At 39.0% G+C, this 144,179-nt stretch overlaps 4 protein-coding genes across 6 annotated transcripts; 1 reads left to right on the forward strand and 3 right to left on the reverse strand.

The window, feature by feature from the left end:
* Positions 1-1,933: 1,933 nt before the first annotated feature.
* tab1 (TGF-beta activated kinase 1/MAP3K7 binding protein 1) lies at positions 1,934-22,970 on the reverse strand. Of its 2 annotated transcripts, none has more exons than XM_017482335.3 (11): positions 22,896-22,970; positions 19,664-19,794; positions 19,321-19,471; positions 17,918-18,004; positions 17,120-17,258; positions 14,300-14,416; positions 14,006-14,117; positions 10,968-11,112; positions 9,166-9,373; positions 5,646-5,799; positions 1,934-4,273 (listed from the first exon to the last, which is right to left on the reverse strand). In XM_017482335.3, the coding sequence occupies exons 1-11, from the start codon at positions 22,926-22,928 to the stop codon at positions 4,063-4,065; spliced, it is 1,488 nt and encodes a 495-aa protein (XP_017337824.1). In that variant the 5' UTR covers positions 22,929-22,970; the 3' UTR covers positions 1,934-4,062. The 2 variants fall into 2 exon arrangements, with proteins under 2 accessions (XP_017337824.1, XP_017337825.1); XM_017482336.3 differs by lacking the exon at positions 22,896-22,970 and adding an exon at positions 20,003-20,194.
* Positions 22,971-24,307: 1,337 nt separating this feature from the next.
* Positions 24,308-49,745, reverse strand: LOC108273352 (synaptogyrin-1). 2 transcript variants are annotated; one of them, XM_017482522.3, is made up of 4 exons: positions 49,553-49,745; positions 33,854-34,091; positions 31,304-31,449; positions 24,308-29,426 (listed from the first exon to the last, which is right to left on the reverse strand). In XM_017482522.3, exons 1-4 carry the CDS (start codon positions 49,649-49,651, stop codon positions 29,202-29,204), a joined length of 708 nt encoding a protein of 235 aa, XP_017338011.1. In that variant the 5' UTR covers positions 49,652-49,745; the 3' UTR covers positions 24,308-29,201. The 2 variants fall into 2 exon arrangements, with proteins under 2 accessions (XP_017338011.1, XP_017338012.1); XM_017482523.3 differs by lacking the exon at positions 24,308-29,426 and adding an exon at positions 30,935-31,118 and having other exon boundaries at positions 49,553-49,733.
* A 1,251-nt stretch (positions 49,746-50,996) lies between these two features.
* Positions 50,997-61,600, forward strand: ift27 (intraflagellar transport 27 homolog (Chlamydomonas)). The gene is made up of 7 exons (XM_017480716.3): positions 50,997-51,183; positions 53,428-53,507; positions 56,076-56,135; positions 57,505-57,564; positions 58,299-58,416; positions 59,636-59,745; positions 59,952-61,600. Exons 1-7 carry the CDS (start codon positions 51,150-51,152, stop codon positions 60,048-60,050), a joined length of 561 nt encoding a protein of 186 aa, XP_017336205.1. The 5' UTR covers positions 50,997-51,149; the 3' UTR covers positions 60,051-61,600.
* Positions 61,601-74,029: 12,429 nt separating this feature from the next.
* On the reverse strand, positions 74,030-141,606 carry LOC108272395 (voltage-dependent calcium channel gamma-2 subunit). The gene is made up of 4 exons (XM_017480787.3): positions 139,924-141,606; positions 92,398-92,481; positions 80,319-80,459; positions 74,030-75,344 (listed from the first exon to the last, which is right to left on the reverse strand). Exons 1-4 carry the CDS (start codon positions 140,132-140,134, stop codon positions 74,782-74,784), a joined length of 999 nt encoding a protein of 332 aa, XP_017336276.1. The 5' UTR covers positions 140,135-141,606; the 3' UTR covers positions 74,030-74,781.
* Between the last annotated feature and the right edge of the window lie 2,573 nt (positions 141,607-144,179).

The following is a 144,179-nucleotide window of genomic DNA, read 5'->3' on the forward strand; positions in this document are numbered from 1 at the left end:
ATTTACTGAAAAAAATGTTGACACGTCCAATACTTATTTCCCCCACTGTACCTGCACACACTAGAATAAAAAAAATAATAAATAAAAGAGCTGAGAGACAGGGCATTTCTGTGCTCCATCAACTGAAGTGTATCACATGTCAGTGTGCAGCTGATGAAGGACTTCTGCGCGAAACGTTCTGTTTCTAATCAACCTTTGTGTACACCAGACGTTTTCCAGCCTCTAAGATTATTAGTGTGGTAGCCTGAAGGTTCGGTCTGTCAGTTCGCAGATTCCCATATGGCTAGCTACCATTAGTGTTCTTGTAAGGCCATTAGTGTGTAGTTTATCAGCTGTTTCTCTGTAACTTCCAGGGAAGGTGCTGAGAGTGAGTGTGTCTGCTCAAATGAAACTGTAATTAGAGCCATTTGTATCTAAAATATTGGTGTAATGTAATAAAGTGAGAGTCACAATCTAATATTGTGAGTTATGATAATCCTCAAGACCACTAGTATAGGATAATACCATAGTATAGGAAGCATTTCAATTCCTTATACACACTTACATTTGCATGTTAAATCATTGTATTTGCAAATAGGAATCATGATTAAACTGGATGGTTCTATTCAGTTTTATGCCTGGAAAGACCTGATAGTCTGTTGCTATTTCACATAAATAAATAAAAAATGTAGCTACATGTACAGTAACAACACATAATGTGTTACATTGTTAAACCATACAATGACCATACTTCAACTCGATAGATATTTATTTGTTTATTTGATCTGAAATTGAAACACTTTATTACTGTTCTTAAGATTTCCACCTAAGTGTAATTTTTTTCCCCAAAGTTACTCATACTCTGAAAGTTCCCGCCCCCGCCACCCCCCGAATATAACTGTTATTTATTATGGGGCCAAGCAGTGAATGTGAGTAGACACCCTATTGTTATTCTATGTTTTCTTCTTCTTGTTCTTGTTGTTCTTCTGGCAACAGTCTCTATGGCAGCCCATACAACCGTCTGATGAAAGTTGTGATATTTGGCACATTGATTGGGGACACAACACATAACTCTCTTTCCACTGACACACATAAGACTCTGTTGTTTATAGGCCTATTTAAAAAATTATAATAATTTGCATTATTGAGATTTGGTTTAAACCCATTTACATCAATCTACAGGTCAAACAAAGCTGATAAATAAATAAACCCTAACGAAATGTAATAACTTGAGTGGGATTGTGGTGAGTTGTGATGTCATCACAGGAACAAACTTTTTTTTTAAATGACTATGCCAACACGCAGCTTGAAAACCCCAGCTATATTGCAATGACAAAATAACATTTAGTTAGAAATCTATTATTTCTGGTGGAATTTCCTCTTATTTTTTTAATTTTCCTCTTTAGAGAATCATTCAGCTAAATTAAGCATCAGCTAGCTGCTAGCACCATACCCATTTAGATAAGCCAGTCAAGTTTCCATGGTTATGGCATTGTCACACAAAAAATACTTTAAAGCAACCTGATTGCTTGCTCAATGTGTCAAGTCTTAATTTAGCCTAAACGCTGTGTATTTACGACTCAAGTGTTACAAGCAGAACTTAAATGAGTCAAGCAATCGATTTCCCTAAATCAAAAATGCATTCGTTAGAAAATATTTTTTTTAAAAACTAATTACAACATCTCAGCCACTAATATGTGTAAGGAATGCTCACTCTGGGAAACATTTATAAATAAAAAATTTGTAGTTATTATTACCAAGTACACGTCCTCTCTCAGAATATAACAGAATAGAACTCGATACAGAAGCATATGGAAGTCAGTAAATGTAACAAAAAGACACAGCTCAATAAATGTTGAGCTTTACATTACATCAAAAATGCTCTAATTGTAATTAAAACAAGTATTCAGTGACGATTCTTTCTATCAATGTTAAAAGAAAATTCACTGCATCACCACTTTTAACGTTTATTTCAGCAAGGCATTAGAAACTCAATTATACAGGCATGACACACAAATACATAAAACCAACGGTAGCACTTTATTTTACACTATGCTACATCCCTTGTATTTAATAGGTGAGTTTGTGGTAATTAAATATAATTAATGGTATATATGCATCCTTTTAAAGTGAACTTTGAAAGTAAGTTTTTTTTTTTTTTTTTTAAATACACTCACGTTTGTACAGCAGTACTTTAAGCCACAATACAATATCAGAGCTGAACAGATTTTACTGGACTTACATGCAATGCCTAATGCATACATTTTAAGATGAATATACTGTATAAAATACAGACTACAATCATCAGCCACTTGTATAAATCAAGAGCTACAGTTAATGCTCACATCAAACATCAGAACGGGGGAAAATTTGATCTCAGCGACATCAAATTTTTCTCAGTGGCAGGCTCCCTGCAATGGGACAGCTGAAGAATGGAAAAAGACCTTTCGTATACTGTAGCGTTCAATACGGTTTAGTATTTTTCCCCACATTGGACACATTGCACTCAAATTATTACTTGTAAGAATGATAAGTACTGCTGAACAAACCAAGTATTTATTATTTATTTTTTTAATATAAGTTACTATGCAGTTCAATCTTGAATCACCATGTACAAACCTATTAAATACAAAGTATTTGCAACACTGTGCAATAAAGTACAACCAAAACATGATATAAACACAAAAAGCTTGCAAAACCAACATATCCCATTCCCCTATGGAAAAAGTGTACAGTAAAAACCTCTCCGACGTCCACACTTTCATGCTTTCCTGCATACCTGACTTTAACGAAGGAAGGGGTGAAAAGAGGGATGGAGAGATTAACATGGTGTATCAGACATAACGTTTGTTATTTAAAAAAAAAAAAAAAAAAAAAATATTGTAATAAACATGTTCAGTAATGACACATTTGGAAATGCCCTTGAGTACCTCACTGACGTTTAGCCTTTCACAAAACGACAATATCATCCTAATTACTCGATGACAAATTGATTTTGCGTAATATCAGTCTCTTGAGACTGGTAATAGCATGTCGGCTGATCCAAATGCTGGAAAATGGGTCCCTTGATATCTGCAGAGATAGAGGAGTGTTGAGATCTAACCGCATGCTTTATTTTATATTTATATATATATATATATATATATATATATATATATATATATATAAATATAAAAAAACCTTTTTGGATCGTCAGCTACTGGGAGTCGGTGAAAGAACGCAACCCTGTGTGCGATATTAGCATGCAGATTTCCAGCATCTGGACTACGGCTTTAACCCACACACCGTAAAACAAAGCAGCTCAGAGAGCAGTGTCCATGTGTCACAGTTTTGACCTGGGTGATGCAACAATATAGTATTGCTATCACAATGAAACAGGTTAAGCTACACTTTCTCAATGTTTTGTGTATATAGTATGACGTGGACTAATTCCACTGTCACTCCCAGTACCAGAATTTTATGTTCCATATGTTTGGATGCTGAATCCAATTTTTTATGCTACCAATAGCTTACTTTTACTTTTAATAAAATCAGATTTTTATTGTAAAACAGCCATATTTCTTTCACTTACACTGTGAGAGTAAGAACTAAGAATCGTGGTGTGATATTGTTGACAACTAGTTTGTACGGTTTATGATTCACCCTGTCACTGGATTGTATAATGCTGTGTTGTTTCCCTGGTAGTCATGATACGTTGATCTATAATACCCTCTATAACTTCAACAGTATCATGATGATATTTTATGAAATTTGAACTGATTAGCTCTGATCAGCAGGGGTAAGCTATAATATAAAAAGAGACACATCAGAGCATTAATAACAATAATAATAATATTAAATTTCCCATTTCGTCGCCCAATGGAAACTGACCTGTAACTGAACAATGCTCCTGCACCAAACGGAAAAGGCAGACACTGCGAATTCAGGCTATTATCTGGAGAATGAGGCTATTAAACACTTTGGCCTTAATAAAGTCCATACAGAAGGCAGCAAATTGGCAAGTGGTGTAACTGCATGCCATTACAATCCATTGTCAGTACTGCTGGAAGCTACCTCTTTCTCGATCTGTCCTCTGTCGAGCCCTCACTGAGGTCCTGGACCTCTTGCTCCCTCGCTGTGCTCCGTGCCCCACATCTGATAGAACTGGGTGAAGTCGACGTAGGGCGGAACGCGGCCCGTCTCGTCTGGCTGTGCCGCCTGGCTCGCGCGCTGTCTGAAGAGGCTCCCGTCGCCCGAGCTAGAGCTGGAACTCTGCGTGTGTGTGTTGGACTGAAGCGTAGCCGTGGGACTTTGCCTGCACGCACAGGCGCAGAGACACATTAAGTTCTTATGATGGGTTATACAATGTGTACGTCTACTAAAGGAGTTAATGGGCTCAAAGGACCTATTAAGCTACAGGCTGTCTATGTGCAAACGTTTAATAGTCCTTGAACTGTATTAATCAAATTGAGGAGAAAGTTTTATTATTTGTAATAGTTTATACCTCAGAAATCAAATCTGATTTAATAAAACAGGAATTTATGTTAAGCAGTCCATTTACGTGGAAATTTTTTTTTAAAGTCTAACAGTGACGGCAAATGCCCATTTTTGAAGTGGGTTGATTAACTGTAACTTAAGCTCTGCCCTCCCACTGCCGACATACATGCACCAACGCTGCAAGAACAGGCTGATTCAATCTAAAAACCTTTTATGTTTCATTTTAATATTACACGTCTAAACAAGGGGAGTGATTATTATGCAGAACATATGAGCCATGTGTTTCTCTTACACTTAAGCCACTCTTTCACCACACGGTACAGCTCGACTCGCTTTACTTTTCTGAGCTTGCTTTTCCACTGCAGTTTAGTGCTGCCTCAACGTGGGAGCCGTTTTCATCTCGCCTTCATGCAGGAATAATGCTGTATTATTGAAGCCCTGTACAGATACACGGTCAGGCCGTATTCCAAATCCCTTTCCTGCTCACTGAACACGGACCCTATTAAGGATGTAAAATAACGGCGTTCTAGACTCTAATAGCGCTCGATATGACGAAGTTAGATTCAGTCGTGACAGGAGTGACTTCGATAAACGTCTGTTTGGAAATCAGTAACAAGTGAAATGTAAAAATCTAAGACAGAAACCTTTGTTGTAATTTTATCTGTAATGAGATAAACGATACATCATTTTCAATTGATAGTATATTACCGTACGCAAAGTATGTATTAAATGACATATTTATTCAGCCACAATATAGAACCACTCGTTAAGGAGAATTCCCTACTCCCTCAGTGCGTGGCTCACTTTTAGTATCGACTCGAGCCGTACTGTGCGCTGGAAAAGCGCCATTTAATGGGTGTAAACAGGGTCATCTGTTTGGGGTATCTCTCTACCAATGCAATGACAACTGTGCGACCACGACCTTCCTCAAAGGGGCATTGCACATGTCATAGCTATAATAAAATAAAAAAATGATGTGAATTGCTATTCAATGCTCCGTGCTGCAATCGGCCTCTGGAGAATGGTACAGGTGCGCTCTTCAAACAAATCTACACACAGAAAACCGGGGGAAAACAAACAGCAAACGCGCATTGCTACAAGGACCTCTGCATAAAATATTAATAGACACTTTAATGGAAAAGTGGACTGAACACGGAGCTCCGAGGGGAATGAAATGGACTGAACCATACCCAGGCGTGGGGGTGCCTCCTTCCAGTGTGGAAGCCGTGTTGGTCCCGTTGGTGAGTGTTCCCTGGGCTGGCATGACCAAAGACAGGGTCACGCTCGTCTTACTGGTGCTCTGGTTGTTCGAATAGGGCACAGACACCGGGTAGATACGCCCACCTGAAGGGAGAGAGAGAAAATGCCAAAGAGCAGGTTGTTAAAGAAAGATAGTAGACAGTAGAAGTAGATTGTATTATAAAAGAAGGGGGGGGGGGGGGGGCAAGTGCTTGATGCAATAAGGGAGAAATAAAAACAAAAAAAGACAGGTCAGAGAGGAAGGAAGAGAGAATGAGGTGAAGAGAGGAGAGAAAAGCCATTAAAGAAGACAGCCGGAAAGAGGGCAAGGAGAAAGAGGTTGGGGTAATATAGGAGAAATGAAATAGATGGCAGATAAGTGAGAGAGAGATCAGGGGAAGGAGAAGGAGAAGGCAGAGGGTGTTAAATAAAGATGGCTATGATATATGAAGGTGCTGCAACAATTCACTCTCAAAGATCCCACTGTCATTCTCTCGGTATTGATTTTTTACACTCTATAGTCTCATATAACTAGACTTAGAAACTGAACACACAAAACTCCAACGCATGAGTGAAAACACAACAAACATTCACCGGCCAGTTTATTAGGGACGCATTCGTGCTCATGCATGCAATTATTCAATCAGCCAGTGACTGAATGTCAGTGACTTTGACCGTGGTATTCTAGAGTACATAACAGTGCAGAAAGGGGAAAAAAAAATTAAATATCAGGGAGTGTTCAGTTCTCTGGGTGGAAATTCCTTACAGAGGAGAATAGTCAGAATGGTTTCAGCTGACACGAAGGCTATGGTAACTCAAATAACTGCTCTTTGCAAATGTGGCGAGCAAAAGCGTCTCCGAATGCTTTGAGGCAAATTGGCTACAGCAGCAGAAGACCACGTCGGGTTCCAGAATGCATCGGGCAGCTGAAGATATCATCTAAATATCACCTCACCTTCCAATCTTTAACAGTCTTCTGCGTTCTGATGTTTGACGTGAACATTAACTGGCCTGTATCTGCGTGACTTGGACGTGTGCTGTGACGCTGCCACGTGACTGGTTAACTGCATGGATGAACAGGTATACAGGTTCCTATTAAAGTGTACTTATAATAATGGTCTTTTCTTGTCCGGAAGATCTGTCTCGAACATAGCCAAGGTTAAAATCCTTTCTGTTATACAAATTGAATTGCCTTTTTATTTATTCATTTGACAAAGGGTCCCCCCCCCAAAGCCACTAATAAGTCAGGAAGAAGCAACCTCTTTTGCAAGTATAGCTTAAACCTGTTACATCTGAAAAGCAAATTATTTCAGGATGACAAAGTAAGTACCTTGGGGTTACTATAAAACCTTGTATATACATACACTCAGGTTTCTACCAATGGCAGGACTGACCCCACCTATTCAACTGTCAATCATTCCAGATTCTTATGCTGATTGGCTCATCTTCTGTAATTACTGACGGGGGTGTACTCTGGCGTCAAAATGTGGATTTCCTATGCAAAATACGTAAGGGTTGATAGGTCTGTATTACCGTAGCTAACACTTTTTTCAGGTGACAGGGCAGCACACTGGAGGGTTCATTTGGGTTCACAAATAATGTATTATTGTTTCATTCCTGTAATGGTAGAGAGGATTACAACAATGGTATGATGAAACCATCACGATGAGTATGATCTCTGAGACAGAGATACTAAAATCATACTCGTGTCTACAAAATGGGAACAATGTCAGATAGTTTACTAGAAGTTACTAAATTTATTTTTTTATTTTTTTCATTAGTTCCTTGGGCTTTACAAAATATGCAGAAATGACTGAATAAATATTCTACATGGATTATTTTTTATAAAATTATTATTATTAATTAAAAATTATTATTAAAAATTATTATTTTTTTTTAATAAAAGGATATGCCAACACGTCAGGGATTTGACCTAAACCTTCCGGTCACTGGTGCAGAACCTTAATTGCTGAGCTAACGCTGCCCTTATTAATCCACTGCTCTAAATGATGGGCCTACTCTTTTATTATGAAGACTAAAAAATAAAAACGCAAAAAGACAGACAGAGGGATGCAGGAAGCAGTGCAAGTGGCGACACACGAAGCGGTGCAAACAATGAATTGTGAAACAGACAAGACACAGAGGGGAGCAAACAGATCCAACTGTCTTTGTGCAAAATGAAATGCAATGCAATTTGTGCAAAATGAAACAGATTTTTCCAGTAAATGATAAAGCGAGTGTGTGTGCCAGTAACACAGCCCCAGAAGACATGTACCAAATAGTTAAAACGATATCTGTGGTATTACCAGTATCAGTACATATAATGGTGTAGTATTTTATAAAATGTTCTCAATAATTATTGGCACCCTTCATAAAAATGAGCATAAGTTCTCATTACTATCCATCCATCCATCCATCCATTCTGTGTACTGCTTATCCTTCGTAGGGTCACGGTGAGCTTGGAGCCTATCCCGGGGACTCGGGGCACGAGGCGGGGGACACCCTGGATGGGGTGCCAACCCATCGCAGGGGCACAATCGCATACACATTCACACACCACAGACAATTTACAGATGCCAATCAGCCTACAATGCATGTCTTTGGACTGGGGGAGGAAACCGAGTACACAGAGGAAAACCCCTGAAGCACGGGGAGAACATGCAAACGCCGTGCACGTGGAGCGGAGGTGGGAATCGAACCCCCAACCCCAGAGGTACGAGGTAAACATGCTAACCACTTCAGTCTTTGGTCTAACAAAGTTCTTCTCATTAGAACTACATTTCAAAATAAATTTTGAAATATATACAGTAAAATTATTAACATATTTTAAATAAATACAAATACAAAAACTGGTATTCTTGAAAGGAACTGCATCCATGGCCGGCTTTGCCAGGAGGTTCAGGCTTCAGGCGTCCTGGACTTTTAACCAGGCGTTCCGCCAAACAATATGTTTATATTACTGTTCGCTCATGTTCACGAAGGGTGCAGGACATTCTAGCGGACGCAGCATGTGGTTTGAGACGTAGCCGATTTACCTGCCATTTTTACACAACTGAAATCTGAGAAGTGTTGATCTGAAGATACTTTGTGCTTGCTTTGTTTGCTCATCTGAACAGCCAACCACAGGAATTTATCTCCCACTGGCCTGATGACTGAATGTGCTCTCAGGCTGCTGCCAGTGACATACCACACAAAACACGGAACACGACAGCTGGCTTGTTGTGTCAGGGCCTTTGGCTAGTGCTCTTTTGATGACGCCATCTTGTTAACCAGGACATAACAACGACTGACTAAAACATAGCTTGTAAATCCTTTTACATACCAAAAAACACAACATTTGGATAGAAACGGACCTCAGAATACACAGTTATATAAGACACAGAGAGACCAGATACGCACGCACGTACACACACACACACACACACACACACACAACCAGGGAGAGAGGGGCAAAGAGCGAGTTATGTTTACCTTGTGTTGGAGTAAGTGAGCCGTCTGATAGAGGGTAATTAATGGTGCGAATGAGCAGGGTCATGTCCTCGTGGCGTGAACACTGCACCGCTCTCTGTCTGGCATAGGCGTCATGATGCAGCCGCTTCACGCGCTCCACCACCGACTGGGCCACCACCTCCACGTTGCCCTGTTGGGCCAACTCCGCCGACACCATGGCAACCATCTCCTGAAAGAAGGAATTATGGGACATGGAGTCCATGGGAATAATCAGCGGCTACTTCCCAGCTCATCTGAGGGGCTTTCATAAATCACAATTAGTTCTACTGAAACTTTAAGCCAATAGCTTTTATATTACACACAAGTCCAGTCCATGTGACTCGTTCTTACTAATCATGGTTATTTTAGTTTTTCCATTGAATGCGCTTTTATCCGATTTTAACGAGGAATGCATGGACACGGTTAACGGTCTACAACTCTACCCTGTTTCCTCCACTGAGAATTTTAAAGGTAATTCTGACTTTATATCTCAGAATTGCGACACTATATCTCACAATTCTGACTTTTTTTCCCCTCACAATTACTAGTTAACTTCTCACAATTCTAACTTTATTGCTCACAATTGAGTTAATGTCTCACAATTCTGACATTTTTTCTCATAATTACGAGTTCATATCACACGATTTTGACGTTATTTCTCGCAATTACGAGTTTACAGCTCACAATTCGGACTTTTTTCTCGCAATTTAGACGAATGAATTACATGGATTACACAGGATGCACCTGTAAATAGGCTATATAAGAACAACACTCATCAGCTAGCCAAGACTAGAAAAAACATATGCACGTTACCTGATGTTAAAAAAGTGAGAATTGTGAAATATCAACTAATAATTGAGAGAAATAAATACAGAAATTGTGAGATTTAAACTTGAAATTTTGATAAATAAAAGTCAGAATTGTAAGATGCGAACTCAAAATTGCGAGGAAAAAGTCAGAATTGCGAGCTATAAAGTCGTAATTATCTTTTTAATTTTTTTTCTCAGTGGCAGAAACAGGCTTCAGTAGGAAAGACCACATAGAGATTGTTATTATCAGTTGAAAGACCAATCCATGTTGTGCTACAAACACATGCGGAAACGGGCTTCCATACTTTCCACCAAGTCCGTTTGCTGCGTCCGAATAAGAGTGAAATTGATACTTTTGTTCTGTTTGTTGTTTGGTCTGGAATTGTGAAAACCTCATTAAATGCTTTCAATTATTGGTTACAAATATGGTAATAGAAAAAGAACCAAACAAACCAATTTTTCGCTTCCTGCTGTCAAGTCCCATGCAACATTTCAGACAAATACCAGCTCAAATATAGACTAGACTCTCTGTACAGAATATATATATATATGCATTGGCATATCCCACTGGCATACAATGGTGATTAAACTATAAAAAAGCAGAAGCTTTATTATAAACTGCATTTGATTGGCAGTATATCAAACTCTACCATTACATTATTGTTGACATGTTATGAAAGGTGTTATCTTGCTGTTCTTATTGCTTTAATTAGAACTTTTCCATGTCCTGTAGCTTAATGGCCCAGTGTAAGTATAGAACATTATTCAATGTTTGTTGTCATGGTTACATTTCAGTATAGTTATGTAGTGTGAAGCACTAATTTAGAGCAGTGATCAAAAAACAGTGGATGGATACATCTGATCAGAAACAAATAACCTCTGCCTTTTAAAAAAAATATTTTCGTCTTTATATTACTAAGGTCTAAGAATATTACTTGCAGAGGAATGTAATTACTTATGCAAATAAAAACACACCTGATTGGCCTGCTCAGGTCCATGGGCTGCCTCGAGGGCCTTAATGAGCCCCTCTGACATCAGCAACAGGAAGCCTGTGACTCCGTCCAATGACTGGCCGCCGTGAATCTCGGGCTCTGCGATGATTGGCTTACTCTTGGCCGCACTAAGAACGGATAAGTTAAATACACAATCCATGATTTAACCATCAGGTTATGTAATCTCTCACATTACACAAAGCAACACTTCAGCAGACATTCATTGGTTCGTGTGAACTTTTGGGAAACCTGCTGAAATGTGCACTCTGTACAAAGCGTGTGTGTGTGTGTGTGTGTGTGTGTGTGAGAGAGAGAGAGAGAGAGAGACACACAGAGAGAGAGCGAGAGAGAAAGATCTGAATTAAAAGCAGCAACATCCTCTGCATGGCTGTGGCTTCCAGAAGGCAGGAAGTGGAGGTTTGTCTGAGCAGGTTAATGCCAGAGCAGACCATGAGGGAAGGAGGGGGGCGAGAGAGAGAGAGAGACAGACAGACAGACAAGCATAATCAGAGAGATGAACAGGTGCACGCTGCATCAAAACTCACTGAGACTCATTTTTCAACCTGGATATGAACAAGTGTATTCATAAATCATTCGCAGGAGCAGTTATGCAAGGAATGTGGCATTCATGAAAATACATTTAGCGCTGAAAAACTTTTTTTTATTATATATGGATTATATTGTCAAGTTTAAATGGCTTACTTATTCCAACTGATACGAATGGAATTAATGAGAACTCATTAATTAATGATTTGAAAAGTAAGCAGATTGAGAAAAATAGCTATTCAGTTAGAAAAGAGGTGGAATAAAATAAGAGAAAGAGTTAAGGCTGCACCCGAATATCCCTACTACCCTACTATAGAGTAGGTGAAAAGCAGTACGCCAAAGGAGTAGTACGTCCGAATTCTCAATACTCATAAAACAGTTGGTGAGAAAAACCCTGACCTACTGCTTCCACCGAGATTCTGCGGTATGGAAGCAGTGGACACTGCGCTATCCCATAATGCAACAGGCCTGGTGCGGAAGAGCTGTCTGAATCAAAAATGGCAGAAGGCAGTGCGTCGGATCTTTTTAAGTTCTAGGTCACATTACAGTGCCAACATGGCTGATGTGGTACGTCCAGATTGTGCTCATGCTACACGATTATGCTGTTCAGTACATATCGATGGCCGAGCAGGAGGTACTGAATCGAACGCAGTAGGTACTCTCACAGTACGCCATTTCAAACGCAGCCTCAGTCTAAGGCTGCCGATGCTCTGCAGTGGCTTAGCTGCATTACTGGGAGATTTAGCTCTGTGGGGTTTGACGTTTATGGCGTTTTGTGGGCATCGCTATTGATACTTCTGCTGTGTCCTGAATGAGCTGATTGGCATTTATCAACATATACAGATGAAAATCAGTGTTGGTGAAACTTTTGGAAACCTGGTGTGAATTTGGCCTGTGAGAACATTTACACACTAAGATTGACAGTGTGAAAAAGGAAAAAACAAACAGATTCTGAGGTTCAAGTACTAGGGATAGTTCTTAAAACACTGAAACATCAAAACGTCTAGCCTAATATGGTTAGCTGCTTATTTTTATGATACAAAAAACTAGGCTGCAACAACTAATCGGAAAAAATCAATAATAATCGATAAATAAAATAATCGACAATGAATGTCATTATTGTCATTAGTTGGGTCTGTGACATCACTGTGGATATCCCCCCTTCAGTGACGTCCCACACAATGGTGAAAAACACATTTCTATGAATGAAACACATCTGAGAAACAGCGGAGGTCAGAGTGAGCTGCTGCTGAGGGAAAAGTACACGATCCACGTCGTCCAAAACATGAGAGTGTTTTATATTAAGCGCTTCAAACTTACTTCTAAGTTTATTAACGCGGCTTGTCGTGTCAGACGCTGCAACAGAAGCGTGTGCTGTTTAATGTGTTCCAGACATGTTTTCTTCAGCACAGAAATGACATGTTTACCTTTATATCCTTATCTGTAAATGTTCGAAATTCACGCCAGTATTTCCATTTTACATAAAGTCTCGTCCTGACAGCGAGCGAGTCTCCGTTAAACTTCACTGAATGAGCGCGAGTCCACGCATACGCGTCAATCAAACAGAGAAAGGAAACGCAATAACTCTGACTAAAATATTCATTTTGATCAATATATGTTGTATGATTCTATATTTAGAAACAAATGCAATAGTGTTTTTATGAGAGCAGAAACTGTAATGGGGTTAGAACATGTAATTGTATATAAATATAAGAAGTGGCATACATTTACAAAATACAGTAACATGTTACTGTGCTGAAATGAGTGAATGTGTGTGTTACTGCAGAACATTCAGTTAAGTGTTAACATTCAGTTAACACTTAGTTTCTGCTTTTGTTTTTCTTTGTTTTACATTTTTAATAAAGTGATTTAAGTTCTGCTTTAAAGTTTGTGGATAATCAGTTGTTGTTTTTTTGTTTTCAAATTATAATGTTAATATTTTTTAAAAAGTCCTTTGCACAATGTATAGCATAAACCATATAGATACATTTAATACCTTTTCATAGCCTTCAATTTACACAAAGTTTGAAGGACAACATAGAATGTGACAGAACATGGGGTTTTTCTAAAAAATACAGAAAATAAAAATGGGACTTTTAATCCAACTAATCAATTAATTGAAGAAATAATAGTCAGATTAATCGATTATCAAAAATAATTGTTAGATGCAGTCCTAACATAAACCAAAACATAACAATCCGATTTCATCATTTTCACATTTGTAAACAAAAACAGTTGTCATGACCAGCAGAAATCCCCAATCTGCAGTAGATCAAACATACAGGAAATACAATCACTCAGAAACATAAATTATTCATTCTCTACATTCTAGCTATAATAAACATTATGTAAAATAAAATGCCTGGGATCGTAATGAAATGAATATGATGTATATTTTAGCTTTAAGCAAGCATAATTTAGGAGGGTGTGTCAAAGTATAAATAATTATGGTATATTTATTTCCTTTGAACCCACCTCAGGACATCGATGTCTGTGTAGTTGAATTTCACCTTGTAGTCTCCTATCCGCCTCAGACTGCTCTGGCCTGCGATTATCCCTGTCTGTCTGAGCCGATTTGGGTCCAGACCTGAAAGAAAGAGAGAGAGAGAGAGAGAGAGAGAGAGAGAGAGAGAGAGAGAGAGAGAGAGAGAGAGAGATTCATCTAAGAGAAAATGACACATTCAGAGTAACAGAAGACAGCCCACACACCAGTGTGTGTGTGTGTGTGTGTGTGTGTGTGTGTGTGTGTGTGTGTGTGTGTGTACTCACCTAGCTGAGCCAGTCTGCCCAGCTCATCTTCATTATCGGTTGTGTGGGCTCGTCCAATCTGAATCACCTGATTCTGACGGTCACTGGTGTACTTGCACAGCAGAGCTCGATTGGTGCCTGAGCAGTACCACAAACACACACACACACACACACACACACACACACACACACACACACACACACACACACCCCAATATGTTACTCAGACTGATTTCGCTGCAAAATAAGCAAAAGAATGTAAAAATCCAAACATGAAGTGGAGAGCTGTTTTAGGAAAATAATCATGGCTATAACAAGCATGGGGTGGTGTGATGCCCTTTCCAATAACTGCACACCCTGAAATGTTTTTGTTTCTCTTATACCACATCAATTATCAATTCCGTTATAGCAGCTTGTCATGTTACTTAAAATATCGGAACGTGTGACTGTAAAATGGTAAATGGTCTGCACTTATATAGCGCTTTTATGCAAAGCGCTTTACACCGTGTCTCATTCACCCATTCACACACACGGTAGCAGAGCTGCCATGCAAGGCGCTAACTTGCCATCGGGAGCAACTTGGGGTTCAGTGTCTTGCCCAAGGACACTTCGGCATGTAGAGTTACGTGGGCCGGGAATCGAACCGCCAACCCTACGATTAGTGAATAACCCGCTCTACCACCTGAACCACAGCCGCCCTGTGAATGTTTCTTGTTGTGCAGATGTGCCGTGTTAGATTGGTCATTTAAACCATTAACAAGCTCTGAATGTCTACTCTTGGTTTGAGCGCTGGGTTTTGCCTGTGAAGACTGCATTTGTTGTTAAAAAAGATCAACTAACCTGAACACCAGAGTGTTGTCTATGGGAAAAAAGGTAAGCCATTTTGAAGCTGAGATTTGTTGTATGGGCATAACCAATACAACAATTTGGAATGTTCTGAAAAAATTTAAATAAATAAAAACACTGGTGTTCTAATATCAAGACAACGAACAGGTCGGCCAAAACAACAACAGCTGATGACAGAAACAATGAAAGAGCTGTGAAGAAAAACCCCAAAACAACAGTCAGTGACATCACTAATAACCTCCACAGGTCAGGGGTGAAGGTATCACAATCCACCGTTCAAAGAAGCCTTTGAGAGCAAAAATATAGAGGCCATACCATAAGATGAAACCACTCATCAGCAGTAAGAATCGGAAAGCCAGATTGGAATTCACAAAGAAATATACAGATGAGCCACAAAAGTTCTGGAACCAAGACTGACCTCTAGCAAAGTGAGAGAAAGGCCAAAGTGTGGAGAAATTAAGGATCCGCTCTGATGCTGCTATGATCTAAAATATGCGAGCTCATTGGTCACGCACGGTGGATTTAGTGTCATGGCTTGGGCTTTCATGGCTGCTTCTGGAACAGACTCACTGATCTTTATTGATGAGCTAACTCATGATGGTAGCAGCAGAATGAATTCAGAAGTTTTCACAAACATTCTTTCTGCCATTTTACAAAGAAATGCCTGCAAATTTATCAGGAGGAACTTCATCATGCAGCAAGACAATGATCCAAAACACGCTGCCAACTCAACTCAGGACTTTATCAGGCAAGAAAAGTGGAAGGTTTTAGACTGGCCAAGTCAATCACCAGACCTTAACCCAACTGAGCATGCACTTCACCTCCTGAAGAGGAGACTGACCCAGTAAAACAAACAACAACTGAAAGACACTGCAGTAAAAGCCTGGGAAAGCATCATAAGAGAAGAAAACAACAGATTGGTGATGTCAGTAGGTCGCCGGCACGATGCAGTTACTGCAAGCGAGGCACATGCAACCAAATATTAAGTGTTATTTACTTTACGTAAAACTATCTGTTCCGATACTTTCCTACCTAAATATCAGGTGGTCTGCCAACAAAGGTGCCGTGTTCACTCATATGATCCTCTACAACGTGTTTTCTTTCACCCCGAGTATAAAAAAAGAAAGAAAGTAAGTTTTCATTCGTTCTCTTCTATATCGAGGTGATATCAACTTCAACTGCATTAACATATCTGTCTCAGCAATTACCAAGACAACCTAACCTACGGCAATGCACTACTTTGACCACAGCTTGACCTTTACATAAAGTCAAACCCACATGCAGAACAGAGAAATGAGGGATTTTAATGTCAAGCTCACAGGGGGAAAAAAAGGCAAAAGGTCTGTGTGTGTGCTCTGTTTATAGCTTGAGGGAAAACAAAGCAATGTCTGAATAGACAGCAGCACTCTTGGAGGGGAATCGGATCGAGAGCTAAATGGTATTTACGAAGTTTCCCGCAGGATAATATTACATAACATGACCTTGAGGTGTGGGCAATATGACCTACTGCTATCCTAAGACGTGACAAACAATCTGATGTAGAAAAGTGAATTTTAGCTGTCAGACTATTATCATTAAATGATAGGTATTTATATCCGTACTGTACTTAAGTATATATATCCCATATTCCATTGCTTTTTAATCAACTGTAGTTTGTCAGGTGCAGTGTCCTCGAATGTCCAAATCAATCACCTCTCAATTTCTAAACATGGCTATATTCTAAATATTTTCATTTTCCCCATACTGGTCACTTAGAATCCTTATTCCTAAAAGGCTATATTCAACCATAGCTTTTATAATTCCTATTTTTATGCATGATTATTATTATTGCATTCCAATGTTGCACAAATATGCCATATTTTATATTTATTTATTTTAGTTATTTTATTTTAGTGGTTCTTATTATTTGGATATTCTAAAAATTCAAAGATATCTACAAAGTGGATTTTCTGTGTGTCAAACACACAGAATCGATGTATGTGTGTGTGTACGTACCCACATTAGCGATGTACAGCTTGTTGTTCAGAATGAGAGCGACTACAGCTGTGGCTCCTCCAGACACCTCCTGCTCCAGATTCTTCAGCCTCTCTGCAATTTTTTGACTCTGAGGAGACAGCTGATGAAACATTGCCCCCTGGAGGACACAGAGAGGATCAGCATTACTTAATTTATGCTCATGAGACCCTGGGTTTGAGTATGTTTTCACATGGTGTTGTCTAATTATACAGTGCTCACATTCCTTAACGTTATCTACTGCTAATAGATTTAAAAAAAAAAAAAAAAATCCTCAAGAATGTACCAAAGCATTTACAAGCGCTCAGACTGGGTCTTAGGAAGGTTCATAATGTCTTGTATTTTGGTAATCATTTGTGTATTTCTTCTAGTATTCTCGTACATGTTGGATAACCCACCCTTAAACTATGCATTGTGTAAAATGTGGCATGAAAACTGTGCACTCTGTTTGTGAGGAAAAATGAGCAACTACGTAACAATTATACACACTCAGAAATATAAAGCTACACAAATATTCAGCTTGGAACCTTCATTAGATTAAAACAGAGGGTTTCTCTTTCATTTATTCAGTGCTGAATGAAACAGCGTGTCGAATTTTATTTGTATTTCAATACCTGGCTTGGCGTGACCTCTGCTGTACTACAGCGTGTAGCGCTTTACACGCCGGTCTCATGTTCAGAAACAACAAAAGGAATTTTCTATTCATGAATTCATTTTGTGTGTGGGACCTTGAAAGACGCTGCTGTAACTATTCCCTTTGCCATGTGAGTGTGTTCTCACCTCTGGGAGTTGCGCTTGAAGGTTGGCCTTTTCTGCCAGTGCGTCATCGATGGTCTCAAAGTAACTCTTCTCCACTACATCAAAAGCCTTGAAGACACCGACACAGAGAAATGGAAGGACCAAAAAAAAAGAAAAAGACATTCCTTACACATTCATCTACACAGAATAACGATAAGTCATGTCTGATTTAACAACATCTCATTCGAACACGACAGACGCAAGCAGTCATTTTTAAAGCTTCCAAAGAGAGTCCTTTTCAGGACATAGAAACTGGTCATAAAGTGCCATTTTGTGTTATTTTGGTCTTCATAATTTTCTAAGGGTATGCAACGTTTGCACTATACTGTAGGTTAGATATAAATATACAAACGAGTTTAGGTGTGAAAGCACCAGAAGGTTCCTTATTAGCATCAAAACATCACCACTATGTCACAGTAAAGCAAATTATGAACATGAAAAAGCATCACGTCAAGTCAATTCGACAACAATCAACACATCGTGTTTACTGACATCTTAATTAAGTATACATTGTAAAGGTTTTAAGAGGCATCCTGCCAGTACAGAAGCCTTATCTATACCAATCGATACTAATTATCTATATCTACCAAAGACTAATTTAAGCAAAAACTACTCAAATGTTATTAATTGTACTCTACTGCAGCATACATAGTCAAAACTGTTACGATCTATGTTATTAAACATATAAAAGATATTAAACATACAAAAAGATCGACTGAGTTACTGACTGAATTACTGACCGAGTTACTGACTGACTTAATGAATGAACAACTGACTTACTGACCAACTATCTGACTTACTGTCCGTCATACTGAATGACTGACTGACTTATTGACCGATTGATTTACTTACTGAGACTTACGGATCAATTTACCGCCCAACTATATTGCTGTTTGGCTTACTGACTGACTGACTGACTGACTTACTGTCCAACTAACTGACTGAATGACTTACTATCCATTACTATACTGACTGACTGTCATGCTGAACGACTGATCTACTGAATGACTGACTGCCTGACTGAATTGCTAATTGACTAAATTACTGACAGATTGATTTATTGAAAGACTGACTTGCTGACGAATTGACTGACCAAATGAGCAACTTACTGACATACTGGCTGAATGAGCAACTTATTGATCAACCGACTGACTTTCAGAAAGACTGACTGCTTTACTGTCTGAAAAACTGACTTACTGCCTGGCCAACTGACAGACTTACTGACATACCATCCAACCAACTTAGTAAAAGACTGACTGACAGATTGACTGACTTACTATCCAACCCAATGCCCAACTTACCGAAAGCCTGCTTACTGACAGACTTTCTGGAGCAACCCTTGTGCGACTGTGGCTGATTCTGCAGTGATTAAAAATGCCGGTTACCTGTGTGAGGATGCGACGGACGTCTGCGTCAGAGTGGTTAGAGTTGAGCTGGCCAAGTAGAAGCTCTGCAGTCAGACACTGAGACACGAAATTGGCCACTCGGCAGCCGTCGTAACCATTAAACACCCCATACAGGAAACAGCCATCGGTACTGTTGGGCAAAATTAATAGGATTGAGTTAATCTTTCATAGACCTGCTGTTCAGGTATTAATAAAACAGGGGTCAATTTTCGAGGACATGGATCAATCCAATAGAATAACTGCTGGATCTGAAAACAGATAAGTTGGTTGACAACTCCGGTCCTGATCGCAGGAGCTGCTGGTTTTGTGTTTCATATCTCACATGAAGCGGAAGTGGCCGTCCTCGTTAGGGTGCATTTGGTTGCTTTTGCCATCGGGGCTGTACACACAGTTTGGGGCCGTGCCCACACCGCACAGCTGGCACAGGGGCAGGTCATCTGTCCAGCTCTGGTGCTAAAACACACAGCATGAAGTCCAGAACACAGTGTTAATACATTTCAAAATGAGCTGCTCATCCTCCAAGACATATAGTAGACGTTTCAATTTCATAAACGAGTGCTTATCTGCAGCATTTAGAGTTTCAGAGAGCTGCACTGGGTCCATGAAGCAAAACTAATACCAGTATAAAGCACATTCTAAGATGACTATAAGGCTTAAATACCTAATAGGAGCTTTTCTTTCTGTTTATGTTTCTTGTTATAAGTGCACGCTGACAGTAGACAGAAGACAGTAGCCTCGACAGTAGAGGTCAACCAATGATCGGCACCGATAACAGATGGCTGGAACTCGGTTATCGGAAAAAATCCACACCGATAGTTTTTTTCCCTGGTTGTGTCCATTGTGGAGTGGCTGAGAAGGGTCCTCTGAAATTATACAGTACGAGAGCGGACTCTAGAGGCGAAATAACAAACATCGCTGACCAATTTTGTTGTGTTATTTGAAGTCATTTTGGATGTCTCTATTTTTTTTGTTATTTGGAGTGTTACTTTTTGGTTCAGTTTGGATGTATATCTTTTATTTACTTTAACATTTATTAATACACTGCCTGCCCCCCCCCAAAAAAGGTTGCCGTTTGGATTTAAATAAGCAAATACGTAAGAGCCTATGATTGGATCATTATTGCAGTGATTAATATGTTTCAGCTTCTCATTTCTTAAACAACCAAGTCGGAAGACATATCTCGTGCTCGTGGAAAAGATGTTACTGTGTTTCAGAAAGGGGTAAATTATTGGCCTGCATACACCAAAGAAAATAACTAAGTGTCACGTCCCGAGACGTAAGGGAGTTGAGTACGGAAGCAGGTGCCGGAAAAGACGTATTTATTAAAAGAGACAAAGGCAGATAAATCCAAATCGTAATCCAAAACGTAGCCAATACAGGCAAAGAGTCAGGCGATCGGCAAACAGGCATAAACGGGGCAAAGCAGGAATCAAAGTCACGGTCACGGAAAACAGGGTCAAGAAACAAAACAAGATACATGAGCTATGACTATGGACTGGGAGCGGAAAACCAGCGTGGACTATAAGAACTAATCTAATGTGAAACTAACTATAATCTAACACGGAACATAACATGGACAATGCATCTAACTATCTCTATCATATCTAACGTAATACTCCGCACCGGTTACTGGGAGGTGCGCGGTATATAAGCAAACATAATCAACTTTAATTGCTGACGGCCGACACCAATCTAGTCACTTGCTCGAACAACAGCCAATGACAGAACAGGAAGGAGACAGAACAGAAACATAACAGATGCACGTGTCCACAGTAAACAATGTCACAGTTGTCAAAATCCGAAGAGCATGCGCTCGCTGAGCACTCGTGCCCGTAGCTCGTGAATGCGCGCGCCCTCTCATCTCTCCGAACGTACTGCCAGACAGGGCGATCGTGCCACTAAGCTTGCTGAAATCCCTGGAATTGGGTTAATGACTGTCCAACGCATTATTATAACCTGGAAGGAGAGTGGTGAACTGTCAACTTTGAGGAAGAAACGTATCTGAAAAATGAATGTTCAAAATCTTAAATGATCGTGATCGGAGCTCTTTAAAACACTTGGTGAATTCACATTGTAAAAAAAAACAAACAAACAATGTTTAATAGTGAAAGTAAGAGCATTTCCACGTGCACAAATGCGACGAGAACGTACAGGATTGGGACTAAACCACAGTGTGTCCTAATCAGCGTGAGGCTAATCAGATAAAAACGACTTCAATGTGCAAGGGAGCATAAAGATTTGACTGTGGAGCGATGGAAAACAGTCATGTGGTCTGACGAGTCCAGATTTACCCTATTCCAAAGCGATGGGCGCATCAGGTTAAGAAGGGAAGCGCATGAAGCGAATCACCCATCATGCACAGTGCCTATTGTACATGACTGTGGAGGAAGTGTTATGATCAGGGGTGGCTTCAGCAACATTATGCAGCAATAAATAAACCAAAATCATTTTTACACCTGAATTGGCCACCACAGAGTCCTGACCTTAACCCCATCGAAAGTGTTTGGGACGTGCTGGAGAAGATTTCATGGAGCGGTTTGACTCTCCCGGCCTCAAAACAAGATCACAGGCAAAAAACAATGCCACGATGAACACGCGCTGTAATCAAAGCTAAAGATGGTGCGACGAAATTTGAGAGTTAGCGACTTTTCTTTGGCCGGGAGGTGTACTTAATATATATTAATATTCATATATCTATTTCATTTTTTAAAAGTACAGTACGTTTTCATGGTAAACTCAGTACAGTGTAGTTTTGTAATGCAGTTGCTTTCCTTTGAGTGTTATGTTTTCATTCAGAATCGATTTGGGAATCGGTTGATTAATCGATTATCGGCAGGTAAGTCCTGCCCAACTTAAAACCACTAATCGCTCGACTTCTACTTGACAGGTTTACCAGATTTGTGCTATACAGTACATGTGTAATAACATCCAGAACCTTCTCAAACACATCTATATTGCTCATGTTCACTGATTTATGAGTTCTGAGAACATTCTGTACCTTTAACATCCTACTAACTCACCGCTGAAGGCCACTAGTTTATCGGTTTATATAATTTTAGGACTTCTATGTCGGTCAGTTTAGCCAAGTAAACGTATAGTGTCTAAATCCCAAATCGTCACATACGGGACAAGTAGTGCACTAGAAAGGGCGCAGAAACTAATTTTTCATGCGCTGTGTAGTAGGGAGTATTAGTGCCGTTTGGGATTGAACCCACGAAAGTTAGCAATGCTAACCTGTTTCCAGTAACATCACTGCATATTTAATTTCGTAAAGACACTGCAAAGTGCAAACAGTCTCCAAAAGTTACATACTTAATTCTTTAGCACAGTATAATTATTCATTTATTTTTTCTTCCTCTTTAGATATGACTAACTAGGCATAGCAAAGTAGACAAGTGTTATATGGATATTTAAATGCTAGCAGGCTAACTAAACAAGTGTTATACTTCATTTTTTGACAGCGTCAAAACAAGACCAAGTAGCTAGATTTGTAAATAAACAGCATGGTACAAAGAGAGGGGAAAAAAGGCGACAATGTGTAATTGTTGGCTTACACTATGCATCAGTGGCTTGCGCGACGCCGCCATCTTGAAGCGGAAACGGGACTTTTAGGATTTCGTAACCATTCGGACACGTTCGGTAATCTTCGGCTACAGGGCTCAGTTTCAAACATCTACACCACTGTAGGTGGTACACTAGCATGAGGGGCGTTTAAGGGCCACCGTTTAAAAAGAAATCTACAAGATGTTAAGAATAAAGTTGTAGTTCAATGAGAGATATTTTTTGTAAACCCTGCTGGGGGGGAAAAAACGCCAGTGGAAACAATCACAGAAATCGTCATTTCCCCCCACTATACATACCATTACATATCATCAGCTAACCATTAAAACCATCACCATTATTGGTCCTTAATGGTATCCACTAGACATAACATGCCGCCGATAGAAGTCAACAAATTACCAGAAGAGACCCACAGGGACCATTACAGTTTCCATTCAAACCAATGCAATTCCCATTAGAACCATTAAAACCATTACAAGTTGTATGAGGGTTTCTATTGTTTTGTTTGATTTTTCAGCACAGAAGACACTACTAACACTAATAATGCTACTTCTATAAATAACAATGACTCCCACTCATGACACACACACACACGCATTCACACCTAACCCAGATAGCAAGATGACATTGATTTAATGTTGAAATTTCATCAAATCATCATTTTGGTTGACGTTGAATATTCAGTGCTAAATAACATTGAATCAATGTTGATAATTCATTGCATTTCATTGTTGAAAAAACAATTGGTTAGCTTTATTTCCCCACTGATGGGGCTTCGATTTAATGTCAATAAATCGAATTGTTGTAAGTCACTTTGTTATGCAGTTTATCATAATCTGCTACAGTTGTATTTTTATTCGATGTTAAATAAGTGATTTAAGCTGAACAAATATTGATTTTGTACCCATCTTCATCATTTTATTATTTTTTCTTCATTGAAATAACATTATTTCAGGGTGTAAACCTGATGAAAATTTCAACATTTCAACGCTGATTGATAGTTAGGTTGATGCATTAACATTGATTCAATGTTGATTCAGTGTTGGTCTGCTATCTGGGAAGGGCAGTTTAGCATAGCCAATCCACCTACTGGAATATTTTTGGGAGGTAGGAGGAAACTGGAGAACCCAGGTGAAGCCCACATAAACATGAGACATGAGAACACAAGAGAAAGTGATCCACGAATAAAATCACAGATATGATTTAAACAGAAATCAACATTACAGGATATGCACAGGAAATATTAAGCATTTAAGACCATAATAGTGTAAAAGTAATACTGTAAAGCTGATATTAATTCATTTTTCATTATGAATAATTCACAACTGTAGATGTTTGTGTTTCATCATAAATATGTCTATAGTTCTGTTTAAAAAAAACAAAAACTAAACAAGTTATTTTGGTTATATATTTCTTTATTGTGTTTTAAATATACATAAAATCCATTACACCAAAAAACAGTAGCACTCAATAGACTCGTTTTCTTTTTGTTTTTATGTAGCTATCTAGAATAACACAGAGGTCACACAGTCCTACATAGCTATTTAGGTTCATCTGCCAACTGTTTTATATAGATTCATATAATGTGTAATATTCCAAAATAAAATCATATTTTCAGAATGTGAATTCAGGGAAAACAAAACAACCTTCAATACAGAGAGAGAGGGGGCGAGAGATGTTCACGTAAATACAGGAGGGACAGAGAAGGACAATAGAGTTGTGTATACTTTTCACATCTTAAATGTTTTTAAAATAAAGTTTTATATTCAATTACAGATTTACATATATACTGTTATATGAAATGACATTGGAGCAAAGAATCAGTTCCTCCAGACACATTAAGCAAAAAAATATTTTCTGTCTGGAAAAAAAAAAATCAAACAGTGATTTCATTGTTATCTTGTAAATAAGCTCTACAAGCACAGACAACATGGATGATTTCGATAAATAGCTTCATTTTTACAGCCATGACTATTCACATATGCCTGTGTCATTTATTTTTAAAAAACGATAGCCAAGATGACCGATGCTGGAGAAGAATCTGAGTATGAATGCAGAATTGCAATCAAGATGCCAAGCTGCAGATGCTGATGTTAGTTAACATTGTAAAACTGAAATAATCGAGGTGTGGGTTTTTATCTGGCTACATGTTGAACCTAGTGAACTGTTTGTTTGTGGTTTTAACATGACCACAACCAACATGCCCTTGTTGACATCTCCTTATTAATATATATATCCATCCATCATCCATTTTCTCTACTACTTATCCTACAGGGTTGCAGGGAGTCTGGAGTCTATCCCAGGGAGCATGGGGCACAAGGCAGGGTACACCCTGGACAGGGTGTCAATCCATTGCAGGGCACAATTACATACACATTCATACACTACGGACACTTTGGACATGCCAATCAGCCTACTATGCAGGTCTTTGGACTGGGAGAGGAAACTGGAGTACCCGGAAAAAAACCCTGCAGCACAGGGAAAACATGCAAACACCATACACAAAGGGCTACAGCAGGAATCGAACCCCCGATACTGGAGGTGTGAGATGAAAGTGCTAACCACTGAACCATCGTGCACCCATATATGCCCCCTACTGTATGCAAGATGGACTGAATGACCCCACCCATCCTTGTGAGCTGCCTATTAAAGAAAAAGGGCAGAGCTGAATATCTCTGTTCTGCTAGAGCTAATTTCCAGGCTGAAAAATGTGAACATAGGAGAGTGAAACACAGAAACAAGCCATTTTCAACCAATCTATACCATAGAAGATTGGTCATCCATCCATTTTCTGTACCGCTTATCCTTCACAGGCGGGAATCAAACTGCCAACCTCGAGGTGTTCCAGTAACATGCTAACCAAGTTAGCAATGCAAATCACAAGTTTCTATTAGTGCACTCATTCTATTACATTATAGTTTGTATAGAAACAACTGACACAGGGAAGTCTTCTGTGAACTCTCCACATAAAAGTATTAAAAAACGTGTGTAATTGTTGATTTGAAGTGCTGATGTGCATTTTTTATTTTGAAGGAGTCTCAAGTGTCAAAGCTTTGTAACAGACCACTGTAATTTTGTATAGCTGTAAATGTAGGAATGTTGGAAGGTCGGCCACTTCTGGGAAGGGTCACTACCGTGCTGAATTTTTCCATTTGGACATAATGGCTCTCATTGTGGTTCTTTGGCGTCCCAGAGCCTCTGAAATAGCTTTGTACCCCATTCCCAGACTGATGTATTTCAATCACCTTCTTCCTGGAATTTCTTATAATTTTGGCATAGTGTGTTACTGGGTAAGACCTTTTAACCAACTTCATGCTGTTGAAAAAGTTCTATTTAAGTGTTGTTCTGATTGAACAGGGTTTGCAGTAATCAGACCTGGTTGCGTCTAGTCCAGCTAAACCACATAATGAATGCAGTTTCATAGATTTGGGGAATTAGTAACTACGGGGGCAAATACATTTTCACACAGGCCCAGTTGGTATTGGAAAACTTTTTTTCTTCATTAAATAACATTATCATTTAAAAACTGTATTTTTGTTTACTCAGGTTGCCTTTGTTTTATTTTCTGAAACAATTTAGTATGTAAAAAAGTACATACTTTTTCACAGCACTGTAGATGAGTTTTAAGTACTATTTAAGGTGCTGTGTTTTTTTTGTTTTTTTTTTCATTTTTAGAGATGTTTTGCTGCATCCAGATATAGCCATTTACTCCACCTATACAACATACAACAGTGGACCTAACTTTATTCTGCAAGCTAGTTAATAAGCTAGCTAGTTAGCATGCACGCTAGTTAGCAAACGTTCTTGCATACTAGCTAGGAAAACAGCTAATTAGCAATGACGGAAAAACAAGGGCTGTCGGATCAAGTGATGAAGTCGTGAAGCGAAGTCAACAAGGGCATGTTTTATAATAAATGAAACATGGAACACAGAGCTATTCTCCTTACAACCACCATTTTCATCCCATCATCACATAGAGACAAAGACTCACAGAGACATAGGGTAATCCTGACACCATAACGCACACACCTCATCTGCATGGTGCAAATGGAGGCACTGGGATCTGACGTGTGTTAGCGGCAGTGTTTTTTTTTTTTTTTTTCCATATGGTTTCCAATATTATTTGATCATTTCCATGACAATGTAGTGACATGACCGTTGTCTTGAGTGTCACAATGAGCTCGTAAAATGTGTAATATCCAGATTCTAAGACATATTTCCAATCATACATACACACACAGGTGAAGACACTCATAAGCACTGTCTTAAAATGCTATGAAATTATAAACGTTGCAGACTTTTTGGGGCACAAACTTATGTTCCAATTAGAAGGCAGATTTGTAGGTTGACAGCATTTTTGGACAATATTGGCATTTGGAGGACAGCTTCCCTTGAAGGTTCTTTACTTTCGCCAAAAAGGAGCATCATATTTATAGAATACTGTTCACATATGGACAAGATTCCATTTGAGGAACAATTATACTGGTTAAAGAACATGAATATTAGAAATATAATGCACTTCTGATTGTTATTCATAAAAGAGATCAAGTGACATAAGGGCAATGCAGTGAAGTGAATCCCTGCTGAAAAACCACTACAAACGAATTGTATTGGCTTTAAAACTGTAATGGTCTCTGTGGGTCTCTACTGGTAATCTGTTGCCTTCTATTGGTGGAAAATTATGTCTAGTGGATACCATTAAGGACCAATAATGGTAAATGTTTTAATGGTTAGCTGATGGTTTATAATGGCATTTGTAGTGGAAACCATTAGAGTTTCTGTTATGGCTTCTACAGTATTTTTCAGCCGGGTTGCTTTTCAGTGTGGCACATTTTGTACATATTACTAATGAAAAGCAGTACAGACTTTTTTTTAGTGCATTTCAAGTTTTTTTTTTTTTTTTTTTAAAGTGGGATTTCTAGTTCATACATATATTTACTTCTGACATAAATTCGGTTTTTCATGATTAAAAAACATCCGCTGATCTGCTGTTTTTCATTAGAGACCAAACAACATAAGAGAATGATGAACCATGAACAATTTGCTTTTCAGTGTGGCATGTTTTCTGCATGACACTAATTAAAAAAAGCAATGCAGACTGTGCATTGTATTTCCGTTTTTTTTTTTTTTTTTTTTTTTTTTAACCAGTGTGGTTCCTTTTCTGTCTTAAATGGAATCACACAGTGAAACTGCAATGCATCGGCATGAACTGCTATTAAAAGTGAATGATTTTCATTAATAAGCTCAAGCAATAAAGCTTTTGCTTTTCAGTGTGCCATGTTTTCTACATGTCACTAATGAAAATGTTGTTTGTGTATTGGATTTCTCATTTGTTTTAACCGGTGTGATTCCTTTTTTTGGCTTGGGTAAGGACTCTTCTCCATATTCACCTGACCACATGAAAATTTGGATTAGTTTAGAATTATTAGTTTAGAATTTGTGGATATTTCAAATGGTAAGCAAACTGCTTTTCTTGTAACTAACAGCTATGTTTCTGTTCAAATTTGTGCTTTTAAAATGGCAGAAGTAAATACAATTTAAAAAATCTCGCTAACATTCAGCTAGGTTACTGCATGAAGTTTGGCTTGCTAGTTAGCTACGTTATTTAGTGAACTGTTGTGCTGTGTTTAGCACCAGATAAATAGCTTCTGGTAGTTTAGGGTTTATCCTCACATACACCAAAAATAAACTAGTGAATCCACCGCAAATTCACTGGCTACCCTAAAAGTTATGACTTAAAAATGAATTCAAAGATTTATGACTAAAGGGTGACCCAAATGTGATGCTTCCTTTTTGGTTGAAATGCTATTTAAATACAATGGAACAGGTACCTGCCTCCAGAATGAAACAGCTATTCATGTCATATTTTATCTATATTCTTCAATATAAGATCCCAATCAATAGTGTAATTTGTTCAGCATAGGCTCCGTGGCTGTGCTTGCTTATTGGCAGAACATAATATGTCTATTTTAAGTAACCCCAAGGAGATGGTTTTGATTACTCAGCCAAGACACCAGACAAAATAATGGTTCAAGGCAAACCGGTATGATCACACTGTATAGCTCTTTAAAAAGCTAACCTCACTCCCTGCTTTTTTCATCACTCTTTCTTTCAAACCCTACAACTAAAGCCGTACACTCAAAATGACGACACTCAAAAAATCAAATAAAACTGTCTAGATGGCTGAAAACATTCTTAACTGGTCAAATGTGTGGTGCTGGCTGGAAACATTTCCTACATAACTCCACGCCACCTTGCAGAACTAACACAGCTCCACCTCCTGCCTTTCCTCCATATAGTTAGTACTCCTGACGCTGGTATCCTGCGGACCCGTCAAACATCCCTTCTCCATTGGGTTGCTGGTAGGAGCCTGTGCCTCCAGGGCTCTCGGGTTCGTCGCCGCTGGTGAAGGCGCTGTATGGAGCGGCGGCCGCATCCTGGCTCGGGTCGGTGTAGTCCTGCGAGAAAAGCGCCGAATCCGCCCCCAACTTAAAGCGCTGGAATGCCAGGAAGGACTGTCCTGCCTGGCCGCAGGGGATTTAGTTTGGAAGGGGTGGTGTTAAATGGAATGCCAGGTGTAGCAGAATAGGTTGTAAGCAAAAAATAAAAATAAAAAATCAAGTTTGTTGATAAAAAAAATGAAGATGGAATTGGGTTTAAATCATTGCATGACATGCATAATGACAAAGGATTTAAACCCATGATCCATTAAAGAAATTGAAGCAATAGTAGTGTAAATAAGTGCAAATCAAAGAAGGGTTTGGTGTAAGGATGTGAGAGGGAGAGAGAAAGAAAAGCGAGAGCATGATTAGTACAGTGCAGCAATTAATGCAGTACAACGTGAAGACGTAATTAAGTAAGAGTTACGTGTGTATTTTGGCAGATACGTATAAAACAAGACTTAACCTTGTTTATTTTAAGCAGAATTCAATTTAACCTCTAATGATTAAAAACGCAGCAGGATTTAATTTACAAAACCTGGCTGAATTGCTTTCATTTATTAAGCTGGAATACAAACAAATTTATTTATAAATCATTTGCAGGGGCAAAAAAAGGACAAAAAATACGGTATTCATGAAAATCCAGTTAGTTAAAAAAAGAGCTTCGGAGTTTAACTTTAAATTTACGTTTAAGGAGAATACATAAAGTGAACCTCAACTGATCAGCTTTAAATCATACTATATAACTGGTGTGTGTTACTGCAACTTTATATATGATTACACTGTCAGGTTTCAATCCCTTATTTATTTCAGTAACATTTACAAATTTAAAGAAACTGAGTCATGTAAATTTAATGACAATACCTGATGAAACATTACTGAGATCTAATGAAAACTGTCTGTAATCCTCTTTGTTCAGATGGGAAAATGGGATAATATCCTGTTTTTTCCATCCATTTTCCATAAGGCTTATCCTACACAGGGTTGAGGGGGAGCTTGGAGCCTATCCCAGGGAGATTGGGGCACAAGGCAAGGTACACCCTGGACGGGGGCCCAGCCCATCGCAAGGCACAACATCACACACACACATTCACACACTACTAATCAGCCTAAATTGTATGGCTTTGGACTGGCAGAGGAAGCTGGAGTACCTGGAGGAAACCCCTGAAGCACGGGGAGAACATGCAAACTCCCCAAATTGAAGTACTACACATTACTCACTTAAATGAAAGGACAGACTTGTACCAAAATAGTTCATAGTATAAAAATGTTTCATTTGACTAAATAAACTGTATTATAACTGTTGTTTCTACCCCGTTTTAACGAAAGCTATTTTTGGACAATAGACAGGCTGTAGATGCTGGTATCCACACCACTAGAGGGCCTGAACAAACAGGCTACAACATCTTCAGAAATAACGACCTTTCATTTCCTCAAAACTTCTTTGTTATCCATCACCAGATAAACCAATAAACTAACAAACAATAGTGAATAAACAAATGTTATGTGCACAACACATTCATTTTTTACATCCTCCTTAATAGCTTGGCACTTAGACGACTGAAAGCATAGAAGTAATTTCTGTGCGTGTGTTTGTGTTTGTGTGTGTGTGTGTGTGTGTGTGTGTGTGGGTGTGTGTTTGGGTGTGTAAGCCTGTGCAACTGTGTTGGCGTGTTAGACATAAGATTGCTGGGGCTGGGAAGGGAATAATTTGAGGTATTCCTCTTCAAAGTTCACAGATTGTAGCCTTTCCAAAGATAACCATGTAAGGGCTGCCTGAAACACACACACACCCAACAAACACATACGCACAGTGATGGAGAAAACATATGAGCAAAGGAACAAATGCTAAATATGGTGACCACAGCTCCATGACAGTTCCAGGAGACCAATAAGTTCCTCTCTGCAGTGAGTAGGAGTGTGATTAATGTTTCTCTGATGCAGTAAGTGAAGGTACAGACCCAAGTGAAGATGGAGAAGAAGGAGAAGGTGATAGCAGCGCGAGCAGCATCTGCGCCCTCCTTCAGTGGATTGTCCTCAGGTTTTGCCACCTGCCACTGGTTGGCCATAAAGCAGAAGCCCACAAACCAGACGAAGGACCAAAATGCTGGAATGAGTGAAACAGAGAGAGGAGAGAGAGAGACAGAGTTAACACATTAAGGACAAAATATTAAAGTGTCTTTAAAGCATCGCTACTTCTTAATGTAGATGGGTGTACAGAGTGGACGTTGTGTAGATGTAGATGGGTGTACAGAGTGGATATTGTGTAGATGTAGATGGGTGTACAGAGCGGATATAGTGTGTAGATGTAGATGGGTGTACAGAGCGGATATAATGTGTAGATGTAGATGGGTGTACAGAGCGGATATAATGTGTAGATGTAGATGGGTGTATGGAGTAGACATTGTGTAGATATAGATGGGTGTAGACAGTGGATATAGTGTGTAGATGTAGATAGGTGTACAGAGTGGATATAGTGTGTAGATGTAGATGGATGTACAGAGTGGATATAGTGTGTAGATGTAGATGGATGTACAGAGTGGATATAGTGTGTAGATGTAGATGGGTGTAGAGAGTAGACATTGTGTAGATGTATATGGGTGTACAGAGCGGATATGATGTGTACATGTAGATGGGTGTACAGAGCGGATATAATGTGTAGATGTAGATGGGTGTATGGAGTAGACATTGTGTAGATGTAGATGGGTGTACAGAGCGGATATAGTGTGTAGATGTAGATGGGTGTACAGAGTGGATATAGTGTGTAGATGTAGATGGGTGTACAGAGTGGATATTGTGTAGATGTAGATGGGTGTACAGAGCAGATATAATGTGTAGAAGTAGATGGGTGTACAGAGTGGATATAATGTGTAGATGTAGATGGGTGTATGGAGTAGACATTGTGTAGATGTAGATGGGTGTACAGAGTGGATATAGTGTGTAGATGTAGATGGGTGTACAGAGTGGATATAGTGTGTAGATGTAGATGGGTGTATAGAGTAGACATTGTGTAGATGTAGATGGGTGTACAGAGTGGATATTGTGTAGATGTAGATGGGTGTATAGAGTAGACATTGTGTAGATGTAGATGGGTGTACAGAGCGGATATAGTGTGTAGATGTAGATGGGTGTACAGAGTGGATATAGTGTGTAGATGTAGATGGGTGTATAGAGTAGACATTGTGTAGATGTAGATGGGTGTACAGAGTGGATATAGTGTGTAGATGTAGATGGGTGTACAGAGTAGACATTGTGTAGATGTAGATGGATGTACAGAGTGGATATAGTGTGTAGATGTAGATGGGTGTATAGAGTAGACATTGTGTAGATGTAGATGGGTGTACAGAGCGGATATTGTGTAGATGTAGATGGGTGTACAGAGTGGATATAGTGTGTAGATGTAGATGGGTGTACAGAGCGGATATAATGTGTAGATGTAGATGGGTGTACAGAGCGGATATAATGTGTAGATGTAGATGGGTGTATAGAGTAGACATTGTGTAGATGTAGATGGATGTACAGAGTGGATATAGTGTGTAGATGTAGATGGGTGTATAGAGTAGACATTGTGTAGATGTAGATGGATGTACAGAGTGGATATAGTGTGTAGATGTAGATGGGTGTATAGAGTAGACATTGTGTAGATGTAGATGGGTGTACAGAGCGGATATTGTGTAGATGTAGATGGGTGTACAGAGTGGATATAGTGTGTAGATGTAGATGGGTGTACAGAGCGGATATAATGTGTAGATGTAGATGGGTGTACAGAGCGGATATAATGTGTAGATGTAGATGGGTGTACAAAGTGGATATAGTGTGTAGATGTAGATGGGTGTATAGAGTAGACATTGTGTAGTTGTAGATGGTTGTACATGCATCTTTGCAAGCACGTGGCATATATATAATATAAATAAATAAAACAGGATGAAAAGATCGTAACTAGCCGTACCGCTTGCTTTAAAGATTTCCCTTCTGCCTTCATATCTATTCTGATTCTCTTCTCAATTTCATACTGATCCTTTACTGTGCTAGAATTTGTGTGTGTCTGTGATTGTTTTATGGATAACAATAAAGCTCAAACTGCCATTTTATGTGTGCATGTGTGTGTGTGTGCATTTGCAATGGCTCACAAAAAGCTCATAAAGGACCGCTGTCCTTTACTGTTTACTGCACACCGCCACAATATTTCACGCCTCTGCGTTCAGTGCGTCTTTATCCTCCACTAACAAGGGCACAAATTCAGGACAAATCCCACAAACATGTGCAGTAATGGATCATGGCCAGTTTGATTTAGGAAAGAGTGAAACAGTCGACAAACTATACCTTTTAGTTTAGTTTAGTTAGTTAGTTAGGGAAAGTGTTTTTGTTTTATTTTTTTTATTTAACCATAACAATATAACTACCAGTAATTCGGATATCCTTTTCTGTCAGATCATGACATAATGCTATACCCTCAGCTTCATTAAATGAGCATGGAGATGAACTTAATCCAGGACAGGAACTTCTCTCACCTGACACCCCGATGTCGGTGAGCACGGCTTTCTTGCGGCCCTTTATGCTGCTGATCTGAGGGAAGTACACATCCAGTGCCAGGAAGGCCATACAGGAAATGAAGGCCAGCGTGCCCATACCTACAGCGTAGTTACAGGCGTTCTGGTTCCGGTTGAAGACGCAGTACTCCACCACCTCATCCGGCCTGTTCACGTAGCCCTCATTAGCAATGCAGCCAAATATTACTAACGAGAAAAGCTGGGTGAGAGAGAGAGAGGGAGAGAGAGAGAGAGAGAGAGAGAGAGAGAGAGAACGAGATAAAGAGAAAGAGCATGGGTGTGTCAGTGTAATCGAATCCATAAGAGTTTTGTACTGATATTAAATCATGATAATAACAAACACATAATAATTTATTTATGCATCGTTCATCATTACTGTGCACCATATACAGATCAGTCCCTCCCGGACTGCAATTCGCAGAAATGAATGCAAAATCAAGCAAAGTCGGAGGAGCTTGCAATTTTTCTAAATTACTGCAGATTTTCCGCAGATTTGGACCCAGACGTGTCATGTGACGTCATCGCAACGCGCATTCAGTCAAAGCCCTCTTCGATTCACGTGCGTCCAACACGAGTACAACTAAAAGGTCTCATTTACCAACAAACATCACTGCGAAAGGCCGTGCAAAACTAGTTCGTGCAATTGCGATTTCGCCAATTCGAGTTGTTTTCCGCAAAAAAAAAAGCACAAAAAACTCCACAATTGCATCAAAAATTTTGAAAACAAGCTGCAGCAAAATCAAGTATTTTTGGCTACAACAGTCACACAAAAAAGTCAGAGAAATCCTGTACGGGCTGACAGATCAAAATTTATTTACATATAATCGCGTGCTAGCTGTCAGCTTGGATTTTAAGAATTTTTAAGGATTAAGAAAAGATTTAGCTCTTATATCAGGGAGGGAACTAATCAGCTCAGCAAGTAACGCTTTCTAAAAAGTTACCCATGCTAAAATATTAAATTTAATCATAAAAATGAACTTCGGCAATGTTAGCTACAATTTGAGCTCATATTTACATACGTATATTTGATCAAATATTCCACAATGAGATTTTTCATGCAGCTCACTTCTACCTATCAGAATTATGACATCACGAAGGATGCATTCAATAAAGGAATAAAACACAATTGTGCATGGTGTTATGGTATAATATTCAATGGTAGTGTGATGTGGCTCGGGGTCACCACACAGAAGTTTATTATTTTCCAATAACAGCATGACATCCTGTCATGTGTTATTCTTCTTACACCACAACAATTTGTCTACAATAATAATAATAATAATAAAAATTATTAAAGAAATAGGCATCCTGATATTTATCTGTTTGTAATTCCATTTAATTCCATTTAATGTTATGGAATGTCCTCGAAAAAAGGTTAGTTACTGTTCTCACTTACATTAGGGGCTACACACAGTCCCTTACCAGCCTGTCTGTTTTCCATCTCTAAGAAGATAATAAGACAAAAAGAAAAACAAGGCAGCTGAGAAACCACAAAGCCAGCCATCTTACAAACTTACAAAGTGCTGACATTGGAGACCAAAAAAAAGAAGCTAAATAAACATCTCACAGAACCCTTCACAACTTTATTAACAACTACACAGTCCCTGTGGTCTGTTACTATAGAAACAATAAAGTTTCTACAATACAAATATTGCAATTATTTCCTTCTTCACTATATTACATGCTTTAGTTTTTATGCACAACTTGAAAAAGACAGCCCTAAAACACATTTGAACCCTTTCTCATAGTACGCAGTAGGGCTGGCTAAAAAATATCGATTCTCCGATTTTAATCGAGCTTCAATTTAACCAAACGATTCGTAATGCTCGTGCTTTACTCGAGAGGATGTGAATGTTATCTGTAGTTCGCCTCTCGTCCTGAAGAGGTCGCCATCTTTTATGGTTTGGAATTTTGAAAATGGTTTTATTTCTTAAACATGTTTTAATGAATTTCAGTGTTGCACATTTGCAATGTTTTTTTTTTTTTTTTACAGTAATGTGCAGTGTGTAGTTTGTGTGCATTGTATGCACATGGTTATGATTTCTTGTTACAATGTTTGTTACTCAAAGTAAAAGTAAAAAATAATTAAACATAATTGTGTGGGCCCTATTGTTAATGTAAATGTGTATTTCAGTAATATAGCTAAGTAGGAGGGTTTCAATTACCAGCATTTATATTAAAACATGCATTCCATGTCTGTAAAACTAACATTTTAAATGATATTGATAACTAATCGATCTTGAAGCAAATCGAAATCGAATCAAAACCATATAAATAAGAATCGAATCGCCAAATTGCTCGCAATTTGGCAGCCCTAGTACGCAGCCTTCCATTTTACCAGCAAAATGGAAATCGACTTATAGGACTCTTTCAATCAAATGAAACAAATGAATTATTTTATTGCTGCAAGTCTGTTATAAGATGAGTCAGGACACGGTTGGGTTTCTGTGTGTAGAGTATCGTGACTCTGTGTTTGGCTGCTGGTGAGCAGGGCAAAGGGAAAGGGGAGGGGTTTGAGCCCCCCGATGAGCAAACAATTCACACATCTCAACAATAACACTGGTACAGAGATAAAAGAGACAGCATAACTAAAGCTTTTTTGATAATAAAACACTGTATACAACTACCACAATCAAGTTATAACATATAAACCTGGTAGGCTAGGTAAAAAAAAATACTTTTAGAGAAACTGCAAATTCTTAAAGCCTTGAGTGTCTACTTTCATATGGGTCATGAATCACTACAGTAGAGTGTGACATCTCAAATAAATACAATGCTGAAGACAAGCACCCCCACAACAGGTGGAAATTCCATTTTTTGGCCTCTGGTCGAGAGTGTTGATGCTATTCTCTAAACATACTCAAAGAATCACTTCCTTAAAATGCTGTGGAATAAAATGAGTAAAACATGAACCTGTGAAACTACAAGGTTTTGGGGAGAATTTCTCCATTTCCAAAGCAGGTGGTGCTTATTTTAGAAGAACAGATGGGTTCGGGGTGATAAACGGATACACAGAAGAGTTACTGATGGAGCAGAAAGCGTGACCACAACCCTCGCTTCCTCTTTTTAGCTTAAATTGAATAAGCGAGGTCGTCAGGACTCAGAACGGAAGAGGCTCGTTTTGCATTATTTGATCTGGACAGTGATGAATTCTCCTGTGCCTCCTGTGTTACTGTGGAGTAGGAACATAAATGATGCTGAACAGGAGTTATCTTTCACTCTTTAACTTTCCTAAGTTGGAAAAAAAAAAGAATTTTCTTTGCTTTGTGTTTTATTTTCCCCCATAGTGCTGAAGTTGTAAAAGTTTCAGAAGTTAATCACTGGACCCACTGCCTATGGGGAAGCATTTTGTTTCGCCTGAGGCAAAGATTACTGTTTTAGTGTGCATGTGTGTGGGTGTGTGTATTGCGCCCTAGGCATTTGTTTGCCAACAGTGGCAGGGATGTGTGTGTGTGTGTGGTGATCAGAGAGAGAGCGGTGGGTGCGTCTGGTGGGTGCCGTGGTTGCACAGCTGGCTGTTGACTGCTACTCTGATATTAAAGGACAGCTTATTGTGGAGTGACAGAAAGAATGATCACTGTCTATCTCAGTATTCATCTCTGTCTCTCTCTCTTCCTCTTTGTCTTTCTCTGATTATCAGTCCTTACTGTCCCTAACACCCACACGCACACATTAGCCCTGTTTCAACTAGTATGCCGCGTAAAGCTCATAACTTGGAATTTAAGACCTCTGACTACAAAGAAAAAAGTTTTTCCTACTCAGAAAAAGAAATTCCTACTCAGGAAGGTGTCCTGAATTCCAAGTTCGGAAAACAATGACATGTCAACATGGCCGCTCATGCAAGTCAACGGTCAACGAAACACCACTTCACTACTATTTACTTGAGATCAGTCAGCATAGACATATAAATTAATTAAATATACAGTTGCAATCAAAATTATTCAACCCCCATTGCAAATCTTTCAGACTTTCATCTGTTTGCAATGAACAAATCAAACAAAAGCAATTGAAATAGTTCAACACAACGAATGCTTCAAGTGGTTTCCCCAAATTCAACTGAAAATGCAACTTATAATGATTTCTCCAGTCTCGAAATTATTCAACCCCTTCATGGCAAGCGTCTTTAGTACTTAGTAGAGCACTCTTTTGCTGTCATGACCTGCTGCAAATGAGATGCAGAGCTTCTGGCAGAGTTCCTGAGGAATCTTAGACCATTCCTCATGAGCAATGGCCTCCAGTTCAGTAATATTCTTGGGTTTGTGTGCTGCAACCGCCTTCGTCAAATCCCACCAGAGATTTTCTATGGGGTTTAAGTCAGGTGACTGTGATGGCCTTCCAGGGCTTCTTCTACAACCAAGCCTTGGTAGAATTTGAGGTATGCTTGGGATCATTGTCCTGTTGGAAGGTCCAACGACACCCAAGCTTCAACTTCCTCACAGACGGCATGATGTTTTCTACTCGGATGTCCTGATACTTCAACAAATCCATCTTGCCTTCCACATGCTACAGGTTTCCGGTGCCAGAGGATGCAAAACAGCCCCAGAGCATCACCACCATTTATTTTTACCATTTACCATGCTTGACTGTGGACAGAGTGTTCTTTTCTTTTTCTTCTTCCTCCAGACATACCGCTGAGCCATCATGCTGAAAAGTTCCAGTTTTGTTTCATCGCTCCACAGAACAGAATCCCAAAACTTCTGTGGCTTATTTATATGATTTTCAGCCACCTTTTCTTGTGCTTTTGGGTCAGTAGCGGTGTACATCTTGGTGCCTTTGTGCCTGTTACCAAGTCTTGCTGCGGGTCTTTTGCAGTCACTTGATGGTTTTTCACAACCTGCCTTCTCAGAAATCTGGTTGCAGCCGTTGATAGCTTCCTTTTTCTGCCTCGTCCAGGTATTTCATACATTTTATACCCCTAGCCAGTTCAGGTATTTCATGTGTTCCAGATCAAGCACACTTGGTGCAACTAATGAAGCCCTTGATTAGATACATCAGGTGTGCGTGAGACAACACCCGTTTTGCATATTTGTGCTGTTGTGAGGAATTCTACTCAAGGGGTTGAATAATTTGGAAACTGGAGAACTCATTATAAGTTGCATTTTCAGTTGAATTTGGGGGGAGACCACTTGAAGTTGTGTTGAACTATTTCAATAGCTTTTGTTTGATTTGTTCATTGCAAACAGCTGAAAGTCTGTACATTTTTACAATAAACCTGATTTGCAGTGGGGGCTGAATAATTTTGATTGCAACTGTATAATATTGACCACACCGTTTTGAGAACTGTACATCATAAACTCATTATCAGTCATTTTAGCTGGTGTACATTTTTTTCTCCACTTTGTAGCTCAAAAAATGATGAGTGCTCCTGAGTTAAGTCGAATGCAGCATTAAGCCGGGGATGACAAACGGATGGTTGGATGAATTTAATAAACAGGATGAATAAAGAACAACTCAGACATAATCTCTAATCTCATTATGACGCTAATACTCTTTTATTTTATCCTCCATCTTAATATAATGTAAACCCCAATATTAAACCAGGAATGGATCTGTATTAAAAATCCATGGGATAATAAATATCCTGCATGTGATATATGACAATATTGGCTTATGGACATTTCTGTTAAATGCCACACTGCAGTGCGAGTATTCAATTAAATTATTAAGGTACTTGCTAGAATATATTTCCAATATTTTTGTTATTAGGATCACTCTTACTCTTCAGTAGATTATAAAACCAGTAATGAAATACTGTTTTCTCTTTTAAAACCTTTTTTAAATTATTATAATTTTTTTATTTTGTCGCACCTTTGGAACAGACAGCAACCTTTTCTTTCTTTCTTTCTCTCTTTCTTGTTCAAACGATTCAAATGTATGAAAATCTTGAGATTTGAAAAAAGTAAAAGAGCAGTTTAGCTGCATGAGTCAATGTTCATGTGTGTGTGTGTGTGTGTGTGTTTATGTGTGTGTGTGTGTGTAGAAATCGTATAAATGTAAAATCAATTACTTGTTTGAACTGCCTCTACAAAAAGCTCTGTAAATACCTCCTCACAACCCAAAATATTCAAACTGAAACCTTGTAATAACAGCAAATTCTGCTTGCCTGACCATAGGTAAAAAATGTTATGCTAGCTGCGTAACAAGCTACAGCAGTGTACTTTCACATAACCAATCCCGTTACTGCTGGAGTAGCGTATTTAAAATTTAGCTGGCTGATATCAAAAAAAATTCTAACACTGTCAATGTGAAGGAACAGATCAATTCTCAAAACTGAAAAGAAAAAAAAAACACTGTGTAGTTTGCTGTACCCACTTTCTTGCTCACAATGTTGCTGTCTCTTTGCCCTCGACCTGTCTATCCTCCTCTATTCACTGTCAAGTTAGTACACGCCGTCCTCCATGCACACACACACACGCACACATACACACACACACACACACACACACGCACACACACACCACACTCCTGTGTCTGTATCTCTGAGCTCAAATGTTTCTACATTGTATGGTCAAATGCTGTATAACATTACTGGCCCTGTAAGATCAGCAAAGTCAGTTTGAAACATTTAGACAATCTGCTTCATTCAGTCATTGTGACAGTCTGACCCATGCTGTGGGATGAATACGAGAATAAATAGAGCATAACATCTGAAACCTGATGGTGAACCGGACACTTTTATGTGACCTCTTCTCTCCTACCTCCTGACCTTTACTGGAGCGTTGTTCAGCCAGCTAGCTAAATTGTAACTAGCTTAAATTAGTCAGATTAATTTGACTAGCAGTCCTGTAGGGGGGAATTTATTTATTGTGTACACATATTTTGGCTCCACTTATCCCCATAGAGAGAAGCGCCACTGCAAATCAATACAAAGTTCTTCTGACTGATTCCCTTTATACTATGATGCAATATTTCTATCCTGATGGGCGTGGTCTCTTCCAGGATGGCCCTGCCCCCATCCGCAGCTAACTGGATCCGATTGATGAGAATGAAAACCATGCTATGGCTTTCACATTCACCAAATCTCAACCCAATTGCACACCTATGGGAGATTTTGGAACAGTGTGTAAGACCATGAGAGGCATTGTTCACAAACTCACATGCCTACTTTACGAACATCTAGGGGATTAAAAGTGACATTCATTAGATGTCAGAGCCAAAACTTTGAATGTTTTTTCCCACAATGTTTAGTGATTTCATGTACAACGATGTTAAACACACTGACAAAATTTCCGCTGTCATCGTGACTGTTGTCATGGACCGTATCTCAAACATTCATACATTCAAATGTATTCAACAATGCAGAAGATCCAGACCTTTTGGTAAGTTTATAGGCTACATGAGTGGTTTTTGAAATTCAACCACTAATCTTAATAACTTAGTGTTAGTACTCAATAACTGTGTAGAATAGTATACGAGTATGCGATTTGACACCCAAGGCTAGTTTTTTAGTCAGTTGCGGACACCCTGTCACATGATACTACAGTATAGCATCTCCACTGTTTATGTTCGTATTGCACCAGCTTTAGTTTCTGTGCAAAAGATGTGCACAAGGATATGTGTAGCAGTCATCATGTGTACAAGTGTGCGCAGTTTAAAACAAGTATAATCAATGCCAAGGTGCATCTAAGCTGTTCTGATGACACTTTATGTTGGTTTTTTCTTTTAATTAGTCATTAATCTTGGGCTTGTAGTGAAGGACATTTGTATCATACATCTTGTAGGGCTGGAAATGTTGTGTACTACGCTGCAATTTTTATTACCTTTACAATAATTGCTGAAGTACACTGGATTTATCATATATGCGTATACATGGTGAGACGAAAACATAGCTGCTGTCACTGCAAAATTTGTCGCACTGTGTCCTAGCTGTGAAGGAACAATCTGTTTCTTTGCAGTCAGTCTAAGAGTCAAGATAACACACACTCTCTACTTGTACAGGCATCTCTCTCTCTCTCTCTCTCTCTCTCTCTCTCTCTCATTTCCCCTGTCAACCATTTCTGATTTTCCGGTCCATACCCCCCCTGCATGATAAGTCTGTCTACGGGGCGATGATCCCATTGCGGCACAGAAGAATTATGGGATAGCATGTGCGTCAGCAGTGTTGCGCCTGTGGCTGTGTCAACATGTTGCCATGGCAACACACAGGCCTTGTAATGATGGGGCTGAGAAGCAGACTGTTTGTGTGTTTGTCTATGTGACTGACTGACTTGTGTTCTGGTTTTGCTACAAAAGATGTAAAACGACACACACCGATCTTAACCAGAACGGCATCTTAAACCTCCTGGGAACATGGTTCCAAATGTTAGAGAATCTTTATGATGTCAATATGTCGTTAAATAAGCATTTACCAGAAATATATACCCCTAAATGCTATTGAATTATATGTAAAAGCTTCGAAAAGTCCTGTTTTCTGCATGATCACAGCTTTGTGGGCATGTCACATGGCATACTGACTGACAGCAGTGTCTCTAAAGCAACGTAAACAACTCCTGAAGTGCTAGAAAAGCGTGTAGGAATGACAGTGCAGTGCTTCCACATTACTTGTTTTTACGTAAGTGGTCAGTGGCGAGGCTCACGATAAGCAGCAAAATAACATAATGAGAGGTTTGTGTTCAATTACTAACTGCTACTTCTGTCCTTTGCTAGTTTTAAAACGCTACACTCATCAACAGAACATCATATCACAACGTGTTGAAGCAGTACATGTCTCATTAACTCATTTAACTGTTACACAATGTTGACTGGCTTACTGGTGCGTTTTGCTCGTAAGGCTTGTCAACATTAGATTATTAGATCAGATTTTTCAGTTTACAATACTGTCAGACTAATACTAATAATACCGTTAGTACAGTGAGAAAAAACACAAGATAAGGACTTTAAAAAAAAAAAATACTGTAATAAAGTGCTAATTTAAGTGCTTAGTGAAAAGGTAGGTCTTATGTCTTCATTTGAAGACAGCAAGCTGTTGAAGTCTCAGCTGTTTGGATAGCCAGAGGATGTTTGTTCCATCCTTCGAAGTGCCAAGACAGAGAAGAGCTTTGATGCATATCTTCCTTGTACACTGAGAGATGGTGGGTCCAACCGAGCAGTGCTAGAGGCACAGAGGGACTGTGAGGTGTGTGAAGGCAAGAAGGACAGTTGGTGGCTCATGGGTACGCCAAGGTTGCGTGCACTGACAGATGGTGAGAATCCTGAGAATTTGGAACAACTGGAACTGGCCACAATAATAGAAGCTATAGATAATCAGATAGCTCATTTCAAATGATATTTTGGAAGAAAATATTCAAATGATATTTTGGAAGAAGACTTGATGTCACCCCTACCAAATTGAGGCTCACACAGAACTCCATACATCCATCTTCTATACCGCTTTATCCTTTTCAGGGTCACCTGGAGCCTATCCCAGGGAGCATCGGGCACAAGGCGGGGTACACCCTGGACAGGGTGCCAATCCATCGCAGGGCACAATCACATACACACTCACACACCCATTCATACACTACGGACACTGGAGTACCAGAGTACCCGGAGGAAACCCCCGCAGCACGGGGAGAACATGCAAACACCGCACACACAGGGCCATGATGGGAATCGAACCCCCAACCCTAGAGGTGTGAAGCGAACGTGCTAACCACTAAGCCACTGTGCACCCCTTCAAATTCAGAACTCATTAAACAACAGTAAAACACTAATTATGAAGATACAAAATACTGTAATCTGACCAGGATCTTATTTCAAAATATTAGTTTTAGTTCTAATTTAGCTACATAAATCTAACACAATGCTAATTAAAGCTAAGGACGACAGAACATTTTTTTGGTATTTTTTGTGCTATTGTTTATAGGTATAACCTTATTAGAACTATTCTCCACTCTAATACATGGTACTGTTTCTATAATTATTATTTGTTACAAAACACAAATATCAAGGAGAAATTAAAAACACACATGGCCACACATGGTCTGGGTCTTAGGGGGAAAATGCACATAAGCTGTTTGTTTTGCTGTGTCCTGTGATCATCCTGTCCAATCACAGAGACATCAGACGAGGTATCTTTCGCCCAGTGCGTCCCACTTTTTTTGAATGGCAGTCATCCATGGTCCGCCTGTCATCCACTGGTTTACCCACACAAGTTGGATGCTTACTCTGAAGGTGACGTTCAAGTTTGGAAGGCTTCATTGACTCGCTGGCCAAAACCTCACCACACTCAGCATACTGTGGTTTTTCGTCCACTGTAACATTAAAGCCTTACTTCGTATAGTCCGGTTTGTACATGCGAACGTTGATGCAGCAGGATCTGAATCGACTACGTGCTTTTGTTTAAAGCAAGTATGCATTTTTCCAGACAATGAATCGTGTTCAGACTAGCACAGTGCATGGAGTTAGCACATACGTAAGATCAACGCTATGTAAAGACGTCTATGATTGGACAGCTAATAAATTACGTCAGCCTTTTACTTACAGTTGTTTACGTAAACCTTGAGAAATTAAAACGATTCTCCGCAAAAGGTCACTGTTGCCGTAAACATTGCAAATATACAGTTCTAACTGGCAATTTGTACTCAGAAAAGATCTTGCAACTCAGCAGACAATGACCCATGATGCATTTTTGAGCCGCGACCCAGTGGTTGAGAAACACTGGCACAGTTGAATCACAGAGTTCATAAGAACCAACAAAATAATGCGGGATGACCTTCGAACAGAAAGTTCCACGGTTCACAAGTAGGGCTTTAATGCATTTTGACTTATTATGTAAGGAATAGAAAACATGACAGAGCATGCTGTTGTAGGAAAGAAATCAGTGATGGGACGGCCAACAAAGAACGATACATCATAATTTTTATCCGAGTACAGTACAGTTACATTTAAGGCTGTGAAAATCCACAAAACAAATGAGTTCCTCTTATCTCTTACATTATAGCAGCTATAAACAGTAGTTCCCTCAGTATAATTTAGGCATTCCCTTTTTTGGTTATCAATTAGCTGGATCCAAGAGGCCAAAACTATTAAGACAAAAAAAAAAAATGCAGAATTATTTAGAAAAAGAAATCCCATCATGACCTTTTAGGGGTTCAGTAGAAATGATATCAAGCTGTGCTATGTAAAAAAAATTTAGTAAATTTTCTAATCCAGAAAATCAGTTTACAAATCAATTACGTTTGTGACGTATATTATTATTGACTATCGTAAGTCATCATTTTTTTCATAAAAACTACATTGGAAAGTCAGTGTAGCACTGTTTTTATGGAAGCGTATTAGCTAATGCAGACTCACAGCTCCAGTGCAAAAGTAAGCACGCAAATGTCAGCAAACATAACATTTTGGTGATTGATTACAGCTAGGGTATACCTTTATCTCTGCTTAGGGGCTGCTCTTGGGTGGGAACAGCTTCCTGAAGTGAAGTTCTGACAGAAGACTTTTAGCTTGTGTCTACAAAAGCCCTAAAAGGCCATGCATTATTATTATTTTTTCTTTCTTGTTTTCTCAAGATCTCGACATAACGAAAGTTGTTTTCTCTTGACCATGACTTAATTTTTGTGGGTACTCGACATAAGTACATGTTTTTATTGTTTTGGAGGCAGCAAAAGCTTTTCGCAGTCCCTCAGGATCATGGATGAACAAATTTGTTTTTACTTTGATCAGGGACTCACTCAAGCTATATTAGCTCTATATGAAAAAGCGGTCAGTGATTGACATCTTCCACATTAGCGTCTGACACTTGAGAAAGAAACACCTCTCTCTGAGATAAAGTCCATGTCTACAGCGGGGAATTATTACATTTATGATGGCGATGGCGAAGACGCCAACGTGCATGCAAACACCAGTCTCGTTCACAAGGCGCAAGATTTTGTGATAAAATTATGTCGCGATCATGAGAAAACAAGAAAGAAAAAGCTAATAACACACGGCCTCCTAGGGCTTCCGTACGTGTCTTCGTATTGAACTCTGTGAATCAGTTGTTGGTCATGTCGTGAAAAATTATGCCTAGGGTTTCACTTTGAGAATATTTGCAGTGCTTTCATTTCATATCACACTTTTCACACCAGTGAAAATTGCTAAGACCGATTTTTGTACCAGCTGTTTCACTTCCTCATCTTTTTGCCTCTGTTACTGTTCTAGAAGTGAAAAGAAAAAAGTATTACCGAAGCCACAGTTTGTAGCAGTTTCAACATTTCACTAATGTTTCACTAAAGCCTAAGCATTCTGACACATATCATGTATTGTGAAAAATTCTTCAATGATCGTAATATGTTTGTACCATGACACTAGTGAAACTGGAGCACATGTTCTCGCCTCAGGCATGTAAATGCAGTGAAAAGAACACGCGCACTCTGGTCATAAGATGTCGATTTTATGTGCGTTAGGTTAAACAGAGTAAGAAATCAGTACAGCCTCAGGACTCCTAAGATCATACGGGTAAACATACAGTATGCAGTATGTAGCATATATACAGTACATTACATTGCTATTGCTCGTGTTCATTAGCAGCTTAGTCGTGACCTGACCTTGGGTTTTAATGGTGGCAGAAGTTGTAATAAACCTGTTTCTCAGGTTGTGAACGTATTACCGCTTTAATTTCATAAATTAGCTTTATGTTGTGGCCAAAAATGCTTGATCTTGCTGTGACTTTTTTCTGAATTTTTTTTTGTGTGCTTTTTTGCAGAAAAGTGTTTGAAATCGCAATTGCACAAAATTGTTTTGCACGGCCTTTCGCAGTGATGCTTGTTGGTAAATGAGATGCTTTAGCTGTACTCATGTTCGACGCATTTGAATCAAAGGGGGCTTTCACTGAATGCGCATTATTTGTCATATCAGAGAAGGAACTCTGAACTACAGTTCCCAGCAGCCACTGCACCTCACTGCACCTGAATCAAGTTCATGTTAACAAGCACTCATGTGTATATTAGTTACAGTTTGCACTGCACTCCTCGTCTTACGTTTGTTTTTCTCTGCCGTCGGGATAATGGTCTTTGCTTAATGTTTATTATTTGCCTTAGTTTTTGCCACAAGTTCTATAGTTACGGTTTTGTGTTTTCAATTAAAATCTAGTCTGCACTTGCAAACTGTGACACTTTGCCCAAATCTGCGGTCATTTAGACAAATTGCAAGCTCCTCCAAATATTGCGGATTTTCCTTGATTTTGCGTTAATTTCTGCGATTATAAAATCGCCAAATCCTGGAGGGACTGAGAAATAGTGTTAAGAACTGTTAAGAAAGAGTTACTGTTACGCACCAAAATTGATTATTCTCCGCAAACAGCATGACCCGAAGAGCATTATCCCTCTCATACCAACACAACAATTTGCCAACGATTACAATTTTTATTGATTTAAAAACGACACGTCAAATTTTTTATCCATTTCTCCACATCTTGAGACCATGATTTTAAGGCAATACACTGTATACTTCAATTAATATGTAATCATTCTCTCTGTCTCTGGTATACAGACACTCCTAGACATGATTTCATCACAAGGACCCAGAATAAGTCGAGAAAACAAATCAGATATCTATAACACACCAGTTATAATAGTATATTACAGCATAGTATAGTATAATACTATACCAGTTTTAGTTACAACTCCTTGTGTCTTCACTCATCAGCCATATTATAAGGTACACCTAACATATAGGTTCACTTGCTGTTAATAAACATCTTAAAGCGGACTATTATGGATTTTTGTGGAACTCAGTGCAATAGTACACCAAGGATTGTAAGAAAAATAAACAGATTAGGATGAAGAGTCTAGACTGGGGCTGATTTCTTTCCAGCCCAGACTGTAGATCTATGCAGCCTGTCAGTGACAGTCAAGTCAGGTGATTACGATTACACTGAGTGAAACTCCCAATAGATTTGATCTTCATTTGGGCTGATGTTTTTCAGAGTCAAAAATTCTTTTGGAGGAGAAACTACAAGTAGATAGATAGACAGACAGAAAGATACATAAAAATTCATCAACCTTGATCCATGATTTTAAAGCACACCTATTATGGTTTTGAAACGTGAATAATTTTGTTTCATACAATAGATTTACATGCATCCAAGATCAAAGAACACTTTAATGTGCTCATAATTTAAACTGCAGCGTAACCTTTTTTTCCCCTCCAGTGTCACAAACGACTCATTAAATGATCCATTCTAAAGGACTCATTCTAAACTCCTGCATTCAATGACGATACTCTGTTCTGATTGGTCAGATGTCCAAGTCTGTTGTAATTGGTCTACTGCTGTCAGCGTGTTTCAAAAAGGAAACGCCCACTACCATAACGATTTTCAGCTCTGTCTGTCAGCAAGCAGCCGATGAAGACCAGAGGCGGGGCTTTTTGTTACAAAGATACGTAGGCTAGTACAGGAAGTAAAGTCTGGAATCACTAACGACTCGTTTCAGCTGTTCAGAATCTTTGATTTTTGAAACTTTGCAGACTTTTTACATTCACAAACAGCTCTATAGCACACTACATGAAAGGTAATATTAGAAAAACCACAATAGGTGCACTTTAATGATTGAAATTTTAACTGCTAAAAACTTTTTTAAAACTAGCTTTTATTATTTGCCTTACGTTTACTGGCACTTTACTTTCTCATTGGTTACAAATTTTATGTTTGATATTCAGCAGTATCACAGCATGAAAGGGGTGAAGGCTATCACCAGCAAACCGCATCATTTCAAACTTCTGCTCCTGCTGCATCATGCGGTGGTGTAACACCAACTTCATGAGCTCACAGGTGCCGATGATAGGCAAGTGCTGCTGTGCCTGGAGGAAGTGTGTTGCCGATCCCTCCTTGAAAGCCTGAACAGTTTTGCTCTTTTGGACTCTTGTGGGCCATTTTCGGGATTCAAACTTGCACTCTCCGGACCAAAAGCCTTTACTGTTGACCACACAAGACCACCTAGCTGTAATAGTCTGCCCCACACATCACTCTTATTGCAGCACTGATTTTGACCTATTGACTTGTAATAGATTTTAGCTTTTGTGTGTGACATGATCGAATGAGTGGTGCTGGGACAAGCATATCAGGCGCAGCAGCATTGTACTGTATGTAGTTACTGCACACTTCAAATGTCACTGCTGAAATCCAGTGACGTGCATAAGGATCATTTATGAAGAAAGAAAACAACATATTTATCTCCAAACTTCAGTAGTCTCTACAGTCTAAAAGAATAAAAACACTAGCGCTGAAGCATCATCATTTGCCTCAGCTGTTGATTTCCCTCCCTTTGGACACAATTAGGCTGCTGTACAGTGCCATGGTGAAGTCCTATAAGTGGGTGAAGTGTGTGTTCAAGTGTGTTATCCTGAATGAAACATGACCGACACGCACGAGACAGGATATCAAAGAATCCTCCTCGCATCATGGCCAAAACGTACACGTTGACCGCGAGATGCTGTCATTCTGCACGCGCTCTGATCAAAACAGCATCCATCCTTCAGAGAAAAGCAGCCTATAATAATACAGAACAAGTCACCTTGACAGGCTTCGTGAATGCACTAATGTTTTAATACAATCAAGCACCAGGCTACTAAGGCACGCGATGCGTAAACATTGCGAGTGCCGAGCGCGCGACTTCCTTCACGCGCCGGCCATCAGCATGATTTTGAATTAAGAAAAAAAAAAAAAAAAAACAACGGGTGGAAATTGTTAATAAAAGCACTCACCCAAGATACCATGCGGAGGACGGTGTGAGGCTGCTGGAGGAACGTGAGGGGGTCGAAGGCTCCTCCGGCCCTGCCCGCTCCGTACGCCGTGCCCTCCATCTTCCCCGCGACAGAGATGGACTCGGAAAAAAAGAAAAAGAAAAAGAAGGATGATTGCACTCGTACTCGCGTGAACGCGCAGGCGCGCCTTCCAGCGCGCGACAATTATTGTGAACGCGCAATTGTTACACGGCGAGGTCTGGAGAGCTTGAAAAAGAGTAATTATAGGCTAATAGTCTAATAATAATAATAATAATAATTATTATTATTATTATTATAATAATAATAACAACAATAATAATAAAATATATTGTTTACTAGATGTTCAGTGACTTAATATCTCATCTCTATCAAGACTTCACTCAGCAAATTAACATTCTTATTTATTATTTTATTATTTAAAATTGTATACCTATGAAAATGCACACTATTTTCAGTTACTGAGCAAATAAAATTAAGCTGAATTTTAATAGATAATTTATTTTTTAATAAAGTAGGCTATTTTTAAAAAATAAAGTAAAGCTTTTTTAAATAAAAAAACAACGGGATTCATTAAAGAATAAATAAATAAATAAATAAATAAATAGGCTTTGTTTGTTTGTTTGTTTATGCATAGACTTTTTGAATAAAAAGTTTGGATGCATTAAAAAATGTCAATAAAAATAAATAGGCTAAATAGATAAATAAAAAAATCCTCAACCTTCATCCATCACTGATTTTAACAGATCAACAGCTACAACAGCTTTTTTTTTCACTTTAGCATTTAACTAGTTTTTCTTAGGCTATTTGATTATTATTATTTACTTTTACCGGCAAATTCATTTTTATCTTATTTTAATTATTGTGCTTTGTTTTTATGTTATGCTTTTATATTAACCTTTGTTTCTTTATTTCCTATTTGACCGGATTCTTAAAGGTATGAAAGGTTCCTTACCCATTTAAAAAACATTATTATTATTATAGGCTAATTGTTGTTGCTAATGTTAGTTAGTTAGTTAGTTAGTTAGATAGGTAGGTAGGTAGGTAGGTAGGTAATTATTTTTTACACCAAAAGGTGTTGTCTAAGATTTTCAGGATCTTAGAGTTTTTTGAATGCCACCAGGCATTCATTTTAAAAATAAAAAGTACACTGAATGCACAAAATAATGTATATACTGTGCTCCAGAGCCAATTAAAATTAAAATGAAAATAAAATTAAGCGCAACAATTTTATCAGTTACAACAAAAAGAAAAAAAAAAACATTTATGACCACTAGTGGTGAAGATCAGTACTGCAACACAAAGCCCCAGCCGACGCGCATGTTTTGCGTCATCTATCCACAACCAATCATATTGTAGAAACTGTCCGCGTGCTATGGTTTCTACCAATCAAAACGTTACATTTCAGTAACTTAGCAACGCGTTTGTGTGCAGCTTCACTAGTCGGGAAGAAGGAAAAGAAAACAACTTGGCGCAAACCTCTTCGGAATTCAGACTTAAGAATAAACATACTGTTATAATTAAAACTGATATAAATTGACGCTTTATTACGAATTTTTGCATTAAAGACATTTGCGCCATGGTGAAGTTACGAGCCAGGTGTATTGTTGTCGGTAAGAAAAGTTTCCTCTTCTATGGACTAGCTCATAGTTAGCGGTTCGTGTCCTAAACGGCTTCTCTCTCCTAACTAATGACTGCTTCTGCACCCTATGTAGTGCACATTCGTATGTAGTGACACTTAGACCGTGTGGTTTTGAAACGTTAGAGGCTTTTATTTTCCAGTACCTGTTTAGCTTGTTAATCATCAATACTCATTACAACTTGGTGTTTTTTGGTTAAGTAAGGAATATAATACACGAGGCGTGCTATTATAGGAAAATAATCAACGACGGGGTTTAGAGTTATAATTAGTAGAACATCCACAAAACAAGTTAGTTCCTGTTATCGCTTACTTTATAACACCTGTAAAATTGCTCAGTTGAAAGCCTGTCTTTTTTCCCCCCTCTGTCTAGAAGTTTCACAAGCAGATACTGTTACCACCATGAAGTTGATTGTTTTCCTATAACAGCGTTTCCCAGAGTTTATCCTCTTATTCCACAGCAATTCCCCAATGATTACATGACTATTTATTAATTAAAGGAAGATATTTTTATTGTATACTTGTTGTCAGTGTACAACAATCAGCCATAACATTAAGCTCTGAGTTATCGAGGCATGGACGCCACAAGACCTCTGAAGGTGTGCTGTGGTATCTGGCACCAAGACGTTAGCAGCAGATCCTTTAAGTCCTGTAAGTTGTGAGGTGGGACCTCCATGGAACGGACTTGTTCGTCCAGCACATCCCACGGATGCTCGACCGTATTGAGATCTGGGGAATTTGGAGGCCGAGTCAACACTTTGAACTCTTTGTCATGTTTCTCAAACCATTCCTGAACAATTTTTTTATCCTGCTGAAAGAGAACACTGCCATTAGGGAATACAGTTGCCATGAAGGGGTGTACTTGGTCTGCAGCAGTCTTTAGGTAGGTGACAAATTAACATCCACATGAATGCCAGGATGCAAGGAGAACATTGCCCAGAGCATCACACTGCTTTTGCCATTGCCTTCTTCCCATAGAGCATCATGGTGCCATCTCTTCCCCAGGTAAGTGACACGCAGTCAAAATGTGACCAAATCTTTTACCAAATCACGTAAAAGAAAACATGATTCATCAGAGTAGGCCACCTTCTTCCATTGCTCCATGGTCCAGGTCTGATGCTCAGGTGGACAGGAGTCAGCATGGACACTCTGACCTTGTTTTCCTGCTGCACAGCTCCATACGCAGCAAGCTGTGATGCACTATGTTTTCTGACACCTTTCTATCATAGCCAGCGTGAACTTTTTCAGTAATCTGTGCTACAGTAGCTCTTCTGTGGGATTGGATCAGATGGGCTAGCCTTCTCTCACCACATACATCAGTGAGCACTGGGCACCTATGACGCTGTCGCTGGTTGTGCTTCCTTGGACTGTTTTTGCTAGGTTTTGCATACCGGGAACTCCCCACAACTGCTTTTATTTAACTGCTTTTGCATACCAGGAGCACCCCACAAGACCTGCTGTTTTGGAGATGTTCTGTCCCAGTTGTCTAACTATCACAATTTCACCCTTGTCAAAGTCTCTCAGATCCTTACACTTGCCCATTTTTCCTGCTTCCAACACATCAACTTCGAGAACTGACTGTTCACTTGCTGCCTAATATATCCCACCCCTTGACAGGTCCCACTGTAATGAGATCATCACTGTTATTCACCTGTCAGTGGTTTTAATGTTATGACTGATCAGAGTATTTTTACATTTTAATGTTGTGGAACATCTACTAAACAAGTTATATCAATGATTTAATCTCAGAAATTTCTTTAAGTAAAAATACATTTAAAAAAAGAGTCAGTTTATTAGCCTTGGGTTATGTGAAGTGAAGTGAAGTGAAGTGAAGTAAGTCCCCTGTGTATAAGCTATTACTAAAAATGTTGAGGATCCAAAAGAATTGAACAGCAGTCTGGTTTAAAAGATGTTAACTTGCAGACGTGGACACACCTACACTATAATACGAGAAAACCCAATCTGGAGCGCTTCCTACAGTTTTATAGATGAACTGCTCCCCACGAGTATCGATTCTCAGCATGCTTCTGTTTCCGAGTTATGCTCAATATCAGAGGGCTGGCGGTGGTGCGATGTAGGCTTTTCCATGTCCTGTGTTCACTTCTGCATATCTGTCAACAAACCCGGGAAATTCTGAGGGTTTAGCGGATCATATAGAAAAATGTCAAATCTGATGTGTGCTCTGTGTGTGTGTGTGTGTGTGTGTGTGTGTGTGTAGGAGATGCAGCAGTAGGGAAGAGCGCCCTGTCTCATATGTTCTGCAGCGATGGTTCTCACTTCCAGAAGAACTACAGCATGGTGAGAACAGTCAGCATACTTCCGCAAACGCCGTTCCGAGGCAGCATTTACCTCATTGTTATTCAGTAACCAATTCAAGACTTCTGTAATAAGCATTAAATGAATAATAGGTTGGCCCAGGTATAATAAAAGTCTTCTCTGTGAGCTCCACCTGGTTCCTGGAAGAGTATTTCCGGAAATCACTGTCAGGGTTGCCAGATCTGCAGGACCAAACCCTCTCCAAATGTTCTCTGTGTAAACACCGTGCACAGGTTTTTAACGTGTAATATCGTGATTATCTATCACTCCAAAATGTTTTCTAATATTTAAATGCTGATGATGGGATTAAGAGTTACAGGTGCTGTATAAGATGAGACCAAGGATGTGTTGTGTTGGATTGTGTGTCTCTGAAGGTGATTTTGGTAAAGAATTTTGCTAGGATTAAATAATTTCTCTTGAATGGAAATATGTGAATGTATTAAGATATGGATTCGATCCATCTTTGGAGCTTTACATAATTCTATTTTAAAGCCGCCTTCCACTTGTTTGGTTATTTCACTGGCTTTATAATTTAAAATATACTGTTGAGTATATTTGCGTGAAAGATCTGTGATTTAACTTAGCAGCTAACCTAAAAAGGTTAGGATCAATAGGAACATTAGTTAACACTGAACTATTTTTTTTTTGGGGGGGGGTGTAGAATTAAGCTTTCACTCTGGAGTGCTACAGCTAGATGTCACTCAATGCCAAATACCACAAGTACACAAGTACCATAAGTTGAATGGTACTTGAACAACACCTCTTCAGCATGTAGGTTGGTACTGCGTTTGGAACATATATACATTAATATGTTAATACATTTTATTAAAGGAATCCTCCAGCGTTTTCAGGCTGATCTCTGTTTACAGTATGGGTAGCATGTATGATTACCACAGATGAGAATTTAGACATGATACAATGCACCAAATAACAGAAAACGCATTTAGACCAAACTTACACACGTATGGCAGAAGGCTGAGGGCAGATATTAAATTCTGGTTCACATTTTGCTAAAACACTTTCATAAAATGTTACTGAGAAACTGTAAAGCGTAAAAGTTTCTGTCCTGGAGGCTTTCCTGTGGTGGAAGATGTACATTGGAGACTCCTTCCAAAAAATGTTAAATAAACATATCCTTATGGAAAGCTTCACCATATAGACTAATATAAATCTTTCTTTTGTTGGTTTATTATAATCAGATTAAAAAATTGAACTCTGCCATGGTATAACCATGTATAAACATTTATATCTAGCACTTGCCTTTAGACTTTCATTGTACAGTTTGTGAATTTCGCATAAACAAGTTTTCTGTTTTTTTTTTTTTCTTTCTCACTATAAGGAAACATATTGAAGCTCTTGTCCATAGTACTTGTACATATGCTACAGATGTGTTACATATACTGTAGATGACATGTTGAAAAACACCGGAGTACTTCTTGAATCCAGCTGAGGAACATTAGTTCTCTATCTGCAGAGTCTTTTCACCCTGTTAGTCACTTCTTCCAAGAACAGATTTGCCAACAGATCTAAGAGACTAGAGTAGCTCCATCTCTCTACTAACCCATTTTAGTGGATCTAATGACTTCGCGCACGGCTCTTATGTGGTTGAAGAAAGTCAATTGAGTTCTATTGAACGGAGACGAAGTGATTTGAATACAGAAGAGAGGGACGCAGAGGCGCTGTCGCACACGGCTGCCTGCATCAGCATGCTGCACGGCTACAGGTGACAGGAAAGTCAATAATTTATACAACCACTGCAGTAATTGGGTGCTGTGCGTGTGTGTGTGTGTGTTTGTGTGTGTGAGGTCGTAGTATTAGAGAGAGATTTGCAGGCATAGGTACAGTGCCAACGTGCTCAGCATGATAAAGGTAAAGCATTGTGTTTCACAGACAGAGAGCGAGCGAGACAGACACGGAGAGAGCATTTATACAGGTCAAATAGGAGAACCGGACAACACTAAAGACCATTAAATATGACACATGCGGACCGATCCATTGATCGACGGACAGCGCGTAGGCAGGATTTGAAGGGCACGCCATAAACGATGGCACTCATGGAAAATGTCGGAAGGCTTGTTAGCGAAGCTGGGATGGGCCGTGTTTATGAGCAATGAGTTCTCATTGGCATTCCAGGTAGTGTGTGTGTGCAGTCGCTACCTCTGCCAGCCGGCGCATCTTTTCAGGATCACGGTCCGTCTATTTCTCTCTCGCCCCTGTATTTGTTTAATACTAAACAGAAGGTTAATAAGACCAGGCCTGTAGAAGCAACTCAGTCACACGTATGAAATGCAGAAACATCACATTAAATCCCAAATGATTCTTTTGAGCTAAGACACATCTGTTCAACTTTCAGACACAACGGCCACCACTTTACTAAATAAACTTTACACTTTACACTTTAAACAAACTGGCCAGTAGGAATCCACAATCAGGGTTTATACATGGTTGGTGTACCTTATAAACCGCCAACTCAGAGTAGACCTTTTTTTTTTACATGATGTGGGTCGTAGGTTTCACTTGTGTGAGTATGAATGTGTGTTTGTGCTACAGACTGCTGGTGTGGAACTACTGGTGAAGTCAGTGAACATTCCAGAGACCAGTGACAGTGTGGTGAGACTCACTCATTCACTCACTTACTCATTCATCCATTCATTCACTCCCACATTCACTCATTCACTCACTGAATCACTAACTCATTCACTCACCCATTTACTCACTCATTCATTGACTCACACTTACTTATTCCCTCGCTCATTCACTCACATATTCACTCACTCAGTCAGTTAATTAACTTCCACATTCACTCATTTTCACTTGCACATTCACTCTGTTAATTAACTTACATTTACATTTACATTTATTCACTTAGCAGGCGCTTTTATACAAAGCGACTTACAAATGAGAAAAATACAAGCAAAAACTTCCACATTCACTCACTCACTCAGTTAATTAACTTCCACATTCACTCACTTTCACTCACACATTCACTCAGTTAATTAACTTTAACATTCACTCACTTTCACTCACACATTCACTCAGTTAATTAACTTTAACATTCACTCACTCACTCACTCACTCAGTTAATTAACTTTAACATTCACTCACTCATTCACTCACTCACTGAGTTAAGTAACTTCCACATTCACTCTCTCATTCACTCACTCACTCACTCAGTTAATTAACTTTAACATTCACTCACTCATTCACTCACTCATTCACTCACTCACTCAGTTAATTAACTTCCACATTCACTCTCTCATTCACTCACTCAGTTAATTAACTTCCATATTCACTCGCTTACTCAGTTAATTAAGTTCCACATTCACTCACTCATTCATTCACTCACTCACTAAGTTAATTAACTTCCACATTCACTCACTTTCACTCGCACATTCACTCAGTTAATTAACTTCCACATTCACTCACTCACTCATTCATTAACTCACTCAATTATTCACTAATTGGTCACTCACACACTTGCTAATTAACTCAGTTACATCCTTCATTAACGTACATACTCACTCACTCACTCAAATTAACTCACTCACTTGATTACTAACTTGCACAACAATTAACTCATTCATTACCTCACGTATTAACTTGCATGCTCACACACTTATTCACTTATTGACATATTCACTCACTCACTTATTTTATAAACTTGCTCATACTCTCACTTACTAATGAAGGCATTCATTACCTCAGTCATTAATTTTCATGCTCACTCACTCACTCACTCATTCACTCACTAATTATCTTACTTTTTAATGGTCTTACTCATTTTATTATCTGCCATTAACCTGCATGCCCGCTCACTTCTTAACTTAATCTCTAATTCACTCATTCACTAACTAATTATCCTGTTCACTTTCTAAGTAACTCACTTGTTCATTAACTCAAACTTGCATGCTCCCTCACTCATTCATTCATTCATTCATTCACTCAATCACACAATTGTTCCTGTCTTTTTTTCTCTCAGGAGCTGTATATCTTTGACTCTGCAGGACGGGAAACTTTTGTGGAGGCATGTGAGAAAATGGTAATGCAGTCTTTTTGTTAAAAAAAGAAAACGTAAGGTAAATCACCAGTGTATTTTTATTTTTTACAAACACTATTAAATGAATTTGCTTTGGCATTATGTTTTTCTCCTCCTCTCTCTCTCTCGTCTTCCATCCTTCTCTAGACCGAATAATTTGGATTATTTGCTTTACTGCGTCATAACTAATCTGCATAAAATGGAGAAAATCTTCATTCAAATCCTGCATGTCACTCTGACGGCTGTCACTGCCACCAGAAATGTAGCTCTGTGTCATGGACTTATATAAGAAAGAAACGGTGGCTAGTGTGCACGCAGTGTGGGTGTGATGTATATGAAACACTGATTGCTGCCCTGTGCAGCAGTTTCATGTTCTCTCTGCTCCAGTACACCTGATTAAACTCAGGAAAGGGTCTGTAATTAGCCGCTGTGTTAGAGCAGAGGAAACAGCAAATTGCGCAGGGCTTTGGGTCTACGGAAACACTCACACTAGAACCACTCATTTAAGAAACATCTCAAAATTGAAGTCTAGCAGGGGTTGGCGGGAGCAGAGCCTTTTCCCACGCCATAATAAATTCCCTAGCCCTATTAGTTAAGAGCTTTACTCTCACTGCTCCACTGGGCTAATTGAGCTCCTGCATGTACTTGCTGAAGGTGTGTGTGTGTGTGTTTGTTCGTCAGCAATACCGGTGCTGTATATATTTACAGACCGTGTGTAAATGTGTTTTCTTGCATAGTGGGGGCAGCCATCAGTGGTGTGTGTGGTGTTTGAGATCAGCAGCCTGGACTCGTTCAACAGTTGCAGCCGCTGGCTAGAGAGAGTCCGAGCTCAGTGCAATGGACTGCAGTTACTAGGTGAGAAAAAGCTCTCCTGAGACACACACACACGCACACACACACACGTTTCTTTAATGCATTCCATTCCACACTGCAGTGAGTCATATGGAAGTACACGTTAAGGCTGTTCAGTTCTTTAAAAATGGCATTAAATATTTAATTACTTAATTTAACTACTTATACAATATAGATGTGCTCACTATACAGGGTATAATAATGGCATACTACAATCAAACTTTTTTTTTTTTTTTTTTTTATTGTCTTAAAGATGTATGTATGTATGTATGTACAGTACATACCATATATACTGTATCTTCACTTCCAACACTCATGATGTTACATTTATTTTCTGATAGCATTTCAAATTGTTTACTTCTCTAAATACAAATATATAGGCTCCATCCATATCCATACACACACACACACACACACACACACACACACACACACACACAAAAATAGAAACACACACCAGCAGCGAGCACAGAGAGGAAATCCATGCCCAAGCGTGTTAGAGTCGGGATAATTTCTAATGCTTTGTGTTCAATTAACATTTTTAATGGAAAAAAAAATCACATTACAGTATCTTCCATTATATATACTCATTGTTATTTTAACAATTTTTAATGTATTAAGACATCAAAAGAACTCTAGAAAATAAATAATAAAAAAAGTTTATTCATTTTAATTAAAAAAAAATTCAATGAATAAACAAAAGGCAGTAAGAAGCAAAACCACAGACAACAAGGCAGAAGGAGTCGGTACTACAGACCTTTTATTGGGAAAATAAATCCATTTTTAAATTGGATTAAAAAATGTCTATTGTGTGGGTGCGGTTATTAATAATCTCATAAAAAGCCTGTTCACCTTTAAACGTCAGTCTCTATGATGTATATTGTTACTTGAGATTTGCTGAATGATTTTCTTAGTGAGATTCCTGCATTCCCTAGACCTTCACCGAATAACGAGATTCTTATTCTCTGATTTGGTGCCATCCTCACAGCTCCAGGGTCAGAAATCAGAGTACTAGATTATTATCAGTTTAAAATCTTTTCACTTCTTTCCAGAATTTAAAGTGGATCACTAATGGGCTAAATGATCAACACATAGATAACACAAGGAAAGGAAAGAAAAAGCAAACTGCATATTAAAAAGTTGCTTCAGGCTGGGTTGGCGTCAGACAGAGCCTTCGGCACTGTGTCTGAAATGACGGTTACAGAGTGTCCGTTTGTTAAAGGTGTGTTAGTGGGGAATAAGTCGGACCTGGCATCGAGGAGAGAGGTGGAAACAACCGTGGCGCAGGAGTGGGCACAGGAACAAGGTCTCCAGTACCTTGAGACCTCTGCTGTGAGTGGCCTCTGATCCATACCACGACTTCTCATTCATCATAACACTAAACTTGAGTTTTAGTATTTCAGTGTAGCACATTTTATGTATTTAACTGTGCTGTTAAATAATATTCAATAGCCACGTTTACGTTTTGCATACAGAATGAGCTGAAGCTTATTTCCACTTAATAACCCTGTATTTATCTATGTGTGTTTGTACTGCAGAAGGAGATGGAGAGCTGTGATGCCCCCTTTCTGAGTTTAGCCCAGGCCTTTTATGCTCTATATCAGGACAGGAGGCAGATGATCCAGAGGCTCGGTTAGGATTCCACAGAGACGGACAAACTCTGATGTTTATAGCTCATGTGTACATATTTATTTATTCAATCATGACAGCTTAACTTAATAATCCAACAGTGCAGCAGTTCCTCACTGTATCCTACAAGGTTCAGTGTTGGGGCGTCTTCTTTATAACGCACTGTTACATGGCCAAATGTTTGTGGACATCTGACCATCACAGCCATATGTGGGCCTTCACCAAACCACAAAGTTGGACGCACACAATTGTATAGAATGTCTTTTGTATGCTGTAGAATTACAATTTCCCTAAAATTAAGGGGTCCAAGCATGACAGTGCCTCTGTACACAAAGCGAGCTCCATGAAGACATGTTGCCAAGGTTGGAGTGGAAGAACTCCAGTAGCCTGCACAGAGCCCTGACTTCAAACCCACTGAACACCTTTGGGATGAATTGGAATGCCAACGTGCCCCAGGCCTCCTCAATGCCTGGCCTCACGAATACTCTTCTGGCTGAATGGGCAAAATCCCAACAGCCACGCCCCAAACTCTAGTGGAAAACCTTCCTAGAAGGGTGTAGGATATTATAATAGCAAAGGAAGGAGGGGTAAATCTGGAACAGTACATATCGGTGTGATGGTCAAGTCTCCACAACTAGTAGCCATATAGTGTATCTACTCAGTTTCCCTCTCCATTATTTGTCCAATATCATTTAAACTTCTATGGCGATGATTCACCAGTTTATCTCAGCATGAAACCTTCTGCTCCTCTCCCTCCTCCTGCTTTAATCAGCTGCCTACAGGAAAGCAAATGCTGGATGACTTCAAACTTTCTCCTGAACTGAACTATGACAAAACAGAGATGGCATTCTCGAAACTCCTTATTGTAACCCCTGTTCAAAATCATCTCAAAAACACTCCCTTTTCAGTCACGTATAAATTCTGCAATAAAATCTTCACAATATTGCCTGTCTCTGGTCCAGTCTAAGCTTTCAGGATCTACAAAGGTGTTTATCACATCTAATCTTGATTACTGGAGCTAACATTTTTTCCTCTTATATCCCTTAACAAACAGTATAGGGGTATCGCAATGTGTCCAATTACTCAACTTAATTGGCTTCCAGTCACAGTCCAGATCAACTTCAAGTTCCTTATTATTAAATTTAAAGCACTCCCTGAACTAGACCTTTCCTACCTTTCTGAACCCCTATACAGCAACCCACTCAGATCTAGATCAAGATTCCTTATACAAAAGTCTCCAGAGTTGGTGACGGAACCTTTAGTGTCACTGGCTTGAAACTCTGACTTCACAAACCTCATTCAAAACAAACCTCAACAAATACATGTTTAGTTTGGTGCTTTCTCTCCCACACACAAGTCTCAGTGTCTTAAGCATCCTCTCTTGCCTTTCATTTTGATGGATTTGTTGATGCAAGATTATTATTTTTAAAATGTTATTATTACTGCATATTAATTGCTTTGGTTTATTTTATATGTTCACTCTTTTTTGTTTTAAATATACCGTGATTTGATACCTTGAATGTGAAAGGTTTTAAATAAACAACAACATTCGGTTTGATTCCCGCTTCCGCTCTATGTGCACAGAGTTTGCATGTTCTCCCCATGCTTCAGGGGTTTCCTCCGGCTACTCCAGGTTCCTCCCCAGTCCAAAAACATGCGTTTAGGCTGATTGGCATCACTAATTGTCCGTAGTGTGTGAGTGTGTGTGGGATTTTGCCTTGTGATGGGTTGTCACCCTGTCCAAAATGTCCCCCACCTTATGCCCCAAGTCCCCTGGAATAGGTTCCAGGCTCCCCCACCACCCTGTGTAGGATAAGCGATACAGAAAATGGATGGATGGATTTAGAATAATAATAGCTGTTTGTTGATGTCCTCACTATTTTACCTGACCACAGTATGGTTATTTTGGAGCTGGGTACCTCAGATTTTACTTAAAAGTAAGACCTAAGAATATTTTGATCATACTGTAGATACAATAACAGAGGGGACGTCTAATTTGAAGGTCATGTTATTTCTAATGGTGGTATAGATGTATGCTTGTCTGCTAATATTTCCGTTTTGATTTGTACAGGTTCTATGTAGCCATATTAAAGTTACATGCAGTATTGTTTCTTGGTGCTGATAAACCCTGGGGGGTTGCAATACATTTTTAATGCTTTTGTTGCAACACACCACACCAGTTCACGAGGAGCGCGTGCGGCGCGTTTAAGTTAGTGAGGCTCACACTGCTTGTGCCCTTTCCTCAGAGATTTCAAACTCGCAGTGCTGAATTTAAGACAAGCGCCACACTTCACTGAACAAAACGGGGTTTAGGCGAGGCAGCGGCCATGTTGTCTCCTTTCCTGTCATCGCCGTGATGTGATGGATGTTCGAAGAAATGCTGTGGCGTTCGAGTGAAATGTTCACAGCTTTCTCAGGGTCGGTGTGACGCAGAATTGGACAGAGATGAATGAAATAAAGATGCTTTAATGTCGTATAACACACGCACTCACAAGCGCAGACACAAAGCCAACGTCCTTGATGTGTGCTTGTGTCTCTGCGGCTTTTTAAAAACCCCGTTTGTGTGTGGACGCGTACGCTTCAGAGCACATCTATGGCAGTGTAATCTAATTTCACACTCTGTATTAATGCTGCCCTCTCCATGCTCATAAGAGCCACGATTATAAGATCCATCAGACACATCGAGAGTCGAGAAATCTAAAATAGCTTTGCCCTATATTAACCAGAAGGACAATGGCTGCATTTTTAATCTTTACAATAATGTGGAAGTGTATTTAATTTAATTCTTCATGAATAAAAAAATCTAATAAAAGAGTTGTTATTAAAGCTGTGTTCTTCTGTTCAAACATATCTGAGTGACTTCATTAAACTCCCGAGCGAACTGATGGAAAGACTTTAGGCCAGACTTTGATTGATATATATATATATATATATATATATATATATATATATATATATATATATATATATATATATATATATATATATATATATTCTTTTCACTGTGTGTATGCTCTGTCTGGCATATGTAGCACTGAGTGTATGATAGCCCCAGGTCTTGATGTGGCAAAGCAGTGTGCAATCATGGTGCTGCTTTAAAAAAAAAAAAAAGTTAGGTCTTGGATTATATTAGAATGCTAGTCACCCATGTACAGGTAGCTGTAGTTCCATGATAACCACCAGGGTTGGTGAGATTCATTTAATTATCTCGTTATCTTCTTGTGTACCATCTTTTTCTACTTCATCTGCCCAGTTTGGTTGCTCACTGTAGCCTCAGATTCCTTTTCTTAGCTGGCAGAAGAGGAATCCAATGTGATCTTCTGATGTTGTAGCCCATCCACATCAAGGTTCCACAGTTGTGCATTCTGAGATGCTTTTTCTCCTCACCACGGTTGTAAAGAGTGTTATCTGAGTTACTGTAGCCTTCCTGTTAGCTTGAATCAGTCTGGCTATTCTCCTCTGTGGTGCTGATAGGGATGCTTTTTTAATGTAATAGACAGTGGGTTATTGTGCTATTGTTGCCACAAAGTTGGAAGCACACAATTGTCTATATTGTCATTGTTTGTAGTGGCATTAAGATTTCCCTTCACTAGAGCTAAATGTTTTAGCCCAAACCTGTTCCAGCATGACAGTGTGCCTGTGCACTTAGCAAACTCCATAAAGACATGAGTTGCCAAGGTTGTGTGGAAGAACTTGAGTGGCCTGAACAGAGCCATACATCAACTGTATTGAACACCATTTGGAATGAATTGGAATGCGGACTTCACATCAGGCCTTCTCATGTGACATCAGTGAACAAGCTCACTAATGCTCTAGTGGCTAAATTGGTACTAATCCCCACAGCAACGTTTCATTTGAAAATCCAAGCCAAGTTATAGCAGAAAAGGGGAGAACAGCTCCATATTAATTGCCATGGTTGTTTGTTTTTTTGTTTGTTTGTTTTTTTTGTAATGGAATTTTCAACAAACACATACAGTGCTCTTCACTAATATTGGCACCCTTGGTAAATATGAGCAAAGAAGTATGTGAAAAATTGTCTTTATTGTTGAACCTTTTGAACTTTTGTTAAAAAAAATCACAAAATTTCTCCGCTCTCATGGATATCAAACAATTGCAAACACACAACAGGTTTATATTTAAAAAAAAAAAAAACTTTGTTAAATATAGGTGTGCAACAATTATTGCCTATGAATTCATATTCCCATATATTAAAAAAAAAATTAGTACACCTGGGTGACTAGGAACAAGAAATTATTCACCCATACTGCATGTTTCACAGGGTTATAAATATGAGATAACATATAGGCAAAATTCCTTAATTCATTCATAACAATGGGTGAGACCAAGGAATATAGCTGTGATTGGTGGCAAAAGATTGTTGAGCATCACAAAATGGGAAGTGGCTATAAGAAAATAGCACAAGCATTGAAAATGCCCATTTCCACCATAAAGACAATGATTAAGAAGTTTCAGACTACTGGAAATGTTATGAATCAACCTGGAATTGGATGTGTATCTATATTGTCTCAACACACAGTGAAGAGGATGGTTCAAGTGGCCAAAACATCACAGGAGAATTGCAGAAGTTAGTTGTGTCTTGGGGTCAGAAAGTCTCCAAAACTACAATCCAAAGTCACCTACATCACCACAAGTTGTTTGGAAGGGTTTCAAGAAAAAAGCTGTTACTCTCATCCAAAAACAAAGTCAAGCGTCTTCAGTTTGCCAGACTCTACTGGATCTTCAAATGAGATCGGGTTCTATGGTCAGATGAAACCAAAATAGAGCCTTTTGGCAATAATCACCAGAGGTGGTTTTGGCGCACACAGAGAGGTAGCCATATGGAAAAGTACCTCATGCCCACGGTTAAATATGGTGGTGCCTCTTTAATGATTTGGGGTTGTTTTTCTGCCAGAGGACCTGGAAATTTTGTTAGGATACATGGCATCATGGACAAATATCAGCAGATATTAAGCTATTAAGATATGTATATGGTCATGTGTCCATATACTTTTATGCATATAGAGAATATGTGTCAAGTGAATTCCACTAAAGCAACTTCTAGCTTACTTACTATCTGGGAAAGGAATAAGAATTATAAGCTAATGTTCAATAAATTTGTCTTATTGATATAAAGTGAGATATTAAATATTAAGTCAAAGAAACAAGATAACAAAATAATTTTTGAATTATTATAAAGTCACTTTTTTCACAACCTGCAGTTCAGAGCCTCTGTAGTTTTGTATGTGCATAAGTAATTGTTTCTAAAAAAAAGAACATCTGTAGACCCTTTAATGGTAGTCTTTTTTTATCATCAAAGACATCTGTCTTGTTCCATGAACAACATACACTCCAACGCTATTGTTGGTTCTGCAGTCATTGTGTAAAGTGAATTGAACATTTATGATCGATTTGATGGGTTCACGATTTCAGAAAGTCTTCGAGGCATATGAATGCTTTCTTTTCTTTTTATTATTTATCATGTGACAACATATAGTCTCTAGGCTGTGTGTGTGTGTGTGTGTGTGTGTGTGTGTGTGTGTGTGTTGGCTCATCTCCATCTCCATGTTGTGTTATAGTGAGGTATTGTTCAGTAGCCAGGAGCCCTGCTGTGACTGAGACGTAAGGTGTGGGGGGACATTTATGGGCCCAGTGTAGCCTCAAACACACACACACACACAGAAACAGAAAACATAAGACTGACCACACACACTCAGTGTGAGGTTGGGAGCTCCCAAGCCCAGTATTAGCAGGCGTATCCCATCTGTGATCTGCCAGACAGACGCTGAGTGCAGAGAGTCCCACTACAGGGGGTGATCCAGCCCAAGTGTGTGTGTGAGAGAGAGAGAGAAAAAAAAAAGAAAGAAAGACAGAAATATAGAGCAAGCTTTGGACACAGACCTAGAAAATGTAGGGAGTTGTAGCCAGCCTTGTGTGCTAGTCAGAGTTCAAATCCCTAAAGTGCCAGAGAACCACTGGTGTGCCCTTGACCCTTAACTACGTAGATTGACTTGTGTTCTTGGTAGCTCAGAGGTTAAGGTTCTGTGCTAGTGACTAGAAGGTTGCGGGTTAATTTCCCAGGTTTTTTTTTACTGCTACAGGGCCATTTAGCAATTGTCACCTGTTTAATGAACTGCGAACTGCATGGATGCTGTTCTTGAATCGTATGCTTCGGGTAGTGGTAACTCAACAAGTTCCACTATTCATTGACTAGAATGTAGTGAGTTCAAAGCCAAGGATTTCCAGCGTCTCGTGTGACATCCTTAACCCAGAACTGCTAAGCTACAGTATATGGTTGGTATATATTGTGTTCTTAGTCGCTTACTGCTTAAGGTTCTGTGCTAGTGACTGATTGGCTGTGAGTTCTAGAACAGTCAATGAACCACTGTATGGCCAGAGCAATTTTCAACTGCTCAGCATATGCTGGGATTCTGATCTTAAATTGTATTCTTTGGTTTTAGAAACCAGGATCTTGTTCAAAGTTAAAATCCCAAAACTTCCAGAGGGACACTGTTGCACCCTTGATCATGAGCTGCTTAGCTATAATCCTTGGATTGTGTTCTTGGTGGCTTGGTGGTTAAGGTTCTGTGCTAGAGATCAAATCCCAGAACCAGCAGAGAGACACTGTTGGGCCCTTGAGACAGTGGTAGCTCACCAGATATGTTTCAGTGTTAGTGACTACAGGGTTGTAAGTTCAAATCTCAGGACTGACAGAATGCCACCGTTGCCCTGGAACCTCAGCTTTCGGGCTCAGTGGTTAAGGTTCTGATCAGAAGGTTATGAGGTCAAATCCTATGATTTTTCAGAGAGCACCTGTACAGCCCTTGAGAAAGGCTCTTATCCTTAACAGTTCAGCTATGTGCTTGGATTGGTACCTTCCTCTCATGTTGGATTAATACTCCCAGGACTACTAACAAGCCCCTGTTGTACCCTCGTCCCTCAACTACAGTCCCTTCCAAAAGTTTGGAACGGCAAAGCCGCCTTTTGTTTTTGCTATACACTGAAGACGTTTGGGTTTGAGATCAAAAGATGAATATGAGATGATGGATCAGAGTTTCAGCTTTCGTTTCCTGATATTTACATCTAAATGTGCTAAACAATTTAGAACATGGCACCTTTGGTGACACCACCCAATTTTTAGGTGATCAAAAATATAAGTATATTTAGTTGCATATCCCATGCTTGCAATAACTGCATCAAGTCAGCAATCCACTGACATCACCAAAAAAGTCTTCTTTGAACAGTGGATTGTAGAGGTTGGTGATGTCACTGACGATGTTTCTGTCATGAATTGCAGCTGTTTCACTTGGCTGACCTGTTCGCTATCTGGCTGTTAGTACACCAGTGGTTTCTTTCTTTTTCAGGACATTCCAAATTGTTGTATGTCCAGTGCTTGGGCAATGGCTCTGCCTGATTTCCCCTTTTCTCAGCTTCATGGCTCGCTTTTCTCCCATAGACAGCTCTGTGGTCTTCATGTTGGTTTATCCTTTTTTTTAAACAACAAATGCAGTCTTCACAGGTAAAACCCAGGGCACAAACCAAGAATAGATATTCATAGATATTAATTGTTTAAACAATCAATCTAACAGGGTGTGTATGTTAAAAAAAAGGTGCTGTCCATGTTGTAAGTTGTTTAACACATCTAGATGTAAATATCAGGAAATGAATGCTGTAATTCTGTTCTGTTGTCTGATATCCATCTTTTGTTCTCAAACCCAAATATAGTTATAGTATAGCAAAAATAAAAGATTTGCCTTTCCAATACTTTAAGAGGGGATATGTTTGGACCACCTGTATAGTCCTTGGGATAGACTCTTAATAATCAATCCCTAGATTGGTACCTGCTTCTTATGTTCAATAAAAGTGCTTGCCAAATAAATTAATGTGTGCTATCTTGGCTAAATCTTTAGAGACGCATTTAGTTTTTTATTTGAATCCACCAGAAGTTTCTGAGTTCAAAACCCTGTCCAGAAAGCTGCAGTTTTATTTTTGGGGCGGTGGGCAGCAACAGCTCATACATTTCAACATACATTTTAGTGTTAGTGACCAGAAGGATGTTAGAATCCCAGGATTTCTAGAGACCCTCAAGGGCTCTTGAGTCAAACCTTAATTCCTAACGGCTCAGATATGTGCTCATATCGCTACCATAAAAGTGTCTGCCAAATAAATTAAAGTGTGTTATCTTCACTAAATCCGCTGAGCTGCCTACAGTTTCATATTCAAAAACAATATTCATATGTTCACTAACTTGACTAAAGATTACACCTTGGGATATAGTTTTTACATATGTGACGAGTGTGTTTTTTATTCAAGATATGACAGTAATGAATGTTTGGCTGACATAAATGTCCAAACCTGAGACTTTCATTGGCATGGAAAATGACAGCATTATAGAAATTGTATGTCGTAACAAATCAATCCTGCGAGATGACTCCTGACTTACGAGGCGGCTGATTGCTGCAGCGCTATCGCTTTCTTTTACTTCATCTTCCTTCTGTGTGCTATAAGAGCATGGACTGCAGCAATGGTCTGCTATTACAAGAGCATTAGTATTCTGCACGCACACATGCACATACACACACGCGCGGTAAACTCAGTGGCCTTTCTGCACTTTTTTGATCATAATGGCCAACAGAGGGAGCAAGAGCTTACCTATAACCTCACTGGCGATAGGTAGACAGAGCATGTTTTCCTTCAGCTCACCAGGAACATTTAGTCCACATCGTGAGTCGAGCTCTCATGGGAGTTCAGCTTTATCTTCTTTTTATCGTTGCTAATTGAGAACCAGAAGAGACCAATATCTGGTATTGTGGTAGTAGCACTGTATACCTGAAGGTTTTCCATTATCTAGGTCATTTTCAATGTCCACTAGTAGTAAGTCAATGCCATTGGACTTGTGATATAATTACATGTTGTTCTGAGCTGAAAGACCGTCTCATAGTGGAATGTATTAAGGATTATAACACAAGTCTAATAGCCTTTAAAAAATCCATCTCACCCTCCTAAATTTTTCTCGACTAGCCTTTTATTGATGTTCACTGACTTTTATTGTATGGTTTTCAGTATCTTATACCACTTGGTATTTTATAAGATGGCAATATTACATTGACTGTCATAACACAGCATCAGCAGTTCACAGACTGAATAATTTAGATAGAAAATTGTCTGAATATGTTGAAAAACTGGTTAAAAGGATTGCTCAACCTTCAAAGTTTCACCAAATCAATTTCCCACTAGTATGTTTGTTTTTCATATATATATATATATATATATATATATATATATATATATATATATATATATATATATATATATATATATATATATATATGACTATATTTTAGTTAGTCAAACCTTGTTATGAAGTCAATAATGTTTCCTCTACTGAATAATAAAAAGAATGATTTAGTAGTACGTCACAGCTTCAAGGTCCCTCATTTCGGTGTGGAGATTCGTGAAGACGTTCTCTCCGTATACATGTGGGTTTACTCTGGGTTCTCCGGTTTCCTCCTACAAACATGCTGCTAGGTGGATAGGTGATTATAAATTGCCCGTAGATGTGAGTGAATGCATCTATGGTGTGCATGATGGACTTGTGTCCCATTCAGGTTGTATTTCCGCCTCATACTCAGTGTTCCTGCGATAGGCTTTGGATAAAATGGCTTCTGAAGAGGAATGAATGAACACAAATAAGACGACAGAAAAAGGCACAGAAGCAGCTATACTTCATCAGTCCAGATTCTATGAATGTGCAAATATTTTCTGCATATTTGAACATGAAAGGTTCTTAATTGTATGATGCAAGAACACTTTCCTGTGACAAAAAAATGCTATTCAGATATTTTTAGCTCCACTTTCCCTGAAAAATGTTAATCATAAAAACAAAAAGTTTAGGGTGACAATTTCTGGATTGCAAAGTTGTTGTTTTTTTTTATTTACTCATCATGGTGCTGATAACATGCCTGGAGTGTAGTGACCATGGTGCCAGGGGACCCACTTGTATAAGGAACCTTCTGCAAGCCTCTGCAAGATGTTCTTGTGAAGTATTAATGCACCTTTCCATCATGGAGTCTCTCTGCAGTGTCAGCATTCGCAACAGATACTTCATACAAAACTTTCACGTAGCCACTGGACAGAATCGATCATGGACTGGTGGAGTAACCTGTCAATCATAATAAACAATGTTTGTTTTTACAAATTTGACGCTGTATTTCTTAGCAAATCAATTCACAGCCAACTTGGTGACAGTTTTATGTTTGTTGATGAATGCTTGGCTCACGTCAGAATCCAAAAATATCCTCGTTTTATGAAACGGTTTGTATTCTTTTTTTGTTTTGTTTTTTGGTTTGCAGCTTGCCAGACATTATGACTGAATGTTTTCTAATTTTACACTTCCCATTTACCCCTCTCTGATTCACTAGACCACAGGGAAGCAGTCGCAATCTGAGTGTGCTCAAGCTCTCTCTCTCGTTCACTTTCCCTCACTCTCTCTCTCCTGTTGTGCAGATCAAAGCTCCTGATGTGTCTCCCTGCAGGGCGGTGTGATCAACCATGAGGGCACATGGCACACACACACACACACACACACACACACACACACAAACACACACATACACACACACACACACACACTGCCTAACAGCCCATATGTTAAATCTCTGTTAATAATAGGTAGTTTGGAAGAATAGCAACACCTGACTAGCTGTGACATCGCTGTACTATGTCCAGCAAACTGTGCCTGACCCGCTCTCAATTCCACCCATTGAGGCTCATCAAGATATCTAGATCTGACAGTTTCACTGTAGAATAGAAGTGCAGCGGTGTCTGATCGCTTCAGACTTCTGTCTGACTGTCATTTCAGACTATCCAAAAAATGCACAGCCATGTTTTCAGCTTGTTCCTAGGTGCACAACTGGCATTTAATGGCCTCAAGGAAAGATATTGATAAACTTATTTTTTAATGAATAGTAACTATATTATAAACAGTGTTGGGTAAGTTACTCAAAAAAAGGTAATCCACTACAGCTTACTAATTACTACTTTAAAGTAGCAATTTGATTACATTACTGATTACTGAATGTAAAAAGTAATCAGATTACTAATTAATTACAACTAAGCTATTATTGTATGGGTTTAGCTGCTGCAGAGCCCTGCAAACTATCTTTCTTTATGCTCTGATCATATCATGTTCATGTTAACTGGAACTCATATAGACATTTACACACCTTGTTTTCCTGCTCAACATCAGATGATGTTACTGGTTCAGTTTCAAGACCTTTACTGGTTTAAAAAAATGTGTATATCCATTTCTCCTCACACTGATTGTGAGAGTTAGCGTTTGGCAGAAGTCAGAGATGTCAGCCAATAAGACACGAGTGTTTCCGTATTTTCCTGTAAACCCTGTCTGATTGGTCTCGCCTCCATTCCCTGAAGATATAAAATGACAACACCGCCATATTCTTTTCTTGATGTTCAGTTACGTAATGACAACCCGTTCCAAGTGGAGAATTATTTGGGGCTAAAGATTAAATGTTCGTGGCTATGGCCCCCAATACCCAGGCCAGGTTACGCCCCTGGCATCCATGCAAAATGTGATTTAATTTAAAAATGCATTTTACTTAATATTGTTTTCTTAACAGTTATATCAAATTAAAATGTAATGTGTTACATTACTATGATACTGGAAAAAGTAATTAGAATGCAGTAACATTTTACTTTGCAAACACGTTGTACCCAACTCTGGTTTGGACATAACCTAAGGGGTGTTTGAAGGGAGAACATCAAGAGCAGCTATTTTAGAGTGACTCCATCCTGAAAAGCTAAAAAAAACATCACATTAAATCATATTATTCTTACTCTGAATGAAAAGAAAGGATGTTAAAGGGATAGTTCACCCGAAAATGTAAATTCTGTCATCAATTGCTCACCCTCATGTCGCTCTAAACCCGTAAGACTTTCGTTTGTCTTCAAAACACAAATGAAGAAATTTTTAATGAAACCTGGGAGATTTCTGTCCCTCTGTTTACAATCCAAGTAACCAAAACTTTCAAGCTACAAAAAGTTCATAAAGGCATCGTAAAAATGATCCCTGTGACTCCAGTGGTTTTATCCCAAAATAAAATTTTATGAAGTGATGCAAAGGCTTTGTGTGCACACAAAAAACTAAAATGAAGTCTTTATTCACAAAATATCTTCACTTCCGCATAGATCTCCGACACGCGTTCACGAGAGAACCACGATGCATACGTGTTGGGTTGATGTGAGAGCGGACAAAAAATTGCAAATCCTCCTCTATGCTGAAATCTGCAGACATTTTTGTTACAAAGATTGTTCTATGTGACTAAGATTTTGTACTGCGTCCCTCTTCCTCTGCTGTAAACAGTGCAGCGATTCCGGGTCCCGTTGTATCGCAAGAACGCCTGTGCACACAAAGCATTCGTATCGCTTCATAAAACTGGGATTACACCACTGGAGTTACATGGATTACTTTTACGATGCCTTTATGAAGTTGGAAGTTTTGGTTACTTTGGTTACTTGTAAATGTAGAGACAGAAATCTCCCAGGTTTCATTCAAAATGTCTTCATTTGTGTTCTGAAGATGAACGAAAGTCTCATGAGTTTGAAAAGACATGAGGGTGAATAATTCACATTCAGTGCGTTTACATGGACAACAATAATCCACTATTAACCCGATTAAGACGATACTCTGATTAAGAAACTACCATGTAAACAGCAATTTTTAATTACTTTAATCCGATTAAGGTCATACTTGAAGTAAACACAAATCGAATTAAGACACATGGAGTATTCCTGTTTTAGTCGCATTATCGACGTGTATTACAGACATGTACACACCTTAATCACATTATTAACGTTGTGTGAGAGTTTTCACCGCATTTTGCGACAGGACACGATCACACACGGCAGTGCTCAACCGTTTTACGGCAAACGAGAGAGCACGGCTGCATCCCAAACCGCGTACTTGCCTACTATAGGCCTATAGCAGGCGAAATACATGTATCTTGGCTACTACAGTATATAGACGGTAAGTACGCGGTTTGGGACGCAGCCCACGGCTTCAAGCAGTCGTCTATTAGCACGTACAGCATGATAAATAATTAACTGCACTTGAAGCGTTCATAAAAATTAAAAATAAAAACACCCAAAACTATATATACGGTACCATAATGAAGATGAACTGTATGTTGATACGTGAAATTCTGGCGGGACGTCGGACGGCGTGACGCAGTGACATAATGACGTGTGCCGTTAATCTAATTATGCTCTATAACTTAAAACGGGAACATGACAGGAGTATTCTAAAAGCGACTCATGTAAACACCTTAATCACATTATTATCTTACTCAGAGTAAGGTCAATAATTAGGTTACTGCTGTCCATGTAAACGTAGTCATTGTTGTTGTTGTTTTTAAATGCTGTGTAAAAGAAATGTACACAATTTTCCTGTCAACCCCAAAAGTAGTCAAGGCATGATCCACCATCTTAGGTTTTCCTTTTTTAGTTTTGCACTACATCTAGGTGTGAGGATAATCTTACCAACAGTTAAGGGTCGCTTATAGCTGCCAGTTTGACATCCTGCATTGTCTTAAACTTGGACACGTCTATTTCTTTTTTAATAATATTAAACTGTTATTGGTTGAAATGAAAGAATTAGATTTATATATTATAACTTACACAAGTGCATGAGTTGGTCCTTTCATATCGTGTCATTTCTGCTGTTTGAGCCGCATCTTACATGTGTGTTGTTACATAAGTGTCAGTGCTTATGCAACCATTGCACAGTGACTCTTTTGGCTTCAAAAACGCCTAGACCACGTAACCCTTCCACATTTTCACTGTAAATGGTGTAGTGCATAAGCAAGACCACTTTTGAACAAAACTAGCTTGCTGTTTACAAAAACATCTATTTCCTTTTTTCCCTCCTCCAGTGAGTCACAATAAAACCCATTCCCCAATTCTTTTGTTTCCATGACGACTTTATTGACTTTTGATTTGTTCTCATTTTTTATGTCTTTTTTTTCCGTCCTTCTCTTGCGTCAGGGAAGTCTATCTGTGGTTTATTAACATATATATATATTTATATATTCATATATAATTAATACATATATTAACTTATAAGTTGTGGCCAGGATACAGGTTTGTCTTTTTTCCCCCTGGGTACACCTCGGCCACAACGCTTCACAGTATTAATGCGCAAAAGAATGAGATGGATACATACAGGAAGTAAAGAGGGAGGTGGGCGGGGAGGAGGGGGCAGAGTCACAGGTCGCCCTGGACACTGAGAAGAGAGTTGAAAAAATATAAACCTTTTAAGACTCACAATGCTCATCCTCTACTACACCCTCCCTTTCTTTCACCTGTTTATGTCTCTGTCTCTCTTTCTGTTTCTCTTGTTCTCTTTCTCCCCATTACTCGCTCCTCTTCTTTTGAAACATGGTTTAAAACTCGTTAAATTACGGTAGATGGGAAAATCATGCATTTTCTTTATCTCTTTTTTTTTGGACATTTTTCACTTTTTCACTTTTTTTCAACATGGAAACTCATAGTCATCTTCATTGTTGTAAATAGCTCATAGCTCAGAGAGCTCTTGTATCCCCAGTCATTATTACCCCTCATGTTCTGGTTCTCCATCCTTTCTCTCACTCATTTGTTCCCTGTCTCTCTTTTTCTGGCCCATGTTCAGTCACTTTCCCTCCCTGCCAGTATTGGTCTCTGTGGTGCTCATACAGGCGTAGTGCGACGGTTGGCAGCATTGCTGTGTGAGTCCTTCGCATCTTTCTGGATACAGTTGTGGACCTGCAGGAAGTTATGGTCCCTCTCCGAGTTGTAGGTGGCTGGGGGCGTGGCTTTCAGCGTATCTCCTCCGCCGCGGGTCAGAGTGTACATGGAGATGTCGGTGGATGGCAGAGCTCCAAAGCCCTTGAGGCCCAGCGGAGAGGTGTCACGTGACTGTGAGGGTTCCGTGGAGCGGCTGGAGGAGCGTGAGCGGCGCCGATAACGGTAGCGGTAGCTGGGGATGCGTGTGATGGCCGAGCCATGCAGGTAGTCTGCGTTTCCAGTGGCAATGCCTCTTCCAGCCCGGGCGTTGGCAGCCCGGAGTTCACGGTGCCGGTCGATAAACATGTGCACGGCCAGGACACCCACCATTTCAGCCATGATGAAGGACAGAGCACCAAAGTAGAAGCTCCAGCCATACGAGTAGCTGTTCTTTTTCGAGTCGCTCTTGGTGGGGTCACCAGCGTTTGCTGATATGTAGACAATCATGCCAATGATGTTGCTCAAACCTGATAGATACATAGATAGAAAATAGTTGGTCAGGGTATAAATTGACTAATTCCCTATAACGTATACTAACTATGACTTTAAAATAAACCACTGTTCTTTAGATAAAATGTTCTAAGCTCTATTCTATCACTCAAAGAGCTTAAGAGGTTGGTTTTGAGTTTTGAGTGTAAGCTTCCTAGAGAGGTTACAATTGCACTGGGGATTGAAACAGTAGTCCGATTGATTACAATGGCACTGTGGACTAGAACTACAGCATTATTTAATACAGTGGCACTGAGGGCAGAAACTGCAGCCTGATTGGTTACAGTAGTACTGAGGGTAGGAACTGTAGTCTGACTGGTTACACTGGCATTGGGGCTAGATCTGCAGCCCAGTTGGTTACAGGTACTGGTGGCAAGAATTGCAGCTGGCTTGGTTAGAGTAGCAGTGGGGGCTGGACCTGCAGCCAAAATGGTTGCATTAGCACTGTGGCCTAGACCTGCTGCCTGACTGGTTACAGAGGCAGTAGGGGCTTAAACTATAGTCCCACTTGTTAAATTCAAACTTAAGACTACAGCCCCATTAATTACTGTAGAATTACTGCAGCCCAATTGGTGACACTGGCACTGGGGACATAAACTGCAGTCTAATTGTGCAGTACTGGCATCAGGCATTGCAGCTCAATTGGCTACAGCAGCACTGGGGAAGCCTTTGTTATAGTGTTACTGGAAGTAGAAATACCATATACATAGACTGCACAGGTGACACAATCATTTCAGAGATTGCGAAAGCTAGCTAGCTAAAGACAGTTTCAATGTGCATGCAAATTATCTGGAACAGCTGTCATATAACTGTACAACTCTACAACTCTACAACTATACACTACTATTTAACATTTAAGCATATACTGTCAAGCAAAAATGAATAAGCTAAACAGACTTGAATAACTTTTACCAGAGTTAGGCATATGTGTGGTGAAAGAAAAACACTGCTAATAGCGTTAAAAACACAATAGACTAAATTGACTCAGTCAAGTACCTAAGTACTCAGTCATTTCCTCTTGCAAGTACTCAAGCTTTTGAAATTACCAAATGAACACTCCTACTAAAATACTACAGATCCTTCAGAGGTTTTCAGATTCCCTCTGGTCCTTAATTTAGCTTTGCCTGGGTGGTGGATGGTTCAGCAATTTGGTAAACAATCAGACAGTTTCAGGTTGGCTTCTTTAGGGAACTAGAGCTTCTTTATGAGAGTTGTCATTGTGTCCTTGAGCGAAGTTGGCACTGGATGCGATTGCTGTCTTCTTCCCTCGACATGTACACAAATATAAGACCGTTCCTTAAGGCCATGTTTACCCATTAGCAGGTCACAGAGCAAGCATTTGGCAAATAGTGACTCTCATCTCTCATTTTGGGGCCCCTAAGCAAAAACTGTTCAGGGAAGGAAACATGCAATGTTGGCTGATATTTCTACTATATTAAGAAATATGAAAAAATTATGCAAAACAGCGAGGCAAAAATCTGGTATGACTCCATTTTTTTACTGACCAAAGACATGACAGTCCTTTGGTTTCTATTGGCTCCCATGTCCAATGCTTGTGAATTCACATGTCCAAGTTCAAGAAAATAAATTCAATGTGAAGCAAAGGTAACCTCTATTAATGGCAAATGTGCATTTTTCACATCATGTGTCCTTTCCCCTTCTGTGAGTTCCCTTTTCTAATGGGTGAGTTGTATTTGCCTTTGTATTTGAATTGCATATGAATTTGTCTGGCTGCTGGAAATGTGGTTCTTACATTGCTGTAACAAAATCGGAAACGCTATGGTTACACTGTAGATGTTTGCACCTATACAGTGCATCCGGAAACATTTTGTTATGTTACAGCCTTATTCCTTAATGGATTAAATTCATTATTTTCCCCAAAATTCTAAAAACAATACCCTGTAATGACAATGTGAAAGAAGTTTGTTTGAAATCTTTGCAAATTTATTAAAAATAAAAACAAAAAAGCACATGTACATAAGTATTCACAACCTTTGCTCAATACTTTGTTGAAGCACCTTTGGCACCAATTACAGCCTCAAGTCTTTTTGAGTATGATGCTACCCGCTTGGCACACCTATTTTTGGGAAGTTTCTCCCATTCTTCTTTGCAGGACCTCTCCAGATTCATCAGGTTGGTTGGGGAGCGTCGGTGCACAGCCATTTTCAAATCTCTCCAGAGATGTTCAATCGGGTTCAAGTCTGGACTCTGGCTGGGCCACTCAAGGACATTCACAGAGTTGTGCTGTAGCCACTCCTTTGTTATCTTGGCTTTGTGCTTAGGGTCGTTGTCCTGTTGGAAGATGAACCTTTGCCCCAGTCTGAGGTCCAGAGCGCTCTGGAGCAGGTTTTCATCAAGGATGTCTCTGTACAGTGCTGCATTCATCTTTCCCTCGATCCTAACTAGTCTCCCAGTTAATGCCACTGAAAAACATCCTCACAGCATGATGCGGCCACCACCATGCTTCACTGTAGGGATGTTATTGGCCAGGTGATGAGTGGTGCCTGGTATCCTCCAGACATGACACTTGCCATTCAGGCCAAAGAGTTCAATCTGTACTTCATCAGACCAGAGAATTTTGTTTCTCACGGTCTGAGAGTCCTTCAGGCGGGCTGTCATGTGCCTTTTACTGAGGAGTGGCTTCCGTCTGGCCACTCTACCATACAGGCCTGATTGGTGGAGTGCTGCAGAGATGGTTGTTCTTCTGGAAGTTTCTCCTCTCTCCACAGAGACACGCTGGAGCTCTGTCAGAGTGACAATTGGGTTTTTGGTCACCTCCCTGACTAAGGACCTTCTCCTACGATCGCTCAGTTTGGCCGGGCGGCCAGTTCTAGGAAGAGTCCTGGTGGTTCCAAACTTCCTCCATTTACTGATGATGGAGGCCACTGTGCTTATTGGGACCTTCAATGCTGCAGAAATGTTTCTGTACCCTTCCCAAGATCCATGCCTCGATACAATCCTGTCTCAGAGGTCTACAGACGATTCCTTGAACTTCATGACTTTGTGCTCTGACATGCATTGTTAACTGTGGGACCTTATATAGACAGGTGTGTGCCTTTCCAAATCATTTCCAATCAACTGAATTTACCACAGGTGGACTCCAGTCAAGTTGTAGAAACATCACAAGGATGATCAGTGGAAACAGGATGCACCTGAGCTCAATTTTGAGTGTCATGGCAAAGGCTGTGAATACTTATGTGAATGTACTTTTTGTGTTTTTGATTTTTAATAAATTTGCAAAGATTTCAAACAAACTTCTTTCACATTGTCATTATGGGGTATTGTTTGTAGAATTTTGAGGAAAATAATGAATTTAATCCATTTTGGAATAAGGCTGTAACATAACAAAATGTGGGAAAAGTGAAGTGCTGTGAATACTTTCCACATGCACTGTATGCCCAAAATGATCACTAGTGAGGCTTTGTCCATTATTAATAAAAAGCCAACAACAATGGACTTCACTGTTCTCAGTTTAATGTCAATTGACTGGAGGGCCCATGGTTTGCTTGCTTTCTAGCTTCAACTCTGATATTTCTAGATTCATATTGTTTTATAAAGTGAATTTTGGATGTGGATAAAGACAAAAAAGTGTCTGGAACACGTTTTTTAGCTGTATCCCAACGGAAGTCTCTCAGCCTAGCAGAAAATAAACAGACTCATGCTTCTGACAAGCTCTATGTGGAATGTGTATCTCACAGAACCCCTGTCTCTTAGCTGTTTATACAGCACGTGGCATTTAAAAAACCTCCCGTATGCCCATGATTTCAACCGTGCTAAGAGACTGTGAGTATTAAAGACGAGGACTCGTTCGGCGTGTTCAGTGAGAAAACACGTAATTCCTGTAGTCAGGGCATGTTGTGTGTGGTTGGATTGTTGTAAATTGTCAGGAAAGATGGATTGCAGTAACTCAAACAGACAGTGCTTAACAATAGTCTGCCATTTCTGCAGTCTCTGTAGACAGTAACCAATCAAACTGCAGTTCCTGTCCCTGGTGCCACTGTGACTAATCGGACTGCAGATCCTAAGCCCAGTCCCACTGTAACCAATCAGACTGCAGATCCTAAACCCACTGCCACTATAACCAATCGGACTGCAGATCCTAAACCCACTGCCACTATAACCAATCGGACTGCAGTTCCTATCCCCAGTGCCACTGTGACCAATCGGACTGCAGTTCCTATACCCTCCAGTGCCACTGTCACCAATCGGCCCCCACTGCCACTTATCCAATCAAAGTACAGTTACTGCCCCTCCAGTGTCACTTAACCAATCAAACTGCAGTTCCTGTCCCCGGTGCCACTGTGATTAATCGGACTGCAGATCCTAAGCCCAGTGCCACTGTAACCAATTGGACTGCAGATCCTAAACCCAGTGCCACTGTAACCAATCGGACTGCAGATCCTAAGCCCAGTGCCACTGTAACCAATCGGACTGCAGATCCTAAACCCAGTGCCACTATAACCAATTGGACTGCAGATCCTAAACCCAGTGCCACTGTCACCAATCGGACTGCAGTTCCTATCCCCAGTGCCACTGTCACCAATTGGACTGCAGTTCCTATATCCCCTAGTGCCACGGTGACCAATCGGACTGCAGTTCCTATCCCCAGTGCCACTGTGACCAATCGGACTGCAGTTCCTTTCCCCAGTGCCACTGTGACCAATTAGCCTGCACTTCCTGCCCCCTGTGTTAATGTAACCAGTGGGAACGCAGTTCCTGCCCCTTTGCCACTGAACCAATTATACTGCAGTTAATGCCCCCACTGCCACTTATCCAATCAAAGTACAATTACTTCCTCTCCAGTGCCATTCTAACTAATCAGGCTGCAGTTCCTGCCCTCAGTGCCACTAAACCAATCAAACTGCAGTTCCTGCCCCAAGTGTGGGTTTCCTGGGGCTTCTTTGGAAAAAACGCAAACATTGGACACCAAACATGTCTTCGCTGGCACTCACCTGCAGACACGAAGAGGATCCCTGCACTGAGGATGATGTTGTGACGTGACTTGTAGAACTCACTGGCCGCAATACAGAGACCTCCCATGAAGAGTAGGATCACGCTAAGGATGGGGAATATACTGGACGCCCTCACTGCTCCTGCTCACACACACGCGCACGCACACACACACACACACACACACACACAAGCACACAGTTTACACTCCGTCTTTCTGACACTGTTCATGTCATTTTCCCCTCCCTTCCTGGTTTACATGCTCACTTAATTTTTCATCAGTGCTGCATAAAATTTCACATATGTGCCTCATTAAGACACACGTATACACATTAGCTCACATGCAGGTATATACACACATACACAGACATACAACTCCTCAGCACTTTGTAAGACTTCTAAAGTGCTGACGATGAAGTGAACACAAACTTGTGAGACTGCCCTCCCCCTTTCAATCTCTCTCTCCTTCTTCTCTCTCCTGCTACTAAATATGCTCATTTCTGTCCTTTTTATCCCTCTATCTCTCTACAGAATCTGTCTGTCACTCTCTACCTTTATCACTACTTCAGGGAGGATGCATTCATCTCGCTCCCTCTTTCTATTAGTCCTTTGTTTCTATCTCCTGTATCAGTCCATAAATCAGCTGTCTGTCTTATCAGTTAGGGGACAAGAGGAATGTTGTCCCTGACCCCCCATTGTTGCCCCCTCTAATAGGCAAATTGTGTGACTGTGTTTGTGTATGTGTGTGTGCATATGCATATGTAATAGAGATACAATAGGGTGAAAATATACTGCTTAGCCCGAAGGCATTTTTACAACACAATATACACTATATGGCCAAAAGTATGTGGACACCTGACCATCACACCCATTTGTGGGTCCTCCCCAAACTGTTGCCGCAAAGTTGTGAGCACACAACTGTCTAGAATGTCTTTGTAAACTGCAACATTACTGGAACTAAAGGGCCCAAATCTGTTCCAGCATGGCAATGCAGCGGTGCGTATAGAGTGAGATCAATAAAGACATGGTTTTTCAAGGTTGATGTGAAAGAACTGTGGCCTGAGCCCTGACCTCAACCCCACTGAACACCTCTGGGATGAAATGGAACATCAACTGCACACCAGGCCTTCTCACTTGGCTCAGTGCCTGAACTCAGTAATGCTTTTGTGGCTGAATGAACAAATCCCCACAGCCACACACTAAAATCTAGTGGATAGCCTTCCCAGAAGAGTGGGGGACGCACACAAACATGTGTTGTATATTATATTGAGTTTTTTGTAAGGTTTCCTAACAAGTTGGACTATATAAGGTGGCCCAAAGTAGACAAAAAAAATTGTGTTTGTATTTAAAACAAAACTTTCTACCCGAAGGACTCTGCCAGGGATAAGATTCCTTGTTCAAGGTAATTAACATTAAGTAACATGCAACATTAGCTAGCGTTAGCTTTTTGGTACAAAGTCCAATAAAACTCTGAATGAAGTTGAGAGCACATTAGAGACTAGACAAGGTTAGCTAGCTTTATTAGCAAATGTTAGCTAAATAACAATATAGATAGTAGATGATCCCATCTAGTGAGATTGACTTACAGGTCTCCTTACAATTAAATAAAGTGAACCACACCAGTTTTTCTTTGTCACTCATCTTTATATTATACATTTAAAAAGCCTACAATTATATTATATTATATGAGTTTTTATTCAAGACTTTCAGTCAAAAAAAGACAGTATAAGGCTAACACCCAGTCAGCATGTTTCAAGATGTTACTAGGTAGTTTTACTTTGAAAGGGCAGGTCTGTGTGGTCTAAATCTTTCTTATTATGAATCATGCAGTTGGTCAGTGTACTAATGATACAAGTGTATCATGGCATGATTTATTGGATGAAATGAGGACTACAATTAAATTAGTATTCACAGAGTTTTTCCAGGTAATGTTCCATAACTTCTGAACCTCATTTTGGAACTTTTAAATATTCTTCAGTCAGCATAGTTTTACCTTGAGAAATGCCATAACCTTGCTACCATCACCCTCCTTCTGTTTCATTCCCTCTTTTTTTTGGTCTATCTCTCATGTGTCAGAGCTCCAGGTGGTGGGCTTGATTAAATATTAAGGTGACCTCAACCCTGGTCACTTTCCTTCTCTCTCTCTCTCTCTCTCTCTCTCTCTCTCTCTTCGTTCCCTTGGTGATGCAGTCATGCTGCATTATCTATGCAATGCAAAGCACCCCTTCAATTTTTTTTTACTCACTGTACACTGATGGTGAAGCTGGCACACACACATATAGAGAAAACACGCCTGACAGGCACCTTGCGATGCTGAACTTCAAATACAAACACATGCACAGGTTTTGTAGTATGCTGAAGTTCAGGAGAACTTGTAGACTTGTAAATGTCTACAGTGACTTGAGCTTGTGGGATGTGGACTTTGTTCTGGAAACTGTATTTTACAGGTCCTTTACATTACGTCCCTCAAACCATGCTACTGTAACCTGCTGCAATTATTTATTGCAGACAGTTTCAGGAGATTCCTAATGAGCTTTTCTTAATATTTCATTCATTTTTGGCAGCAGATCTTCCCAGACTCAGCAGACTCAATGTACCTTGGCTAGTTTTCTAGCTGGCCAAAATGTAGCTCTTTGGAAATGTTTGTCTTAACACTTAAACACATACTGGGATGTCATCCAGTACCCTCCCCCTCTGTCATGTAAATAGCAGAAAAGGACTAAAAGTACGATTCCCATCAGCCACTGCACCTAGTCACATGTCCATTTCACCTGTTTCACGTTTAGCTGGTGTGCATAAATAGATTATCACTGGTGTATATAAATAGTCACGTTCTGCACTGCACGGTTTGTGTTGTGTTGTTTTGGTTTATCCACCAGTATTAGTTGTTCTAGTCCTGGGTCTTATTTTGTGTTTTGTTAATTAAAACGTTTCAACTTGGGTTCTGCATTTGCATCTGTCCTTACCTCTGTGACGTGACAGAACGCAAGACCGAACAATGGATGCAGCAGAATTTTTTGGATGCAGAAGTCCAAGAGGCCTTGTATGAAAGGGAAAAACAAAGGTGGGAGAAGGAGGGGAAATTCTCTTTAATTAAAGCCAATCGGGAATGGCTCGACATGATGTACGGTATCAGGGGGTATATCAAAAAAGAGCCTTCCAACCAGGCTGGAACCATCTCCCACTCTCCCTCCCCCACTGTGGATCTCTTCCAGCCTGCCAAGTCGACAGAGAACGTCGTTCAGCCTCCCTGCTCATCTGAGGACACTGCTCAGGATGCCTCTCAGTCTCCTTGTTCAGCTGAGGATGTTACTCTGCCTGCAAGTGTGGCCAAGAGTTCCAGTTTTCTTCCCTGGTCTGCCTCAGAGGTCACTACGCCAGGCTTCACTTCGGACATTACTCCACCTTCCTACTCCGCTGAGGACGTCGCTCTGCCATCCTGCTCGGAAGGGATATCACATCATCTCTCTGCGGTGCGGAAGAGACCGCCCCACACCTGAAACTCAGAGAACACGTCAAGCGTCCTCTGTCCAACCCCACGAGGGATGAGAAACAATGGAACTTTGAAATGCTTAGGGACATCTGGTCTGGGGGACCCCTCACGACATGCGTTAAAGGGGGGATCTGTCATGTAAATAGTGGAAAAGGACTAAAACTACGATTCCCATAAGCCACTGCAACTAGTCACATGTCCATTTCACCTGTTTCACGTTTAGCTCATTAGCACTGGTGTGTACAAATAGTCACATTTTGCACCGCACAGGTTTTCTTGTGTTGTTTTGGTATATCCATCGGTATCATGTTGTTCTAGTCCTGGGTTCTTGTAAGTCTTGTTTGGTGTTTTGATTGCATTTAATTAAAACGTTTCAACTTGGATTCTGCATTTGTATCCGCCCTTACCTCCGTGACGTGACACCCTCGTTCATTTTTTCACATTAGACCTCCACCTTCTTAGCATTCCTCAATCTACTTATTATTAACAATATAACAAGAAAAAAAATGGAAACTTGTCGAATAATATCTGTTTTCCAATTCATTTATTGTAAAAACATGATAGGGTCACTACGGACCCGAGGTATGTAATAATGTAAGTATATTTTTCTGCGCAACAATATAGAATATCTCACGGCTCAATAAGTGCAATTCTCTTTTATTCCTCAAGGTGGGAATGTTTGGTAAACAATGATGATGTAATGTGTCAATCATAATGACCCCAGACGTAAAAGAAACGTTACAAAACTTGACATGGCTCAGTGATTTACTGCAGAACAAGTTTGTAATCAAATATTAGCATCGTTTGACAGTGGATCTGATGATGAAGCTATAAGCGAACAAAAAATTGATTTGACGATTATGAACACGATAGTAGCTTTTAGGACGGCTGTGGCTCAAGTGGTAGAGCGGGTTGTCCACTAATCGTAGGGTTGGCGGTTTGATTCCCGACCCATGTGACTCCACATGCTGAAGTGTCTTTAGGCAAGACGCTGAACCCCAAGTTGCTCCGGATGGCAAGTTAGCACCTCGCATGGCAGCTCTGCTACTGTGAGTGTGTGTGAATGGGTGCATGAGAACCAGTGTAAAGTGCTTTGGATAAAAGTGCTATATAAGTGCAACATTTACCCTTTCCTATTGAGAGTAACGTATCGCATGATCCACATCCCGAATATGAGCCAGATGCTGACTTTACCAGGCGAAGCACAGAAGATGCCACATTTTCCTATCATGATATTACCTGATAATATTGTTTTTAGCCATGAAAATTATACATGATAAAATTACTTTAATTATGAAAATATGAAATATTGTAATGATTTTAATTTGTTATGGTGACTGAAACGATTGAATGAAAATACTACAATACTTTCACTAGTTTAGCATGTGAATTAGAAGTGCATAATTTTAACGGTGTATGTTTTGTTTGCATCTGTTTGATGACAAATAAAATGGCAAAAGATAATGAAATATGCTGTATTTTATTATTTTGTAATTGTTAATAAAATATTTGGACAGTTTTATACTACTGGGGCAGTTTAGAGATCCATCCGCGTTAGATATTTACTCTGGGTCGCTAACGACCCGAATATGTAATAATGTTTGGTGAAAAATGTATACGTTTAAGGGTTAAATAAAGAACCCCAAATTTTTGTGCTGTTTTTATCTGGCAATAGCTTTGCATTACAAAATTTTGTACTTTGTATCTGGCAATAGCTGGGTGGCAATCATAACTACACATGCATTTCTTTTCACAGTGTTTTCAGTGGCAACATGAACACGAATATGTCAGTGTTTGAAAAAAGATTAGCTTTATGGAAATTGTGTATATATCCACACCCTTTCTGTGAGAGAGATTGAGAGAGAAAAGGGGGGGCGGGGTTGTGGTCTGTGAGAGAGCAGTTCACATGATGAAGCCAAATTGCACACAATGGTGAGACTTCTTTTTTTTTTTTTTAATCTTGAAGATTATGTTGCATTGTTTTACACTCTGTCACTGCTCACTCGGTTAAAACCCATGTGTTGGTGCAGATATCTCTTTTACTTCTTCTCTTGTTCACTTTGACACTCACAAAGGCAAGGCCCATTTTCCTGAACAAACTCACTCTCCTACACACACACACACACACACACACACACACACACACACACACACACACACACAGTGTGAGACCTAAAACCAATAATCAGGAAACATCTGCTTCTTCATGTAATCCTACAGCAGGAGTGATGACCAGAGAAAGGAGGAGAAGAAGAACGAGAAGAAAAAATCTGTCCGTATTTCTCAATTTCCAAAATGGATAAAGAGAGCAGGAGAACGCTGAGACAGAGAAGAAAGGAAGAAATCTAGAGAAAGCAAACAATATTGACCAACCTCGACACTGACACACATCACCAGATCCTTGCCGAACCTCACACGCTCGCACAGATCCGGAGCAAAAGCGTTCATCTAGGTCTCCGGATGGCTGAGCGTTTCCACGGCAACGAAGACTCTAAGGAGTTCAGAACACATCCATTCCCGTTCTGACACAGTTATTGCGCTCGTTCATCATCACTGACAATCAGCGCTTTACTGTCAAACACCAACACCGTCCATTCACCTCGGTGCATCAGTGTGTGACACGGATAACACTTACCCGTGTGACATCATAAAACAAAACCAACACATGACCTGCAGAAATGACCATGTAATTCATTATGTACTAATTAAGCCCTAATTCATTATTTATGCCCTAATTAATCCTCTATTAAGGTGCGATGAACAATTTTCAGCTTTTCCGATATATAACATGTCTACTTTTAAACGGTAGCAATAAAAAATACTGACGCTCAACAGAATTATTTCATAATTCAAAAGTTTTGATCTTCTCATGATCACCACATTATCTGAGACGTCTATGAATGCTTATACTCTGCCCACTTGGCACAATAACATGATGTCCAGGACATGCAAAAACACCCATAATGCACTTAGGGAACTACGGTGATGCATCAAACACATGGATGATGTTCTATAGCAGATACAGAACACCCATAATGCACTACGGCATTTGGACATGACCTATATAGTAAATCGGGTGTGGTTTGAAACACCTCCTCGGTGGACTGGTGATGGTGAGACGAGTGTGATGGTGCTAATGAGGTGACAGACTGAAACTCTACATCACACAATAAGGGTGTTACTTAGTGTTGCTGATTCTGTAGTGAAGGAAACAGTGAGTGAAGTACATTTTTAAAGTCTTCCTTCAGTATATTAGTGTGCTACATAGTGTTTGACTATGTCATCTGAATTATGTTGCTTATATCGGTGTGTAGTATAGCACTCTTGATTCTTTAGTTTAGGGAACAGTGAATTTAATTTCCTACATGATCCTAATTTTCCAGATAGGGACTAGAGAGCAGGGTGCCATTTTAAATGTACTAGTGATCTAGTGCTTCTGATTCCTAAATGCAGGGACTTGTGGGTGGAGTGTCGCTTTGAATTTCATATATTAACACACTACAACACTACATGGTGTTCCTGATTCGCAATACTATATCGTGCTCATGATTTGCCAATATAGAGAACTGTGAGTAGGGCACCATTTTGAACTGGGTTCTATATATTAGTGAGCTACCATACTACATAGTGTTCCTAATTTTCCAGTCTTGGGAACAGTAAGCTGGACGCCATTTCGAATGTCACTTTCTATACTAGCAGTCTACATAGTGCTTCTGATTTTCCAGTGCAAGGAATTGGGTGCTTTTGAACTTTTCCTATTTCATTGTCTTCCATACCGATCCTTGTAGAGGGAACTGAAAGTAGTGTGCTATTTTTAAATGTTCATTCTGAATATTAGTGTGCTAACTAGTGCATCTGCTCTTTCAGTGTGCTACATAGTGCTTCTGATTCTCAAATACATGGAATAATTGGTTCAGTATATTTTCCAATTTCATTCACTATATAGTGATCCTGATTCGACAATGTAGGGAACTGTGAGTAGGGCACCATTTTGTGTTGCATTCTATATATTAGTTAGCTACCATACTACATAGTGGTCCTGTATTTCCAGTCTAGGGACCAGTGAGTATGGCACCATTTTGAATTTCTTTTTTTTTACTAGCATTCTGCATAATGCTTCTGATTTTCCAGTGTAGGGAATAGGGTGCGTTTTAAATTTTGGTCCTATTATTACTGTTTTATAATGAATCTGTAGTGCATGGAACAGTAAGAAGTCTGAATTTGAATTTTGTTCCCTTTATTAGTGTTCTACATCATGATTCTGATTCAACAGTTTTGGCAACAGTGAATAGGGTGCCATTTTGAATTTTGTAGCTTGTACTCTTGTTTTATCTAGCGCTTATGAAATAGTGCCAGTGTATGATCCCATTTTGAATTTCATAACATATATCAGTGTTCCTGTGCTGAATTTTCCAATGTAGAAAATAATGAGCAGGGTCTCATTTCGCATTTTGTTTAATTGTCCTGATTTTTTAAATGTAGGGAACAGTCACCAGGGTGCCATGTATTGCTAAGTTTGATTGTCAAAATATTTTTTGCTGCAATATATTTTTGTTACATAGTGCTCTTGATTCTCTAATGTAGGGAAAAATTTGAATTTAATTCTCTATATTAAAGCTTTAATGCATTTCCAGTTTTGCTTCCATATACAGTATAAAAAAAGTCTACACACCCCTGTTAGAAGTGCAGGATTTTGTGATGTAAAAAAAAGAAAAGAAAAAGAATTAGAATACAAGCTAAATCATGTCAGATCTTTTTCAATCTTTTTGTGATATGGTAACTAACAAAATTAAAATGAAGAACAAATGAAATTTTTTTGGGGGGGAAAAAGATAAACTTACAATAACCTGGTTGCATATGTTTGCTCACATTTTATAACAGGCATGTGACTTTATGTGAATTATCCACTCACATTCAGACTCATGTTCAAAAGTATTTATCATACACCTGTCATCGATGAAGTGATTCTGATTAACCCCAAATAAAGATCAGCTGTTTCTCTTGAACTTTCTTGACATTCTTTGGCTGATGCCATGGTCTTTAAAAAGCTTACAAAGCATGTAAGAGATCATCTCATGGTATTGATCAGGAAGAGGGATTTCCAAAATAAATACCAAAACCAGATGTACCATGGAACACTGCGAAGACCATCATCAACAAGTGGAGAAAATGGGGCACCACAAAGACATTAACAAGAAGAGGACATTCCTGTAAAAAAAAAAACTGAAAAAAGGACTACATAAAAACTTATCAGGGAGGCTGCCAAGAGACCTACGGCAATATTAAAGGAGCTGCAGGAATTACTGGCAAGTATTTGGCTTTCGTATTCTTCACGTCTGGGCTAGGAAGGCTGCCTAAGTTTTGCCAAACCATGTGGCAAAATGTTTTATAGTCTAATGAGAACAAGGTTTAAAAATAAATGAATAAATAAATACAAAATTGGCCAAAAACAACATAACCACAGTGTGTTGGCAGCATCATGCTGTGGGGCTGCTTCTCTTCAGCTGGGACTGGGTTTCTAGTCAAGATAAAAGGAATCATGGATACCTCTAAACACAAATCTACTGTGGCACAAAACCTGCAGGCCCCTGTTAGAGAGCTGAAGATAAAGAAAAAAAATCACCTTCCAGCAAGATAATGACCCGAGCCTCTGGAATGACTTAAAGAGGGCTGTGTACAGGAGATCCCCTCACAATCTGATATATCTTATCAGAGCTTATTTAGTTCTGTGTCGTCTCATGTAGTTAGTGTGTTGTTTTATGTAGCACAATGGTCCTAGAGGAATGTTGTTTCATTTCACTGTGTACTATACCAGCTGTATATGGTTGAAATGACAATAAAACCAACTTGAACTTGAAATCTGGAGCATTTCTGCAAGGAAGAGTGAAATAAAATTGGCAAATCAAGATGTGTTAAGTTGGTAGACTCTCACCCAAAAAGTATGACTGCTGTATAACAAGCAAGAGGTACTTTAACAAAGTATTAGTTAAGGGGTGTTCACACTTGTGCAACCAGGTTATTGTAAAGATTTTTCTTTTTTCCCCCTAAATCTTTGTTTTTCACTTAAATGTTGCTGGTTGCTTTATCACATTATAAGTGGAAAAAGATCTGATGATGATTCATCTTGGTTTCATTTTGTACATCCCAAAAAACCTGCAATTTTTATAACGTTCAGAGGAAGAACCTGTAACTTTAATAACCATCTGATGCAGGAAAGTCTTTAAGACAGGGAACTTGTGGATTCTCGACAGTTTATAGATGCTATACTGGAACTTAAGTGATAACAGAAACTAACTTGTATCGTGACAAAAAATGTATCAATGACATCAGAGAGCAGACATCACCATGGTAACAGCAGAACTTGATATACAGCCATGGACAAGCTGTATTGATCTAACATAAGAGAAATCTGTGTGTGTGTGCACGCATGTATGTGAGTGTGTGTGTGTATATATATATATATATATATATATATATATATATATATATATATATATATATATATATACATACATACATACATACATATACACATTATGTATGTGTGTATGAGAGAGAGACAGACAGACAGACAGAATTTCAACATTTATCATGTTAAATCATACACACCCAGAACCTGCAGAACCTTTTGTCCTTTTTAGTGCATCTCATCATCTCGTCCTCCTCTTCCACCTCTCTCTGTGACCTTGTCTCCCTCCTCATCTTACTCTCCTAGGCCAATCACACTCGTCCACTTTCCTGTTTCTTGCACTCACTATCTCTCTTTTTCTTACTCTTACACCCTGTCTCACTCTGTCACATCATGTCTTGCTTCATCTCATTTTCCATGCTTGAACTGACCTACATATGTGTGTAGAGGTAGGTTAGAGCTGTCACATTACTTTAAAAACTACATTTTAAAATATTTACAGTTCAAAAGCAATCGAATATTAATAGGCCTATAATGTTACACTGCCAGAGACAGAGTGAACATTAGCAATAGAGCTACACTGTGCATTTGTATCACGCAGACCACAACATTAATAAGATGAACATTGTGTTGGTTGGTTAAAGAAAATCTTTTCTATACATTTCCTTGCCATTAATATTTAGCTAGCATGTATGTTTTATGCTAATCAAGCAGGAATATGTAGAGTTGTGCCCAAACGTCTGCATACCCCTTGCAGAATCTGCTGAATCTTAATACTTTTAACAAAATACGAGGGATCATAAAAATCTCATGTTGTTTATTTAGTTTATAAACAGGATGATCTGTGTAAATTGTTAGTATTTTGTCTTCTGGGAGACATGTAACTACCGTATTTAGCATCCGAAGGGCAGTACTAAATGAAAAAAAAAGATCTTTAAACAAAATAATAACAATTTACACCGATCATCCTGTTCAAAAGTTTACATCCCCCTGGTTCTTAATGTATCGTGTTGCCTTCTTGAGCATCAGTGAATGTTTGCACCTTTTGTAATAGTCGTGTACGAGTCCCTCAGTTGTCCTCAGTGTGAAAAGATGGATCTCAACATCATATAGCCGCTGCTGCAAAGGGGTCAAATATGCAGAATATGATGGAAAAGTAAAGAATGTGCAGAACCTGGAGGATTTTTCTGAAGAACAGTGGGCAGTTTAACTGCTCAGGACAAACAAGGGACTCATGAACAACTCTCACAAAACATAAACACAGTCATGGATCATCCAGGTAACAACACAGTATTAAGAATCAAGGGTATGCAAACTTTTGAATGGGGTCATTTTTATAAATTCAGCTGTTATCTTGTCTTGTGAACTATATGTACAGATCTGTTATGTGAAATAGTTTATTCAGGACAGGACTAAATAAACAACAACATGGGATTTTTATGATCCCTCTTATTTTCTTAACAGCATTAAGATTTAGCAGATTGTGCAAGGGGTATGCAAACTTTTGGGCACAAGTGTATATATTTTTTATTTAAGCTCCTCATGAACAGTAAGCTTGAATAACAAATAACTTCCTATTCACTGTATATGCTCACTACATAGGGTCTAACGTAATGCTATGTAAGGACCTGCATATTTGCAATTTAGCCACGGTTATAAATCGACTCATTTCATATATCATTTGTAGGACATGCGCATTGTTTGTTTTCCAAACACAAACAAGAATATAAGGTAGACTGTTTCAAATTAAAATAAAAGTTGAACATGTTAAATGTCCAAATGTGAATTCATGCTCAAATAAATAAATATAATTGAAAGAGTATTCGAACAGTGAAATTCAATCTGACAATGTGTGTGTGTGTGTGTGTGTGTGTGTGTGTGTGTGTGTGCGTGTGTGTGTTTGGATGGGGTGAAGGAGAGATTTGACCTATATAGGCACAAAGTAAAATATTTATAGAAATGACTGTCCTAATTGGGGAGCAGCAGGCTGGCCCTCTCACATTCCTCCATCCTCCATCCCAAGTTCCGGAGTATATACTCCGTTTCCTCCCTTTCTCACCTCAACTGCGCACTTCTCTATCTCCATACCTCATATTTCAGGAAAAAACAGACAGGTATATGCAGACACACACTCACACATACACACACACAAACACACACACACACAAAAGTAACTTACGAAGGAAGTACTCTCCCGCGTCAGCTTCGTAGTCCGCGTCTTCAGGAAAGTGATCGATCTGTTTACACAGCCCTTTAAAGTTCCCTGCAGAGCCAGAAAGAGAGAGAGCCCGAGTGTTAAAATGAGACTGTAACTTATTTAACATATTCCCTGGACTGTTTTGATGAAAATGCATTAAGTATTAAAGTAATATTTGCAGAGAAAAAAAAAAACATATGCACACAGTGTTCCAAAGGTAGTTGATCAGCTATGACATGTTTGGATGCCTACATTTGCTTCTTTAACCACGAGCGGAAAAGTAATAGAAGTCTATTTCACTCAAAATCTTTTCCATGAATATACACCTAAATCTTCATAAATTTTTTTAAAGAGACATCTTAAAGAAGGTGACACCTTACTTCTCCTAGGTGCATGATTCATCAGTACCAACACTTTAAAGGGAAATATACACACATATATATATATATATATATATATATATATATATATATATATATATATATATATATATATATATATATATATATTAGTTATATATATAGTTATATATATATATAGTTTTTCCAGAGTCTTCCATCAAAACACAGTGACTTTTAGCCTGTACACGTCTTCTGATTTACAACATCACCCTGACATCACAGGTGGAAGGGGGAAAATGACATTAACCATTAATATCATGAAAATATCAAGTCCAAGCACAAGTTTTATGAATTAAGATGTTGTGTACATTCAAGAGAAAGACCTAGCTAAAACTAGTCCGTCTAATACTGTAAATAACAGTCTGAATAATTAGCCAATACGGTGCAATTCAATTCAAATAAGTATCACACTATTGTAAGAACAAACAGAAACAGGAAAATGTCAAGTAAAACAACATATAAATAATAAATTATATATTATATATAAATATATACATTATATATAATAAATTATTTTGGTGTGACGCAATAATTATAGTACTGACAGTACTGCGACCGAGGAAGTAAAAACACAAGGAAAACACAGTGGGGGACACTTTATTACACATAATTTTATTTATGGACTTTAGTGTTGTGAATTCTTTATATTTCTGGATTTCTTGAATTAATACTGATGTCTGGTGAAAATTTCATGTGAATAACCTCATTGGAAATATATTTACTGAAAATCATGTTGACGAGTTCAATACTTAATTCCCCCACTGTATACCTCTAAATTCCTGTTAAATTCCATGTGAATCGATCATGATTACTACAGAAGTCATCAGTTAACTTTTTTACCAGAGGCCAAAAAGTGGAGCTTCTGCCTATTTGGGCTGCCCGAAAGTTTTGGGACAGGTTGATATTAATGCAAGTTCTTAAAGTTTCTGAATTTATTGTTGAATGTCCCACTCCACAGTAATGGTTAAATCCTTATATGAAGGTAGACGCTGAGGGTTTTAAGAATTTATAATTTTTCATAAGTATTTCTTTTTTTACCTAGCTTGTTAGGTTTAAATGTTATACTTTTATGGTGGCAGTTGTATACAGTGTTTTACTCTCAGAAAAGCTTTAGTTGTGCTGTCTGTTTAATCTCTGTACCAGGGTTATTGTGGAGAGGTGTGAATTGTTTTCTCAGCATGGGGCTCAAACCCCTCCCTGTTCCCATCACCCTGCTCACCAGCAGCTAAACACAGAGTCATGATACTCTACACACAGAAACCCAACAGTGTCCTGACTCATCTTATAATAAATGAAATAATTTATATGTTTATATTGATTGAAAATGTCCGATAAGTTGATTTCCATTCCGCTGGTGGAATGGAACACCAGTGTACTGCGAGAAAAGGTTAGGACATACTGTATGTCTGAAAACCTTATTCCGGCTGAATACTACATAGGAAAGCAACCTTCAGACGGTCCGTTGCTACTATGTGTGTAGTTGCATGTGTATGTGTAAAAGAGGTAGAGAGAAAACACTAACCATAATATTACTGTGTGCACGTGCGTGCGTGCGTGCGCGTGCGTGTGTGTGTGCGCGTGCACGCTGTTCTGTTTAGCTTGTTTAGTAATTAGGTGCCCTCCTAAAATACTGCTGCTAAACAGACCCTTGTTAATTGCTGAATGAAAGATGAAAGACCAGCGGCTGTCCTTCAGATGTGCAGAGGACACACACACACACACACACACACACACACACACACTCCAAGGGTGACATTATCATATTAGTGGTAGAGAGGAACACCATCAGACATTTTCTCAGAAAGTTCTTAAGAAATTAATATATTAAGGACTATTAACAATTTCAATACTCTTAGAAAGTGTTTCTAGAACTTTCAGCATGCTTCTGAGAATTCTTTTTTCTCTTAATTGAGGTCTAATTTCCCTCAATTAGCTTAGTGTACTTTTACTGAGTGTTTTCGTAGCTATGTACTAACTCATTTGAAGAAAATGTTGATATTTCTGACAGATTGTTTAATTTCCCTCAGTTAACAGTCAATGCTAAGAGTAACTACAGTGTAATTTTAGCTGTACAGAGACTTTTCTTACACATTCACTAACACATCTGAGGTAAATGATATTTCAGACAGTTGGGTCTGATTTCCATCATTTATCCATCAATGCTGAGGGTAGTTCCAGTGTAATTTTAGCAGTATAGAGTCTTTTCCTACATATTTAGTAACCCATTTTAGTCTTTCAGAAATTTCCATGGTTTGTTTGTTTGTTAGTTAGTATAAAAGGGTTAACAGCTATGGGTTAGCTAGATAAGTTGCTAGCCTCTGTTATTAGCTAGTTTATACTCTGGGTCGGTATTTCCCAGTTGCCTAGCAACAGTGTTTAAACCACTTAAATAGTTTGTTTGTCCAGTGTGTCTGTAAGACTTGATCATTCTCCTTCATCTGAAACACCATGTCCACCCCCCACACAAAGATTTATATACACACTGCACAGTGCACAATGCGTTATCTCTTACATGTAACATCAGACAAAGACAATTTATTCCTATTACAAACCCATGTATATGTCAAAAACATGGCCGCTCTCTGTCTCCATGTCTCTCACCCACTCTGCTTCTCCCCCACACTCTCTTTTACATTGACACATATGAATAAAGCCTGAGGTACTGAATCATTTATGACAGAGCTGGCAGAAACTCACACCAAGCGCTAATGTGCAAATCACATGAACGCACACACACACACACACACACACACACACACACACACACACACACGCACACACACACACACACACACACACACACACCACAGGGTAGAACCTTTTTAGCTCTTCTGAGCTTGCACCTTTTAAGTATCATCCAAAGGTGTGTGTGTGCCCAATATTTAGGTATATGATGTATTGCAATAGCAGCAGTTATAAAACAATATTACAGTGTGTCAGTAGGTATGTTAAAGGTAAATGTAATAGTTTAATATGGTTTGACCAGATGTGAAAAACATGTCAAATTAACTCATGGAAAATTGTTAATTTCACAATCATGGTGGATTGCGGTTTTAACCAGCTCAACACCAGGAAGATAAAGCCAGTTTACACATACTAAGTGATCCCATACTTTTATGTATGATGTAATGGCAACTCGTTGCACAGCATACGCATATATACGATTAGAACAAAACTAACTAGAAAGCTAGGACTAGGAAACTAATGACACCAGATTGGTAACCTAAAAGCCAAAAAAAAAGAAAAGGATGTAACCGAATACAAATGGATTCTTCTTATTAAACAGATGCATTCCAAAAAGATACAAATACAAAATAAAGACTGATAGAGAAAGACAAATATCATGGACAACTGCAAACACAAATTATAACTGCGTGAGCTAGATTAAAAACCAACACAGTACGCATTTCCAGTTAATACCAATCACAAATTGAGCAATGTAGCTGAGGATGAGGAACTGTCAGAGCCAGAAACCACACACCAGGCTGACAGCGCTGGCATTTGTACCTTCATTCCCCCATCCCCCCAGTGTTTTCCAGTGACCCAGTATATGTGTGATGCAACGTGAAATGTTTTCACAACGTATTCGTATATCTCATTGCACAAAAAAAGGACACCTGATTGAGCACCTAAAAGCCTAAAAAATGTAACGTAAACACAATGATGATAAATCAATACGTATTAAATGATATTACAGTCAAATTAAGCCAAACGATGTAAGCCAAAAATATTGTGGAGACTGCAAAATATTGACACTACCCCTGGATTTCATTCTGAAAGAGCCCTATCTAGTCAGCATTCGTGGGCAGTGTATACGCTTCCTCAAGTCACATTCAGAAGGCAGAATAAGGTCAGACAATGCCAAGCTTGCACTGGGCCCTCCACCTCCGCCTGCTTTAATAGTCTCTGCCTTAAAACAGGGCTCTTATTTAGCTCTGAACCCCCTGAATCATTTAGACACATGTCTCGTGAACAACTGATCTCTGAGGAATGTTATTTTAGATCAATATGAAGGAGTATCTCATGAATTTTTGGGGAAGGCAATCCCGGTATTTTGAACTCCTAAAAACAGCACTGCCAGAACTGCTCAGTATGGAAGGGCTATGCGTTGTTTTTTGTTCTTCTGACAACGTAATTTTTTCATGAGAAAATCTCACGACTTGTGTCGCATGCACGTTGGCGTCTTCGCCATCGGCATCATAAATGTAATAATTGCCCACTGTAGAGATGGACGCCTATCTCTGCATTAAGAGAGAGGTGCGTTGTCACATAAGGAGGTTGAGGACGGATGCAAATGCAGATAAGAGTTTTATTATAGGAGATATAGGCAGACAAATCCAAATCATGAAACAATAGTGAGGTCAAAACAGGCAAATGGTCAGGCGATCAACAAACAGGATAAACTAGACTAAGACAAGACTCAAATAACGAGAATGAGAACCAGATCAAAATCATGAAATATAAAGCTAGGAATAAAGGCCTGGTATACGACAGAGACTATGGCAACTGAGCGTAATACTTCGCAAAGTCATTGTATTGAAACAGTCTCTATATACTGTGGAGTGATTGTGTGTGAGATTGGGAACTGGTATGTGTGATTGAAGGTGAATGTGTGTGTGTGTGGGAAGTGTAGTCCTCTTCGGCCATGTTTGTAGTTCGTGGTGCATCCTGGGAAATCGAGTCACTGGTTTGCTGTGTTATGACAGGCGTCCCCTTCTCCAGTGTTGGTCACTAATGTGGAAGTGGTCAGACATAGAGATATTTCAGCTCGAGTAAGTCACTGATCAAAGTAAAAACGAATTTGTTCGTCCATGATGCTGCAGGGTTGCGCTAAGCTTTTGTTGCATCCAGAACAATAAAAATGTTATGTTATGTCGAGTACACCGAAAAATGAAGTAGTGATCATGACAAAACAACAACCTTTGTTATGCCGAGATCACGAGAAAACAAGAAAGAAAGAAGTAAATGCATGGCCTCTTAGAGCGTCTGTAGCTCAGAGACAATTAGCATTAGAAAAAAATCAGTTTATTGTGACATTGTTTTGACATACACTGCATCTGTTAAATATTACATTGCTTAATCGTATGCCTACGGAAGCCCTAAACGGCCATGCGTTATTAATTTTTTTTCTGTTGTTTTCTAATGATCATGACGTAATTGTCTCATGATCTCGACATAACAAAAGTTGTTTTCTCATGATCTCGACTTAATTTTCCTGTGTACTCGACATCCATCGTCCAGAAGTTAATGGGGTTTTTGAATGGGTTTTTTGGTTAAATACCTGAAATAAGGTCTGTGGTTAACACAAGCTCAATATATGTTCACGTTTTATATTACGCCATAAAATACATCAGTAATAGCCCACTCAGGACTTACATGTCTTGAAAAAAAAACAAGTGGCTAAATGGGACAACAAAGGTTGTCGGGGACATTAAACATCATCACGTCGAACACAAAATCTCTTCTACTTCAGCCTCGTTGTGTTTCTACTCACACATACACATACAACTCAAACTTTCCAACTTAGATTTATCAATGTATAGCATTTTCCAATTGTACTGTTTTTTAAATAAAGATTGAAATAGTTGTCGGAAGTGTATCGGTGGTGACGGTGAAGTCATGTGACCGTGCTGTAGTTTGTTCATAGACTAACATTAGCCTTTTACTTCTGGTGATTGTATCTAGGCTTCAAAATCTTATGAATCTTATCTTAATGAACGGAACATGTAAGAATCATAAACTTTTGTTGGTCACAGAGTTTATTTTCTGCAATAATCTAAAAGCCAATGGAAAAAATCCTATTGGCTTTTTGTCGAGGGAACCAGGGTGATGCTAACTTCCGGGGTGACCTACAAAATGCAGGATTGACGACTTCCACATTAATGTTCGACACTTGAGAAGGGGACACACATCCCTCTCTCTTAATGCAGAGATAAAGTCCATCCCTACAGCGAGCACATTTATGATGGCGAAGATGCCAACGTGCATATAACACCAGTCCCATTCACAAAGCGGCAGATTTTCTCGCAATAAAATTACATCTTTTGGTTATGTCAAGATCACGAAAAAATTAAGCCGTGATCACGAGAAAACAGCAAAGAAAAAAAATTATAATGCATGGCCGCTTAGGGCTTCCGTATATGTCAGTGGGCAAGACAGCCATTTTTTTGTGCGTCTGTCGCCAAGCAACAGTAAGAAAACAGCTGGGAATAGCTCCTCCGTTTTTTGTTTTTTACTGTCCATAGAAAGACAGGCTCACTCACTTTCTATCTTCTATTGGCTCACAAGAGTGAGACTCTCCCGATTTCGACTAGATAAAGTCAAAATAACCATGGAAGGAATTTATCAGGATCAAACGTGCTCCTGTGTCCTTTCCCCTTCAGTGAATTCACTTTACTGCTGAGCAAAATACATTTGCATTTCATCTAAGTGCTGCTTTAGCTGAAAAAGCATAAAAGCATATTTTTCCTGTGCCTACTGTATCGCTGTATCAAGGGGCACAAAGCTTAACAGCTAAACCATAGACTGCGACTCTGACTGGGATATAAGCCGACCTGTCCTTAACATGTCTTACACTGCTGCACATTTTACGCTTTATGTGGCATCATGTATCTTGTTTTGCACCCTGATCATGAACAAACAATATCCTATCCCATTGTTTATGTTTGTATGTAGGGAATGGCTTTCTACGATTTTATTCCTCTTCCCTCCTACTCGTGTTTATCAACCCCTCGCTGAATTTCACACAATTATTCCTTTAATCTTGCGTTTCATCAGTCTCTTACACTTGCACTGTTTCTTCCTCTCTCTTTGTCTCTCTCACATTCTCTCTGTCTCACACACACACACACACACACACACACACACACACACACACACACACACTACTCCCCAGGCCTCAGTTCAGTAGCTGGTGTCTGTGAAGTGTACAAGTGTTACACTGCTTTACAAAGCACTCAAGTGAAGAGCTGAAGTGCTGGACAGCAGGGAAAACACAGAGTATTCGGTCAAGGTTTGTGTGTGTGTGTGTGTGTGTGTGTGTGTGTGTGTGTGTGTGTGTGTGTGTGTGTGTGTGTGTGTGTGTGTGTTGGGATGTGTGGGATGCTTTCCATGCTCAAAATTAGTGCAGTTGTATTTAGGCTTGTGCTGATATTAATAATAATAATAATAAAAAGAAGAAGAAGAACAACAACAACAACAATTGGTCTGATCGGTCAGAAAGTGTTGAGCTGATTCATTTTCTATAACCACAGCTCTAACAGCAGTTCTGTGAAAAATCACAGATTGATATTAATGCTCGTTCTTATATGTTATTGTTTCTATGGTAACAGCTAATTCACAGGGACTTGTATGGTGATCAGATTTAACAAAACATGTGTAATTGTTCCTGGGAGCAGATATTTAGCAGAGGTTTAGCTGAGGTAATGCTCTTCCTTTACGTCTTCTGACACGTCTTAGTAACTTCCAGAGAGAAAAAAAGAAGAAAAAAAGAAGACAGAGTTGACTGTTGTCATTTTCCGGACATTCCAAAACCTTAAACATAACTATAAATGGTTCAAAAGTATGACGTGACATAATTTAATAAATAAACTGCTAGAGGTGGCAAATTGCTGTGGTATATATATATATATATATATATATATATATATATATATATATATATGTGGTATATATATATATTCTAATTACTCTCTGTATTAAAAACATTCACAAATGGAATATGTGATTGCACTACAAAAAGTACTTAAGGGAAAGAACCATGTCTCTTAAATTAGTGTTTAATACATTGATATGTTTTATCCAGTTGTGACATTATTATTATTATTTAATTTATGTATTATTATTTTTGAATGGAACAAAATGTGAAATGCTTAAGAAGAACCCAAGTTCTTATATCATGCAACCTGACTCCTCTGCACTTCCTCTCAAACAGTATTCTGATACTGGGGATGCATTCAACACACATCTTAAAGAATAATACGCATACACGCTCCTTCTCCTGACCATGTCAAAACTGCGGGATAAAAAAGAAGACAAAAGGGATAGGCTCTAGGGAATATATGTGAAGCTATAATAATCCACAATCAATCTCCGCTTAACGTTCCTTTTGGTTTCTCCGGAGCCCGAGAGGCTGCAATGAGCTATGGCTCCTCGGAATTCCTCCTCATAAATGAACCATACCCCTTTAGTGCTGCACACATTATTATTGTTCTTACGTGAGAGTGAAAGGAAGACAAAAGGGTCACGCTCGACGCAGTGACCCAGTTCGGAGGGAACGCCGGGGCCGGGAACGGACAAATGGGCAGGAGAAAAACGGCTGATATAAAGACAGAGAATTTACAGGTCCTCCACCTGTAAATTCCTCTGCCTGGGAGAATGAGATGTTAAATCCTGTACCTATGTGACATCTGTATGTTTTGTAGTCAGAACACAACATTACAAATCCCTTTATCCTTAAATCTTATTATTACACACACTAGTGGACAAATCAGTAACCCACACTTCTGTGACAAGCAGATTTGTCCATGTACGGATTATTCACTTTGTTTCTGGATGAGACAAACTACTCCTTATTGACGTACGAACAAAAGCTTTCATTTGCTATGTAGCTATGTTTAAATTTAGAGCATTTTTTTTCTAGCTGGATTAATTAGCATGCATCAATGACAAGTGACCTTTTCAGTATCAGGAACATGCAGGTTCTGTGCAAAATAAAGTATAGTGCAAAGCAGGCTTGTGAGACCTTGTGCGATATGACATCGTCCTGTCATGCACCCTAATTATCACCGATTGACGATAGCATCGCTCGTGGCTTTGGAGGGGTGTAGGCTGCAGCGATGATAACTGAAAAAATGAAGGGGTGTACACGGTACATCATTACAGCAAAAAATAAATAAAAATACAGGAAGTCAGTTGTAGCAACGAGTAGGTGTATTAGCAGTTAGCCATGGTTGATACAGAGTCCCGATGCTATCGTCAATCGTCTCAAATCCGTCATATAACTCTCCTGCTATAAATAACAATCTCCTCATATAAAATAAAGAAATATTGACTAATGATTTGCTGACTTTAATGTCACAAGTACGATGCATTACATTAGAAATGTCGTCAGAAGAATATATTGCACACATACTCCTTAAAAAAAAAACATTTTGGGGCGGTAGTTGGTAAATTGTTGCCATATGGCAACAATGTCCAGTGGTGGAAAGTATCATATAGTCAAAAAATAACACAGAATGTATGAGATTCCAATTCCAATTACTGCATTTTCCAGACTAAGTTACAGAGGGTTTTTTTTTTTTTTTTACCACCAAGCATGTAAAAGTTATATCTTCCAGAAAGGAATTAGTTGTAAAAATTATGTGGATGGATTTACTCACTCAAAATATGTACAAAAATTAGACCCAAACTAACTTGGGGTGAAGTATCTTTTTAATTCTTTCTCTTGAAACACAATATTTAGAGAATTAATCTTTTCACTTTTGAACGTGAAAAAATGTAAATACACCATTATAGAAGCCTAGTGTGTTTTTGGTATGTAGGAATGTTTCAATTAATGAATGTACATACCACAGTTCCTTTATCGCATGTTGTTGCCATATGGCCACATTGACATTTTACCATTTAACAGAAGTCTCAAAATATATACCTGTAAACTTGTTTAAATAATAATAATAATAATAATAATAAAAAGAATGATAACTTGTCTCAGATCATATTAAAATGTTTTGCCTAAATATTGAAAAATGAATCACATTTTGAGAGCCCTCCAATGATGACCTTCACCATGCCATGTGACTGCGGCATCCTCTTCCTGGTCATGTGAAACAGCATTTTTTTTATATCAAAGTCAAAGCCCCCCTTTTTCCAGTTACACAGGAAAATAGTAGTTTTGTATTATTGCCTATAAAAACAATTCGAGATAAATAAATTGTTGCCATATGGTTAATCTGTATTAAAACACTTAGCTAAAAATCTCACCATACGTTATTACATAACATTTGCTACCACTTTTTCACCCAGTCACTTAACCATAAACTGTGGGTTATCTCTATTGCTCAGATGATGTTTACGTGATGAGGAGAAATAAAATTTCAAACGGGTCACTTTCCCATATGGTTAAATATGGTTTATATTGCTAATAATTAAGATGAAGATTAAGTACAGTTTTATAGGTATATAGTGTATAGGGCATTAATGTCTATGTAGTGAATACAACAGGGTTAATGTGCTATATTCCCACTATACTGGAACACTTTGCCTGTGTGTGAATGTGAATGTGCAACTATTAGCCCTCTTAACTGGGGAGGTGAAATGACTATCATTTCTGTGTCTGTTCCTCTATGTGCTGTTTCTCTCTCTCTCTCTCACTCTCTCTCTCTCTCTCTCTCTCTCTCTGTTTCTTTTTTATCCAGGACTCTCTGCAAACAGAAGTGTCACTTAAAAGCAGGAAAATTACAGATTACTCCAAGACATTTCTGATCATTTCTATCTGAAATATATATTGTACTGATGTGTATATAGACACGAAGCGTGCATGATGCTAAGCTGCTAGCTGTAAGATTCCCTTTACTTTAGCAACAATACCATCGTAGTTTAAGCAAAACAAACAAAAAAAAAAACAGTATTTACGCAACTTTTTTGTTTGTGTCATTTTTGGCTGAACCGTTCCTTTAATATATAAAATGAATGTGCAGTAATATCTTGCTGTTATACCATTTTTGCCAGAGTGTTGTGGAATACTCAAATCTGATTGGCTGATCCATTTTCTATAACAGCAGCTCTGACGGTACGACAAGCTGCATTTTCATCTTATTAATTTCAGAGAGAGAGAGAGAGAGAGAGAGAGAGAGAGAGAGAGAGAGAGAGAGAGAGAAAAGAGGCTGATGAGCATTAAATGTAACCATAAATGGATAAAAAGTTGTTTAAATAACCTACATTATGGCAAATTACTGTGGTGTAAAAGGAATAAAACACTTTGAGACATGCCTTTATTGGAAAATATTCAACTTCACATCGAGTCAGGCTACACCACTCAACCCCTTTGTGTATTATTTTCCTCTAACAGCGCTCCTGATCATGTTTTATCCATACATACTGAATGCATTACAATGCATTATATCCCATTGTACTATCAGATCCCCACAGTGTATATGTGTCTGAACGAGTAACACATACTACATGTATAACATCTTTACAGTGCTCCACTCACACAACAGAACTCATGTAAAATGGATCAGCTCCAGCACAAAAAGCTTGAAATTTCAATCAAGTGAAAAGAAGTAAAAACAGTGCATGGGATCAGACATAAAAGCACCAGGTCTCGCTCAGTGCTCACAGTCATGCAGCGATGCAGAGATGACTATCCGAGCATGACTGCGTGCTTCAACACTGCTGTAATATTCATTTTTCAGTCCATCTTGGTGAACTTTTACAGAGAACCTTTCGCAAAAGCACTTGATATTTTAATGAGCGAAGGAATATCTGACTGACAGGATCCTTTTACTACCTTACCAAGCACTCTGTCTCCTAAATGTCCCCACTTAGATATCCTTAAACCTTCACATTCTCTCAAAAAAACAAAACAAACAGCGCCTTTATGATAACCAGGGTTTGGGAAGGTTACTTTAAAAATGCATTTCGTTACAGTTACAAATTACTTCATAAAAAATGTAATCAGTAACGTCATCCAAGTATCACAATATGAAAGTAATGTAATCTGATTACTTTTGGATTACTTCAAGGCCACATATGTAAATAAAGTTAAGAGAAAAGCCACATGATCTAAAATTATTTTATTTAGAGCTTATTTCAGAGCTTAAAATCATGTTCAATGTTTGGATTTGTTTTAAGAAAATACATAAATAAATGAATAAATAAAAGATCAGAAAAGTTAGGGTGAACATATTCTGGTTTTCCGAAGAGAGGACACCGTTCTTTCTGTTTCTTAATAGCGTTCAAAACAGTGTTACTGTGAATGTAGATTTTAATACACTGAAAAAGACACACTATTAGCATCACATGAATATATATGAATTCCTACATTCTTTTGAATGTCCATAATGTCCAATAAAATGAAATATCGGTTGCCAGGAGTGTACCTTCTACCATCATTTACACATTCGAATGGCCATGTAATATGAAGTAATATGATAACATGAAATTTAAAATGACCTTATATGGGCATAGGCATTTTGACTCAGGACAGCTGTCATTTGCTGCTATTGTCAAGCAACTGTTTGACGGCATACACAACGGCGCTTCACCTTCACACGTTCTCTGAGACGAGGCTAACGGTTGAGAGGGAGGACTTTGGCCAATAGTTGCTGCAAGCCTTTTATAATCGACCAATTGGTGAGCGAAAAGGCGGGAATTACAAAGAGGGGTTAAAGCAATGCAAATGCAGTATTGTTGCAGTACACATGATGCAGTATTAGACCATAAGCACATTATAATGAAACTAAAGCAGAATCCCGGACATTTTCTCAAATTTACACACTTTTTTAAGGTCGAAAAAGAGGATCTATGGTCTATCCTAACAAAAGCATTTCAATTTGTGTTTATTTCTACCAAATTAATCTTGCACAAAATTTATTTTGCACAAAGGAGGTTGCTCATGTGAGCCACGACTGGCAAGAGAGAGCCAGAACTATATTCAAGCAGCTGTCTATATTGTGCGTTGTCAAAAGATTAATTTCTTAGGTTTTAAATGAAAAAAAAAATTGTAATCCTGAGAGTATTAGTAAATGATAGCAAATGTACCTGTAATCTGATTAATCTGATGATGTAAATGTAACAGATTACAGTGACCAGTTTTTTGTATCTTGATTATGTAACACTATTACATGTATTCCGTTATTCCCCAAGCCTGCTCATAACCAAGACTTTTTTTTTTTTAAACTTTTATTTTTTTTTTTTGGGGGGGGGGGGGGGGGGGGGGATTTGTGATTATTAAGACCTAATAAACTAAATAACATGAATATATGATTCATATTATGGATAACTGTTACGGATAACAATGAGTTGATAGTTTATACATTTATATCTATAGGTCATAGGTTGTATACGTAATTAACTGACTAATTATATATATATATATATATATATATATATATATATATATATATATATATATATATATATATATATATATATATATATATATATATATATATATATATATATATCTGATGATACATGTTTTTTTTTTTGTTTGTTTGTTTGTTTTGTTTTGTTTTTGAGACATTATCCAAAAAATAACATGAAAAGCTTATTAACTTTAATACGAGGGGAGAAAATGCTGGTAAGGGAACTACTGTTTATGACTATTATAACATGATTGATAATGGGAACTAACTTGTTTCGAGAATGTTCCACAATGTTAAACATTAAACCATAAAAGCTAGAGATCAAATGTATGATGTGTCATTCCTTAACAAATAATCAATTGTTAGTGTTGGCAAACTGCTGTGGTATAAGAGGAATGAAACCCATTGCTGATGATTTTCCTCTAACAGCACACCCCATCATATTTTATTTCGTACGCATTTAATTGTTCATATTGTATATTTATAGTCATATTTCTCAGTCAGAAAGGTGGTTCTGTTCACCATGATAGAAAACCTTCACACAACTCATGTCTGCTGAACAGATTTATGAGATAGCTTCTCTGGGAGAAAAAAAACAACAACCTACGACATGGAATATTGATTCAGATTTGTCCAAATTAAGACAGCTGTCCACATGCTTCGTCCTAGATGGAACACACTTTATTTTTTTTGTTTGCTTCTAACTGTAGGATATGAAAATATGAAAAAATCTATTTTCTATACCACTTATCCTACAGAGTCACGGGGAACCTGGAGTCTATCCCAGGGAGCAATGGGCACAAGGCAGGGTACACCCTGGATGAGGTGCCAATCCATCACAGGGCACAATCACACACACACTCACACATCCATTCACATTTTTGATATGCCAATCAGTCTACCATGCATGTCTATGGACTGGGGAGGAAACCGGAGTACCCAGAGGAAACCCCTGCAGATCAGGGAGTACATGCAAACTCCGCACTCACAGGGCCACGGTGGGAATCGAACCCCCAACTAGCGATTAAATCGAGTTACATTAACACAATTTGTTTCCGTACATCCAACATGATTTGATCGTGTAAATTGATTCAAAGCCATGAATAAAATATTATATAGTTATTTAGTTATAGTTCCCATCAGTGCCAATGTCCTCATAATGTAACTAGCTTAGTGGTCAACACGTTCGCCTCATGCCTCTACCCTGTGTGTGCGGAGTTTGCTTGTTCTCCCTGTGCTTTGGGAGTTTCCTCCGTGTAGTCTGGCTTCCTCCCCCAGTCCAAATACCTTTGCTGTAGGGTGATTGAGATTTCCAATTGTCTGTAGTGTCTGATTGTACCCTGCAAAGGGTCTGCACCCAAATCCAAGGTGTCCCCTGCCTTATGCCCCGAGTTCCCTGGGATAGGCCCCAGGCTCCCTGCGACCCAGTGTAGGATAAGCAGTATGGAAAATGGATGGATGAATAGACCTAATATGTTCTCTTAAATCTGACCTAAAATATATTCCATTTTTCTCAGTGCAGATCATGCAAGTCCCTGTGAATGAGCTGTTGCTATGGAAACAATAGCATATTAGAACGTGTGCATTAATATAAGAAAATAATCAACGCTGCTATAAACGTGATTATCTGCTCAGGGCTATGTTCCCATGAAAGAGTTAATCAACTCCGGTGCAGAAATAGTGCGTGCTAGGAAAGTGGGCTATAAGGTCAAACTGTACTTTCTGGAGCAAAGTAACACAACACTGCGGGAAAGTGCAAAGTCCCTGAGTCAGAGGCAACATGTTTCCTTTTCAGAAGAGGATGTGATGTCATCACTCCCACCTGAACAGACAGTTCTGGTGGTAATTCAGAGATCGGACTTGAGTTTGACGGAAGTTTGAAGAAAATATGAAAAAAGGCAACACTACGGGTGCTAACCACGGTTAAGACAGCTCAATAAGGAAACATCAGCAAGATGCCTAGAGAAAGGAAAGTGTGTTATTTATTCTCTGATGATGTCAGTTTGTCACTGCAGTCAGAGCAGAAGAGTGCATGAGTGCGTGTGTGCGTGTGTGTGTGTGGGAATGTTTTTATACCTCGGTGTGGACCAACTCTCTGGGGACCAAATTTGGCTGGTCCCCACAAGGAAAAAGGCTCCTTTAAAAAAACAACAACATCAACAACAACAACAACCAAAAACTGCATATTTTTATTTAAAAACAAAAACAAAAACTAAGAGCTTAATGGTTACTGAGGTTAAGGTTAGATTTAGGTGTGTCATAGCATTATTAAGCTGTGTTACTAATTAGGATAAATCAGAGGTCCTCACAAGGATAGCACGATGAATGTGCATGAACGTGTGTGTGTGTGCACTCAGCGCAAGTTATGTAAGATTACAGAGCTTGCGCTTTGCTGCTCAAGGACAGATAGAGGGAGTCTGAGCACTGACCCAGGCAGAGAGGGAGGGAGTGTGTGCAGGGAGGATAATTAATGTTATTTGAACCTGAATTTTAATGAGACAATAAGAACGAGGGAGACGAAGCGAAGGAGGAAGGCAGTCAGCGAGACAGAGAAGGGCTCAGGTCTTTTCTAAATTTTATGAAAGGAGAAACGAACAATGCTGATTTATAGCACAACTATAGTGCATGGTTGCATACAGTTAGTTCCAGTTCACCCGTGGTAATGATGAAAAGAAAAGAAAAAAGGGCTTTGTGGTTAATTGTCTTAATTTCACTTTAAAAATATGAGATATTATTGGCACACCTGTATTTAGTACTGTGCGGAACCTCCTTTTGGCAATATACATAACAGTACAGAGTCTTCTCCTATAATGCACCTATAATCCTTTCCTATAATCAGGAGAAAGTGTACTAAACTGTACCTTTCCTTGTTGGTTATCTTTTGTACCCTTGACCTTATCCTTCACCTGGAAACATGGATACATACAGTCTACCTTTAAAAATGATTTAAAGTAAATAATTGACATCACATCAATTAAGCTGATGTGAAGCATCCTCTGTATAAGTTCCGGTCTGAGTTGTTACTATAGAATTGACAACATATTCGAACAAACTCATTGTGCTAGGAATTAGTCAACACTTCCTGGCCAATCGGACACGAGAATTCAAGCTGTGCTACGCTATAAATAAACACAAACAATATTGTCATCATGGACAGTTCGAATAATCATCACTAAAAAAAATGATTACTAACATCACTTACTTTGGACAAATCTGAAAGTACTGCATTTGCTTATTATTATTATATATTATTATATTCTGTTCAGAAATTTTCCGGAACAACATGGTGGACAGAACTGTCACTGAAACAGAATGATGATGTTTAGCAGTGTAGTCATTTTATAAAATACGATACTGCGATAATATCCGATACGGTTGTAAAAGATTGAACAAATGATATGATATGGAAATGTAAGATTGGTACAGCATAATTGTAAAACATAACTTTTCTATCACGTTCACCTCCTTTAGAAGCTTGGATTGAATTCTGCCTCATTTGTAAGTCTGTTATGCGTTAATATACGTAGTATAATACGTAGACATATAAACGCTCCCAAAGTGCCTGTGTTGTGTTTCCATTCCATTCCATTCCATTCCATGTCTTTCCATTCAAGCAGCATATTCGAGGACTTGGTATATGATTTAAAATGGAATGAACATCCAATCACACACACTTTCTAACTGACTATCAGAGAATTTCTCATGGCCTTGTCTTATGAGCCCCTTGCTAAACCGCTTTAGCGTGTGCTTATCTCCGTAGCTGTGACGTCATATGCTTGGCTATTTAAGGAGCAGGGTGTCATGTGAAAATTCGCCCCTGAGAACAGGGTTCTGCGTGCAACACACACGCCATGTCAGTCACAGGTTCCATGTGTCACATCTTAAAGCTTTCCCCATAGGATATAAGATCATTTTGCTCCTCACAAAACTGCCGGTTCACTCCAAGCCCTGTTTTCTTTTCTTCTTCTTCCTCTTGAACAGTCAAGTCGAAGCGATAGCCACAAGCAGAAGGGAAAGTGATTTATTAAGTAGACCGCCTAATTGATTAGTAAAATTCTGCAAAATTGAACATAATTGATTTTCATTCACCAGACAGAAAAAAAGCATATAGCTTAATTTACATTATAATGAGTATTATGAAGGAGAAGTATTAAGCATGAGAGACAACATGTTGGCCTGAAGTAAAGTCAAATACTGAATTTAGATCAGATTTATTGATTTCTTGTAATTATTTAAAATCGAAGATCTGGAATCTAGGCTTTCATGCTGAATTCATGAAAATAAATAAACAACTCTTGATGCCCCTACATTGCTCTGGGTAAGCCCCGAAACACTTCAAGTCCTACAAACATCCCTGGAGAGGAGAATCTGAACCTGTGGATTTCCATTTTACAAACACTTTTATCTGAAAGGACTTGCACAATCCAAGCACAGAGTCGAGTTAAGGGTTTTGCTCCAGGGCCCTTCAGTGGCTGCGGTGATTGGGACGAAACCTGTGCTGAACTCCAATTGTGCAAGCATAAATGAACATATAGGAAAACCCAATTTCATCCTCAAAAGGTGCCATTAGGCATTTCCTGAAACTGAACATAACCAAGACTAATGTATAATTTAGATGTAGCTCAGTGTTGCCTCTACTGCATGTTTTTTTTGGCATAAAGCACAGTGCTACTAACAGTTTGTTGTGGTAGTATAAGACAGTGTTTACTGTATTCAGCAGAAACACACATTCTTACATGCACACTGTATCAGATAAGGTATTCAGATGCTTCAGCTGCTCTCTACTTCTCTCTGTGCCACTCTTTTCTAGCACACACATGCCCACACATATAAAAGCACCTGGCTAATACTTGGTAGGTCCCCCTTGTGCCACCAAAACAGCTCTGAGCCGTCAAGGCATGGAATCCACAAGACATCTGAAGATGTGCTGTGGTATCTGGCACCAAGACGATAGCAGCAGATCCTTTAAGTCCTGAAAGTTGCGAGGTGGGGCTTCCATGGATTGGACTTGTTTGTCCAGAACATCCCACAGATGCTCGATCAGATTGAGATCTGGGGAATTTGGACACCGTGAACTCTTATGTTCCTCAAACCATTCCTGAAACATTTTTGCAGCGTGGTAGGGCGTATTATGCTGCCGAAAGAGGCAATGAAGGGGTGTACTTGGTCAATGTTTTGGTAGGTGGTACTTGTTAAAGTAACAGCCACATGAATGCCAGCACCCAAGGCTTCCCAACAGAACAATGCCCAGAGCAAGACCTGCTGTTTTGTAGATGTTCTGACCCAGTCATCTAGCCATCACAATTTCACCCTTGTCAGAGTCGCTCAGATCCTTACACTTGCCCATTTTTCCTGCTTCCAACACATCAACTTCGAGAACTAACTGTTCACTTGCTGCCTAATATATCCCACCCCTTGACAGGTACAATAGTAACAGCATAATCAATGCTATTCACTTCACCTGTCAGTGGTTTTTTTTTTTTTTTTTGTTAAGTTATGGCTGATCAGCATAGAATGTACTATATCTGTGAGGTCATTTTCCGTTAGGAAGTAACCCATGATGAGGAATTTTTGACTACATTTTTGAGCTGATTCCAAAGCTGTGTAAACCTTAAATGTAGCTACTGAAGTTACAATACACCTACCAGGACCAAAACTAACTGCTGTGTGCCTAAGGGCACTTTCATGCGCGTTAGTCTGTTTGCCGAGTCCAAATACGAGTGAAATTGATACCTGTGGCTCGTTTGATTTCACACTGTACATATTTAAATAAAGAAATACAGTGAGAGAGGTGTGTGAGAGAATAGCAAAAGAACATGGAAACTGGTGTCAATTAAATAATTATATATAAAAAATAAATACAACATTTCAAACATTCTGTGCATAACATCACAGGGTTTATTTTCTCCCTTCGTCCAGTGGTCCAACTAAAATCCAGAACACATCTCATCTCTCAGTCCTTTGGCTCAGTTTGCATCTCACAGGCTTGTTTAGCAGCTCACATCGACATAAAATGCTACACACAATTAATATCTGGCATGTTTGATTCACGTCCCGCATTGAGTCGATTCAGAGTCAAATCATTTCCTCGCTGCAGTCGAAAGGGTCTAGAAGCTGAGAGCACCTTGCTCAGATGCTCTCAGACCGGTTGTTGTTTTTGTGTGATTGCTGTACTCTAAAAAACAAACAAAAAAATCCATACACACACAGGGGAGGAAGACACACCATGGACTTGAGCCAAATAAAGAACTTAAAAAAAAAATTTTTTAGTAACACTTTATTTTAAGATCTACTTCATATAGGATCATGTATTAAATTCCAGTACAGATTCTTATGTACGAAGCCCAGATGCAAGTGAATGATTTTAATTCCCTCAAACTAAATTTAATCAGATTTATATTCCTAACACTCTTAGGAAGCACTCTGTGTACCTTCTGCAATTTTCTCAAAGTGTAACGAATGAGCTGTTAGTAAAAACAAATGATTAACTTGCAACACAGTATCTCAATTACTCGACTCGTAATGATAAATCTGGGTAAAACCTCTAATATCATCTTATGCGCTTTCAAATAAGCTGTTCGTACATTCCTCCAGCAACGCTTCGTAAAATATTTATGCAATTCTCACAAATGGGTTATACAGGCACTATGTGGGCACCCTTCAAGTAAAGTGATACTTTTTTTAAAAACCTTAATTACCGATCAGATCGGCGAAACTCAGTATGTCATATCACAAGCCATATGCAGGAGGTAGAAGAAAGCAGCAGGAAGTGTTATATCATATTTTATTATCTATTTTATATATGCACTCTTGATTAGGGTCAGTGTTTCTGCATGGATATTACAACCGAACTACTATATGATAGGAAAGATGTAATCACAAAGCTGCATTGCCTTTATGTATCGCTTTTATTCCATTCTTTCTTTCTCTCTCTCTCTCGCGCTCTGTCTCACACCCACACACACCTCCCATTCTCAGGTTTGCATAAAGAGAGAAGGGAAGAGCAGCGTTCTCAGGCTGCAAGGTGCTGAACACTCACACATACCCTATCTTCCAAACACACACAACAAAAAAAATGAAACACCAGCGTAGTGGACTTTTCGCACATCGCTCCGTTAGTACTGTGTTAGAACCGTGCTGATTTGTTGCATTCTGTACTGTTGCATATTGTGCGTGTGCATGTTTGTGTGTGTGTAGACTGCTTGGCTTAGAGTCATGTTCTCACACACCCCGCTATTGACTTATAATTTAAAAAAAGATTAAACTGAACAAGGGGAATAAAAAATCAATAAACACGCTATAGCATTCCCTACACCCATCCAACACGCCGCTCAGTTCTCACTTTAGAAACACCTGGCACAGAGAGAGAGAGAGAGAGAGAGAGAGAGAGAGAGAGAGAGAGAGAGAGAGAGAGAGAGAGACTACTAGACATAAGATAAATTCTTACAATTTTAAATTCTTTAATATTCTCTGTTCCTGAAAGTCTTTATTCAAAGATTTAATTATCAATTTAAAAACATTATTTAAAAACCCTATACATTAAACCCTCTACATTTATAAGATTTTTTAAAAACCCTATACATTTATAAGATTTTAATTTCTTGATTTTTTTTGTTGTTGTTGTTGTCAAATTTCATAAATGCGTCCAATTTCAGAAAATTCTCATTTCTTAGGTTTTAAATTGTTTATTTTCTTTTTCTTTTCTCCATAAATTAGGGTCTTTAAGAGTCCAAAAATATGTATCTTTTACTTATAAATCGCTAACAAAGTCCTCGTTATTCTCTGGGGGGGATTCTAATATTTTAATCACTTTCTCAATTTGAAGGTGCAGAGAATACTTCACATTCTACATTTTTTTTTTTCAAAATTCACATTTCTTAAGATTCTAAACGATCACAATACTTAAAATTCCTTTAAAAAATTATATTAATAAAATGTATATTTCAAATCCTCAAAAAATTTCATTCCTAAAATAAGAAAAAACTTTTTGAATTTCGTAACTAGCGGTTTAACATTTCAATTTCTCATTAATATAATCATTCATTCATTTAATTACAGATGAATGTAAATAATTTTTTTTTGGTAACCAATAGTAATTGATAAAATTCTGGAAAAGGCAATGTCTGCATAAGAATGTATATATTGTATATAAGTGATGTGTTCAGAATGTGTAATGCGAGCTGCGCTTCTGCCTGTCCTCACACTGTGACACAAACTTGAACGTACTCGAGTGTGTGTTCGTGCATTAAATTATAGAACTTACAGCCGAGCACAAAGAGTGTAATTATCCACTGACCAACAATCTTTTCTCCACACCAGAAAACACTGATTAAAAAGGCGAATCTAAATCACTACAATTGCGTTTGTCTCTCAGCACGCAACTCTGCTCTCTCTCTCTCTTTCTCTCTCTCTCTCTCTCATGCTTTCTAATTGCCTTAGGCTGAATGATTAATTTGTGGCTATTGATTTCTCCTTTTCGGCTAAAACAATGAGACTGACAGAGAGAGCAAGAGAGAGAGATAGAGTGTGAGAGAGAGAGTGAGAAAGAGAGAGAGTGAGAAAGAGAGTGAGAGAGAGTATGTGTGTGTGTGTGTGTGGGGGGGGGGGGGGGGGTTGTTGATACATACTGACCTCTCTGCATTGCTACTTAATGTAATAAAATAAAACGGATATATAACACTTCATTCATTTCTTAGCCAACTGAGCTAAGCCCCTCCTGTGTCTTTCCAAAATAACACACTGTCAATATAAATCTCATTTTTGGCATCCACAACAGTTTATACATGTTGTTAATACATGTACCATGTATGAAACCAGGGTACCTCTAGGAAGCCCCCAAAGCAATGATTTATTTGTGAACCTGTGGTGCGTTTGCAATTGTTTGACATCCATGAGAGCAGAGAATTTTTGTTAATATTTTTTAACAAAATATCAAAAGGTAAAAGAATAAAGACAATTTTTCTTTGCTCATATTTACCAAGGGTGCCAATATTAGAGGAGGACACTATAGCACAGGCAAGAGTAAAATACTAGTAGGATATGGCACCATGCTAGTGCTGTCCAGCCAAATGCTCATATTGCTACGCTAGCAACCCAGCACTGGAAGTACACACTGGGATTGTTAATGGATTTACTCTTCCTGCCAAGGGTCTCGTTTTGATGATGTCAGCAGATTAATTATCAGTGATTAATCGGGTCAGTGAATGACTGTTCGTTGGGAGACTGGGAGCTTTAATGACCCTCGGTAGGATCCTCTTAAGGGCTGAGTTACAGTGTACCGCAAACCACCTTCTGCACTCATTACCACCTTTTCGCTTTATGGGCTTTTTGTTTAGACCACAATTTAAACCACAAAAATCAGCTTACCTTATAGGATCCCAGCCCTGGTTAGACAAGACAATTTACTGTCCAAGTGTATCTTGTGTCTTACATTTTAGGCTAATATAGTTTGGCTATGTGGGTGTGTATGCTAATTTACCAGACCACATAAGTAAAGTTAAGGTTGAAAATTAGAAAATTAAAGATTTATAACCTGACCCCTTTTCCAGCACAGGTAATGACAATATGTCTAGCAAAGTTAATTATTGCAAAATAAAATATGCCTTGCCAGGTTAACATGGATCGATAGCAGCATAAATACAGTCAGGTTAATAATAATTAAAAAAAGGCAAATATATGAATCAAAAGAAAAGATGCTTTAAATGCTAAATATTCATGCAATTAGACACTGGCGAAACAGCTTAGCACTTGTCGCTAAATTAGCACCATTGTGAGAGATGCTACATGCTAGCAAATGCTATGGCAGCATACTAGCACTGCTGCTAGATGTTAGCTATCGAGATGATTTGCTAGCAGAAATGCTCATGGTTGGATAGCAGCATAACTACAATCAATTTTATCAAATAATTAAAAAAAACACCTTCTTTTACTTTGTACATGACAAACATATTCCTTCGAATATATGAAGCAAAATAGGATTAGGGTTCTCGAGTCTCTTGATATGGAGTATACTTAATGCCAAAAGTAATCATATGTGAATGCAAAAGCCAAATTTATATATTTATTTAAACTGCAAATCATTTCTAAGTTTTTGTTGATCTGTAACTTGGAGCAAATTTCAGTTTATATACACGTCTCCTTATGCAACAAAATCACATCTTAATTTCATGGTTAGATTTAGTTCAATTTAGTAAGAAAGTCACAAAAAGAAATGTCCATTTTAAGCCCGCCCCTAACCTTAACCATTCTAACTAACTTTTCATCACTTGAGTTATTCAAACTGTTACAGATTTGCAAATGAGCATGTTAGGAAGTATTTCATCGTGTATTCGGCATAATTTACGTCTCATTTTGTGTTTACGTGTTAGCACTTTAAAGCGCAGCGGTCATGGCTAATGAAACTTGCGCTTGGCTCTGCCCCTCAAAACTCACTCCATAGTGCATGAGTTGTTTCAATCGAAACACTTGAACTGCACAAGTGGTTTCTTTGGCAGTGTAACAAATATTTCCTAGATGTAGCGTGAAAGTATGTAAATTACAAATACATAACTTGTAAAAAATAAAGAATGTAAAGATTCAGAGCTGTAATATGAGTATTATGAAAGTTACACTTATTTGCAGATTTACGAATCTGATTATGGATTTGTGTAGAACTGATGTATGACAGAAATAAAATCATTCTATAGTGTGTAGACTCTCAGAGGTTTTTTTTTTCCCGGATCTCTCAAGCTTGTGAGGATGTGTGTAACAGCAGGACCTTGTCCACTCCCGGGTGGCTCTGTGTGAGTTCTCCCTGTGAGTGTGTGTCCTGTGGAGCTCAGTGTAAGAGCAAACGACCAGCAGGGGAGATATGACACCAGCCAACGTTAAACAATTTTTTACATACACACACAACTATATATGCAGAAGGCTTGAGAACACACTTAAAACAGATGGACACACATCCGTCTCCTTTGTCCCAGTGGTCAAAAGCTTGATCATAGCTGTAGGCAAAGGCCATCGTGCCCTTAGGCTGGGCTCTTAACCTCAAAGCTGCCCTGAGGGGAAATGCCCCTGCAGCGTTAATGTATGCAGCTTTCGGGGGAAAAGAATTCAGCCAGCTAAATGAAAATGTGCACAACAGACAGGCCCACCAACTCTCTGTAGCTCTGCCTAGTTCAATTATAAAATAGAGACATAAAAGTGTGTGTGTGTGGGGGGGGGGGATCAGAATGGCCAATTCTCAGAAAGCATCTTGGAGCAGAAACTGAGTCATTGGTAAAATGGAGCAGAAACTGAGTCATTGGTAAAGTGCTGATCCATTAAGCTTTATGAATAAATGTATTTACACGTCACAGATTTGAATAGGAGGGAGATGAAGATGGACAGATTCAGAACGCTGCATCGATCTCAATATTTACGTTCAGATGTTTATTTATGTTCATACATTCGTACTGAAATCGCAATTATTTACTCATAATCCATAATCAAGTTTGTAAATCTGCAACTGTGATTACAACCTATGTTTCGCCAGTACAAACCTTATGCTACCAATCCTAATTTATTTATGCATCATAATTTATGTGCAGGCAAATTCCACCCTGCATTTATCCAGCTAATTTACTAACATCACTTTAAAACAAATGTATTTATAATCAGAAAACACATTTCTGAATCAATATACGGCCGATCCTAAATCACCATAACTGAGAAGATGTTTTAAATGTTATTGTCACACCCAGATCCTCGTCAAACCACACTGGGAGCACTAGATCCCGCTCCGAGCCAGTTCAGACATTACAACGTTCCAGATCACCCACCGAATAGTTTCAGCTGTCACTCATTTAGGATGCATATTAGAAGGACTGTAAATTCAAGCCAAACAGACACTCACCTGTCAACATTTTACTATAGATGCTATTGTGTGCATTTCTCAGCCTTTCTATGGTTCACGCAGTATTTTGACCTCAACCTATTTGTGACAACAACTCACGTTTTTGAGTTTCTGCAAAGAAACCCTGCGTTTGTATCCAAACCTTGACTCCAGTATTATAGTTAGGCCTGTCACGAAAAGTACTTTTCTTGGACGATATATTGTCCCAGAAGTAATTGCGATAAACTAAATTATTGTCCTTTTAAGACCATGTTATTCCATTGATATAATGTTAGTATAAAAGCATAATACTGCAAGTACACCCTTTCAATGAGCAATCAACTTTTAATTCTTAAGAATATTAAGAAATTGGATTACAATATTGTGAATTCTTTATGCTTTAGTTAATTATTGTCCGTGTTTTAGTGTGTTGTTACGGAAAGGATGTGTTCCTGATGTGACACCGTTCTACCTAGTGCCTTAATTAAGTTCAAGTTCACTTCTGCATTCGTGTCAATTTGTAAGTTGTAATATTGGGTTTATGTTGTGCAAATGTGTGATTAATCTCAAATGTGTATAGGATGTATAGTGGACTAGTTCAACAAACAGTCTTCTTATAAAACCATAATGAACCTTCCTTTGCTTTTACACTCTCCTTTGTTACCCAGATGAGGATGGGTTCCCTTCTGAGTCTGGTTCCTCTCAAGGATTCTTCCTCTTAACATCTTAGGGAGGTTTTCCTGGCCACCGTCAATTGGGATAAATTTGCACATTTAAAATCTGTATCCTGTGTTTATATATTTCTGTAAAGCTGCTTTGAGACAATGTCCATTGTAAAAAGTGCTATACAAATAACATTGAATGGAAATTGAATTGAATTGAGTGTGTTTGGGTGAGTTAATTAACCCGCTAATAAAACGCTTCAGTTTACCGGTGTTCATTCACTGTTCAGCTCCAGCTCACGCAGCTTAAGAGGGTCTATCTCCAACATTATTGACTTTGACTGGATGATTTGAAACACTAGAACTATTCTTTCTAGATTTTTCTTCTTCCAAAATTATTGTTAGTGCATTGTTAATATTTTTCATGTCATTTTTCCAATAGTATGATTTAAGTAAAATCAGTACTAATTGCTACACACTAAATTCGAATGCACATAGTTTTTGAATTCAAATGTACATTTCTATATTAAATTCGACGAATATTTGAAGTTTGAATTTTAATTTGTCAGCCCTACAGCAGACAAGAGGACAGAAGCAGTGCGAATGGCTAAAATGTTGGTGACATTCATTCTTATGTAAACAAACATGCGTGTAAACACAATGTGCAATATCGAGGTCAGCAAAAATTATCAAGGTCATGTCCATACAGTGGGGGAAATAAGTATTGAACGTGTCAACATTTTTTTCAGTAAACATATTTCCAATGAGGCTATTCACATGAAATTTTCACCAGACTTTGGTATTAACTCAAGAAATCCACACATATAAAGAAATCAAAACATTACAAACATAACAGAAGAATGGGCCAAAATCACACCTGAATACTGCGGCCGATTAATTTCTTCATACAGGAAGTGTCTTGAAGCTGTCATTACAAACAAAGGCTTCTCCACTAAGTATTAAATAAATTTCACTTAGCGTGTTCAATACATTTTTCCTGTGTCATTCCACTTTATTACACATAACTTCATTTATGGACTTTAATGTTGTGAATTCTTTATATTTCCAGATTTCATGAGTTAATACTGATGTCTGGTGAAAATTTCATGTGAATAATCTCATTGGAAACATATTTACTGAAAATCATGTTGACGTGTTCAATACTTATTTCCCCCACTGTATATCGTACGACAACTCGATGAAGTAATTATTGTAACAGATCTAGTTACAGCTATATACAAACCCAGTTATGTATGATTATAAAACAGCTGACTTCTCAATTCTGATTGGTCATAAAGTGTCGATTAATTGACAATAGTAACAGTAACTCTGCTTCACATTTGGGTGTATCACTCCCACCCTGTCACTGATTCTTTTCCTATAACTGCACAATGATCATGATTTATATACAGTTCCTTCCACTAATATCGTCACCCTTTTTAAATATGAAAACTGGAAAACTGGAAAAAAGGAAAACTGTCTTTATTGTATAACAATTTGATCTTTTGTTTAAAAAATTCAAAAAAAATACTCTGCTCTCATGGCATATCAAACAATTGCAAACAGAACACAGGTTTATCAACAAAAAAAAAAATCTTTGTTAACTATATGTGTGTCCCACAATATATAGTTTAGGAAGTATTTTCCCAATGATATATTACATTTTTTTAGTACACCTAAATAAACAAGACAGTTTTTCACAGCATTCTTTGATCATATTTACCAAGGGTGCCAATATTAGTGAAAGACATTGTATATTACATAAATATTTACAATTTATATTGTTATACATGATACATATCTAATGTTGGGCAAATAGCTAACTTTACCTCACCGTTATCACTTTTTTAATGAATTGAGAAACTTTGTGATTAAAATATGAGTAATTATATTTCTCTAACTGAACGATTGATTGTGATTTGAATTGCAGAATTTTGGAGTTAAAAAAAGATCCATCGATATGAAAAACCCAAACATACTATACAACCCAGTATCACTGTACACAATGCTAGCTTTGCACTTGCGAAGAAGTTCATGATATACCACAGGAGAGCAAAGATCTAATTATTTGGTTGTTAAAACTCCTAGAATATAGTTAAGCAACTTAACATTCAGTTGTTTGTTTGGTTGGGGTTTTTTTTGCTGTTGTTCTTTAAAGTTGTTGATAATGATAATTCCCCTGTCACATTATATCATTATACCCAAAACCATGTCACTAAATTCATGTTGTATAAGCAGAGACAGATATCACACTCTGTTCCTTTGCCCCCTCTGTCTCTCTCCTACCACGCTGTACTGAAAAGATTAGCTGTGTAATTCGGGCTGCACTCTGCATGGCAACCCAGATGCTACCTGCCCTTTAGCAATGACAAGAAGCAAACACACAGCACACCAACATGCTGCACACTAAAACCTTCCATGCAAAGCACTGTGATAAACAGCAGTCTAAAATGCGTTTATTAAGGTGAAGGTATGATTTAGTTGAAGAGATTTATTCTGTAAAACATGTGAGCCTACGCTACTCTAACAATTAGCAGACAGAAAAACAAACAGAAATGCAAAATGATATAATGTAGTTCATAGCTTATAGCTTACATCTTTTCAGTATCAAGGATTATATACTTTGTAAGTCCCAATTATAGTATCATGACTAAGCCAGTCATAATTATTACATAACTGCTTAATTGTAAATAACTGAGGTAATCGTGATTAGCTAATCACGAAAGATGCTAAGGATATGGCCTTTCATTTTTTCTACAGTACATCATTTACTGTTATGTATTTTAATAGTTTGTCATATTTTTAGGTTGTTATTTGTCTTATGTTAATAAGTGGCTGTTTACTGTATGTGCATCACTACACTCCTGTTATATTACTATGACACAAGTGTATATATACGTATAGTAAAAATCGTGAATTTTGTTAATTATCATGACAACCCTCGTTATACTGTAGCATCTGTGATTTCTCTCATCAGCAGGTACAACTGCACGTTTCTGTCTAACGGAGACACAGTAACCCATGTCCAAGCTGCTTGTGCTGTTCCATTCGAGTGGCCCACAATTATCTGAGGTATTGATCAGTATGATCAATGCTAGCCACCTCCTGCATATCGACAAGCACTGAGTGCTCTGCTATTAGTCCTATGACCATACGAGAGCATAGCCTCTGAACTCTCAACCTCCCCACCCCCCACCCCGATGCACAACCCATTTCCTCTGAAGCACAGGACACTCGAAAGGTGAGACAAAGGAGGTTGGGGGTCATTTAACCCTCTTGGCATGCGACTCTTTCTCTCTCTTGTGTTTCAGAGAGATGAGTTGGAGGAGTCCCATTGGGGAACCCAGCTACTGTATGGATGTGTGTTGCATAACTGAGTTACATAATGTACTGCTGCCCATGCATGAGTGTGTGTATGTATGTAAGATCCTCCTACGGGGAGAGAGACTGATGTAGTGTGTGTGTGTGTGTGTGTGTGTGTGTGTGTGTGTGTGCGGATAAGATCCTCCTACAGGCAAAGAGTGTTGTAGGGTGAGTGTGTGTGTGTGTGTGTGTGTGTGTGTGTGTGTGTGTGTGTCTGTGTGTGTGTGTGTGCAAGATCCTCCTACAGGGATTGAATGATGTAGTGTGAGTGTTTAGCAGATCTTTCTGAGTCAACCTCTTCTGAGCGATATTGGGGGCAGGGAGAACACACACACACACACGCACGCACACACACACACACATGTAACACACGCACACCATACACAAGTGCTCAATTATGCAAAGAACTGTGTACTAAGTCACCATGAACAAAATCATTCTTTGCTAACAGAATCACTCGCTAGCACAACACAAGGATGCAAGTCAAATACGCACAAGCATTAACACACACACACACACACACACACACACATACACACACACATACACACATACACACACAAACATGCTGTCCCTGCTGCTTGGCTCTTAATGCCTTGCAGATCAGGGCGAGAGATGTCAGCACCTTTCAGCAGGTGTGAAGTGGCCTCGGCAGAGCCGGCAACGTCTTACTCTCTCGCTCACACTCTGCGTTCTCTCTTTATCTCACTCACTTGCTCATTCTTTTTCCCAAGCCTCTATTGTCTCTCCTATTTTCTACACTTCATCCCCGCTTTTTTTTACACACCTACAATAAATATGAGCAAAGAATGGTGTGAAAAATTTTCTTTATTGTTTAACCTTTTGATCTTTTGTTAAAAAAAATTCACAAAAATACTCTGCTCTCATGAGGTGCACGGTGACTTAGTGGTTAGCACGTTCGCCTCACACCTCCAGGGTCCGTGGTTCGATTCCCACCACACACACCTGTGCCATGTGTGGAATTTGCGTGTTCTCCCCGTGCTGTGGGGGTTTCCACTGGGAACTCCGGTTTCCTCCCCCAATCCAAAGACATGCATGGTAAGCTGATTGGCGTGTCTAAAATGTCCGTAGTGTATGAATGGGTGTGTGAGTGTGTATGTGATTGTGCCCTGCGATGGACAGGCACCCTGCCTGATGCTCCCTGGGATAGGCTCTGGGTTCCCCTGTGACCCTGAAAGGGAGTAAGTGGTAGAAGATGGATGGATGGACTCTGCTCTCATGGATATCAAACAATTGCAAACACAACACAGGTTTATAAAAATAAAGTAATCTTCATTAATTATAGGTGTGCAACAACCTTTAATTCAATATTTTGTGCTACCTCCATTTGCCAAGATAACAGCTCTGAGTCTCCTCCTATATTGCCTGATGAGGTTGGAGAATACATGGCAAGGAATCTGAGACCATTCCTCCATACAGAATCTCTCTAGGTTCGTCACAATTCCAGGTCCACGCTAGTGGACTCTCCTCTTCAGTTCACCCCACAGGTTTTCTTGTCTTGTCAAGTCAGGGCACTGGGATGGCCATGGGAGACCTTGATTTTGTGGATCATTGTCCCATATTAAGCTTTCTGAAAGTGGCAGTCAGGTTTTCATTTAATATCTGTTGATATTTATAGAGTCCATGATGCCATGTATCCTAACAAAATGTCCAGGTACTCTGGTAGAAAAACAGCACCAAAAGAGCCACCACCATATTTAACTTTTGGCATGAGGCCCTTTTCCATATGGCTACCTCTCTGTGTGCACCAAAACCACCTCTGGTGTTTATTGGGGGAAAAAAAAAAAAAAAAAAAAAAAAAAATACCTCTATTTTGATTTCATCTATTTCGATTAATCGGATGCAGGCGGGGCAAACTTTCAGTACCTATTTTTTTTCATTTATTTAAAATAAAATCCACAAACTGAGTGTATCACAAATGTAAACTTCAGATTAAAACTTTACACAACTGTTTGTCCAATTATATAAGACTGAAAAGAACCCAACACACACACACACACACACACACACACACACACACACACACACACACACACACACACACCACACACACACCAGAATATATATTATTCAGTTAGGACTGTAGTTTAATTCAGTGCTTTTTGTGCATCCATAAAAAAAATAATGCATAAATACTTAAAAATATAAAAATATATATAAAATTGTATATAAAATGTAAAAATATAAACTACTTTATATATATATATATATATATATATATATATATATATATATATATATATATATATATATATATATATATATATATAATTTTATATTATACAATAGTATTTATGCATTACTTTTTATGGATGCACAAAAAGCACTGAATTAAACTACAGTCCTAAATTAATAATAAAAACTCACTTTCACTGCACCTTGTGGTTTCTGTTACTCGCTGCCTTTAGACATATTATTTTAATTTTATCAGTTTACTTTTGATCATACTGTTTTAATTACACATTACAGATCTTACTCGTGCTACACTCTGTATCAGCGCAGCTACACAGCACGTGAGGAGTGAAACGCGGCCTCGTTACTAACAGATCACTTCCGTTATAATAAACGACAGAATTTACACTGATACAGCATATAATGACAAACTTAAATTAAACTAAACCTTTTAAGCAACTCACGACAGCATCAATGTCATACTTCAGTGCTACACAAACGCTGCTTTATAAAGTTTGATCTTCTCCATAGTGTTTAATATAAAATGCCCCCCTGCCTTAGAGGACTTGGAGGTCACACACTTTCTTCCTCAGTCACGTGACGATTTCAGCTCCGTCTGATGGTGATTGAGGTCATGTTGGGGATAAAAGGTAATGTCGACATAAACAGTAAACTGAAGAACGTTATTGTCTGTGACTCTGGGTATTCTGGCTAGAGGCGTCTAGGAAGCTTATAATTCCGGTTAGTAAAAAAACCCGCTAGTGTTCTATTTTAGATGATATTACCTTTCTAAAATTCATACTACTAGACGGTAGAGTACACAGTGCATAGTGTACGTCTATGGTACGTCATTTGGGACACAACTTTAGTATTTACTCTCCAAACCGTGTTTTCGAAACAGAAGTAACCTCATGAGTAAATCTCCCCCATGCCGCATGCAGACCAACTAACCGATAATGAGATTCGTTAACAACGATTTACAGAATCAATTATTATCGATTTTATCAATTAGTTGTTGCAGCTCTAGTTTCATCTGACCATAGAACCCGATGCCATTTGAAGTTCCAGTAGTGTCTGGCAAAGTGAAGCCGCTTGAGTTTGTTTTTGGATGGAAGTAGAGGCTTTTTTCTTCAAACCCTTCCAAACAACTTGTGCTGATGTAGGTGACTCCAGATTCTAGTTTTGGAGACTTTCTGACCCCAAGACACAACTAACTTCAGCAATTCTCCAGCTGTGGTCCTTGGAGATTTTTTTGGCCACTTGAACCATTCTCTTCACAGTGCTTTGAGACAATATAGACACATGTCCAATTCTAGGTTGATTCATAACATTTCCAGTTGACTGGAACTTCTTATCTATTGCCCTGATGGTGGAAATGGGCATTTTCAATGCTTGCGCTATTTTCTTATAGCCACTTCCCATTTTGTGTTGCTCAACAACTTTTTGCCACACATCACAGCAATATTCCTTGGTCTAACCCATTGTTATGAATGACTAAGGGAATTTGGCCTATATGTTACCTCATATTTATACCCTATTTATACCCCTGTGAAACAGAAAGTCATGGTTGAACATTTTCGTGATCCTAGTCACCCAGGTGTACTAAAAAAAATTTAAATATCAATGATAAAATTCTTCATATATATTTTTCTCATATGAATTCATAGGGGTGCCAATAATTGTTGCACACCTATATTTAACAAGGATTATTATTTTTTTTTTGATAAACCTGTGTTTTTGTTTGCAATTGTTTGATATCCATGAGAGCAGAGAATTTTTGTGATTTTTTTTTTTAAAACAAAAGTTCAAAAGGTTCATCAATAACGACAATTGTTCACAGCTTTCTTTGCTCATATTTACCAAGGGTGCCAATATTAGTGGAGGGCACTATACCTTGTTGGTGCACCTTGAAGGTGTGCAGTATATTTTCCATGCACAACATGAATATACTTCTCTAGTCCCTGATTAGAGTCAGATTCTGACTGCAGCACCACTGGATATTTTTTTTTTAGATGGTGGCCTGTTTACAAAAAGATGCAATGACAATGAGGTGCTTTATACAGTAGTCACAGCAACACCACCTACACAGGGGTGGGGGGGGGGGGGGGGGGGGGGGGAATTGCTTAAACAGATACAAGGTAGCAGAACCTAAGCATTTATGAACAGTGTAATACATTCAAAATAGTTGAAGATAGTTCTATACTATATATTTATCACATAGAATAAATAAACACCAACCCTAGCTTTGATGATACATTTAATTAAAGTCTAATAAAATGACTTAAATCTAAAAAGAAGAAAATACACAATAATACAATCAAAATACTGTTTATGCATTATATAAAAAATTATAATACTAATTTAAAAATGACAATTTTAAAGAATTGGTCTTCAATTTTAACATCAAATCAGCTTCTATGGTGTCTGTGATATCTTAGAAACGAGTATTGTGATATAATTCACAATATCGATATTATATCGTTACATTGCCCAGCTTTGGTGCATATTCCATATTCAGTCGATCACAGAAATGAACGCAAAATTAAGCAAATTCCACAATATTAAGAGGAGCTTTCCATTTTTCAAAATTACCACAGATTTTCTGCAGATTTGAGTCAAGACATGTGCATCCAGCCAAAGCCAATTCAAGTGATTTCGCCAATTCAAGTAGTTTTCTACAAAAAAAAGGCACAAAAAACAGGATGTGAAATCCTGTACAGACAAAGTAGACACTCTTTCTTTTTGTACACCTTGATTTGCATATATTCTGTTTTATTGTTTTTTTTTAAAATGTATTTATTTCTTTAAATTTTTTTCCCACAAAGTCACACTTAGGCCCTTACAAGGCTTCCAGACACACCACAAGCAAGCAAAATGCTTCAGTCATCTCACTGTAAACTTTGCTAACCTGTTCTGGTGTTTTTTAGTCCAGAAAGACCGAATCATAACCACAAAAATGATGAGTGGCTATAGCATATTTGCACCTTTTCTTCATCACTTCTGCCTGAAAATAAATGAATATAAATGGCAGTCTCTCCTTGTGAGATAGGAAGTGGTGTTATAAAATATATCATGTATGAAAGCAGCTCTGAATGGAATTCTCGATTCTGATTGGTCAGAGGGTGTAGATTAATTGTAGTGTAGTTTACAGTACATTAATGCACTTGTTCAAATATGTTCTTATTTCTATAGTAAGCCCTCATTCACAGGGACACTCTTTATAAAGAGATTTTAAAATGTGTGTACTTGTTGATATGAAGTTTTCTGTGAGGAGAGGTTTATTTATTATTTTTGGAAAGAGTCTCCAGTGTCAAGTCTTTGAAAAAGTCAGAGGTAAAGCTGTAACCTTAAGTGTTAACAGGAACTAACTGGTTTCGAGGAGGTTCCACACCATTAAATGTAACCAGCCACTGATCATTTTCCTAACAGCATGCCAGGTTGTATTTTATTCCTTACCTGTTGTCCAGCTCTACTGACACCACATGTTTTTGAACATGATTAGCATATTTAAGTTTAACCATTGAGCAGTTCTACGTACTTTACCTTATTAATAATTAATACTTCTTAGTAGAACCCTGTCCAGGGTGTACCCTGCCTTGTTCCCCATGCTCCCTGGGATAGGGTCCAGGTTTCCCCGTGACCCTGAAGGAAGGATAAGCGGTATAGAAGATGCATGGATGGATGGATGGACTTTTTAATAGAAATGCACCGACGTATCGGCCAATAAAGGCTATTTTTCCCGCTATCGGCTATCGGCCAATTATATACTGTCAATCAAAAGAAGGCGGGAAAACACATGGATTTCATGCTGTGTGTAAAGAAGATCTCTCTTGTGTGGAATGACAACAAAACTGCACTTTGTAAGCTCTGTAATCTCTGCACTGCTAAAAATTTTACACCAGAAGTGAGCAGCAGTGAAGCAGGAGTTGCGGCATCGAGTCAAATTTAGTTATTTATTTTGCTGCGCTGCTCGAGCTGCTCGTGCTGAATTAAAGCGCCAGTACACTATTGAAATATTTAAATGAAGATGAGCTGACAAAAAAGTATATATTGCACAGAAACATATATTTGTAGAGTAGTATATTTCATATCCAGTTAATGTTAATATATAAAAAAGTTGATATTATATATCACCAGTTTGATGTCAGTAATGAAGTAGAAATGTTTTTGTTAGTGGAGAGTGAATGTGAGACTAACAGGAGGTTTTTTAGAATTCAGTCAATGTTAATATGAATTAATAACATTCAATAAGTTAATAATCTTACTTTAATCTTCAGAATTTAGTTCATGTGTTCATGTTAATTAGAGTAATGTGTTTTCTGTTTATGAGACCAGTTACTGTGAAATAACTTGCTGAAATTTAGAGAATAAAGTTATTATTTACATTTCTTTCAGAATTGTGGAATTAATTATTATTCATTTAAAAGAAGGCATAAAAGGCAGAACTATCGGTATCACTTACCATATCGGCCGATATTCACTCTGAATAATCGTTATCGGCTGAGAAATTTTGCATCGGTGCATCTCTCCTTTTTAGCATTATATTTCTCTTATTAATGCATTTTGGTGGTACTCTTACTGCTGGTATGTTGTTACAGAAATTTGATTTCTGGCAAATGGCAGCACTGAAAAAGAGACAGGGGACATGAGGATACTGCAAAGGAATGGAAGTTTCTCTGTGTATGTATCTTTATACATCGCTCACATGTTCACCAAATCATGACCTTCACCTTCCAAACATCAACACTTCAGAATCGAGACTAGAATTTGAATCTTAAGAAATTTAATATCATCGTACACTCCTCATCTCTATGCTCAAAATGTTTGTACGTTCTCAGGATGGAAAAGGAAAATTGTATATTTCAATCCACTGCTTTTCTGAAAAAGGAGCAACAAGATGATGTCATCAAATGCACTGCCATGGAGAGACTGGAACACACACTCTTGTGAGTCCACTTCATCCGAGTGAAAAAAAAGATGTATTTTGATACATTTATCAAATGTTGTTATTGTTTTCATTCCTCATTACAGACAGACAGCATCAGTGCCATGATGTGGAGAGAGAGAGAGAGAGTGTGTGTGTGTGTGTGTGTGTGTGTGTGTGTGTGTGTGTGTGCCAGTGTGTAATTGATCGATGTCCTATCCCAGTGGAGCGTGTGAGTCGGAGGTGTTGGTCATGCTGATGTAAACATAAGCTTTGATTGAGGTTCTGCAACAGCCGTTTGACAGACTGCCCTCTAAGTGCATGAAACATACAAACAGACACACACACACACACACACACACACACACACACACACACACACACACACACACACACACACACACACAGACAAATCAATATTGATTTCATAGCCTCTCGCTGTCTCTCTTGGTGTGGATAAAGATAGATTGTAACGTATGCTAAAAATAAAGACAAAGAACAGCAAGATTGTTGTATTCGGCTCAGTCTCAATTTGAGCTTTGTTTTCAATCTCTAACACATTCACAACTGTGGACACACACACACACACATACGCAGTTGCCGTGTATGCACTCTGACTTTGTGTTGATAAATTATACCTCACACTGCATTTTACTTAACCATGGGTATTTTATCCAATTAGCAGGTCAAAAGGGCAACCGCTACAAAGTCTTATCAGCGAGCAGCATTTAGATTAAAAGCAAGGCACAGAGATCGACCTGAGAGGTGTGTTTGTTATCTACTTGTAAAGGAACACGGATAAAAAAAATATATTAAAAAAAAAAAGATTCCGAAAAAGCACAAGTACTCTTTATAAAACATTGTTTCTGCCAGAAGTGTTATGAACACAAAGTGCAGCGTGACATGTATACATATGGTAACTGTGTCATGATCTTTTTATCTGCGTGTGTGTGTGTGTGTGTACTGTTGTACCATTAATCTGGTTTAAAATAACAAGCTAAACATAGATTATGTCTGGGCCATTAGCTAGACTAGCAAAGTGCTACTGGATAATCCTCATCAGATTTGTGTTCTAATCATAATCATACACACACACACACACACACAAACGTTCAGTCAGGACTAAAGGGATGTAACTGAATACGAATACATTACTCAGAATGAAAAGATAATGTGTTCTAAACAGATTCAAATATGAACAGAATGTGAATTATTGGCTTTTTTTCTCTCAGAAAGATTCACAGGGCATCTGGTTGAGACTAGAGGTGTGCATCGGGACTGGAATCCCACGGGTGGTATGAGGTTTCTACTTTCATGAAGTTGCAAGTGAGCAGTCAGATATGAAGCTTGTGGGACAAAGAAATACTACATTCATTAACATGATGGTACAACATTCATTCATCCTTAGTAATTAACTGCCTGGTCAAGGCAGCAGTGGTATAAATTAGGCTACAGGTTTAGATTTTGGGAAACACAACCAGCTAAATAAACAAGGCGGCACGGTGGCTTAGGGTTTAGCAGTTTAATAAGCAGTACAGAAAATGGATGGATGGAGGTATAAACATATATGAACCAATCTCTACTTGAGATTAATTATGAACTTGAGCGATGTGCCTGAGGATGAGGAACTGTCCGAGCAAAATTCACCAGACAATGCTGACACTGCCTGCATTTCTACCTCTGTTTTCCCCCAAGTGTTTTCCAGCATTTCAAGGGACATAGTGGGTCATAGGGCTCATTTTTTAAAAGAATCTTCAGTTTATGAAGGTTTAAATCTGAATACAGATGCAGATATTTAGCACACTAAAGACCCTTAACATATACACACTCTTACTATGACAAACCAAATCTTTCTGTATAATATTTACAGTATTTAATGTCTGGGAATTAAATAGGCCATTCATGCATGCTAGGCTTTAGTTGAATGTCCTGGACAAAGTGCTTTCTCAAATTCCTGTACACACTGTACTCTCACTGTATACACTATCTATTAGTCATTGGTTCTCAACCTTGTCTTTATCACCCCATGTGGAATCTAAAGTTAGAATCACTACAGATCACAGCGTTTATGCTTTATTTTGCAGCATAAAACAGTGCCCTAATATTGGCACTCTTTTAGTCAATACTTTGCCTCTCTTTGCCAAGATAACAACTCTGAGTCTTCTCCTATAATGCATGATGAGGTTGGAGAATACATGGCAAGGGATCTGAGACCATTCCTCAATACAGAATCTCTCCAGATCCTTCAAATTTCAAGGTCCACACTGGTAGCCTCTCCTGGTCACCCCACAGGTTTTCTATGGGGTTCAATTCAGGGGACTGGGATGGCCATGGCAGGAAATGGGCATTTTCTTATAGCCACTCCCCATTATGTGAAGCTCAGAAACATTTTTGCCGCACATCACAGCTATATTCCTTGCTCTCACTCATTGTTATGAATGACTAAGGGGATTTTGGCCTATGTGTTACTCATATTTACACCCCTGTGGAACAGAAAGTCATGGCTGAACATTTCCTGTTCCTAGTCATCCAGGTGTACTAAATTTTTTTTTTAATATTGATGGGAATATACTTCAAATATATTTTTCTCATATAAATTCATAGGGGTGCCAATAATTGTGGCACTCATATATTTAACCTGTGTTGTGTTTGCAATTGTTTCATATCCACGAGAGTAGAGCATTTTTGTGTATTTTTTCTTCAACCTTCTTTGCTCATATTTACTGAGGCCAATATTAGTGGAGCGCACTGTATGTCTAGACGGCACATGGGTTATATTTGTAAATTTAGGCTGTATAGTATAGGTTTGTATCTACGGCAGCAGTGTGTCTCAAAATCTCTTTGGATTAATGAACCTTATGCGATCATATACAGTGGTAATGCATGTTTAAAATAATCTGCGTCTGTACAAACAGTTACACATTATACTAATCAAACCAGTGCAAGGAAGCACAGAAGTAATACTCCACATCAAGTGTAGTTGACACATGCACACACCATGCCTGGTGTATTGGTTTTGCTCATTATCTCTTTGATGCATCCCAAGGTGGCTTGGGTAGCAAGAAATTTGTCCTTAATATAAGGTCTGTGGCCAAAAAAAGATTGGCAATCCCTGCTATTAGATGTAACACTAAAGGTCCGGCCATCTGATGGCAGGATCACAGTAGCATCTGGGATTGTGTTTTAACCTCACAACAGAGATGCCCAGATTTAGTGACACTGGAAAATGCATTGTATTGGTAGCCGATTTACTGCATTCTTTTTCCCAAGCTATAAACAGCTGAAAGTAATAGACCAACTGTACACTTTATCACTGCTAAAAACATGCCTGGCCAGCCCGTACATCTGCTCTGATTGATCGAGCCAAATGGTGGCACCAGCTGTGGGATTGCAACACTAGTGCTCCCTCAGACCCAATTTGTCCACCGTGCCCAACTCCGCTGTTATGCCAACTATACTACATCTACTCCTTGCGGCCCAGTTTGTCCACCATGCCCAACTCCACCATGATGCCAGCTGTTACGCAAATACTCCTTGGGGACCAGTCTGTCTGCCATGCCCAACTCCACCATGATGCCAGCTGTACCACAAATACTCCTTGGGCCCAGTTTGTCCACCTTGCGTAACTCCACCATGATGCCAGCTTTACCACAACTACTCCTTGGGGCCCAGATTGTCCACCATGCTGAAATCCACTATGATGCCCAGCTGTACCACAAGGTCTATACCTACTGTGAGCCTCTTGTATTTATCCAGACGTATTCCAGCGGTTCCACCAGGTGTGTCTCTGCCCAGGCCTACCACTATTATCCCCTCAGTCACATCACATTCACCAGACCCATCTCCACCATGTGGCCCACCAGCTGCACCACCTTGACCTACTCTTTCTTGAGGCCCACCTTCATCACTAGACACAACTCTTAAATGAAGCCAGTCTCCACCATATATCCACCATGATTCCAATATCCTACACAGAGCGCAACACTATAGCTTACCACCTCTAACGTGAGACTCTGTTGTACCATAACTATTTTTAAGCCCTACTACCCTTTCACCACCTTCGTCTACCTCATTCATCAGTCCCATTCCCACTTCCACCAGGTTCGCCATTGCTACTATTTCAGGCATGTCTTCAATATCAGATCCAGCTGCAACAGCCTGTTCTACTTCCTCCTGAGACCACCTCAAACACCAAACCCATCTCCTCTAGAAGTTAATACTCCTTAGGATTCACGTCACCAACGAGATATATTTTCATTGCGCTTTGTTTCCTCCACCATGCCCACTTTTGCAGTCCCATTTTATCCCATCACATCTACCAAAAGACCATAAGTCTTCCTACATCATTCTCAACACCACTACTCCTGAGGTTAACCATCCAGCAGACAGAACTTCACTCTCTCTCCTTTAGCTGCATCACTAGTCCCACTTCATTCATCAGGTTCACCTCCACCATGAGGCCTATCTCTTTCAACAGGCCTTCTCCGTCTGGCTGCTGCCCCCATAATGCCCTCTCTCTGTAGAGAGAGGGTGAGCTCCGTGCCCTGGCCAGGTGCACACCAGCAGGACGCTAATCACCTCCATTCATCTCCATCAATGCCACAGCCGCAGACTTCCCTGTAGCTGTCAGGGCAGAGCGGGGCATGATGGAAGGACGCCTCAGGCAAAGACAGAGAGAGAAGGGACAAAACGGAGGAGAGCAAATGAAGTTGCACCATCTGGGCGCTTTAGCATGGCTAATTTTTTTTTGTTGTTGTTTCTTGGATCCCTGAACTCTTAAAGTGCATTTGCAGACAGATAGCAGCTGGTAAATAATAGATTGTCTTTGTGTGCTTTTGTTTGCTCCATGGAAGGTACAAGACTAGGGATCTGATGGCGTGTAAAACAGAAAGAAAAGTGCTGAAGTGCTATGTTCTCAAAGACTGTTAAACAAAGCTTTCCTCAGCAAAGACACAACCACTGCAAAAGGACTACTGAGTATCTACATATATGTCATTAGTTAAGCACGGAATTTCTTGTCTCTTATAGACATCCTTACAATACAATGACTGAGAGTGAATGAAGAACCCAACCTGGAAAGAGTGAAGCACTGTGAAGAAGCAGAAATATAATTAAGTTAAAAACATACACTCTGGCATAAACTTTATAGTCAATAGAGAGATGGAGGGCCACTTATGAAAAACAGTGGATTAGGTCTGCTAATCAGTATACAATTTACACCGTGAAATTCAACGGGCATAGTTAGCATAGATACTTCAAAATATACTCCTTAGCTCAGTGCAGCTATAGAGGCAGCATTGAATTATTTACATTTTTGAGATAAGTTTCAGAACCTAGTTTAAAAGCTAGAGGAAGAGAGTTTCATGAACGTTAGAAAAATATATTGAAGAGATTTGCTACTCTTACCGAAGAACACGTTCACACATGTACATTTATGTTACTGTTCTAACTGACTAGATTGTCAGAGGTCATTGCTAAGTTTAGGTAGCTAAACAGCTAAGATGATGAGAAGAAACCGTTTTGTAAGTCATTCTTGTTTTTACATTAAGCTAGGTAACACAGCCGAAATGACATGAACAAACAATAGATTTGAGGCTAAGGTGATAAGAAGAAAGAAAAGATTTGTAATTCTCATGGTAACATTTAGCTGTAGCTAAAACAGCTAAAACGATATGAAGAGAGAAAAAAGTGCAAGTCATTCTCATTTTGTTTAGTTAGCTGAATAATTCTCATGGATACATTTAGCTAGCTAACACAGCTAAGATAAGAAAGCTTAGCTAGCTAGCTAGCAGAGATAAGATTATATGAAGAAACAAAAGATTTAAAAGTCATTCTCACTGTTACACTTAGCTAGCTAACACAGCTAAGATAATATCATTAAAAATAAATAAATGGATGTCATTCCCATGGTTATATTTAGCTAGCTATCACAGCCAAAACAATGAAACCTAAAAGACAGAATTTGTAACTTGATAGTTAGCTGTATTTATTTGTTTGCTTTTTGATCATTTTTTCAGTATTGAGTTTTATTTTTACGTAAGCTGCAAGGCTAGAAAGTGATGGCAAAACACACCACAGCATGTACAGTTTTTCCTAATATGAAGCTGTTTTTGCTACAATGTTTTTAAACAAGATAGACAGAGATCATCATTAATCATTCTTGTTCACTGTGATAAAATAGCTTACTATCATGTTATGAAAATGAAAAGAATTATGTATGCACAGATTAAAATTCACATTTATAGCTATTAACTTATAGATTTTTGTTACACACAACACACACATGCATATACACACCTACTACTGTCTAGACAGGCACACATAGACACATCATGACCTGACAACTATTCAGACTAATGCACAAACCACACATTCTGAACACACACACACACAGACACACACACACACACACAAAACAAAAATCTATGAATCAATACAGCTGACATCCACGTGTTGTGTCCTGCTATGAGGCTGATGTAAAACGCGAGGATGGGGCTATCGCGGTACAATTCACACAAAACCAGGCAGATGCTCTCATCACCAACTGCTTCCGACAGCCACCGCAGGCTCTTTGGTAGGCCTCATAGTCTTCTATAACACACACACATTAAGAACAACAGGCTCCACTCTCACATCATTTACATGATATTTACTAAAAGACTAGAACACTTGGTTAGATATTAGCTTGGCCTAGTGATGCACGATCGCCAAGACTAGCTGGCGTCTCACAATGGCCTCCGCTCCCATCCCAAGCCTGACTGTGCACCAAGGTCAACTCCAGTTCACACTAACTTTGATAGTACTTGCCTTAGAAACCAAACGTGGATGAAAATCAAACATTGAAATAAAAGGTAAGTGCAGGCTCACACCTATTTGTCTGTTGAGTCCAAATCAGAGCGAAATTGATACTTTTGATTCGTCGGCTGTTTGATTTGGTTCACACTGCACATAATAAACCAAAATAACTGCTCCGAAAGCTGAACCAAGCTAGTCCGAGAGCGTCTTAGCTTCCAAGTGAGTTCCAAGCAAGCTCAAGCTGTGGTTCAATTGCAGTGAGAAAGCGATTCCTTGGCTCAAATGCATGAAGTGAACCAAACGTGTATTTTAGGTTACGGGTGACATTTTTTGGAAGCGCTAGCAGGAAAACTGAGCCAATGGACAGAGCTGTACTGCTAGAAAAATACCATGTGTTCTGGACATTTGGACTAATAACCATAAAAAAGAAAATAAACACTTTATTTAACAAATCTAGCAATTTCTTGAGTTTTCTCCATGCTTGTGTAACTTTTGTGTTTCTACACTCAATTGGTAAAGGTTTGTTTTTCGTTTTCCATCGCCATATTTTCACTCACCAGTGAATGAAAGAGTTCTTTGAGTACATATTCAGACATACACAGCCCTCAAGCCAATGTTTTTTTTTTTGCTTTATGGTTTATTTAATTATGTGTAGTGTGAAACCAAATCAATACAAATAGTCAACGAACCAAAAGTATCAATTTTATTCTGAATGAGACTCTGCTTAATGGATTAATAGGTGTGAAAGCACCCTAAGACTATCAAATACCAACCCAGCATAAATTTGACCATCCTACCCCTCAACACACACACACACACACACATACACACATGCAAACAAAAACATGCCTGACCCCAAGGCAAACAGGTCAGAGTTAGACGATACGTCTGGTTGTTACAGATGGTCAATCAACCAGCGACAAAATAGGCTTTTCCACACACAAACACTCCCTCTCTTCCCATCCCACACTGGCACTAAGCTGCCTGGCTATCAGATTGATTAATAAATGGCACTTGGGAAAGAAAGCAACACATAGAAAGATGATCAGAAGATGATTTGATGGAAGACTGCAACAACATTTGCTTAAAACCTATTATGCCTCTTGATTTGTTCTCTATTCTGGACTGTGTTTGGTGTTTCTTTTTTATATAGTTGACATTTTATTGTTTTACTACATTACATGTAAGGGAATCATGTCTTGCCAGAGACTAACCTGGAAGACAGTTAATGGCTGGCAAGGGTGGCATCACTGGTATAATCCTGAGCTCAGTTTGCTGTCTGTGTAGAATTGTCACATGTTCTCCCCGTGTCCCAGTGAATGAACGAATCTTGTTTCATATTTGGTTGGAGAATGGAGGAGACATCAGCAACATGTTAGGCTCTCGAGTGGCACAACAGAAACACATTTGCCCTGTTGTCCACAGATTGTGAGTTCTAATCCAGATAATGCCACAGCCATCCGTGGTGAGGAGTCCAAGAGAGCAAAAATGGCCGTGCTCTCTGGGTGGGAGGGGTGGCATGATCTCTCCCCCTTGTCAATCACAGTGAGCTGCCAATCGTGGACATCTGGAAGCTTGTGTATGCAGAAGAAGGCGGATAGCGCTTTCCTCCAGATGGGTTACACTGCAGTGTGAGCAGCAATTAAAAAATATGCGGTTAGCTGGCTTCATTTGGCTTATTGGTGGGTGGGAATTGACCAAGACTAAATTATAGAGAGAATCAGGGTGAAAAATCTAAAAAAAAAAATATAAAAAACCAGCAACACTTCATTCAGAAGGTATAACATAACTGCACCTGCTAAACTGTAAACTGTGTCACGCTGCATTCAAGCAACAATGTAACTTTTTATCAATATGTAAAAGCATAGCATGGCATGAAAAGCGACATTCAAACTGATATTTTCTCAATTTTATTATGTGATAAAATGACAAAACTTCCCAGTGAATTCCTCAGACCAATTCTACAACAGGAGTTGTCCCATCTTCAGATGGATACTGTTAGGTGATATTACTTAACAGAAATATTACTATAAATTATCATTTATCATTTACTTTAATGTTTGTCACAAAAAAATAATGTCCTAAAATTAAAAGTCTACATCTACGTATAGCGTACAAAATGATGTGTAAAGTGTTGAGGTGATTGCAAACTTTGAAAGTGTTACAGTGGCTATGCACCGTATTATGAGGTATAAATACATACACATGCAATTAGTAAGGGATAAAACATGATGGACTCATGTGATACAGCCCAATGAAAAATAGGGTTACTGCTACCATCCCAAAGTTATTTATTTTCCAATAACAGTACATCCCAGAGTGTTTTCTTCTTCTAATACCACAGCAATGGCAATGATTGTTCATATTTGTTCTGAAATATATTTGTTCCAGTTATTACTTATGTTATAGCAGCTATAAAGTCAGTCCCTCACCAGCCTCTTTTCTCTCTCTCTCTCTCTCTCTCTCTCTCTCTCTCTCTCTGGAAGTTAAAAGAAAGAAGACAAAAAAGTTGTGCAACTTGTCAGTTACTGAGAACCTGCAAAGCCCTTCTCCCTGAAGAGTTTCCTTAGGCAGAAAGCGTAGAGACACAGCTTTAGCTCTGGCTGTTACAAGGCACTGACACCGGAGACTCCTTCCAAAAATGTTAAATAAACACTGTCTCACAGAAAACTTTGTCATATTAACGATTATACATGTTTTCATGAATCCATTTACGTGGCGTATTTGCCAAATGAGTCCTTGTTACTATAGAAACAATGTATTAGAACAAGTGGATTTAAATTATATATAGTATGTAGATCATAATTATATATATACATATATGCAACTGGAACTAATGTCTTACCTGCTGTTATAGAAAATTGATCAACACTTTCAGACCAATCAGAATAGATTATTCAATAATGCTGCATCACAGTGTAAAACATTACTGATAGTTATAAGGCTCCAGTTTGGAAAGCAGTCCATAAGGCACATGTGAAACTTTGTTCTAATAATGTGATACTCAGCACAGCAAACGTTTAGGCTGCGAGTTAACCACAGGTCAGGCTTTATTGATTTGAGTTCGGCCATAACTTAGCGCAGAACAGGCCATTACCAATGGAAATGATATCGAGCAGAGGCGATGCGAGGCAGTCACTGACTGCAAACTGCTGACTCAGATGGAGCCCTGGGAATCTCTAGTATGCACAGCTAAAGTTCGGTAAAGCATTATGGGTATTTGAGTCGAATGAGGCAATGAAAGGTTTTGGGTGGAATACGCGTTATTACATCTGCTATTATTCGTATATTATGACGAACAAATATGTTACACCACTAAGATAACTTTTATGCTGGCACCTGATGAATTATATTCAGGTATACCCTGGGATTCCTCATGCATAAAGGCACTAAAGGCTTTCCCATGGGCACTTTTTTCTCTCTCTCTTTGACCCATCACCTCTCAATAGACCACATGGATATTGGATCTCTTTGACTGTTAATGTCAACAACTCTTTAAAAAGTTCTATTCAGCACTAATATTGGTCCATTACAGTTGAAGGAGAGGTGATAGTCATATACTACAGGTGTGGAACAGGCCCAGGTGCCAGGCTGACATCTGAACAGCTGGTAACATTTCGTTCCTGCCTTTCCCCTTCTCTCTTTCTCTCCCTTCCTTGTTCCTTCCCTCCCTCCCTCCCTTGCACCCATCCTCCCCTCTCTCTGCTGTGTGTGCGCGAGGCATCAGATGGTCTGACAGCCCAGCTCGGCCTGTGTCACTTGCTCTCGATGATTTGAGGAGCAACGTGCCTGTCGTCCCCTGATTGAATCTGATGTCAGACATCCTTAATTGAGCCCCCAGAACAGAGAAAACAGGCTGTTCCACATAGAAAATTAAACAATAATCTGCATACAAATCGGGCAACCTAGCCAGACCCAAGGAGAAGTCATGTTCTATGGCTTTTAGACTAGGCAGATGTGGGATCTACAACCCATATGTAACAGGAGTATTAACATTACATTTACGTTCCATATGCAACCTATGCATATTGCTAAAAATGAAAACATCTGACTGTGATGAAGCCAGAATCATGATCATGGTAATTCAGTCAATTATGGTAAGGGTCTTGGTGGACATCAGGCCCACAATCAAACATAATTGCTAGTCAAAGCATGTCACGCTCAGGTTACGCTTCATATCAGACCTTTGACATCTAAAAGTGGCGCCACAACAAACTATGGAGAGTCCTACCTTCTAAACAGCAGGTTCTCCACAGTCCAGAGTGCGTCATCACCTCTTCGTTTTTCTTACTGGTCTCGTTTTCGTTGTTAGTCTTTATTTTGCACACTCCTCGTGAATAGAGCCAGTAGTCCGTGCCGACCGCGATGGTCATGAGACTGAAGGCAGCGAAGGCGCCCACCGTGGTCAGCAGCATCTGAACCCCGCGGTCAAAGAGACCCATGTTTCCGCATTCTATGAAAGGGGAACCCCCTTTCCTCTTGACATATAGGAAATAAATATTTGTAAATTTACAGGACCACACCAAGGCAGAAAATGGTGCACCTTAGCAAAGGTGGAATTAGGCTACGTGGGCAGAGAGGGTTGTGGGAAAAGAAATTCGCAATGGTGATGAGTCTGACGATGGCCGAGATGGATTCAACCAAAGTAGGAAGACAACGAAGTGGTGACTATCTGGCCCTTTGGCTTCACAAACACTGTGATGACCAACTTCAGAAGTGGAATATGTCAAGATGTATACAAAACTGGGCCAATCGGTGGTTTTTCTACAATGGGAAAAGGAAATCTGGAGCAACAACCCAACTATCAAAAACTGAGTCAGTGCTTAAGGAAGATCCAATGCATCTGATCCTTTCAAATCTGGACACGTGTATCCCAGCTTACACCCTCCTCTGTTCAGGTGATGGTTGGCATTACAGTCCATTCCATTCTGACTGTGGGAATGGGAATGACGGATTTGAGCTTTAAGGGGAACAGATGAGACCACTTATAAACTCAGACTGGTGATTGGTGGTGAAATGCTTAAGCTATTTCAATCCTTATGAGTGATGCCTATCATTTGTAATAGGCAATGGCAAGAAAATCACTCGTCTTTCTCTGTCTCTCTATTGACTCTAAACATCTATTCGTCTAAACATAAGGAAAGAGAGAGAGAGAGAGAGAGAGAGAGAGAGAGAGAGAGAGATGGAGAAATGACAGGAAGACCACTGAAATACACAAACACCGACCTGAAATTAAAGCATTAAAAAAAAGGTCCTTGAATGGAAATACATAAAAATAAATCAGGGCTGGTGTTACGAGAAGCAAATATCAAGGAGCCATGATGAGCCCAGCAAAATGAACAAGTAAAGCAGCTTGGGAAATGAAGAACCGGTGTTAATTTAGCTTTTTTCTAAAATTTTGGTCCCCAGTTTCCATAAGTGGCGCTTAATCCGTCGAACATTGGCGTGTAAACCGGTCTTGAGGAAGAGGATAAGAAGGAAAAACAGGGGGACGAATTCCGAGCCTGGGAGGCGAGCATCAGGCGTCCTGGAGCCGCCGGGCCGAAGAGCACGAGCCGCCGCCGCCGCGCGCCGCTCCGCCCCGCTTCACCGAATCCGAATCCGTTACAGCGTAACCGTGACCGTCGAACGCGCGCGACTCCCGCGCCATGTACGAAAATAACAACGAAATGTTAAAACAGCGCCGAAATGAATGATGCATAAAAATAAAACCCCACAAATAAATAAATAAAATAAAATAAAATAAATAAATAAATAGAAGCCACAACGAGCAACGTCAAAAAAAAAAAATTCCAGCCGCTGCTTTTCGCTTCTCGCCTTCTTTCGTTACACTGTGATACAAGTGGAAGAGAGGAGAGGGAGGGGGATGAGAGAGAGAGAGAGAGAGAGAGAGAGAGAGAAATGCACAGTGCGCGCGCACGAGACCGGATCGCGCGCAGAGAGAGAGAGAGACAGAGAGACAGAGAGAGATGGGGGGTGTCGGGAGGTCCTTGTCCAGTAACCAATCAGTCATTAATATTTTTTTTTATCTCTCTCTCTCTCTCTCTCTTTCTCTGTCTCACTCTCTCTCTCTCTGCCCCCCCCCCCCCCCCCCCCCTTTTTTTAATACTACAGTAAGTGTGTTGCCAAAAGAGAACCCCCCCCAGGGCGCACACACACACACACACACACACCTCACCCTCCACCCGCTGCTCGTGCGTCTGTAGCCCCCATACTCCACCACATCCGTAATTTAGCGTTCCAGTGCTCTCTGATTTCTGCTGAGATATTAAACATGTTCTACCGCAAGTATAAGCTTCAAATGTCTTGCGAAACATATATGGGCTGATCTCTACCTACGTTGAATTCTCGATTTTGATTCTGAGAAGGTGTTAATGCCGTTCCTCTAACAGCAGCTCTGACAGTAGTTCCGGCTTCAAGGCAGATCACAGGTCCATATCAGTACGCTTGTGGTAACAGCTTACAGGTGCTGAGTCCCAGGTCACCTACTTTGTGAATTCAGATTCAACAAGGGACTTGTATGGTTGATGCTCTACACTAGGTGTTTCCAAACTAGGGGGTCACGACCCCATGTGGGGTCGGTTGATTTACTTGCAATCTCCTCTTTTGTTTCCTTAATTTATATTACAAATGAATATTAGAAATGTCGAAGGTGGATTAGAGGGTTAATATTTTGAAATGTTACTCAGACACATTAAGACAAGTCACTTTTTCATTATCCTGACATGCTGCACTAGCGTAGTTCAGCAGTAAATATGGAAACCTGCAAACCTGCAGACCATTACTGAGTACTAAAACTAACTGGTTTTCATTTACATTTACATTTATTCATTTAGCAGACGGGTTTATCCAAAGCGACTTACAAATGAGAAAATACAAGCAAAGCGATATATCAAGCAGAGAACAATACAAGTAGTGCTATCATACAAGATCTTTAAATGAGTTCTAGAAGAAGCAAAGTGCGCAGAGTAGAGGCATAAGTGACAGAGTAGGGTTTTTTTTGTTAGTTTTTTTGTTTGTTTTTTTAGGGGTTGGTTACGTGTTCACGGAAGAGGTGGGTCTTTAGCTGCTTTTTGGAGATAGTGACAGATTCTGCAGTCTGGATTGAGGTTGGAAGTTCATTGCACCCCTGAGGGACAGATACTGTGAAGGTTCTGGAAAGAGATCTTGAGCCACGCTGAGTAGGCACTACTAAGCGTCGGTCATTTATTGATTGCAAATTGCGTTAGGTAACGTAAGCCTTCAGGAGAGAGTTGAGGTAGGGGGGTACTGTTCCAGACAAGGTCTTGGACGTGAGCATCAAGGCCTTGAATTTGATACGGGCGGCTACAGGAAGCCAGTGGAGGGAGATGAAGAGGGGTGTGACATGGGTTCTCTTGGGCTGGTTGAATACGAGGTGTGCTGCTGCATTCTGAATCATCTGATGGGGTTTGATGGAGCTGGCCGGGAGGCCCGAGAGTAGTGCATTGCAATAGTCCAGTTTTGAGATGACAAGAGCCTGGACTTGTAGCTGTGTAGCCTGTTCGATGAGATAGGGTCTGATTTTCTTCATGTTGTACAGAATGAACCTACAGGACCGTGTAGTTGTTGAAATGTGGTCTGTAAAGGTCAAGCTGTCATCAAGAATCACCCCAAGGTTCCTGGCTGTCCTGGTTGGCTTCAATGTGATTGAGCCGAGCTGTACAGTGAAGTTGTAGTTGATTGAGGGGCAGTCTGGGATGATGAGAAGCTCAGTTTTTGCCAGGTTGAGCTTAAGGTGGTGTTCCCTCATCCAGACCGAGATGTCTGTCAGGCAAGCAGAGATACACGCAGAGAGAGATGGATCATCAGGCTGGAAGGACAAATAGAGCTGGGTGTCATCAGCATAGCAATTGTATGAGAAGCCATGAAACTCAATCACCTGCCCAGAGATATTGTGTAAATAGAAAAGAGCAGTGGACCCAGAACTGACCCCTGAGGAACCCCAGTTGCGAGTTGCTGAGTTTCAGAAATACCTCCCCTCCACAGTACCTTGAAGGATCTGTCTGAGAGATAGGATTCCAACCAGCGCAGAGCAGTTCCGGTGATGCCTAGGCTGGAGAGATTTGACAGGAGAATCTGATGATTTACAGTGTTGAAAGCAGCAGAGAGGTCAAGTAGGATGAGGACAGATGATCTAGAGGTTGCTCTTGCTAATCGTAAGGCTTCGGTGATGGAAAGCAGAGCAGTCTCCATGGAGTGATTGCTCTTGAAGCCAGACTGCTTGGTGTCCAGGAGGTTGTTCTGTGTGTGAAAATTTGAGAGTTGATTAAAAACAGCTCTTTCAAGGGAAAAGGGAGGAGGGAAACAGGTCTGTAGTTGTCAACCACAGCAGGGTTAATTGATGGTTTTTTAAGCAGTGGGGTAACCCGGGCCTGCTTAAATGAGGTAGCGTATGTTCCAGTAGAGAGTGATGTGTTAAAGATGTGTGTGAGTGCAGGTAATAGTGTGGGGGAGATGGACTGAAGA

This window comes from Ictalurus punctatus, chromosome 12 (genome assembly GCF_001660625.3).
Source record: "Ictalurus punctatus breed USDA103 chromosome 12, Coco_2.0, whole genome shotgun sequence".
Taxonomy (NCBI): domain Eukaryota; kingdom Metazoa; phylum Chordata; class Actinopteri; order Siluriformes; family Ictaluridae; genus Ictalurus; species Ictalurus punctatus.

Excerpts from the sequence above, each read along its gene's own strand:
- ift27 (XM_017480716.3), top strand. The coding sequence starts at position 51,150 with ATGGTGAAGTTACGAGCCAGGTGTATTGTTGTCG. Across the intron at positions 56,136-57,504 it reads CAGAGACCAGTGACAGTGTG|GAGCTGTATATCTTTGACTC; the intron begins GTGAGACTCACT and ends TTTTTCTCTCAG. Across the intron at positions 59,746-59,951 it reads AGTACCTTGAGACCTCTGCT|AAGGAGATGGAGAGCTGTGA; the intron begins GTGAGTGGCCTC and ends TTTGTACTGCAG.
- LOC108272395 (XM_017480787.3), bottom strand. The coding sequence starts at position 140,134 with ATGGGTCTCTTTGACCGCGGGGTTCAGATGCTGCTGACCACGGTGGGC. Across the intron at positions 80,460-92,397 it reads CGCGGGAGAGTACTTCCTTC|GAGCAGTGAGGGCGTCCAGT; the intron begins GTAAGTTACTTT and ends GTGTGTGAGCAG. Across the intron at positions 75,345-80,318 it reads GATCCTCTTCGTGTCTGCAG|GTTTGAGCAACATCATTGGC; the intron begins GTGAGTGCCAGC and ends TGTATCTATCAG.
- tab1 (XM_017482335.3), bottom strand. The coding sequence starts at position 22,928 with ATGGCGGCGTCGCGCAAGCCACTGATGCATAGT. Across the intron at positions 11,113-14,005 it reads ACAGACATCGATGTCCTGAG|TGCGGCCAAGAGTAAGCCAA; the intron begins GTGGGTTCAAAG and ends ATCCGTTCTTAG. Across the intron at positions 4,274-5,645 it reads GGAGGCACCCCCACGCCTGG|GCAAAGTCCCACGGCTACGC; the intron begins GTATGGTTCAGT and ends CTGTGCGTGCAG.
- LOC108273352 (XM_017482522.3), bottom strand. The coding sequence starts at position 49,651 with ATGGAGGGCACGGCGTACGGAGCGGGCAGGGCCGGAGGAGCCTTCGAC. Across the intron at positions 34,092-49,552 it reads TCCTCCGCATGGTATCTTGG|CTTTTCTCGTTAGTAATATT; the intron begins GTGAGTGCTTTT and ends TCTCTCACCCAG. Across the intron at positions 29,427-31,303 it reads TCTTCTCCATCTTCACTTGG|GCAGGACAGTCCTTCCTGGC; the intron begins GTCTGTACCTTC and ends CCCTGCGGCCAG.